Source organism: Onychomys torridus, chromosome 17 (assembly GCF_903995425.1).
Source record: "Onychomys torridus chromosome 17, mOncTor1.1, whole genome shotgun sequence".
Lineage (NCBI taxonomy): Eukaryota > Metazoa > Chordata > Mammalia > Rodentia > Cricetidae > Onychomys > Onychomys torridus.
Genome location: NC_050459.1, coordinates 58472366 through 58616544, shown reverse-complemented (window position 1 = coordinate 58616544; position 144179 = coordinate 58472366). Strand labels below are relative to the sequence as shown.

Below are 144179 nucleotides of genomic sequence, written 5' to 3'. Positions count from 1 at the left end.
CATGACCTGTAAGCTATGGGCTTATCTGTTACTATGCTCTTTTTCTCTATGTCACTTTGAGAGTAAATGCAGATGAGAGAATCATTATAGAGCCCAGGACTATGCCCAAGGAATAGTACCACTCACACTTCCTACATCACTAGCAATCATGATATCACCCAAAGACTATCACTGATTTTGTGTGAGGAAACTATTTCAATGAGAGCATTCTTCACCACTAATCCTCAGATAACACTGACCCCAGAACTTTTAAAGGTTTCGAATCATTCCAGAACTGTTATAGATTGAGATGAGTGAGTGAAGAGTTCCCCACACCTACTTTTACTCAGAAGTCTGGGACCCTTAGCCAACGTAGCTTTCCTCAGCAGAGTAAGAACTCTCAGAGTGAAGAGGAAGCTGAGGGTAGCAGGGCTGGCTCTCTCCTGTGTTGCTAGGAAAAGTGGATCTGGGCAGCATGTTACTGCACCTGCTGTAGGCAGTACCAAAGGAGAGAACGCATGAGAGGTGATGTCAGAACCCTGACCTGCCTTTCCTCCTTCTCTCTTAAGATGATTTGGGGGAGTGTAGACGAATTTCTAAATGGTCTTATTAAATTAAAAAAACACGGAGCCAAATATAGGGGTGAAAACCTTAGAGAGATCAGGGAAATAGGGAAAGCCACCAGCCAACTTTACCTCACCAACACAGCAGCTTCCAAATGCAAGCTACTTCCTGTCTTACCCATGCCTTTAATGCCTTGCTGTTCTGCCCTTTCATTGGCTACCTTAGTTCAGCTACCTCACTTCCTTGTCACCGTCTGTCTGTCTGTACAGACCTCCAGGTCTCTATGGTTGGTACTGGGATTAAAGGCCTGTGTCACCACGCTTGGCTCTGTTCCCTAGTGTGGCCTTGAACACACAGAGACCCTGCCTGATAAGTGATTGGATTAAGGGCGTGTGCTGCCTGACGTTTTGTTTACTTAAAATGGCTGTCCTTTCCACCCTTATCTCCAGGCAAGCTTTATTAAAGGACAAATAAAATGTCACCACATTTCAGCACAAATAAAATACCACCACAGGGGAGATGTAAGACAATTAGACACAGTACTTGAGTATCTCTCCCGCATCTTACCTCTTCGGCTGTACTTGTGGCTTTAACATTTCTTGGCTCTCACTATGTGCTCCCACCCATCTTATTCAAGCACTGTTCTGCATAAGTTATCCTCCTCCGCCAGAAGCACACAGACGTCACTGTCTTAAAGAATAAGTAAAAATCTGGGGAAATGGGGCTGGGGAAATGGTTCAGCAGGTAAGAGCACTTGCTGTACAAGCACAAGGACCTGAGTTCAGATCCCCAGCACCCGTATAAAAAAGCCAGGCACTACTGTGACCTCAGCCATAAAGGATAGAGACAAGGGGACTGCTGGAGCTTGTTGGCCACAAGCCTAGCTCCAGAATCAGTAAGAGACCCTGCCTCAAAGCAATGAGGCAGAGGGAGATAGAGCAGGGCACCCTCCCCACACAAAGGCATGTTCATCCACGTACACACATACATATCTGTGTCCCCCCACTATTTCTATCTGCCTCTTCCTCTCATGAGATAGATGATATAGATATAGATATAGATATAGATATAGATATAGATATATCTTTTAGAATATTCTCCAAACTAATTAACCCTTCTACTCCAGAAACCAAGCACCTATTTAAAACAGAATAGCCTCATTTGTCCTCTTAATAGCCCCTTGTGCTTGGTCAGACCAGTCTACTCATGAGAAAAGATCCTCCTTCTATGTAGCAAGCACATACCCCAGTTACGGGGGAGGAATAATCACTCTTGATTCAGACTTGGTATAACACTCATTTATTCACACAGTAAGATTACAAGCAATATTTATCCTGTCTTCCAAGTGGAAGCCGGAGTACCTCTCCAGGTGTACAGGTCTGGACTCGCCACATCTGTTCCTCTGGATCTTGGGTCAGCCTTCCTCTGGTCAGCCACATCTGCACTGGGATCAGGATCTCATGTCTCCGGCGGAGGAGAGTCGTCTCACGCGAGGGCCTGACGAGCTCTGTTGGTTGGGTCTGGGGCTTCATCTTTTATATTCTTTCCTGGCTAGGTTTCTAGTCTTATCCCTACTTCCACACATAGCTTATAGCTTATCACTACTCCATTTGTGGCTTTCTTACGTCATTTTATTGCTTATCACGCCTGACCAGGGTTGTTCACCCTAGGCCTTTCATGTTCCTTACATTCTACTTGTCTTCTGAGATTATCTGGGTGAAGAAAAGTCACAGGGTAATGTAAGATCCTGAAATGGCCCTCTCCCCTGGATCTCACCATGGAAAGCTGCATGGAGTGCTACACGTAGCCCACTGTGAGAGTTCTTTGCAGATCTATAGTAAATGCTCGGTGGTTAAGAAGATTTGATGTTCCCCAGGGATTCTCAGTATCCACATTGTGCTCACAAAAAAAAAAAAAAAAAAAACAAAAACAAAACCCAAAAAAAACCAATAACAAAACACATCTGTAACTCCAGGTCCAGAGTCTTCTGGTCTCTGTGGGCACCAGACACACATGTGGTTTGCAGACATACATACAGGCCAGACTCCCATCCACATAAAATGAATATTCTTTGCAAGGGCTCTTTGCATATAGGTGCTCAAGCACTGCCATGCCTTTGCTATGCGTTGTGCTTTGGGCCTCTTGGAAAGTTAATCCTTCTCTCTCTTTTCTGTCTAGGATGTAAATAACTTGAGGACAGGTAATATGTTGATGCTGACTGCAGTACAAAGGTTACTATGAGGAAATCCTGAATCAACAGATGTGAAAACAAAATATGTGCTCACAGTAAATCCCTGTGGCACTTTCTCATGGAAAAAGAAGCCATCCTGTATCCAGAAATGGTAGTCCTTGACACAATGCCACATGGTGTTCCATTCCAACTAAGTGTACTTACACCAACAGATGGTATTGGCACATTCGCTGTGTGAAAAAGGATGACCAGTCTTACATCTTGGAATCTTTGCTAGTGTTCTCTGTGTAAAAAGAAAACTAAAAAGATGTACATTGTGTGTGTGATAGCAAATGAGGGCCTTTTACAGTGCATTACCACTTAGAAGCACATGGTAAAACACGCCAACTAAGTAATTATCCCATGAATAAAAGATGATGGCCCAGCATTCAAGGCAGCATGCTAATGGATTTTTAAATCGACAGTTAAAATTACATATATTTATCACATACAATAGGATATGTTAAAATATATATACACAGAGTGAATTATAGCTATTATCCTATTGAGTGCCAGATGCCTCTAGCTTAAGTAATTCATACAGAGGCATTTTTGCTGCCAATGAAGTTGTGAACTTTAATTTTTTAAGGTTATTGTTTCTTAAAGCTATTGTTTCTTTCTAGATTTCTCAACGGTGGGAGCAATTACTTCAACAGAAATTTGTGTTTCATCATACAATAGCTTTCATTTAGTGCTACCAATTCTTTTAGAGTTTCACTGTCTCTCCTAGTGACGGGGCCAGAATCAAGAACAATGAGTCTCAGTAGTGGACATTTTTGCCCTCAAGGGTCTTCTGGCAACATCGGCAAACATTTTACTCATCACAACTGGTATGAAGGAGCATTTGGCATCTCATGGGTAGAGACTGAAATGTTATTACATGTCCTAAAGAGCACAGGACAGACCCCACAGCAGAGAATTCCCAAACTCAAATGTCAACAGTGCTAAGATATAGAAGCCCTAAGTTAGAACCAAAGGTATGTGGGTGGGGTTGTCTGTATACAAGGGCATGTGTATGTGTGGGCATGTGTACTTAAGTATGTAGAGGCCTGAAGTCAACTGGTATCTTCCTCACTCTCTCCTCATTTTATTTTATTTTGGTTTTGAGATTATAATTACCACATTTTTCTCTTCTTTTTCTTCCCTCAGAACCCTCCCAACTCTCCAAATTCAATTGCTTTTTTAAAATTTTTCACTAAAAAGACCTATCCCTCACTGAACAAATTGGGCTAGACTTCTCCAGGGCAAAGATTATATGCATGCCACACCACCACACAACTGGCCTCTTTTCATGTAGATGCTAGGAATTGAACTCAGGTCCTCATGCTTAGAGCATTTGACTGACTGAACCATTATGCCAGCCCAAGTTTGTTAGTTTTTGGTTTTTTTTTTTAAACGTGTTTGTTTTTTAAACATATAAATATTTATAAATATTTTTTCATTCATTTTACACACCAAAGATTCCCCCCTTCCCTCCTCTTACCCCTCCAGCCTCCTCCTCCCAACCTACCCCAAATCCCTTTTACAAGAAGGCAAGGGGGGGCTGGAGAGATGGCTCAGAGGTTAAGAGCACTGCTTGCTCTTCCAGAGGTCCTGAGTTCAATTCCCAGCAACCACATGGTGGCTCACAACCATCTGTAATGAGATTTGGTGCCCTCTTCTGGCCTGCAGTCCTACATGCTGTATACATAATAAACCTTTAAAAAAAAAAAAGGGCAAGGGCCCCCCCATGGGGAGGCACATCCAGTAGAGATAAGTCAAGCCCTTCCCTCTACCTCAAAGCTGCACAAAGAACCCATCATAGGTAGTGGGCTCCAAAAAGCCTGCTCATGCACCAGAGATGGGTTCTGATGCTACCACCAGGGAGACCCCAAGCAGATCAAGCTTCACAACTGTCTGGCCACGCAAAGGGCCTAGTCCAGTTTCACACAGGCTCCACTCCAATGACTGATGGAAGCAGATGCAGAGATCCACAACCAAACATCAGGCTGAGCTCCAGGGGTCCTGGCAAAGACAGAGAAGAGGGATTCTATGAGCAAGTGCATCAGGATCATGATGGGGAAACCTGCAGAGACAACCAAACCAAGTTTTGTTTCTTTCGCTTTTGTTGTTGTTGTTGTTATTTTAATCCCAATGCTAAACAAAAAGAAGTGCTTCCTTTGGCTTCCGTTTAAAAAAAAAAATGTCTTGGGCTGAAGAGATGGCTCAGAGGTTAGAGCACTGGCTGCTCTTCCAGAGGTCCTGAGTTCAATTCCCAGCAACCACATGGTGAGTCACAACCATCTATAAGGAGATCTGGTGTCTACTTCTGGCATGCAGACATCTGTGCAGACAAAACACTGTATACATAAATAAATCTTTAAAAAATGTCTTTTCATAAGTGAAGGCAAGAATTGATTTATGAGGCAGTGGGATAAAATGGCATCTGAAATATTTCTAAGAAACACTTTGTTGCAGAAGAGACAAACCATGCCTTGAACCAATGTTGAACTGAAGCCCCAGCGAAGCTTGCTTTGTTTTCTTTTATGCTGAAGACGTAGTCATTGCAAACTAATATTTGTTACCATAGTGGAAAATATGTAGCATAATTTGAAGTCCCACGCTTTCTTGGGGTTGGGTATATTTTGAACAGTGTTTTTGTTCCTATTTGAATCCTTTAAATGTACCCCATCCAAACGCTTTCTGACAGAACCAGCTGCACGATAATGCATGCTGTGTTCACAGCCTTCTCATCTCTCCTTGTGTCTTTGATTCAGCAGCAAGAGCTCTTAGTGCAACGTTATGCTTTCTGTGTGTTTGGAGTAACAAGTGCAGGAGGAGCACCTGACTGCATTCTCTCTGATGAAATGACAACTCCTCCAGGAATCACCGTTACTTATCTTCCTAACAGCTGTGCATGCTGCTTTTCAATAAAAAGAGTTATGTGTTGTTCTCCCAATAAGAAGAGGTATTTCTCCTAAGAGCTGCACAAAAAAGGGTAAGTGGCATCATTTGTTTTCATTATGTGTGTCATTGAGAGTGAAATTCCTCAATGTTTTATCTGTAAGATTTTAAAGAGGGAAAGAAAAAGAAACATAATAAAAAAATTTGTAACATGAGACTCACCATACAGACAGTAATAATTAAAAACAGCATAGGTTAAGAAAACATCTCATGATGTGGGAAAAACCTTTTATTTTACTGATATATTAAGAATGTTTGACATAATAGAAAAGTAAATGAATTCTTACATTTGTATCCAATAAAACAATAAGGTAGATAATAATAAAAATAATGAGCTCTGCATAATAATCAAGCAACAAAAACAGACTCAACATGTTGTATTTATATATTTATGCAAATATGTGAAACAATAATAATCAGAAAAAGAAGCCATCAGATGGTTGGAGGGGGAGCTGATGTCATTATATTTTAATTAAAATAAATAAATACATTTAAAAATAGCATGCATTTCACTCAGGTTCAGCATATACTCTTTTAAAATATTTATTTTTAGAGTGTGTGTGTGTGTGTGTGTGTGTGTGTGTGTGTGTGTGTGTGCTCGCAGGTGCCCATATAAGCCAGAAGAGGGCATCACATTGCCTTGGAGCTGTAGGTACAGGCAGTGAGCTGCCTGATGTAGGTGTCGAGAACAAAACCACAGTCCTCTGCAAGACTATTACTCAATTTTAACTGTTGAGTCATCTCAATGGCTCCCTGCCCACATATGCTCTTATTTCTTGCTGACTGGGGTGTGACGTGTAAGGTTGAATTACTCATGGGGCACTCCATGGAAGCATATGGTATGAAAGCAATAGGAGTTAGACAGCAATTTTATGCCAACATACAAATGGCAAAATAACTAAATAAAGAGGAAAAATGGTTAAATAGCTAAGCAATTTCAGTTCAAATTGCATTGTTTGATTAATGCCTGTATTTGGATAACAGCTTAAATAGCATGTGGAATACCTTAGCAGACCAGTACCTGACCCAGGACACAAAAAAGTGTTAGCATGGATCTTGTTAGTAGGAGGATCTTTTGCTATATTGTCTCAAAATGCTAAAAGAATATTAGAGATCTTTGAATTTCCTGTGGAATACTTTCCCAGAGGTCCTATTTTACTATGGGTTCAGGTGGTCACATAAATTAGCCTGGAATATTACTTACACTGAAAATGGATTGTTATTTTTAAGTCCATAGACAAGTTAATAAATTACCTTGAAAATCTCAAACAATTTTTTATTTCAATGCATTCTCATGTAAAAAATTAACATATTTATTAACTCTATCATAGGTATCAGATATTAAAAATAAAAGAAGGAAATATAGCTTGTCCTCCTTGCTTTCCCATTATGAGAAAATCTGAATGTCTTTTGAATATTTTAAGGTGAGGTAATTGATTAGAGAATCATCATAAAAGTATCAAAAGAAAACCACAGTAATTGGAAGAGAAGGGAATAAAGGTTGATGATTGAATCAGTTAACAGACTAAACTTTACAATTCTGTTGGTTTCATCATGAGGCAGATTCTAGGATTCCTACTAAGAAGGATCTTTCCTCTTAGTTTTATTATAGGAAATAAAGGTAGATAACTACTGTCCCATTGTCTGAAACTTGAACTGATTTTAATGATTAAATACTCCAAATAAAAGAGTAAATAAAGGATGCAGGGAGACAAACAGAAACTGATTCCTTCCCCCTTACACCTACCTTCTGCTTACTCACTCTTTTTTGATCATTGACTCAGTAAAATTGGCTGCCATCAAACACTGTTTCAGGACTAGGTTCAGGCATTTGGTATTTGAGAAAGTCTGAACATTGCTGTGGAATATTCCTTTACACTGTGTGAAAATTTGTCACTGTGATTGGTTTAATAAAAAGCTAAACATCCAATAGCTAGGCAGGAGGCATAGGTAGGACTTCTGGACAGAGAGAGAACTCTGAGAAGAAGAAAGGTAGAGTCTCCAGCCAGACTCAGAATAACCAAAATGGGCATAATGGAAATGAGGTAATCAGCATGTGGAAGAACGTAGATTTAAAAACAATTTAAGTTTATAAGAGATAGTTATAAACAAGCCTAAGCTAAGGCTTAGCTTTTATAATTAGTAATAAGTATCTGTGTCACGATTTGGGGATTGGCAAGCCAAAAAAGCCTGCTACAGAACAGTCTCTCAGATTTCTTATAAATGCTTTTAGCATGGATAATCTATAATATGTAAAACCTATAATTATAGTCTGTAAGGTTATATAGTGATATCACCAGGAAGTAAACAATAAATGATATTACCTTTACTTTTGAAAGCACTACACCAGGGAGTTAAAGTATCTTTCAATTTGCATGTCTAATACATACTGATATAGAAAGGCCATTTGTAGGCAGCTATGTCTTTATAGCTTTGGCAATTATTCATGAGCTAATCTTTCTCCTGCTAACCTCTAAGTTGTAAATTCTTGCTAGCTTTAGATACTTTAGCAAATTTATCCCAAGATTTGATGCTAATTAAACCAACAAATGTCTTTTCTTTCCAGGCTAAACTAGAGATAGATACTATGTCTTCATCTTCCCAAGAGTAATCTTCAGGAGGCACTGTAAGCCACTCGTTCATCACTCTACTTCCAAACTCTGGATGTCTAAGAAGGGTATTCCACTATTTGTTTTCCCCTGAAGATTATTCCGCCTAACTCAAGCCCTGAGGTATGAATCTACATGTATTTCCATGGTAAACATGATAGTAGTTTCCATGCTACATGCCCACATCTACAGGAAAGAGGAGGAACAGGAGAGATTGTGATGGGAAGAAGCCTGCACTGATGGTCCAGTACCATGTAATTACAAATGGCAACAGATGTTTTATAGTTAGCTTAGAAGTATAAGCAGAAGATTAAGAAAGAGAAATCTGGTATTCTGATTTGATCTGTCTCTCTTTTTGTCTCATGGTATTTCATGGATATTATAATTATAACCCCATGAGGATCATGACTCAAGCTTCAGACTATGCTTGGGCATGTTGGGAGTGACATTTGTTGCTCTTTCAGACACAGGAATGAAAGGAAAAGGCAGAAAAGGTAGACCTGTGTATGCAAGATCTGCATCAGAGACTCTTCAATTCTTTTCCTTAATAGCACTATTTATTTCCACTACTGTTAACCATGAAGCTGGGTTTTAGGTTCTAGGAGTGTCTCTTGCTTTTCACAGGTTAATAGACTCACTGGAGAAGCTGGGAACTTGCCAACTTCTATCTCAAGTTCCAGAAGAATAAACGAGGGCTGGATTTCTACCTCATTCTTTTTAACTTTTTTATTTTTATGTTATCTTGTATAAGTTATATAAATGTCCTATTTCCATTTTCTGTAATAAATAGAAACCTGAATGAATCCTATTTGTTATCATAAAATAGGATTTCCATTAGCCTAGCTCTCCAGTGCGATTAATCATCACCCTAAGGAACAGCTCAAGATAAATTATTACAAATTTCTGCTGTGCCTGGTGAAGCATCCCTATAATTCTTGCACTCAAGATGTTGAGGCAGAAGGATTACTTAAAGTTCAAGGTCAGCTTGATCTAATCGAGTTCCAGATCAGCAAGTGTACATAGGAAGTCTTTATATCAAAAAGGCCAGGAGATGGCTGGGGAGATGATTTGGTGATTATAATGCTTGCAGCCCAGGTGTGAAAACCAGAGTTCTGACCTCTAGAACCCAGAAAAAAAGCTGGGTGCATGTGATGGCTTGCCTGTAATTCCAGATCTCTGAAAAACAGAAGTGGCATCACCAGAGTAAGTTGGCAAGCTAGAACAGCTGCATTTATGAGCTCTGTATTCAACTAATAGACCCTGCCTCAGTAAGATGGAAGGTGACAGAGAAAGACATTGAACATCAATCTCAGGCCTCCACATGCACACACATGCATGTTCACAAATATGAATACACACACACAAAGAAATTTTTAAAAGGGGAAATAAATAATTATACATCTCAAGTCACTATTTTTACTAATAAACCTCTAACACTTTGCTGTCATTACAGTCACATGACAGCATTTTGCTGTTCAGTTATTCTGGATTTCATTCTTGGTTTTACTCATAGTTTTATAAATAAGTGAATGAATGAATGAATAGTTAATAAATGACCACAGGTAGGTAGGTACATAGATAGATAGATAGATAGATAGATAGATAGATAGACAGATAGATAGATAGACAGACAGATAGGTAGATAGATGATAGAGGATAATAAAATAGTTAATAATTTAGATGCTTGATTGATAGAAAATATATAAGTAGATTGGTTGATGTTTGAGTAAATAATAAATAATAGATAATATGTGATATATACATAGAAGATAGGTAACAGATGGCATATAGATTGATAGAGAATAGAAAATAGACAGATGATAGGTGATATAAAAGTGCTTGATAGAAGACAATTGACAGATTGATTTATTAATATATGCATAATTGATAGATAATTATAGGTAGTAGGTAGATAGATTGATGATAGATGAACAGACAGATAGGAAATAAATAAGGAAATAGGAAATGAAAAAAACAAAATTGTCATCATTTGACAATTTTGTTATTGTACATGTAAAACTCTAAGAATCCACCACTAAATTATAAAAATTACTAAAATAAAAATTTCAAAATGTAAAATCTATGTATCATATTTGATCTTTTCTATACATCCCATGAAAAAAATCAGAACAAATAATAAAATATGAGATTGTTTTGGAGAAAATTATATTTTTTAAAGTATTGAATGATATAAAACGAAATTATAGCAAGGGGGTGATGGCGCACACCTTTAATCCCAGCACTTGGGAGGCAGAGCCAGGCGAATCTCTGTGAGTTCGAGGCCAGCCTGGACTACCAAGTGAGTTACAGGAAAAGGCACAAAGCTACACAAAGAAACCCTGTCTCAAAAGCCAAAAAAAAAAAAAAAATTATAGCTGGAAATTGCATTGTACCTAAAGCTTAAAAGTAACAGTATTATAGATAGCTTTATTCTTTTCAGGTTACTGTAATCCAACTGTAAAAAAAATTATGGAACCTGATGAACTGATCATGACACTCAAATGGAAGTGTGCATGGCCAGTGTAGTTAACATACACCAGATGAGTGTAAACCAATGTGAGAAACTCAAATGGAAGAGTGCATGGCCAGTGTAGCTAATGCAATCCAGATGAGTATAAACCAATGCAATGGGAAGGACTTCTCTTCCTCGGTATTAACATTTCTTCAATGTTAGTAACAACAGCTCAGAAAAGGTTGCACTGCTGTGAATGCAAAAAAGCAGCTCACAGTCTTCACACAAACCCATGTACAGACAGAGATAAAGTGTGTAGCAGGGCAGGAGTCCTCTACTGAGGAAGAAAAAGCAGACCACAAGATAAGTCTTAAGTCAATTAGTTATCCCATAGGAAGAAGAAAGAGTTTGGCAACTTTCTTATTATCTACAGAAGCAGAGAAGACAGAGAAATACAGCCTGCTTTGTAATTAGCTGGTCCTTAATTTATGACAGTTCAGCATTTTAACTTCATTATAGGGTGAGTGTAGACAAACTTCTAAATGGTCTTAATAAATAAAAAATATGGAGCCAAATATAGGGGTGAAAGCCTTAGAGAGATCAGGGAAATAGGGAAAGCCACCAGCCAACCTTACCTCACCAACTCTGCAGCTTCTAAAGAGAGAGCTTCTTCCTGTATTCTCACATTTATATGCCTTTTCTTGGCTCTTAGCCCAGCGACATCACTTCCTCTTCCTATGCAGCTCTGTCACTTTCTGTCTGTCTGTACAGACCTCCAGACCTCCATGGTTGGTACATGGGATTAAAGGCAAGTGTCATCACACTTGGCCCTGTTCCCTAGTGTGGCCTTGAACACACAGAGATCCTGCCTGCTAAGTGATAGGATTAAGGGCATGTGCTACTGCTGCCTGACTTCTTTATTTACTTACAATGGCTGGCTTTTTTTCTCTGATCTCCAGGCAGATTTTATTTATTAAAGCACAAATAAAATATCACCACATTTCAGCACAAATAAAGTATCACCACAGGGGAGAGCAATGCACATTTGCTAGAACTCTTTCTTTCCATTTTGAATTTTGATTGTTCCCCAAATTTGCAAAACTCTTAGAATTCTGCACAACTACATTAAGACACATGCCCCTATCTGCCACATGATCACAGGCCTTAGTAGCAATACTTACCATATATACACCAAGAAACTCAAACGATTATAAAACTGTCCTTGTGGTAAATGGTGCCACCCAGTAGTAGACCATATCCAGAGCATATTTAATGTAGGGTAGTCTGAGCCATGTGTTTAATAGTTAGGCATACAGATTCTTTTCAAAGGTACGGCATTTTCAATCTATGATGGACCTACTGAGATGCACCACTCCATCCCCATCTTTGATCAAGAAGCATCTGTATGGCCTCCAATTGGTTACCTCTCTGGATCTACCAGAAACTACCTTTCAACACCCAAGTTTCTTCAAGTCTAGGCTGGTTTGGCAACACTATAAAGTCCTAAAGGCAAAACAGGCAATAAAGCATATGAAGGTATTTTTACCTGACTCCAGAAATTTGTCAGTAAAGAGTTCATGGTAAGCATTGGTTTAAAGAGAAATAGAAGGATTGAAAGAATGAGCATTTAAAAACGAAGAATTTGGGGGAAAACCAGTAAGTGGTACTTGAATGTGTATATGTTGTTGAAAGAATTATAATTTCCCTTGCAAAATGCCCCTTCTTTTATGTGCACATGTGCCTGCAGAGTGGTGTGTGTGTGTGTGTGTGTGTGTGTGTGTGTGTGTGTGTGTGTGCATATACTTTCATATACTCAGGCACACAAGAAATCACTATGTAGCAAAGGTTGACCTATGATTACAGGTATGTACCACTATGCCCAGCCCAATCTCTCCTGTTTTTAGTGTGGGTGGTCCTGTGAATATGATGAATCATCTCTCCAATGATAATGTTATATTCCATGACAAACTGAAAAAGCATTCAGATGGGCCTCACCCAGTTCAATGACATCTTAAATTAGAGTTCAGAGAGGTTCTAAGTGTGAGAAGGACTCAGAAGCTGGCTTATTTAAAGATGGAGACAAGAATCCGGACACAATTAGAAAGCAGATCTTAGGACCTGAGAGCACTCCTTAGATGAGAACTGGCAATAGAATAGGAACTCAGTTGTCTAGTAAACTCTGGCAGTAGTTTGCATGACCTGAAAGGAAATTGATCCCAAGAACTCACAGATACAAGACCAGACCATCTTCTGTTTGATGTTGACTCGGTGAGATGATTTGCTCTAAGGAATTATAATTAATATAAAACTAATATAAAAACCACAAAATTGTGTATTCAAATAATGGCCTCTAAAAGGTTAAAAAGTACAATTGTTACCTGTGTTCAGGGTTTAAGTCAGGTGATTCCAGGTTTTTGGCATCTTGTTTGAAATGTTAAAATAAACACTCACAGATATGCAAATGAAGTATGAATACTTTGTCCAAAGCAAAATAATAGGACAGATCAAATGCACTATCATGATTGGCAGCAGGCTATACAAATAGGGTCACTCAAAGGCTTCAATTATTGTTTGTAGCTTCATTTTATAGGGATCAGGAGAAGGAAGACTTTGATTGCTAAGAGGTATAGCATTGTGGGATGACAGGCTTGAGGGCCAGCTGGCCCATACCAGTAAAAAAGATACTTTCTGAGAGTCAACCTGGGTCTGCCTAAGAGCCTTAGCAACAGCAGCTGAACATGATCTAGATATGACCCAGACCAATGAGAGGCAGACATGTCACACCAGCAGATGCATATTTATTAGACCTTCCCACAGGGTGGGGTGGAAGGTATATAAGGCTTGCCTCTTCCTGAATAAACTGAGCTTATTGTTTCCACATTCTCCCAGAGTAAGTTTTGACACCAAAAGTAAGTTTTGCCTGGCCGTCCTACCTTCATATTCAGATATAGCTAAAGTGTGACCAACTAGACAGACTCTAAGTCTTATGGTTGTTAAAGTGAGGAGAAACATTTTCCATTGTTCAGAAAGGGGTGTGCATGCAGCTCAATGGAGGTGGTAGTCTTAGGTTGCCAACAGGTTTCTAAGTGAATTGTTCAGAGTGGGATGTGTGTATATATAATGCATTTAGATAAGTGTCTCAGTGTGTCAAGTGTATATCCCAAGCCAAGTGGAGTCCTGAGTCACTATATTAGTCCCTAGGCTAACCTGCCTCAAAATATGTGACGTGTATCACAATGCTGGAGGCTGTACTATCATCTAGAGTCTTTCCATTCCTTTTATTCTTGATACTTTTCACAAGTAGATATGGTGAGACAGATGAGAATATTTTTAAAAAGCTAAAATATTTACAAATAACTAACTTAAATAGAAAAACTATATTTTGAGGTGACTAATGAAAGAATTTTCCCCCATGAAATACAACAAACTATTTCTTCGTATAACTGGATAGAAGCAAATCACCCTCCAGTGTTTATCTGAAAAGCCCATCTTGTTTTCATCAAAAACTCAATCACTCAATTTTATCAATAAAGACTCAGGAGCCAGATGCTGGGGTGAAAGCCTGCTACCTCAGAGAAGCAGAGAAAGCTGACCTTCCTCCTCTGCTGATGTCCAACACTTTCTTCCCCTATGCCATCTCAAAAACCTCTTCAAACTGAAAAGTCCCTCCCTTCTGCTTCCTGTGTGTCTCTCTATCCATTCTCCTGACTCTCTCTTAGTCTCTATGGTTTTTTCCCTATGTTCACTTCCTGTCAAATGGTTGCTTGCTCTTCCTCTTGATCTACAGTTTACAATGTTCAAGCAGGAAGCTCTTGGATTAAAGGTGTGTTCCAGGGCTGAACCACACCACAACTAGAAACAGGGTTTTCCAAGAAATAACGCAAACTCAGGGTTCATAGTGTGATCAAATATCCTGCAACACCCTCCTGTTCATACAAATGTTTACTAAGTGGCACTCTACTGTCCAATGGAAAGGACAAGATAGGAGTTTTGATGGTGACACAAAAGTAGCTTACTGCCTGACCCTGTGGTAGGCAGAATTGTCACAAGTGACTGGAGGTATCTTTTGGTTGAAATATGATCAAACCTCACATCTTCTTGTTTTTTTTTTCCTGATGGAACATTCTAGAAACCAGTAGATTAATATAGTATACCTGCAAGAAAATAAAAATGGTTCTCAACCTTCCTAATGCTGCAATATTTAATAAATTTCCTCATGTTGTGGTGACCCCAACCATAAAATTATTTCATTACTACTTCATAACTGTAATTTTGCTACTGCTAGGAAGCATACTATAAATATCTGGTATGCAGATATCTGATACACGCCCACCAAAGGGGTTGCGATGCACAGATTGAGAACCACTGCTCTAAAGGCAGTTGAACATGAGAGCAGTGAGAGAGCTGGGGGAGGGACCATGCTCTGAAGAGTCTAGTTCCCAGGGAGAGTCGGTACTAGCAGAGGTGTGCATGGCTGAATGCACCTCTGGATTCAATTGTGACCTGAAAAAATCCTCTTTGTGAGAATATGAACCAAGGCAGACTAACTGGGAGCTTTTGGTAAGGATTAAGATGAGTAGAATTATGACAACAACAACAAAGAGAATTCCATGGAACCGTGTGGTCTTGTTTCTTACTAGACAGATGGTGCAATAAGAGCAGAAACAAAGGCAACCTAAAACGAAGAAAGGGAAAGGAAAAATAAAACCTAAAGCCATGCCTACCACTCATCCATTCATGACAGGTGGCTGGATGGTGACACAGAGTTGGAGGATGTTGCACAGACAATCAGAAAACGGAAGGGAAACAAGTATAAGGGGTAAGACCGTTATACTGCCCACAGATAGTCATTCCTTTTATACCAGTCACACAGTAAAGGGTGGAGCCTTGAAAAATATGCCAAGGAAAGCACTCCTGTAAGACTGCTGCTTTCATCGGCTGCTCATAGGAATCCATTCACTTGAGTCTAACTTTTTATATAGATGAGATTAGTGCTGATCAGTGAGTTGATAATTTGCAGGTCATAGTCAAAACCTGTAGTGTGTGTGTGTGCATGTGTGTGTATGTTTGTGTGCATGTCTGTGTGTGTCGGGGTTTGTGTGTGTGTGTGTGTGTGTGTGTGTGTCTGTGTGTCTGTGTGTGGTCTGTGTGTGCGTTTTTTTCCCAGAGCTTCAGAAAACCTGACATTAAGATCTTATTTTTGCCTTTGTCCATTATTTCCCATGCATGGGGATGGGGGTGGGGTGGGGCTATTAGCCCTCTCACCATTTGGTTTCCTGCTGAAGGACTTCTCACAGGCTCCACTCCCCCTTGCTTCTAGAGAAACAAAGCCCGAAAAGAAGACACACTTTGATGTTTGAAGACAAATGTCTTCTTACCATGCTGAGAAATCCAAAGAAATCTGTCTACTTCATCCACAAATACCAAAGAGCCTGTTTTTTTAGTAAACATTCCTACCAGCTTTTTTATATATTAAGAATATCTTTTAAATGTCTCTGTCTAATCCCAACTACCAAAGCTCTATCAGCAAAAGTGTTCTAGAAACTCCTCAAAGATCATCACAGCATAGGATGGTGAGTGACTGAGTAAGTGAGTGAGTGAACCAGCAGTGAATTGATTGGCTCAGTGAGGAGAATCTGCAGGACTCATAAAAACAAGAACAACCACAATATCATCTAGTTTTTTTTTATTAAATTCTTTGGTGGGAATAGTATTTCTGATCCCATGGTCTATGGTGTTATATGTGTTATGCTGAGATCATGGGGACTCTCAAAAGACCACCAGAGACCAAACTCCTATGCAAAAGCAAAGGGCCTTTATTTTCAAGCTTGGAGCTTGGACTCTGTCTAATGCAGAGGTAAGAACAAAGAGTCCTGAGCCCAGGCATGGTAGGGTTTTTAATCATAGCCGAGGTTGGGATGAGGGGATTTCTAGGGTTCATGACCCTGGTTGGCTGACATTTGTCTAGGGGTATCTGTAAAATGGAAATAGGTGTATGCTAGGCTCAGGGACATCTGGTGATCTTGTCTAATCTTATCTAAGGGTTAGAACATTTTGGGATGTCTGGTACCTCCCCTTAGATGGTGGCCCATCCCTGGGTGGATCTCTGGGTGGTGGTAGCATATATTTTTTTCTGGATCCGGGTGTTGCCTGCTAGTAAGCCTGTCACAGAAACTGCGTCTGGGCCTCCAAGCCTGTCATGGCAGTTATGTGGTCAAGCTATTTTGGGCCCCCACACTGCATACAAACCCCACTTCACAGATTCTTCAAGGTTCTCTTTCACCCACCACACTGAACCAAAGTTGAAGCTGTGTACATTCAGCTTCTAGGGTCAAATCACAGCTTTCATAAGCATATCATAAACACCATTTTCCCTAGGCCCATGATTGATATGTACAGAAGAAGGAATATAAAGGTCCAACCTACCTAATCAAGTTCAGGGGAACTGAAAAGTTATCATAAGTCTAGAGCTCCCTCCAGGACAGGGCAACTCCTCTGTTGTGATACACTCTACCCAATCCTGTTTTCATGGATTTAGATATTTTCTGATCCCAGGAGTGCTCCCTATAGGCTTCTATGCATGTCAATCACTCCCACAGAGTTAACACCCCTGTGAACTGGACTGCAACTAACTATAGCAGCAACCCCAAACCTGCTCATCCCCTGGACTGAGATAGATAATGCATTTACCTTAATTGTTCAAGTATTAATAAACACTTGGTAGTCAGAAATTAAGATAAAAACCTGATGAGCCCAAAGAACAGTGGAGGAACAATTGGCTGACCTACTCTCCACATTTGCCAGATCAAAAAGCCCTCAAAATCTACCCAAGCCTCTCGTTATCTCTTTCTATCCCTGTCTATCTAACTTCCTCAGTCCTCCAAGATTTCTATGGCTAATTCCGGTCAGCCAATCACCAACTCTGCTTTGATTCAAGGTTTAACTTTATTGGCACAGCAGAGTGGCAGGGAGAACAATTCTCTTGCAAAAATAATCTGATAGTATTAAAGAACAAAATGTCTCTCTGAAGGGAGCTTTTATGGGCCATAGGAGAACTGGAGTTCAGTATTCCCATTGATAATCCCACCAGTAATGTCAGTTCAAAAAGTAAGTGCTAAGAAAATTAGCAAGTTCATTAAAGCAAAATAGCCCAAATACAGAAATGTATTTTTGTCGTAAGAAATTCTATTTAAAAAAAAAAAAAAGGTAAACTACAGATAATCTTGACTCTCCATTTCATATAATTTGGGATAGCAAAAGAAGAAAGAAGCTCTGTGTAGTTAGCTTCCAAGTGAATTCTTTGCTGAGACTTGTTTTAATGTGCGTTTCTTTCTGCAAAAACAATACATTTCTATTCTTGCTTTTTCAAAGTTCTGTATGCTGCAAGGAAAGCAGTGCCAGTGGGAAAGAGAGACAATGGGCTCTGATGGTAGCGCTGTCTTGAGATTTCGAGCATAATTTAGGCATACTCATCTTTGGTGGCCCCTACAAATTAAAAGGCACAAAACAGGTTGATACTTTGAATTCTGTAAAGCGGGTAAATTACAAAATCAGCCTTCCCTTGCCCTCATTACTACAAATCCACATAGTTATTTTAATCACAAAATAAGTGCTCAATTATAATTAATAGCCAAAAGACTTGTGAGTTAGTATAGTCTTCAAGCTCCAAAAACATGACTCCATTGATCCTCACTTGGAGTGTACTTTCTTCATTTGTGACAGAATTTAAGCCACACCCCCCTCTTTATTTTTCTCTCACTTTCTATGTGATTGACAGCAGGTACGGTGATAACCTGTAGTTTGAGAGGTATGAGCTCTGCCCTGGATGTTGGAAGCAGAAAAAGTTCAAAAATTAACTTAGAACAAGAGATTGTGACTGTTACTTTTTAAAGTGGTTAATGATCTTTGCAATAATTTTTATCACAATTCACATCCCTTTATCCTTTTATTACCTTAATAGAAACAATGTTACATACAAAGAAATTGAAGTGATGGTACTTTTATTTTTCTATTTTTTTTCTGTCTCCCCCCCCCTTTTTTTTATTATATTTGTGTTTTAATTTTACATATCAGCCATGGATTCCCCTGTCCTCCCCCTCCCTCCCCTACTCCCACCTTCCCCTCAGCCCCTCCCCTCCATTCCCATCTCCTCCAGGGCCAAGACTCCCCTGGGGATTCATTTAAACTTGGTGGATTCAGTACAGGCAGGTCCAGTCCCCTCCTTCCAGGCTGAGCATGTGTCCCTGTAAGCCCCAGGTTCCAAACAGCCAGCTCATGCACTAAGGACAGGTCCTGGTCCCACAGCCTGGATGCCTCCCAAACAGTCCAAGCCACTCAACTGTCTCACTTATCCAGAGGGCCTGATCCAGCTGGGGGCTCCACAGCCTTTGGTTCATAATTCATGTGCTTCCATTCGTCTGGCCTTTCGTCCCCGTGCTTTTTCCAATTCTGGGCTCAACAATTCACACTCCCACACTCCCACACTCCTTCTCGACAACTGGACACCTGGAGCTCCACCTGGGGCCTGGCTGTGGATCTCTGCATCCACTTCCATCAGTCACTGGTACTTTTATTTTTCTATTCTTAAAAAAAAAAAAAAAAAAAAGCAAAGCAGGGGCTGAAGAGATGGCTCAGAGGTTAAGAGCACTGGTTGTTCTTCCAGAGGTCCTGAGTTCAATTCCCAGCAACCACATGGTGGCTCACAACCATCTGTAATAAGATCTGGCACCAGATATAGACAGAACATTATAGACAATAAATAACTCTTAAAAAAAAAAAAAAAAGCATTTACTAGACTTCTGTGAGTGATTGAAGTACAATAAAAGAGCCAAAATATAGTCCAATAAGGACACAGAGTTGGGTGGGTAGGGACTGAAGATGGATCTACAATGAATTTGAGGAAGGGTGATTATGATCAAAATGAATTGTCTAAAACTCTCAAGAAAAAAAAAACTAAACTAAAAGAAAAGAAATACTAAAAAGATTGTTCACACAGAAAACACACATACACACACACACACACACACACACACACACACACACACATACACACACCCCAAATATAAGACCCCAAACTATTAAATTTCTAAAGGAAAATATGGCAGACACTTAAGATAATGGTGTTGGCAAAGTTTTATTTACTAAAACCCCCCAAATTATTGGGGGAAGCAGTAAGGCTAACTGCAAATCTCTCCTTCAACTCCTCCAAAACCAATCCCTCCTGCTCTATAGCAGACCATCTCCTGCAAAATCCCCTCCACCCCTCTACCCCCATCTCCAGTGGATCACACAGATCTTCCCTTCCTGGTATCTCTCTCCACATTAATTGCTTTATCACAACCTCCAACTCTAGTAGGCACTCACCAGGAGTCCACAGACAACTCTAGCCAGAAAAACAGGTAAATATCTACAGATTTTAATTTATCCCCCTCTCCTCCAAATCCAGCACCTAGTCTCGTGCCTATCTCTGCAACAGACCATGTGTTGAGGCCTCTTCACCCCACCCCAACTCCTACTGACTGGAACTCAGATTTCCCTCTTCAAACTCCCTTCCCACTACTCAATGCTTTATCACAGTCCCCAACCATGACAGGCATACTCCAAGAACACACAGGCCGCTCTGACCAAGGAAGCAAATAGGTTCACTATACAACGTCATATCTCTTTCCATTCCTCCAAATCCAATCCCCCAGTCTCATCCTCAGCTCTGTAAGGCAGACCTTCTGCTGTGGCCTCTTCATTTTCTGGTCCCATTCCCAGGGGACTAAGCAGACCTTGGTAGAAGACACTGCTTTTCTCCCTCCTAAGAACCCTTTCAGCCTCCCTTCTTAGCATAGTCCCATTACTAAGTGTTAGCCTCCAATACCTAAAAACACATTTTACCCAAAACCAACGGTAGCCCCACCCATCAGGATCCCAGAATTTTCATCCAGGCAACACATAGCTGCCTCACCTTCCTAAGAACCAGAGAGGGCAACAGAAATGAATGAACAAAACACCACCCAACAAAAACAAGACCAGATATCAGCACCTAGAATTACAATCTTTCTAAACCCAGATGCCTAGATGCCAGCATAAAAAACAATCAATTACAACCATGAAAATATATCTCTACTAGATTCCAGTAATCCTACCATGGCAGGCACTGAATATTCTAACTTAGCTGAAGTACAAAAAAAAAAAAAAAAAAAAAAAAAGACATTAAAATAGCCTTTATGGATATGATAAAAGGGGAAATGAATAATTCCCTTAAAGAAATCTATGAAAACACAATTAGTGTAAAGAAATTAATAAAACTGTTCAATATCTGAGGGTGGAAATAGAATCAATAAGAAAGTCCAAATTGAAGGAAATTTGGAAATGAAAAGGAAATTGAACAGGAACCTATGAGACAAACCTCACCAACAGAATATAAGAGATAGAAGAGATAATCTCAGGCATTGAAAACACAGTAAAAGAAATGAATACCTTGGTCAAAGAAAATGTTTATTATAAAAAAAATCCTGGCACAAAATATGCAGGAAATCTGGGACACTATGAAAAGACCAAATCTATGAATAATAAAAATAGAAGAAGGGTAAGAAGACCAAGTCAAAGGTCCAGAATATATTTTCAACAAAATCATAGAAGAAAATTTTCCTAACCTAAAGAAGGAGATGCCTATCAAGGTACAAGAAGCATACAAAACATTAAACAGATTGGACCAGAAAAGAAAGTCCCCTTGACACATAATAATCAAAATAATAAACAAACACAACAAAGAAAAAATTAAAAACCACAAAGGAAAAAGACGAAGTAACATATAAAGACAAACCTATTAGAACAACACCTGACTTCTCAATGGAGGCTTTAAAAGCCAGGAGGGCCTGGACAGATAAAGGCTCTTCAGACACTAAGAGACCACAGATACAACTAGCCCCACTTACTTTATCCAGCAAAATTTTCTATCACAATAGATGGAAAAATAAAACATTCCATGATAAAACTAAATTTAGGCAGTATCTATTTATAGATTTATCCTTACAGAAGGCACTAGAGTGAAATTTCAATCTAACATGGTTAACCAAATCCAGGAAAATGCAAAGAATAAATAAAGAAAAAAGAGAGAACACACACACACACACACACACACACACACACACACATACATAGGAGTGCACACACACACCATAAAAACAAGATAACAGGAATCCACAAATACTACTCATTAATATCTCTCAACAACTATCATCTCAGTTCCCCAGTAAACAGACACAGACTAACAGAACAGATGTCAAAATAGTACCCATCTTTCTGGTGCATCTAAAAACACACCTTAATTTCAAAGACAGACATCACCTCAGAATAAAAGGATGAACAAAGATAGCCTAAGCAAATGGATCTAAGAAGCAAGCTGATGTAGCCATTTTAATATCTGACAAAACAGACTTCAAACCAAACTAATCGGAAGAGATTGGAAAGAAGAACACTACATGCTCATCAAAGAAAAATGACATTGCAACTCTTACCATCTCTGTTCCAAACACAAGGGCACCCAAGTTCACGAAAGAAACACTACTACAGCTTAAATAGTGTATACTACAGCATACTGACCCTCACACTGATAGTGGGGCACTTGGATTCCCTGCTCTCACCAATAGACTGATGAGAGCAATACTGGCTGAGAGAGTGAAGACTATAGAATGGTTTGGCTCCAAAATGTTTCCAAAAGGCTCTATGGTCAAGACATGGTCACCAGAGTATAGCATAACTAGAAATCGCAGAACTCTGGAGGTGGAACCCACTTGAGGAAGCAGGTCCTTGGAATCATAACTTTCAGTCTATGACTTGTCCTGAAGATCTTTCCATCCCTTTACTTCCTCTCTCCAATCTATGGACCTTTGGTCTACCATGCCCTCCATGATGCTGAATTTTGTCACTAACTCTGGGGGAAACAAAAACAAAAACAAAACAAAAAAAAACAGAACCAAGCAACCATGAACTACTACCTCAAAAACCACAAGCTAAGTTAATTCTTTCCTTCCCTATGTTACCTTTCTCAGGTATTTTGTCACAGTGATGTGAAACTAACACCCAGGAGGGAATAGGAGGTAGAGGAAGTCTCTCAGTAATTTTTTTTCTCTTGGAAAGAAAAGTGGACAGGGATGGGGGGTGGTGAGAAAGTCTGGTATGTTTTTTTAAGCCTGTTGATACAGAGTTACTTTGCCAACTACTGGGTAAATAGTAGTGTGTTGAGGGAATGGTGCACTGAAAGATGCCAACAAAATTAGCAAGGAATGAGTTTAGTGGGCCCACCAAGACTGGGTAGAACTTTTATACAATGGGAGAGAAGGGCAGACTCTTGTAGCAAGAGTTGATGGGTAATAGAATTTGCATAATCAAGAAGTCTTGTTGATTTGCTGTATGCGGTAGTAAAGACAAAGGACCAAAGGACAGCATTTCCTCATATTACCCTGGGCCCATCCCTCCATATTCGTGCCTTGGAAGGATCTGAACATCGTCACATGAAGCTATTAAGTCAAAGGACTTGGGGAGAGTGAGTTCAGAGAGCTGAGGGTGAAATGTCAAAGCCAGACACATGAAGTTTGGGAAAACAAGGAGAGAATTATCTGGGTGAAATATCAAAGCTAGGAACATGAAGTTTGGGAAAGCAAGGAGAGAATTATCTGGGCACCTATTTTCAGCTTAAAGTCTTTTCATCCAAGAAACCAGCGTCTTGGGGCCCTGATGAATCCCCTTCCTTGAGTCTTGTGAGGAAGCTCGGGAGGAAAATCTAGAATTATCCTCCTGCTAGAGAAACAAACCAGGACTTGAAAATCAGGCCCCTGGCATTGACTTAAACACAGTTCCCCAAAGATGCCTAAAGTGGATGTTACAGAAAATGTGCAAACTGTTCCTTCCTCCTGCTGACCTTCCCTTGACTCATCCGGTGTGGAAGATCATGAGTGTCTCACCAACACCGGTCTCTTTTGTCTCCCAGGCCTCTCAGCCTTACTGGCAATCAAAGACAATTACGTACAAAGCAAGTCACTCGGAGCATTTTTTCCTGCAACTCCTTCAGTTTGATCATTTTGGTTTAATTATCTCTTAGATTGGTGTTGCTCACAAATCTGCATTCAAACAGAGGTCAAAAATCCAAATTAAGACTCTTTTTGTTAAAAGAGAACAGTTTGTTACTCTGAACATATAAAATGTTTTCTTTTTCTTGAAACTATCATTTGTCAGTGTCATAGTTTGAATGTAATTGGCCCTCATAAGCTCAAAGGAAGTGACCTGATTAGAAGGTGTGGCTTTGTTGAAGTGGGTGTGGCTTTGTTGAAGTGGGTGTGGCTTTGTTGAAGTGGGTGTGGCTTTGTTGAAGTAGGTGTGGCATTGTTGAAGTAGGTGTGGCTTTGTTGAAGTGGGTGTGGCTTTGTTGAAGTAGGTGTGGCTTTGTTGAAGTGGGTGTGGCTTTGTTGAAGTAGGTGTGGCATTGTTGAAGTAGGTGTGGCATTGTTGAAGTAGGTGTGGCTTTGTTGAAGTGGGTGTGGCTTTGTTGAAGTGGGTGTGGCTTTGTTGAAGTAGGTGTGGCTTTGTTGAAGTAGGTGTGGCTTTGTTGAAGTAGGTGTGGCTTTGTTGAAGTAGGTGTGGCTTTGTTGAAGTAGGTGTGGCTTTGTTGAGGTGGGTGTGGCTTTGTTGAAGTAGGTGTGGCTTTGTTGAAGTAGGTGTGGCTTTGTTGAAGTAGGTGTGGCATTGTTGAAGTAGGTGTGGCTTTGTTGAAGTGGGTGTGGCTTTGTTGAAGTAGGTGTGGCATTGTTGAAGTAGGTGTGGCTTTGTTGAAGTGGGTGTGGCTTTGTTGAAGTGGGTGTGGCTTTGTTGAAGTAGGTGTGGCTTTGTTGAAGTAGGTGTGGCATTGTTGAAGTAGGTGTGGCTTTGTTGAAGTAGGTGTGGCATTGTTGAAGTGGGTGTGGCATTGTTGAAGTAGGTGTGGCATTGTTGAAGTAGCTGTGGCATTGTTGAAGTATGTGTGGCTTTGTTGAAGTAGGTGTGGCTTTGTTGAAGTAGGTGTGGCTTTGTTGAAGTAGGTGTGGCTTTGTTGAAGTAGGTGTGGCTTTGTTGAAGTGGGTGTGGCTTTGTTGAAGTAGGTGTGGCTTTGTTGAAGTAGGTGTGGCTTTGTTGAAGTAGGTGTGGCATTGTTGAAGTAGGTGTGGCTTTGTTGAAGTGGGTGTGGCTTTGTTGAAGTAGGTGTGGCATTGTTGAAGTAGGTGTGGCTTTGTTGAAGTGGGTGTGGCATTGTTGAAGTATGTGTGGCTTTGTTGAAGTAGGTGTGGCTTTGTTGAAGTAGGTGTGGCTTTGTTGAAGTAGGTGTGGCTTTGTTGAAGTAGGTGTGGCTTTGTTGAAGTGGGTGTGGCTTTGTTGAAGTAGGTGTGGCTTTGTTGAAGTGGGTGTGGCTTTGTTGAAGTAGGTGTGGCATTGTTGAAGTAGGTGTGGCTTTGTTGAAGTGGGTGTGGCTTTGTTGAAGTAGGTGTGGCATTGTTGAAGTAGGTGTGGCTTTGTTGAAGTGGGTGTGGCTTTGTTGAAGTAGGTGTGGCATTGTTGAAGTAGGTGTGGCTTTGTTGAAGTAGGTGTGGCTTTGTTGAAGTAGGTGTGGCATTGTTGAAGTAGGTGTGGCTTTGTTGAAGTAGGTGTGGCTTTGTTGAAGTGGGTGTGGCTTTGTTGAAGTAGGTGTGGCTTTGTTGAAGTAGGTGTGGCATTGTTGGAGGAAGTAGGTCACTGTTGGGGTGGGCTTTGAGGTTTTCTTTGCTCAAGCTTCCCTCAGTATGACACTCAGACCACTTCTTGTTGCCTGCAGGTCAAGATATAGAACTCTCAGCTCCTTCTCCAGCACCATGTCTGCCTGCACGCCATCATGTCACACCATGATGAAAATGGGCTTAACCTCTGAAAATGTAAGCTACTCTCAATTAAATATTTTTCCTTTCTAAGAGTTGCCGTGGTCATGGTGTCCCTTCACGGAAATAGAAAACCTGACTAAGACAGTCGGTCTTCTTTTATTCATGGCTGGGTTGATCTCTCTCTCTCTCTCTCTCTCTCTCTCAATGGCGTCTTTCTGTGTAGACCTAGGTGGCCTGGAACTCTCTATGTAAACCAGACTGGCCTCAAACTGATAGAGATCCATCTACCTCTGTCTCCTGAGTGCTGGGATTAAAGGTGTACCACACCTCTGTGACTGACTTGGATTAATTATTTTATTAAGCAGGGTTATATGAGGCCATTTTGATGAACATATACTGTGATTTGAGTATATTCCCCTCTCCAATTCCTCCTTGCCCTTCCACCCATTAGTCCTTTGCCCCTGGACAGTTTCTCTTCTACTTAAAAAAAAAAAAAAAAAGTTATAGCATTTTATCTCATTCATTGTGTATGTGTATGTGGGCTGCTTATGGAGGTCAGAGAAGAACTTTCAGGAGTTGGATCTCTCCTTGCCGAGGTGGGACCCTGGGCCCTGGAACTGAACTCAGATCATCACACACCTTTAAAGTGCTAAGCCATCTTCCTGGCCTTTGTTTCTACTTTCATGTCCTCTGTACATATATGAGTTTATGTGTTCCCCTATAAAATCTAGGACACATAAATGAGAGAAAACATGAAAATTGTCACTTTTAAGACTGATGTTATTCAGTTGTGATCTCTAGCTACATCCATTTTCCTGCAAATGACATAACTTCACTGATGTTTGGAAACAATCCCATTATGTATGTAGACCCCATTTCCTTTTCCATTCTTCTGCTGACAGACAATTAAGTTGCTTCCAATGACTTAGCTATTGTGAATAGTGCCACTCTTACAAACTGATGAAAATATTTTAAAAGTTTTTATATTTATTTTTAAATCAAAATATTTGATTTTATTCACTCAATAAAATTCAAATTTATTATCTCCAAATAAGTTGAATCTCTAGTTAATAAACCCACTAACAGACTTGAGAGAAGACTTTAAAATTAGTATTTCTTTCTTCTAGTGAATCAGTTTTGAAGAAGTAAGTACATAGAAAAGTTTATATTATATAGAAGCAACCACTATGTATCATTAGTTATCAGGCCCCCTGAAAGCCTCGTGGTCTGTAGGAGGATGATCTGAAAGAGGAGGTGGAGAATGGAACTGGAGACAGGGCCATCTTTGCAAGTCACCAATCTTGGCAACAAGTACCTTTACCTGCTGAACCTTATCACTGGCCCATTAATCTAATTTTTAAGGTATTGTTTGATGTGTAGTGCTAGAGACTGATCCTAAAACCCTGTTCATGTCAGGTAAGTCTGTGCCAGGTACTTACACTTATACCTATAACATTTAGTTTTATGGACTCTGTACAGTTACTCATAATAACATTCCTGTTTTGCATTCCTACCCACAATATGCATGCCTTACCTTTCCTCCACATCCTTAATGACATGTATCTTTCACTTTTCCGTAATGGCTTTACTGACTGGTAGATGTTATGGGTGACCCCAAAACAGCTTGATCACACAGCTGCCATGACAGGCTTAGAGGCCCAGACACAGCTTCTGGCAGGCAACACCTGGACCCAGGAAGAGCCATGTGCTGACCCCACCCAAGGAGGGTCTGTATCTAAGAAGAAATACCTGACATCCCAAACATTTCCTCTACCCCTAGACAAATGTCAGCCAATTGGGGTCCTGAACCCTGGAAATCCCCCTCACCCCAACCTCTGCTATGATCAAAACCCCACCCTGCCTGGGCTCTGGGCTCTCCACTCTCACCACTCAGACAGACAGAGAGAGCAAGCTCAGAGCTTGAAAATAAAGGCTCTTTGGTTTTACATAAAAGATTCAGTCTCCATGGTGGTCTTTTGGGGGTCCCCATGATCTGGGCATAACAGATATTACACAACATCTTCTTATGACTTAAATTCACTTTTCACAAACAGTTATTTCCAAAGAGCTGTTGTTCACTCTTGGTCATTCAGATATCTTTTTAAAGACTAATGTGTGTTCATTCAGAGTCACAGGATTCATTTCCCTCATCTTGCCTCCCTCCCCCCTTCTCTGCAGATGAATTATCCGATGTCTTTACAGTCTGTGGTAATTAACTGTTTAGTGGACATATACCTTGCCAATATTTTGTTCCATCCCCTGCAGAGGAATTATCCGATGTCTTTATAGTCTGTGGTAATTGACTGTTTAGCGGATATATACCTTGCCCATATTTTGTTCCAACTTCAGGCTGTCTCTGAGCAATTTTGTTCTTTGAAGAAGTTTTCACATAGATGTGGTCACATTTCTCTGTGCTTACTTTCTGCTTACTTACTATACATTTGGAGTCAAATTTTAAAAACAGAAAAGAAAATAACATTTTGTCCTGACCAATAGCATATAATAATTCCACAATGCTTTCTTCTGATAGGGTCACAGTGTTTGACCTTACGTTCAAATATTTAACTGACCTTTGTTTTCACCACAAAACAAAGTCTAAATCCGTTATTCTGCATGTGGACACTGATAGTGTCTCGAAGAAACTGCCCTTTTGCGATATACTCTTGGCAACTTTGCCAAAGCTCCATGGACTGTTGCCGTATATATTCGGTGCTTTGTTCCTGCACGTTCCTGTTTTCCCTCTGTTGGTGTGTCTGTTTTATCAGTATTCAGATGTCTTAATTACTACAATCACTATTTAATGACATTTTGGTATATCATGAAATCAGTCAGTATAGCTTTGAAACCAACATGGTTTTTGTTTATTGTCTGTGTTCATGACAGACTTGGACATTTAGAGATTGTTTTTATTTGTGATTTCCTATGTAGGGTTTTTATTTCTATGAAAATTCATATTGCAATTTTAACTGTGGTGACACTAAATCTGTGGTCACTTCGGACAGTACAGACATGTTAATCTTCACTCTTTCACCTCACAAGTGTGGGATCTCTTGCCATTTCCCTTCAGCTTCTTCCCTTCGGTTTCTCCTCAAGAAACAAGCTTCCATACTCCAGGTTAAGTTTACTACTACACAGATTGTTTTAGTCTGTGGGTATTGCAAACTGAATTTCTGTCTTTAAGAAGTTCATTCCCATTGTTTGGCAGTCCTACCAACTTGTGTGTGTTTATTTTGTGTCCTGAAACTTGGTTTCATTTGTGTATTATTTCTATCAGATTTAAAGTGAGCTACTTAGGGCTTTCTGCACCTAAGATTATACTACCAGCCAACAGGATCAACTTCACTTTTTCATGTCCTCCATAGATGTCCTTCATTTGTTTCCCTGTCTGAGTGCTGCCACAGGGACTTACAGTATGACCAGTGGAAGTCCTATAGTCTCTGTGGAGGAGCACTTTGATCGACAGCAGATTGCACATATGATGCTGGCCCCATCAGTTAGACTTCCCAGTGACCTTGTCACCATCTTTGTATAGGCACATTCAGTCCTGGCCACTCAATGAAAAAAATCGCTCAGTGGGGCTTTTCCCAATACACCATCAGTAGCATGCACATATCTATACTGTGTTGAATAAAAATGGCAAAAATTGACATCCCTGCCTTGCTGGAATCTTAGGGAGACCTTCAGTTTTTCTGCATTGAGTATAATCTTAGCCTTGAATTTCTTATATTTGCCCTCTCATTTGTTGAGATACATTCTGTCTATCTACAATTTTTTACGAGAGTTTTCACTGTAAAAAGATGCTGAATTTTGCCAAAGGTTTGGTGTTTTGTTTTGTTTCTGGATACAATGAAATGATCCTGTGTGGTATTTGTCTTTCATTGTGTTAAAGGTTAAATCAGGTTGCTAAATTTGCATGCACTGAACCAACCATTCTTGTATCTCAGGGAAGAATAAACATACCTCTTTATTTAATTATTTTAGTATTTTTTTAAAATTTTTTTTTCTTTACTATTATGTGATTTAAATTTTATACACCAACCATGGGTTCCCCTGTCCTCCCCACTCCCGCCCCACCCCTACCTTCCCTCCATCCCCTCCCCTCCATTCCCATGTCCTCCAGGATCAAGGCACTCCTGGGGATTCATTTAAACCTGGTGGATTCAGTACAGGCAGGTCCTATCACCTCCTTCCAGACTGAGCAAAGTGTCCCTGTGTAAGCCCCAGGTTCCAAACAGCCAGCTCATGCACTAAGGACAGATCCTGGTCCCATATCCTGGGTGCCTCCCAAACAGATCAAGCTATTCAATTGTCTCACTTATCCAGAGGGCCTGATCCAGCTGGGGGCTCCACAGCCTTTGGTTCATAATTCATGTGCTTCCATTCGTTTGGCTATTTGTCCCTGTGCTTTTTGCAGTCTTGGATTCAACAATTCACGCTCTTGCAGACCCTCCTCTTTCTCAACAGTTGGACACCTGGAGCTCCATCTGGGGCCTGGCTGAGAATCTCAGCATCCACTTCCATCAGTTATTGGATGAGAGTTCCAAGACGACTGTTAGGGTATTTAGTCATCTGATCACCAGACTAGGTCAGATCAGGCTTTCTCTCGACCATTGCCAGCAGACTACAGAGGATATATCATTGTGGATTTCTGGGGACCGCTTGAGCACTCTGCCTATTCCTGTTCTCATGTGGTGTTCATTTAGCATGGTCTGTTATTCCTCATTCTCCATTTCTGTTCTTGATCCAGCTGGGATCTCCTGCTCCCCTAAGCTTTCTTTCCCTCAAATCTTGCCCTTCATTACTCCCACTGTCGTCCAGGTGGTTCATGTAGATCTCATCCATTTCTCTGTCATTGGGTGATCCCTGTGTCTTTCCTAGGGTCCCGTTTTCTAGGTAGCCTTCCTGGAGTTGTGTAGCAGTCTAGTCATCTTTGTTTTACATCTAGTATCCACCTATGAGTGAGTACATACCGTGTTTGTCCTTCTGAGTCTGGGTTACCTCACTCATGATGATTTTTTCTAGATCCATCCATTTGCCTGCAAACCTCATGATATCATTGTTTTTCTCTGCTGAGTAGTACTCCATTGTGTATGTGTACCATATTTTCTATATCCATTCTTCAGTTGAAGGGCATCTAGGTTGTTTCCAGGTTCTGGCTATTACAAACAAAGCTGATACGAACATAGCTGAGCTAATGCCCTTGTGGTATGATTGAGCATTCCTTGGGTATATGCCCAAGAATGCTATAGCTGGGTCTTGGGGGAAATGGATTCCCAATTTTCTAAGGAAGCACCATTTTGATTTCCAAAGTGGCTGTACAAGTTTGCATTCCCACCAGCAGTGGAGGAGAGTTCCCCTTGCTCCACATCCTCTCCAGCATAAGTTGTCTTCTGTGCTTTTGATCTTAGCCATTCTGACAGCTGTAAGGTGGTATCTCAGAGTCATTTTAATTTGCATTTCCCGGATAATTAGGGATGTTGAGCAAATCCTTAAATGTCTTTCAGCCATTTGAACTTCCTCTGTGGAGAATTCTCTGTTTAGTTCTATAGCCAATTTCTTAATTGGACTGTTGGGCATTTTGATGTCTAATTTCTTGAGTTCTTTATATATTCTGGATATCAGCCCTCTGTCAGATGTGGGGTTGGTGAAGACCTTTTCCCATTCTGTAGGCTGTCGCTTTGTCTCGTTGACCATGTCCTTTGCTCTACAAAAGCTTCTCAGTTTCAACAGGTCCCATTGATTGATTGTTTCTCTTTTAGAAAGTGATCTCCAGTGCCAGTGTGTTCAAGAGTATTTCCTACTTTCTCTACTATCAGGTTCAGAGTAACTGGATTTATGTTGAGGTCTTTGATCCACTTGGATTTAAGTTTTGTGCATGGTGACAGATAGGGATCTATTTGCAGCCTTCTACACGTTGACATCCAGTTATGCCAGCACCATTTGTTGAAGATGCTTTCCTTTTTCCATTGTACATTTTTGGCTTCTTTGTCAAAAACTATATGTTCATAGGTATGTGGGTTAATGTCAGGGTCTTCAATTCGATTCCATTGGTCCACATGTTGGTTTTTATGCCAGTACCAAGCTGTTTTTATTACTGTAGCTCTATAGTAGAGCTTGAGGTCAGGGATTGTGATACCTCCAGAGGTTGTTTTATTGTACAGGATTCTTTTGGCTATCCTGGGTTTTTTGTTTTTCCATATGAAGTTGAGTATTATTCTCTCCAGATCTGTGAAGAATTGTGTTGGTAATTTGATGGGAATTGCATTGAATCTGTAGATTGCTTTTGGTAAGATCACCATTTTTACTATATTAATCTGGCCTATCCATGAGCATGGGAGATCTTTCCATTTTCTGACATCTTCTTCAATTTATTTTTTCAGGGACTTAAAGTTTTTGTCATATAGTTTCTTCTCATGCTTAGTTAGAGTAACCCCAAGGTATTTTATAACATTTGTGGCTATTGTAAAGGGTGATGTATCTCTGATTTCCTTCTCAGCCTGTTTGTCTATTGTATATAGGAGGGCTACTGATTTTTTTGAGTTGATCTTGTATCCTGCAATGTTGCTGAAGGTTTTTATTTGCTGTATCAGTTCCTTGGTTGAATTTTTGGGGTCACTCATGTATACTAACACATCATCTGCAAATAGGGAAAGCTTGACTTCTTCCTTTCCAATTTGTATCCCCTTAATCTCTTTATGTTGTCTTATAGCTCTGTCTAGAACTTCAAGTACTATATTGAATTAGTAGGGGGAGAGGGGACAGCCTTGCCTTGTTCCTGATTTTAGTGGTATTGCTTTGAGTTTCTCTCCATTTAATTTGATGTTGGCAATTGGCTTGCTGTAGATTGCCTTTATTATGTTTAGGTATGTGTCCTGTATTCCTGATCGCTCCAAGACCTTTATCATGAAGGAGTGTTGGATTTGTCAAATGCCTTTTCTGCATCTAGTGAGATGATCATGTGGTTTTTTTCTTTGAGTTTGTTTATATGGTGTATTATATTGACAGACTTTTGTATGTTGAACCACCCTTGCATCCCTGGGATGAAGCCTACTTGATCATGGTGGATAATTGTTTTGATGTGTTCTTGGAGTCTGTTTGCAAGAATTAATTTTATTGAGTATTTTTGCATCAATGTTCATGATGGAGATCGGGCTGTAGTTCTCTTTCATTGTTGCATCTTTGTTTGGTTTAGGAATCAGGGTAATCATAGCCTCATAGAAAGAGTTTGGCAATATACCTTCTGCTTCTATTGTGTGGAACAATTTAAAGAATATTGGTATTAAGTCTTCTTTGAAGATCTGGTAGAATTCTGTGCTGAAACTATCTGGTCCTGGGCTTTTTTTGGTTGGGAGACTTTTAATGACTGATTCTATTTCCTTAGGGGTTATTGGACTATTTAAATGGTTTATCTGGTCTTGATTTAACTTAGGTATGTGGTACCTATCCAGAAAATTATCCATTTCTTTTAGATTTTCCAGTTTTGTGGAGTAGAGGTTTTTGAAGTATGACCTGATGATTCTCTGGATTTCCTCATTGTCTGTAGTTATGTCTGTCCCCTTTTTCATTGCTGATTTTGTTAATTTGGATGCTCTCTCTCTGTCTTTTGGTTGGTTTGGATAAGGGCTTGTCTATCTTGTTGATCTTCTCAAAGAACCAACTCTTTGTTTCATTACTCTTTGTATTGTTCTCTTTATTTCTATTTTATTGATTTCACCTCTCAATTTGATAATTTCCTGGCATCTGTTCCTCCTGGGAGACTTTGCTCCTTCCTGTTCAAGGGCTTTCAGGTGTGCTGTCAAGTCACTAGTGTGAGATTTCTCCAGCTTCTTTATGTGGGCATTCAGTGCTATGAATTTCCCTCTTAGCACTGCTTTCACAGTGTCCCATAAGTTTGGATATGTGGTGTATTCATTTTCATTGATCTCTAGAATTCTTTAATTTCTTTCTTTATTTCTTCCTTAACCCATTGGTGATTCAGTTGAGCATTATTCAGTTTCCATGAGATTGAAGGATTTCTGTAGGTTTTTTTGTTGTTGAAATATAACTTTAAACCATGGTGGTCCAATTGAACATAGGAGGTTATTCTAATTGTTTTGTATCTGTTGAGATTTGCTTTGTGGCCAAATATGTGGTCAATTTTAGAGAAGGTTCCATGGGGTGCTGAGAAGAAGGTATATTCTTTTTTGTTTGAGTGGAATGTTCTGTAGATATCGATTAAGTCCATTTGAGCCATAACATCAGTTAAGACCATTATGTCTCCGTTAAGTTTCAATTTGGCTGATCTTTCCAGAGGTAAAAGTGGGGTGTTGAAGTCTCCCACTATTAATGTGTGGGGTTTTATATGTGATTTAAGCTTTAGTAATGTTTCTTTTACATATGCCCTTGTGTTTGGGGCATAAATGTTCAGAATTGAGACTTCATCTTGGTGGATCTTTCCTGTGATGAGTATGTAATGTCCTTCATCATCTCTTTTGATTGATTTTAGTTTGAAGTCTATTTTGCTGGATATTAGGATGGCTACACCAGCTTGCTTCTTAAGACCATTTGATTGGAAAGTCTTTTCCCAGCCTTTTATTCTTAGGAGGTGTCTGTCTTTGAGTTTGAGGTGTATTTCTTGTATGCAGCAGAAAGATAGGTCCTGTTTTTGTATCCATTCTGTTAGTCTGTGTCTTTTTATAGATGAATTAAGTCCATTGATATTAAGGGATATTAATGACCAGTGATTGTTCATTCCTGTTATTATTCTTATTTTTTGGTGATAGTGTATGTGTACTTCTCTTCTTTGGGGTTTACTGCTATAGTGTTGTCTATTGCCTGTGTTTTCATGGGTGTATCTGCCTTCCTTAGGTTGGAATTCTCCTTCTAGTGCTTTCTGTAGGGCTGGGTTTGTGGATAAGTATTGTTTAAATCTGGTTTTGTCTTGGAAGGTCTTGTTCACTCCATCTATGATAATTGAAAGTTTTGCTGGGTATATTAGTCTAGGCTGGCATCCATGGTCTCTTAGTGTCTGCATTATATCTGTCCAGGTCCTTCTGGCTTTCAAAGACTCCATTGAGAAATCAGGTGTTATTCTGATGGGTTTGCCTTTATAAGTCACTTGGCCTTTTTCCTTTGCTGCCCTTAATATTCTTTCTTTATTGTGTACATTTAGTTGTTTAATTATTTTGTGGTGAGGGGACTTTTTTTGGGGGGGGGTCTAGTCTGTTTGGTGTTCTATAGGCTTCTTGTATCTTCATAGGCATTTCCTTCTTTAAGTTGGGAAAGTTTTCTTCTATGATCTTGTTAAATATATTTTCTGTGCCTTTGAGTTGGTATTCTTCTCCTTCCTCTATTCCTATTATTCATAGGTTTGGTCTTTTCATGGTGTCCCAAATTTCTTGGACATTTTGGGTCATGACTTTGTTGGTTTTAGTGTTTTCTTTGACTGATGAATGTATTTCTTCTACCGTATCTTCAACACCAGAGATCATCTCTTCCATCTCTTGCATTCTGTTGGTTATACTTGTGTCTGAAATTCCTGTTTGTTTACTCAGATTTTCTATTTCCAACATTCCTCTGCTAGTGTCTTCATTTTTTCTATTTCCCTCTTCAGGTCTTGGATTGTCTCCCTTGCTTTTTCATGATTTTCATTCAAGGATTTATTGTTTTCTTCTGCTTTAATTGTCCTTTCCTCTAATTTTTTTTTATAGCGTTCTTCCCATTTTTTGTTTGTCTGTTCCTGTACTTTATTTTTGATTTCTTCTATATAAGGTTCTAGCCTCTTCATGATGTTACTTATAAGGTTGTTTTCTTCTTCTTCTTCCATTCTGTGATGTTCAGGTTTAGCTGTTGGAGAAGGGCTAGGTTCTGGTGGTGCTGTATTGCTCTTTATTTTGTTGTATGTACTTCTGCCTTGACGTCTGCCCATCTCCTCTTGGGTTCATTCTTGGTCTTATCAGTGTACTTGGTCCAGAGAGAGTTGACAGATTTAGGGAGCCTCTCTCTGGTCCAGATGGAAGCTCTGGGCCAGATGGGAGCGCTGGTCTAGATGAGAGTGCTGGCCAGATAGGAGCTGGGGCCTGGACTCTGAGTCTCAAGAAGTCCCTGGGGTCTCCTTATTTTGTCGAGATGGGAGCTCCTCTTGTCCAGATGGGAGTTCCTCTGGTCTCTGGTCCAGATGGGAGTTCCAGGGCAGGATGGAAGCTTGGGGCTGGTCTCTGATTCTCAGGAAGTAGTTGGTGTCTCCAGCAGATGGGTGTGGGGGCAGGGTGTGGAGACTGCAGTGTCTGTCTGCAGTCTTGGAAAAGGGGAGCCTTCCCACAGGGCCCGCCGATTGGCAGGAAACTGGGGCCAAATTGGTCAGGTCCTCCCGGAGTGGCCTGTGTCCAGTGGTGGGACCCAAGGGCAGTTGCCTCTCTGGCTATAACCCCAGGCACTCACCTGTGGTCCAGATGGGAGTTCCGGGGTGGATGAAAGCTAGGGGCCTATTTCAGTATTTTTTTTGTTGGGAAATTTTGCATCTGTTTATATCAAAAACAACTGGCCTATAATTTTTCTTCTCTTGAAGTATTCTTGTTTGCCTTTGATATCAAACTTATACTGGCTTTGGAAAAGAGTAGAAATATTTCTTCCTCTTTAATTTTTGAAAGTCTAAAAATAATTGCTGTATGTTCTTAAATGTTTGATAGAATTTAGTGGAATGTAAAGCAGTTTGGGGGCTTTTTTTAATGGGAGAATATTATTTTGTCTTGTTTTATTTTATCGGAGACAAGGTACCTAGGCTAAAGTCAAATGCACTTAGTAACTCTTGCTGACCTCAAACCCACAACCTGATGGACTCAACCTCTTTAGTGCTGGGTTCACAGAGATGTCACACCACAAAATACCAAAGTACAAGCCTTAGTCTCTGGCTCCAACTCCTGACTCATTGTTTTGTTTACCCTTGTTATTCCTTCATGTATCCAAGAATCGGGCAATTTTTCCCAAGGTGCCTGTCCAATTTATTGGTGTGCAATTACTGAGACTACTCTATTGTATCCTTTATTTCCCTAAGTTATGTATCCTCTTTATCTGTTTGAGTCCTCACTTTTTTCTAATTCAAGCTCAAAGTTTGTTATTTTTTTTCTCAAAATTTCAATTTTTCATTAGGTGGATCTTCTCCAATGCTTTTCTAGTCTTCACTTGGTGTCTAATCACTAATATTCCTGTCATTCGCCTAACTCCAGACTTAGTTTCTTCTTCTGGTTCTGTAATATTAAAATTGGGATGTTGACCAAGCTCTTTCCTCTTTTAGTTACAGATTGTTATGGACATGAACTTTCCTCTTAGCATTGCTCTTGTTAGCGGAGCATGGGGGTTCTCACTCCCAGCACTGAAGAGACTGAGGGAAGAGATTTCCAAGTTTGTGTTTATCATGAGCTACATAGTTCCAAGGAAGCCTGCACTATGTAACAGGTGATAAGTGTTTTTGCACCCCAATAAGCCTCTCTGCCGATGCAGCAATCCAAATCAGACCAAATCAGGCCGAATTAGAAAAGCCCTAGTTTAATGGGGAAGAGAGACCCGAAAACCAAGGTCTGTTTTCGGGATGCAGCTTATATACCCTGTGGGAGTGGTCTTGAGCCTCTCTGGGGGAGGAACTGTGTTTGGCAGGCTTTGAAGGGGCAGGTTTAGGGAAAGAGAGGAGGGGAGTTGAGATGGATCCTCCACCAGAACATTCCAGACTCTTTGGGTACAAGATACCAGGGTGCCAGGGGCTGAGGTGGAACTCCCATCCAAACATTCCAGACTCTTTGGGTATAGGGGTGCCAGCATGGGATGGATGGAGAAGGGGAAAGAGGGAGTCAGGAGTTGGTAGGCTCACATCAGCAGGACATGTAAGTGGAGGAGCATCCTGTCTCACAAAAATCAGAGGCAAAGATAGAGGGGGGAAAGGGGAAAGGAATGGAGAAGGGGTAGTTTCCATAGCCCATAATTTCACTTGTGTTTCTGTTTCATTTCTTTGACTTTTAAATATCCTCCTTAACACATTAAAACTGTGGCTCCAGAGAAGCCTTGGTATCTGAGGTTGCACCAGCTCCGGAGAGGGTGAGGAGCCTCTAGGCTCTGCTTACCCGTCTAACGCAGATCTCGGTCACTTCACAGACCACGCGAGGGTTGAGCGTGTGCCAGTTTTGCAGGCGTTTCTGTCTGCAGGGGCTGCTGCTGGAGTTGGAGACTTTCTCTTCACTCTCTATAACATGTTACTGCTCTCACTTCAGTTTTTAAAAAAAAAAAAAAAAAAAAAAGTCTTTACTGAACCTAGCCTATTTAAACGCAATCCTCCATCCAGGGAAAACAAAAGAAGAAACCTCAAAACCCATCTTTATGGGCTAAAGAACTGGCTCAGCAGTTGTGAACAAATACTGCTTCCCCGCAGGACCTTAAGTGAGTTCCCAGTGCCCACACCAGACAGCGTAACTACTTTTAACGCCAGCACCAAGGGATACAGTGCCCACTTCTGTCCCTGGAGGGCATTGCACAGACACACATCATTAAAAACAAATCCTTAAAACTGAAAACCAGTAAGTGTCCTCACTTAGCTTTTGTTTGGCTTTCTCATTGTTTACCACATTTCTTTCCAGCTTCCCAGAAGTGATTTCGTGCAGATCTGCAGTTTTGACCTGTCTGGCTCTGCGGGACAGACCTTCTGGAGTGCATTCCTCAGGGCTTTATTCACGCGACAGTCTGTGACCTGAAACTGGGTTTCTTCCTTTTTCATCTATGACAGGGTGAACTTGGAAAGAAAATGACTTGTATCGTTCTGATGATTTTGCTCTAGAGTCTTGCTTTCAGTGTACAACGCAAATAGAAGGGTGAAATAAGTGGGTAAGTTATGCAACTGAAGCAGAGAGACGGCTCGGTGGGTAAGGGCTCCTGCCTTTACAAAGCCTGGCAGCTTCAGTTCCGTGCCCAGAACCCTCCGAAAGTGGAAAGAGAGAAGAGACAACCTAGCCTTGTCCTCGACTCCACCTGTGCACCGTGGCACATGTGACCATACCCATCATACGCTATCACAGGATAATAGTAAACAATGAAAAATTTTAAATTAAAAAAAAAAAGCTATATGATTTCTTATATACCAGAAGGTCCAACCATTGTAAGCCTAATCTACAATAATCTAAATTTTAAAATGACTCAACTATTTACAACTTTATATTTCTTTTTCTTTGTGAAAATTCTAGCTCAATGAAGTCTTTGTCAACTATTCTGCCAACAAAACAACAGCTGGTCCTCTTTGTCTGAACTCCGGAAGTTGCCACTTTTATAGCTTTCGTGTATTTACTTGAGTTTTTCTCTAATCATTTCTTAGCATTTGTTTACAAAGAGATTGTAACTTGAATTTCATGGGTTTTGTTAAGCGATTTGCTCAGGACAGATAATTTAATAAGTTCCTTTGACGTATAAATAAACAAACATGTGGTTTAGATAGTAGCTTCTACTGCTGCCAAATTTGGTGTACTTAGCATTTTGTAGAAGCATGTTTTTAATGAAATTGATGCTGTGGAGGGTCTGGGGAAATTGCTCATTGATAAAGTGCCCGCCATGCAAGTGTAGGGACCTGAGTTCAGATACACAGCACCCATGTATAAAAATCTGGGTGTGGCGGCACATACCTGTAAACCCAGTGCTTGGAAGGCACATGGAGGAGGCCAGCCAGTCTTGCAAACAAGTTCAGTGAAAGAGAGAGGAAGAGAGAAAGAAAGAAAGAGAGAGAGAGAGAGAGAGAGAGAGAGAGAGAGAGAGAGAATAGAGAATTGCTAAAGAAGACACTGGTTGTCTACCTCCTGCTTCCACATACATGTGCACATGTATGTACACCTACATACACATTCAAACACACACATGAATATGTTCATGTACCACAAACATTTTCACAAAAGGAAAGATTGTAGAGACATCTACAATAGCTCATTGCTCAGCATTCCGTTATATTTCATACATGTGCTTTCATTTTGGTACTGAAAAGACACAGGCACAGAAGACACTGATGTTTTTACTCTGGCAATCACTCATCTCGACTTCAGGGGCAAGGATGGACATTTCTATTTAAGGAGATTTATCTAGCCTACCTTCCAAGCTCGCTGCTTTATTAGCCAGAGTTATAATGAAAGACCACTAAGAAACAATTTGAACAGAATGGAGATTAACTGTTACCCTTTCTGAATAATGTCAGTGTGAAGGCTCCTATCAGAATGCTGGGAGAGGGCACGTTCCAATTTAAACAGTGATCACTTGGGACTTGCGGAAATCCTGGTGATTTGGTATAATAACCAGGAAAGCTTTTGTGTATAAAATAAATCCACTTTAATCATATCCTCAGCTCAACAAATTGTTGAGCGTTTTTTTCATAGGTTGGAAAATTCCATGGCTCAGAGAGCCAAAAAACACAAAAGGCAGCAGTTGGAATTTTCATCAGGCTCAATACAAATCTTTCTTTATTCTGATATTATTCAAAGTTACATTCTCACAGTGCTATAGGGAGATTCCTCAGAGACATTGCTACCCCTCCCTTTTAATCACTAGTTTGCAGAGACCCTGTGGCTATTCCTGGCATATACTGTTGCATAATGGGAAGCTCTTCGGGGGTAGCTGCTCCTGAGGTTCATATTTGAGCCATGGGATCTGGATGGAGATAAAAGCTAATGTAGGTCTCAACTCTGCAATTTGCTAGCTGTGTGAGCACTGGAAAATTATTCACTATGAGCTGCAGCTAAGAATAGCTCTTAGATAATAGCATTCTAATAAGTATTGAGAAACTCTCTATTAAATTGCAGTTAGAATACCCAATGTATAGTCTTGAGTGCTTACTAAATGTTACCAATAATTAAACTACTGAGTAGAAATTGGAGAAAAACAGGAATAATTACAAGCTGAAGTTTATAGCTTTGGAACCTGTTCTCTGTTATTCTTAATTAAAATATATGCTCAATATTTAATATAAAACATATACTCTGAATATTCTTTCTCATGTTATCTCTGGACTTCATTAGACAGCTTTTTTTATAGTGCTACAAAGTTCTGTCAGAAATAATTATTTTTCTAAGAAACTTTTTTGGTTTGCAGACAGAATCTAGTAAGACAACAAATATACTGGCTGACAATTTTGTTTTATCATCCCCACAAAATGAAGTACTAAGAGGAAAGTACAGTCAATCGTTCTTCTTTGTGTAGAGGTAGGTATGGGTGAGGCTGAAGTGAAGCCCTGTGTGTCCACTTGCTGTGGTCAGACTGTGCCCAAAGCTGGCTCCTGGAACCTGACCCTTCGGTCCAGGAGTCCAGGTACACAGAGCTCTCACAGCAATTTCCCATCTTGGACACAGCCTTCTTTCTGCCTTGGGTTTAGATAGTCCTGCAGAAATGACTGGACTTCAATTCAAACAAGAGTGACCTCACTTTAGCCTAAGATCTCCCGCACATGTTCTAAACAAGCTTTTACCTGAGAGTCTGCATTGGCTCAACCACTTAAAAAACTGGTTCCCATAGAGCTATTAGTTTGCTACAATGTGTTCCATTAGCTGGGGCCTGGGAGAGGTTTAATAAAGTAAAAGCACAAAGCACAATAGTGTTTCTGGGTCTTTCATCATCATCATCATTACTGTTATTGTGCCTCCCAAGAGTCTCTTCAGATATATTTTTTTCCTAGTCTCTTGCCATGAAATTTCAATATGCCAAATATGGTGTGTGTATGATCACTGTATTAGATGTATATTATATATAAAAAGATAAAGAACATTCTCCCTTCCAAAAGTCAAGGTTTACATCTTCAGCAGCAATACTGCCCTTTGATAATGCTGGAGGCATGGAAACAGGACTTTATAGACAAGTAGTACATCAAGGGCCTTTGCTTCTGTCTCACTGCATTATCACACACTTGTTTGAAAGGAAAAAAAAACAGGAAAATATTTTCTCTGCATACATCATAATTTGCATACACTGATATTTTTATTTTGTAGATAGTCAATCTCTTTGGACTTTCTGAGAAATCATGGTATCTGAAGTCACTTGACCTTGATCTAGGAAAGCTCTTGTCAATACTGTCCTAAATTTTCATTGACACTGCTTAGAATCAAGGGAGGATCATGGAATGTTGCAGGAGGAAAAGGGAAGACACTAGACTACACACATGGTGCATTCTAGATTTCCCAGTAGCCATTCTTTTCCAAAGCACTCACCCCTGCTTTTCCTTAAAAGACCTACATTGAAAGTTGGCTCTCTAGAATTGTCTTCATTTCACCAGTCTTGATGATTAAAATCTCCCACCATTTCCGAAAAGACAAAAATTCTGTTTAGATGTCAAACCACTGAATTCAATATAATCGTATCACCTATGTTTTAAAACAATGGTTTCTAGGGCTGGAGAAATGGTCCCTCCAGTGAGAGTGCTTACTGCTCTTGCAGAGGAGCAGAGTTCAGTCGCTGGCCCCAGTTAAAGGGGAGGAGACACCCTCTTCTGGCCTCTGTGAGTGTGCATGCGTACACACACACACACACACACACACACACACACACACACACACGAAATGAATCTTTAAAATATTTAAGAGAAAATAATAAATGCTAAAGGTTTGTATAAGTCTATATTTTTCAGTTAGTCATAAGTTTTTTTCTCTTTTGATACTCATGGGAATAATAAAATGAACTAATAAAAGTAACTATGGGGATCATAAACCACCATGTGATATATTCTTTTTTTTAAATCTTCTTTTCTCATATATTTCATCATGACTGCAGTTTTCCCTCCACCCACTCCTCCCAGTCTCTACCTGACCCCCAACACACTTCCCAACTCCTCTATTTCCCTTAAAAAAAAAAAAAAGAGCAGTTCTCTCATCAATATTAAACACACTTGACACAACAACTTACAATAAGACTGGGCACAAACCCATATCAAGACTGGATGAAGTAACACAGAAGGAGGAAAAGGGTCTTTGATGGGAATGTCATTCTGTATGCTGTGGATGTACGCTGATAAATAAAATGCTGATTGGCTAGTAGCCAGGCAGAAAGTATAGGCAGGAAAAGCAGACAAGGAGAATTCTGGGAAGAGGGAGGCTGAGTCAGGAGATGCCAGCCCGCCATCTAGGGAGCAGCATGTAATGGCACACAGGTATAGCCATGGAACATGTAGCGACATATAGATGAACAGAAATCGGCTGAGTTTAAGGGCAAGAGGTAGTCAGTAGTAGGCCTGAGCTAGTGGCCAAGCGGTTTTAATTAATATAAGCCTCTGTGTGTTTACTTGGGTCTGAGCGGCTGCAGCCTGGGTGGAACACAGGAATACTTCTGGCTACAGGTCCCAGGAGCAGGCAAAAGAGTCGGAGTTATCCCTGCTGTCACTATTAGGGTCCCATGGGAACACCAAATTATACAACCATAACACATATTCAGAGGGCCTACCACAATCCCACGCAGGCTCCATGACTGAGGATTCAGTCTCTGTGATCCCCTATCAGCTCTTCTTAGTTGATTCTGTGATCCAGTGTTCTTGTAGTGTTCTTGACCCTTCTGGCTCCTACAATCCTTGCTCCCCTGACTCCGCCTAGTGTTTGACAATGGGTCTCAGCATCTGCTCTCATCAGTTGTTGGGATTATAGGTCTATTTAAATTGTTTATCTGATCATGATTTAACTTTGGTAAGTGGTATGTGGTGATATTTTATCTGTGTCCTCCAATAAAGTTTATCTGAGGATCAGAGGAAAAAGCCAGCCACTAAAGTAAACATAGAAGTCAGGCAGTGGTAGCACATGCCTTTAATCCTACATCACTCAGGAGGCAAGGATCTGTCTGGATCTCTGTGAGTTCAAGGCCACAATGGGAACAGAGCCAGGCATGGTGGCATATGCCTTGAGTTCCAACACCTTAAATTCCAATACAGGTTTGGAGGTCTGTACAGACAGACAGGAAGTGACAAAGCTGGGCTGGAAGAGAAAGTAATGTTGCTGGGTGGAGAAAGAAGCAAGTTGGCAGAACAGAAAGGAATATAGACCTACAAGAAGTAGGTCTCTTTGGAGACTGAAGGTCAGTGAGGTCAGGTTGGCTTGTGGCTTGTTCTATTTCTCTGATCTCTCACAGCTTTAACCCCAATTTCTGGCTTTGTGATTTTTATTAATAAGACTGTTTAGCAATCTGACTACAGTGGTATCTATTTAGAAAATGATTCATTTCTTTCAGATTTTCCAGTTTTGTGGAATACAAGTTTTTAAAATATGACCTAATAAATCCCTGGATTTCCTCAGTGTCTGTTGTTATATCCCCATTTTTGCTTCTGATTTTGTTAATTTGAATGTTCTCTCTTCATCATTTAGTTAGTATGGATAACAGTTTATCTATCTTGTTGATTTTTTCAAAGAACCAATTCTTTTATGAATTGATATTTTGTATTGTTTTCTTTGCTTTTATTTTATTGATTTCAGGCCCTCAGTTTGATTATTTCCTGCCATCTACTCCTCTTGGGTGAGCTTGCTTCTTTTTGTTCTAGAGTTCTCAAGTGTGCTGTTACGTTGCTAGTGTGAGATCTCTCTAATTTATTTATGAAGATATTTAGTGCTATGAACTTTCCTCTTAGCATTTCTTTCATTGTGTCCCATAAGTTTGAGTTTGTTGTGTATTGATTTTCACTGAATTCTAGAAAGTAATTTCTTTCTTTATTTCTGCCTTGACCCAGTAGTTATTCAGTAGAGAGTTGTTCAGTTTTCATGAGTTTGTAGGCTTTCTGTTGTTGTTGAAATACAGCTTTAATCCATGGTGTTCTGACAGGATGCAGGGGTTTATTTTAATTTTATTGTATCTTTTGAGACTTGTTTTGTGACCGAGTATGTAGTCAGTTTTGGAGAATATTCCATGAGGTGCTGAGAGGGAGGTTTATTCTTTCCTGTTTGGGTGAAATGTTCTGTAGATATCTGTTAGGTCCATTTGAGTCATAACATCTGTTAGCTCCAGTATTTCTTTGCTTAGTTTTTGTCTGAATGACCTGTCCATTGGTAAAAGCGGGGTGGTGAAGTCTCCCACTCTCAGTGTGTGAGGGTTGATGTATCATTTCAGCTTTAGTAATATTTCCTTTGCAGACATGAGAGCCCTTACATTTGGGGCATAGATGTTAAGAACTGAAAGATCATCTTGGTGGATTTATTCCTTTAATGAATATGAGGTATCCTTCCCTGTCTCTTTTGATTAATTTTTGTTTGAAGTCTAGTTTGCTAGATATTAATATGGCTATACCACCATTTGCTTGGAAACTTTTTTTTCCAACCCTTACTGTAAGGTGATGTCTATGTTTGAAGTTTGTTTCTTGTATGTAGCAGAAGAATGGATGCTGTTTTCACATCCATTCTGTTAGTCTGTGTCTTTTTAATGGGGAATTGTGTTCATTGATATTGAGAGATATCCATGACCAATAATGGTTAATTCCTGTTATTTTGTTGTTGGTGTTGGTGATGGTGTATGTGTGTGTGTGTGTGTGTGTGTGGTGTGTGTGTGTGTGGTGTGTGTGTGGTGTGTGTATGTGTGTGTGTGGTGTGTGTATGTGTGTGTGTGTGATGTGTGTGTGTGTGGTGTGGTGTGTGTGTGTGGTGTGTGTGTGTGTGGTGTGTCTATGTGTGTGTGTGGTGTGGTGTGTGTATGTGTGTGTGTGTGTGGTGTGTGTGTGGTGTGTGTGTGTGTGTGTGTGTGTGGTGTGTGTGTGGTATATGTGTGTGTGGTGTGTATGTGTGTGTGTGTATACGTGTGTGTGTGGTGTGTGTGTGTATGTATGGTGTGTGTGTGGTGTATATGTGTGTGTGTCTGTGTGTGGTGTGTGGTGTGTGTGGTGTGGTGTGTGTATGTGTGTGTGGTGTGTGTGTGTGTGTGTGTGTGTGGTGTGTGTGTGTATGTCTGGTGTGTGTGTGGTGTATATGTGTGTGTGTCTGTGTGTGGTGTGTGGTGTGTGTGTGTGTGGTGTGTGTGTGTGTGGTGTGGTGTGTGTATGTGTGTGTGTGGTGTGTGGTGTGTGTGTGTGTGGTGTGTGTGTGGTATGTGGTGTGTGTGGAGTGTGTGTGTGTGTGTGGTGTGGTGTGTGTATGTGTGTGTGTGTGTGTGTGGTGTGTGGTGTGTGGTGTGTATGTGGTGTATGTGTGTGTGTGTGTGTGTGTGGTGTGTGTGTGTGGTGTGTCTGTGGTGTGGTGTGTGTATGTGTGTGTGTGTCTGTATGTGGTGTGTGTGTGTGTGGTGTGTGTGTGTGTGTGTGTGTGTGTGTGGTGTGTGTATGTGTGTGTGTGTGTGTGTGGTGTGTGTGTATGTGCGTGGTGTGTGTGTGTGTGTGTGTGGTGTGTGTGTTTCCCTTCTTTTGGTTCTGCTGGTGTGAGGTTATTTACTTCCTGTGTTCTCATAGATGTATCAACCTCTTTGTTTTGGAATTTTCCTTCTGTAGGGCTGTGGATAGAGATTGTTAAATTTTACTTTATCATGGAATTCCATCTACAGTGATTGACAGTTTTACTGGGTACAGTAGTCTGGGCTGGCATCTGTCATTTCTTAGAGTCTGCAGGACACCCTTCCAGACCATTCTGCCTTTTAGAGTCTCCATTGAGAAGTTTGGTAATTCTAATGGGTCTGTTATTTGCTCTTTTTCCCTTGCAGATGTTAATGCTCTTTTTCTGTATGTTTACTGTTTTGATTATTATGTGGCAAGGGGACTTTCTTTTCTGGTCCAGTCTATTTGGTGTTCTGTGAGCTTCTTTTACCTTTATAGGCATGTCATGTCCCCCCCCCCCCCACTTTTTTAGAGATTTATTTATTTATTTTATGTAGGAGTGCTCTATGTGCATGTACACTTTTATTCAGAAGAGGGCATCAGATCCCATTATAAATGATCGTGGGGCACCATGTGGGTGCTAGGAATTGAACTGAAGACCTCTGGAAGAGCAGCCAGTACCTTTAACTGCTGAGCCGTCTCTCTGGGCCTGAGGCATGTCCTTCTTTAGGTTAGGGAAATTTTCTTCTATGATCTTGTTAAAAATATTTTCTGGGCCTTTGAGGTGGGAGTCTTCTCTGCCTTCTACCCCTATTATTCTTAGGTTTGGTCTTTTCATGGTGTCTCAGATTTCTCAAGTGTTTTATGTCAGGAAAATTTTAGATTTGACATTTTATTTGACTGATGAATCTATTTCTTCTACTGTATCTTCAACACCTTAGATTCTCTCTTCCATATCTTGCTCTCTGTTGGTGATGCTTGTTTGTGTCTATAGTTCCTGTTTGCTTTCCTAGATTTTCCATTCCCACGATTCCCTCTGTTTGTGGAGGTTCTCTTGTTGTTTGTTTGTTTTGTTTTGTTCTTGTTGTTTTTGTGGGGTTTGTTTGCTTGCTTGCTTCAATTTCCGTTTTCATGTATTGAACTGTTTTGTTTCCTTTAACTGTTCATTTCTTTGTTTTCTTGGCTTCTTGGCTTTCTTTAAGGAATTTATTCATTTCCTCCTATTTTTTGTTTGTATTTTTCTTAATTTCTTTAAGGGATTTATTCATTTCCTCTTTAAGGATTCCTATTATCTTCATAAAGTTGCTTTCAAGGTAGTTTTACTTGTACTTCAATTGTGTTGGGGTAATTAGGGCTTGCCATACTATAATATCTGGGCTCTGGTGGTGACATATTGCCCTGGCTTTTATTGACTGTGTTCTGACACTGGCATCTAGGCATCTGTGTTTGGGGCAATTATAGATTTAGGTGCTGATTTCTGGGTTTGTCTTTGTTGGATGGATGTTTTGTTCCTTGGTTTCTTTTACTTTTCTGGTCTTCTGGCAGGAGTGGCCTGTGATTATGAATAGAGGGTCTCTACTGCCCTAAGTTGGGGGACAAGCTTCTGATAGCCCGGGTGACCTCTGGTTAAGCAGTGTGTTTCAGCTATAGAGGTAGAAATTCTGGCAGCTATGGCCTCTAGTCCAGGAGGGGTCCTCTCCAGGAGGTGGGTGATTGGAGGTTTGGAGCAACTGGAGGAAGGCTGGGTGGGCAATGAGTGGACGGACAGTGATAGGGCTGCCAGGCTCCTTGTGGTTCTGGTGGCTGCTGTGTCCTCCTCTGCTGGAGATGTTGGATGGGATACTGTTACAATGAAGGAGGGGCCAGTAGGGGGTGGGTTGGGCAGGCACTGAGAAAATCCTGGCATTCTGGATCCTGCGGACCTCTGGTGGGGCAGGGGGCCTCCACCAGAGTTGTGGGCCTGGATATAATGATGAGGAGAGCAGGGGCTGTTGGGGTAGGCTGGGCAGGCACTAAGGGAGTGTTGCTAGTCTGTGGGTGTGGGGAGGTGCTTATCTGGGGTTCTGGGTGCCAGCATGGCTTTCGGCAGACAAGGGGTTGTGTGAGATACTCTTAAGGTTTATCCAGTCCAAACAACACTATACTGCCTAATCTGTTCTGTTGTTCACCCATTCATTCAACAGCTAGTCAATGCGACCTTTGCATTCTTTCTCATTTAGGTTAGCTCATTATGAGAGAAGAATTCATGTCCCACCGCTGCCCCCATTAGTGTCCCTTGCTGGATCCAGGACAGTTTCCTGTTTTCTCCTTTCTCTTCCCATATCTAGCTATGTCTTGACAACAAATTATTTACAACTTCCTATCTGTACTTTTGCATTTGAAAGTATTTCTGTTTTCATTAAACCAAGTCAGGCTACATAGAGGAACAGGGCTGAGTACTTCCTTTCTTCTTTTTGCAAACCGTGCCCCAGGAAAAACAGTCTTGTCAGGCATGAGAGAATCTAGGCAAACTAACCTACATTCACATACAACTCAAGAATAGCTCTCTCTCCTTGTTCCCATCTGCCTTTGCGTTATTCATGACAACACAGACTCCATAAAAAACTCATGCCGCAAACCAACTCAAGAAGAACTACTTAATTTCATGCTTTAAAATACAAATATAATCTGGCTTGGTTACACTGAAATGATGACCCAGAGCTGGCTGTCACTTATTTATGTGGAGGAAGAAGAAATAAATCATTTCAATTCATCTAGGGAGAAAAAAGTCACCTGGTTGTACAGCTAATGACTGCTTAAGAGTTATCGGATGAAGTGATGTAGAGAAAGCATGCAGGTGCTTACAAAAAGAGACAATGATGCAGCTCTGTCTTGCAGAACCTAGAAAGGCATTGTGGGACACCGTTCTGTGAACTCTACAGCGGGAAGTCTTCTATCGGAAGCTAAAACCTGCCTTCATTTTAACAGAAAGGTGTGTCTCAGAATCAACTTACATGTTTATTATTTCTGTCCTTGAGAAGTCGTAGAGGAATTGATAACAGGCTCAGGTCTGAATGGACAACAACACATATCTGGTCTTTTGATTCCACATGCAATGAAAATTATTCAAACACTGTATTTTATTTTTTTAATGTCTCGGTATAATTCGTGCATTGCTTTTGCCCTTTCTTACTGCAAATGTAACTTGCATAGATAGCATCCTACCTGTTTTCCATACACAGTGACGGTAAATTTGGTTTGTAAGAGCGCTGCAGGAATGCCGGGTGGGCTCACTGCTCCTGTCACCAGCCACTGCATGCAGCATTGAAGGGGTAGGGTCTGTCCTCTTGCTGCCCTTCGACACTCCAGCCAAAGTGGGTGTCTGTGTTTCAGTGTTTCTTCTGGAATAAAGAGATGGATTTGAAGCTGCCTTTCAGTTTTGCTTTGGGTTTTCCCTGTTTGTTTGCATCACCTCAGACTCCAGTTTAGACTTTCGGAGCACACCACTGATGAGCTTTCACCACTTCAGAACACAGATGTTTACATTTGCAGTCCTTGAAACTGACCATCACAGTCTCTGGATAGAGTTGGCTCAGCAGGTCAGCTCAGAGAGCAGCCTGCCATACAGGCCTGGAACCTGGCTCCCATCTGAGAGACTCACAGGTGGCAGGAAGTAGCTGATTCCATGGGGTTGTCCTTTGACCTCCATATGTGTATACACATGAATATTTTTCTACAGAACTACAGTCTCAAGGGACTAAGTCATATTCAGAAAAACAGGCCCAAGCCTTATCTAACAACTTGTAGAGCTGGCTGAACCCACTTCTCCCTCACCAGTAACTAGGACTTGCATTTCTTTTCAGTTATCGACAGAAAAACATTTTAAGGTAAACCCCAGAAACTTTCTGAAGGCTCCTCACAAAATTCCTTTATCTAAATTTATGTGGAAAAAGAGTCTGGACATCATTGGGTGGCACAGCTGTCTGCCAAAATGTCTCCAAAGTGTCAAGGGCCAGATCGTTCTTCTACACATAACACTGTCCTGACGATAAACAAAGAGATGGAGATCAGCCAAGCGAGAACGGAGGGGTTACAAGAGAGAAGTAGATGGCGCTCTGGTTTGGTTTTCTGCTGCTGTGATAAAAGCAACTGGGTGGGGGTGTTTATTTCATCTTACTGGTTACAGTTCATTGAGGGAGGGGAGGGCAGGAATTCAAGCAGAAACCTGGAGCAGAGATTGTGGAGGAACGCTGCTTGCTCACACACCCACTCAGGCAGCCCACCTGCCTAGGGACGATACCAACCACCATAGACTGAAACCTCCTCCCTCAATTAGCAATCACAAAAATGCTCCCAAAGGCATGCATGCCTCTAGGGCTGTCTAATGGAGGCAACTCTTCAGTTGAGGTTCTCTTTCCTTGGGTGTGTCAAGTTGACAACCAAGATTAGCCATCACAGACAGTGAGTGACTTGCTTTGGTGGTAGGGGACTCATATAAAACCTTTAATTCAGAGAGTGACTCCTAAAATGCTGGAAAACGGGCCAGTTTTCCACTTTAACCACTGCTATTCCCTGCCACTCACACAATGTAAAAGGAAAAGGCAGTCTTTATTGTTTTTCCATGCTGCTTTGTTTTGAATCGGGTGTCAGGCAACTGGAAAGATGGAGTTACCATGAGAGCAAACACTTCTACTAAAGCAAATTTTAAATGGGAGTTTCTGGTTCTGTTTTGGGCATGGCAAGGCCTCTGTTACAAATCTAAAGATGCCTGGATTTGAGAGATGTGTGGAAGAGAGATAAGTGTTAGAGAAACAGAACTGGGGGCTGGGGAGATGCCTCTGTGAGCAAAGCACTTAGCTGTGCAAGCCTGATGACCTGAGATTGGGTCCCCAACCCATGTAAAGCCAGCTGCACACAGCAGCTTGATATTCTGGAAGCAAGTGGAAAAATTTTTCAGAGATCCTATAGAGATGTTAAATCAGTTCAGATCTCTGAGGTTCGCAAATGTCACTCACGAGCTTGACAAAGCTGTCTCTGTAATCAGTGGGGAGCAAAGGCTTCAGTAGCATAAGCTAAAGAGACGGTGGCAGAGACAACTGAAGACAGGGCTCACAAAGATGGTCCAAGTAGAATTGTTTTGCAAAACAGAACAGAGACGTGGGGACAGCGGCTGGCAAGGAGGGCCCAAAGTAAGACTTTACAAAATATTAACACAAGAGGTGATTTTCCAATAAAAGAAACATGATAATATTTGTGGAGCAGGAGGAAAATTATTGGAGTTATTGGTATGGTATACCAACCTAGATTTCTAGTGTGAGTCCTAGGTGGCAGTGTTTCATCTTTTGAAAAACATACCCTGGGTTCATGTTGTTAATTCACCATACTCTGTAGAATTTGTATGCCCATACTGCTAAGGGAAATAAACCTATAATTTTGCTTTCTTATAGTGTCTTAGTCAGATTTTAGTATAAGTTATATTGATCTCATAAATGAAATTTTCTTTTTGTACTTTCTGGTAAGGTAAGGTAGTTTCTGATAAGGTAATTTTCTACCTTGCAAAAGTATTGGGAAGATTAAAATAAGACTTGTGCAAAATATATCCCTTTCTCAAGAAGGATGTCTTACCTAGTAACTCAAACCCTAAGCCTGAAGGTGCTTTTGTGTTTCTTCCTTCTCACGCCCTCGACTCCTGTCACCCCATCACTTCATCTTAACCATGCGGTCAGTCTTCACCCACCTTCTGTAAGGCCTCCGTCAGTCTTTTCTGGTGGAGCTCTCTTTGTTCTGTCCTTCCTACATCATTCTCCAGCAGAGCTACATCTCTAGGTCATGGAGTAAAACCTGTCAACAATGCAGTGTGGCTCCAAGTGAGGCTCCTCAGTCCTGCACGATAGATTCGAACTGCTCAGCAGGGCTCCCCAGAGGTCCTTGTCAATGTGGCTTTTTGTTCTTTCCCACTTCAGGTGCTTGTTTCTTGTATTCTATCTTCAAACTCTCTTATTCCAGCCATACTTAACGTTTGTTTAGAAACTTCCGACTACTGAACTCTAAGAGTTGGACCCTACCATCAACCATCACAAAACACTTATTCATTGAAACAAGGAGGTGACAGTTCAGAGGTGCTCTAAACCACCTTGACTAGAGTGACTTGTTAAGAGAAACATTAACCACAAACTATGTGTCCTCCTCCAGTGGTTGCTCCATGAGATGCACAGATTTTATTAAAAGAACAAAAATTTCGTTTTTGTATTTTTATAGGTAAATCTAGTGTATCGCCCCCAGAGTCTTCCTCATCCTGAAGCTATTGTACAAAGCAGAGAAAACCCAGAGGGAGAAGCACATCTCCTGGAATGCATCATCTTACCCTTTAAACTCCCCAGAAACCCGATGTGTGTAGCATCCATAATTCTTTGCCAACTGTAAAGGTCAGTGCTCTAGACGGCATCATTAAAGGTCAGCTGTCCCAGAGGTGTCCTTACAACAAATACAGCAGCTTGGGTAGTCTTGCGGGATATCAACCTAAAGAACTGAAAACCTCCCAGACGTTCATCTTCCTTAAGGAAAGAGTGTGGCGGCCTTGTTTTGACAGAGACCACCTGTGGTGGTATAAATGAGAATGGCCACGAGCGACCCATTTGTTTGATTGTTAGTGGACTGTTAGGAAGGATCAGGATGTGAGACCTTGTTGGAGGAGGTGAGTCAGTGGGGGATGGGCTTTGAAGTTCCAACAGTTAGCTCCCTCCTGTTCTCTCATCCCCTCCCTCCCTCCCTCCCTCCCTCCCTCCCTCCCTCCCTCCTTTCTGCTTTCTCTCTCCTCTTTTTCCCTCTCCCTTTTCCTCTTCCCACCCTCTGGCTCTAACTTTCAGATCAGGATGTTCACAGCTGTTAGCTACTTCTCCAGTGCCATGCCTGCCTTCCTGCTGCCATGATGCTCATGAACTCACCCACGAAAACTGTTAAGTCCCCAAATAAATACTTTCTTTTATAAGTTGCCTTGGTTGTGGTGTTTTAACATAGAAATAGAATAGTCATTAAGACATCATCTGAGTTCTTTTCAAGCGAAGTTTACTATGATGAGAAGGGTAAAAAAAACACATTGACTATGGTGGTCTGAGATGTGATTTCTATGTCAGAGTCGATAAAGTCCTCTTATAATCAGCCCCAGTCCATTGCATTAAGCACAGTGTGAGAAAAGATAACATTAACCACAAAAGAGCTGAGGGGAGAACAGTGGGTCCCAGAGGCCAGGCAGGGCTAAGGTGGAAGGATAGGTTGGTCATCTTTACCTGGATTATAGACTGTATGGAGTACCCGGGGGCCCGGGGGTTTAGCTACATCTGGCGTCGGACATCTGAGGGAAAACAATGTACGCACATTATGTTCTTATGTCTGTTAACTTTATTCCTCTAAGACAAAATTCTATCAATACTGCTATAGCTCCTTCGGGCATTCAGGGCAGGAATAACTCCAGATATACCAAGCTCTATATCTGTCTATTTTATTTCTCTGGGATGAACCCCTGTCTCCATAACTACAGTTCCATCCAGTTCCCTAGCTCATAGTCCTGCTAACGACTGAACTCCCGTTTTCAGACTCATCTTCGTCTTCTATTTCCTTCTAATCCATGTCCACTACTCTCTACTCAGAAAACTCTACCCAAGATCTGCTTACCCTCTACAGAACCTCCTCTCTTCTCCCTCGCCATGCCTTTCTGTCCATTTCTACAGAAAATGCCTGCCCTTTCTTTCCCTGGGCACGCCGTTCTCTGCCTCCTCAGAAATGTTGTTTTACTTCCCACCTTGATATGTGAAAACATCTTTTGTTCTCAGTCTATTGCTTTGGAGAACCACTAGGCCTCCTCAAGGCCAGGGGATGGTCTGAGCTTCATTAGCACAAGAAACAAAGCTAGGTGTCTCCCGCCAGCTTGTCTCCTAAGCTCAATAGGGGAATCAGTAACTTAGAAGTTCAGCAGGTCTGAATAAATGTGCAAGGACACAGTCTGAGTCAAATTCAGCCATTACACAAAGTATAAATGGGTTGATATAGCACCCTGTACCCAGTAAATATGTACAACTTTCATATATAATTTAAAAGCAAATTTAAAAATTCGAAAGAGTAGAAAAGAAGAAAAAGGGAAACGAGGAGACAGTGAAACCATTTTCCATTGGTCTAAGCCAGTTTTGAGAAACAACTGACCTATACTAAAATAGGCTTATGATGCCCTAGAAATAAATACCTTCCAGTCACTAAATGGATGGCCACTCATGCCTCTGGTAACGTTCCGGAATCAGCACATGTAAAGTTCCACACTTAGAAATACAAAGGGGTGACAGAAAGTGATGTCTAGAAAGAGAGTCCAGTGGCTGTCAGGGGCTAGGCATAGATATTCACGAATAGTGCTGGCCCTGGAGGAGACGCCAGAATTGGTCCTTTCTTGTGACACATGTCATATTTACAGGCAAAATTGAAACTTTTTGTGCTGTGTGTCCACACTGGGTATAGCCACAGTGTCCTATCAAGTCCAGATAGCTTCATGTAAAAAGGTTTGCCCAGAAGTTGTGTTGGCTAGCACAACTGAATACACTTTTTGTACGGAAATCTGCCTACATGGCTTTCCCAGAATACATGCTCTGCACCTGTGTGAGTTGCATATAATCATGTAGGTCTGTGGGAACGGCTGTTCTCAGAGATGCTGCTTGTAATTTGCCACTGTCAATCAAACTTGACCTTGCCTGTAACCATGTTAATGCTATGCTTGGAGATCCTTCACAGCTATGCATTCTGCTTCCATGCTGTGAACTCAGCCTGTTTAGAATGAACTTTTATGAAAACCAATGTAATCAGTTCTACCAGAAGTTGGACTCCTAATGTTATTAACACCGAGCTGAAACCATGGCTTTGATCTCATACTTGCTCCTCATGCCTGACTCAGAGCAACACATCTGTGTGTAAAGACATGCTGACCATTTACTCGAAGCACCAAGTGGCAATACCCTTCCCTACCTCATAATTTTGAAAACCCGTGGGCATAGGTTGATAATATTTGCTTGTGGCTTTCCGTGCTGTTTTGAGTCGATATGGTGAGAACAAATCTCCTCCCTTGGGAATTCCTGTAAGACTCATTAAGACAAAATTTACTCATTCCTTTTCCATATTGTTTATATTTTCTGGGTTATTCCATAGAGAAGATGCCTTCGCTCAGAGCAGAGCAGAGCAATCAGAACACTTTTAAACAACCAGGCTCATTCTTGAGTCAATGACACCAAAGTCAATGACACCAAGGGTTAATTTCTTTTTATGTGGCAGCACTTCACCCCAAAGTCACCACACCTTGGCCAATCAAGCTCAAGAGAGTCACTTCATTCTGCCCACGCTTCCATTTCTGTTCTTCTAGAAACTTTCCTGATTTCCCTTACTCCTAGTCCTTTCTATTCTTCCTCCTCCCCCCTCCCCCCCTCCCTCCCTCCCCCCCTCCCTCCCTCCTCTCTCCCTCCCTCCTTTCTTCTTTCATCTGTAATGTCCAATAAGCTTTGGGAACTTGCATGGATTTCATCCTTTACTACAGTTTGCCTGGAATAAATTCTGAGCAGTAGAGAAAGGCAAACTAAATGTATCAAGCTGAAGCTGGAATCCCTTTCCTGTAATGGAAAAAGAAATCCCCATCTGTAGTCTAGAATGAAGTTCCCTTCAGGAAGAAACATGCATGCTGGGCATTCTTAGATGTCCGAGATCTCAAATAGTTCTTCTGCTTCTAGCTGTATTTGTTCAACTCTCCCCATCCCCCACATCTGAAACTCAGCCTTGTTTCTTAATAGTGTTTCTAAAGGGTTCCTCCTCTCCTCTCCCCCTTTCTGTCTCTGTCAATGTCTCCCTCTCTCCAGCCATCCATATTGGAACTTTAGTTCCTTTAAAACAAAAGGACAGAAAGGTGTGTGTGTGGGGTCTGGGAGGAGTTGGGGAGGGGAGAAGTGGAGAGTGAATATGGTCAAGATACACTGTAAATTCTTTAAGAATAAAAAATATTTTTAACAAGTTTCAAAACTCAGTTGTTTCCCAAATGGTTTCACAGATAATCAGATATCCATAAAAATTATCTTTGAATTATTATTGTACAAACTTGGCAAAAACTTTAGAGAACAGGCAGGTTATGGAATGGTGTTAGGAAAACCGAGTATGCAGATAGAGGACCAAAATTAGATACCTTTTACGCTGTATGAAAATCACCTCAAAATGGAGCACAGGCCATCACGCAACACTTTAAATTGCTAGGAGACCCCACGGGAAATGCTTCAAGACATTGGCAGAGCCTATGATCTCCTGAGAGCTGACAGTTGGGACTACTGTATCAAATTGAAAAGCCTTTACACGGCAAAAGGAATGACAAAGAGGCCACCCACAGAACCTTGGAGGCCAGAGTGGGAGAGAACAACTTATGAACAGATTCTCAAACATGTACAAAGAGCCAACGGCTAACACAAAAATGCTCAACATCTTTAGCTACGAGGAAAACTCACAGGAGAAATGCAAATCAAAGAGGTTCCAGCTCAGTCCAGTCAGAAGGGCTTCAGAAGAAGAAAGACAGGCCCCAGGGGATGGTTCAATGAGTTAAGGTGCTTCCAAAACAAGCCTGATACCAGAGTTCAGTTCCTACTACCCACATAAAGGTAGAAGGACAGATCTGACTTGGCAAATTTGTCTTCTGATATATATATTTGGTTTTTTTTCGAGACAGGGTTTCTCTGTGTAGCTTTGCGCCTTTCCTAGAACTCACTTGGTAGCCCAGGCTGGCCTCGAACTCAGAGATTCACCTGGCTCTGCCTTCCAAGTGTTGGGATTAAAGGCATGTGCTTCCACTGCCTGGCAATAATAATTTTAAAGCAACAAAGAAAAACGCACCAAACACAAAGCAAAACAAATGAAAATGTTGCCAAGGATGTGAAGGCATAAAAAAAAATCTGTATGAATTTGTGGGGGGTGGGGAAGAAAGAGGAGAGAGAATACGTTAGTGCAGCTAGTGTGGAAAACAATATAGCTCCCTCACTACAGTAAGAACAGAAGCACCATATGATCTACCGATGGCACTCAAAGGAAACAAAGCCAGGGTACTAGGGTTATCTGTGCATGCAGGCTTACTAAAGCACCGTTCCCAAGAATCACACCATGAAATCGGCTTATGTGCCTGTCAACTGATAACAAGATACAGAAAATAGTACACACACACACACACACACACACACACACACACACACACCTGTATAATACAATATGGATAACAGAGTACTATTAAGCTAAAAAAAAAAAAAATCAGGTCATTTGCAGGAAAATGGAATGAAGTAGAGGTCACCATGTTGAACTAAAGGCAGACACTTTTTTACCCCTTCAGTATGAAGCTAGGGAGACAAAAAGAAAAAAATCCTGAAAGTAGATTGGAGAAGGATAAGAAGCCACATGGAAAAAGGAGGGAAGGGTAAGACAGGCTTGGGAGAGTGCCAAGTATCACATATGCAAAAGAAACAGTTAATATGGACAGTTGACAAGCACAATTGTAATGAAGATCTGTACACTGTTAGATTTAGAAACATTTCTGTATGTTACTCCTGCTTTAAACACCTTGTGGATTCTTTGTTTATCCTCTTCTGAGAACAAGTTGAGCCACAGACCTTGTCTTCTGCAAAACTTGCAATCCATGGATTTAAAGGAGTTTCTAGAAGATTGGGCAACAAAGGCTGTAAGTCTGGACATATGGACTCCACTGAAGAATAGTCATTGCCTGGGAGCTAATAATTATCTTCATAGGAGGATGAGGCATCTCTGAGATACACATCTGTTTTAGTTACTGTTCCATTGCCATGAAAAGGATGCCATGACTAAGGCAACTCTTAGAAGACAAATCATTTAAATGGAAGTTTGCTTACATCTCTGAAGGCAGAGAGGGAGAGAGGAGGAGGAGGAGGAAAGATCCAATACAGTTATACCTACCCCAACAAGGGCACATCTAATCCTTCCCAAACAGTTCTACTAACTGGGACCCAAGCATTCAAACATATGAGCCCATGAGGGCCATTCTCACTCAAATTAACACCTTTCCATGAATTTCTGCCACCCATCCCAATGGCACTTTCCAATGTGCTGTGGGGCACTGGGATAGGGAATGTTCTATGAAGAAAAATATATACAGAAAGCAATATACCTCCGGAACCTATAGATTAGGTTGAACCCTATACAACTGCCACCTTGTAGCCAGTTTTGGCTCAAAGTTAACAGTACTGGAATACATTACAAAATTAAGGCCTTCAGCTATTTTCTTCTCTTCTTAAATCCATTTCTGCACCGAACTTGTGAACTGAATTCATTTGAACCTGTATTGTTACCAACAAATATATCAACAATTATACATCAAAATCCAAAGCGTTAAAATTATCTGCATCAAATGAATCATACACTGAGGCAGCTTCCATAATTGAGTCTGATGGTGCCAAATCATGTCTGAAACAAAACACTGCATGATACATCATCAAACAGATATTTTCAATAGCTGTTACAGGGGGAAAGAACAAATGTCCCCCAGCACTTCTGAATGTCATAGGAGCACACCATAAAAGCTTTAGAGGTATGCTAACAGGTTTTGTCCAATGACTGGCAATTAGGACAGAGAACATTTTAATCCATCTCTACCATCGCCACACTACAGACAGCCATCAACTATTTACCAAATTTCAATGGACAGTACCTGCTAATAGATTCTACCCCTTTGTACCTGTTCTAGTTTGTTATCTTTGGGGTCATACCTCTTGTTAAAAAAAAACAAAAAAAACAAAAATTGGCTCCTCTCTCCTCAATATAAACAAAAGCTTTTACCACAAGCACAAGGTCAATTTATTCCATTTGGGTGTAATGAGACAAACTGTAAGGTATTGCAGCCCAAAATGTACCCGCCTTTCATTAACCTTACAAAAGAGTACTGTGAGGCAGCCAGCAACTGAGCAGTATGTGAGGATGAGGCTTTTCAGACTAGCATTCAAAAAACAAACACACATAGCAGCATAGAAACACAGAGCACACAATGGTATTTTGTTACATTTGCAGGAGAGTATTTTTCTTCCTTTTAATTACATTATTCCTTTACCGATACACAAATTAGCACCTTGTTTCCAGGACACTAAGTAGTTGTACATGTCTAATTCACTACACAATTCAGGTACATAGTGCAGACAAAAATGTGACCTGATGCTATTTCTGCTTGAAGCTTAAAACAAGTATCTGCTAGAAAATACTGAGGAGATAATATCCAACTTCAGTTTCAACTATAGTGTGTTCTTAACATCCTAGGTTCCAACTGAATAGAATGTCTGTTGTATGCTAACATATTCACATACCTAAGGTCAGAAAAGTAAAACAAGCAGAGTACTGGCATTCTAATGGTTGCAAAGGACACTGCTGTGTGCTTTCCTTTAGAACCCTGAATGAATTAAGTCATAAATAGCTCAGCTTGAACATAACCCTTTTGAGTTTCGTGTGTGTGTGTGTGTGTGTGTGTGTGTGTGTGTGTGTGTGCGTGTGTGTGTGCACGCACGCGTGCACACATTTATCTCAGGTTTTCTCTCATGTCAAACAAGCAGTGTCTGAGCATGTACTTTAGAAGGGCTCATTGTGTGAATATATAGATTAATTCATTCTGCAAATGTCAAGTTTTGACTTTTAACGACTTTTTTTTTTTTTTTTTTTTCTTTCTGAGGCAGGATTTCTCTGTGTAGCCTTGTGCCTTTCCTGGAACTCACTTTGTAGCCCAGGCTGGCCTCAAACTCACAGAGATCTGCCTGCCTCTGCCTCCAGAGTGCTGGGATTACAGGTGAGCGCCACTACCACCCGGCCAAAGACTCTTACTTGAGAAGGCATTAACTTATCTGTCCCCAGGACACAATTATAGCAGTACATGACTATTTTAAAGAAGTTCTAGGTACCTGAGTATGTAATCACAGCGTTTGAAGAATTTGTTCAAATTCTGTGACCTTGGCTAAGGGACAAGGGAGAACAGGAAAAAGCTGTTACTTCTCTCAGTTTAAATCCCCTGACTTTAGCCACTTGGAGGTGAGGGAGACTAGAGAGGAAACTCAACAATGGGAAGTTGTGTGAAAGAACAGAAATATCAAAACCAAACCTATTAAAATGTAAAAATCCATAAAACCCAATAAAAACCAGCCATTACTGCTGACATAAATCCCTATGCTACAAGATGATAACATGATACCTGAGCTCGTGTCTCCTCAAATCAACACAGGGCTTGAAAATGCTGCTTACATTAAGTAAGCCTTTAAACACTGGGGCCTTAACCCCTCTTATTTTAGAAGTTAAAATCAACACTTAGATTCTTATTAAATGGTGTTTATTAGCAAAAATGGCAAGACATAAGGGTAACAAATAGAAAGCATCTAAAGTGGAATACAGAGTAGAAAAGAAGAAATACTGCTCCTGGCCATGTCTGTTCCTTGTCCACTTAGCACTGATAATGAGAAACCATCACTAAACATCTCACCACATCATGGACACATTTTGGAACTTTGTCACTTTTGCCAAATGTTCTGCTATGGTCTAACTGTCCCCTTCAAACTCATGCTGAAATGTGTTATTGGAACAGTACTAATAAGTGGGATCTTGAAAGATGGGCTTAAGACTATGGTATGACGTGGTGTGATAACAAAAGACCCCATCCTCCCCGGTTGCTTCCTATGATGAAACAGCAAGAAGGCCCTTGCCAACTGTTGGCCCCTGACACTGGGCTTTCAGGACTCCAGAACTGTGAGGCAGTCATTTGGTTTGATATGAATTACCCAGTCTGTGGCATCCCATCATAGCAGTGCACTGTCAAACGAGGCATGTCCCTCGGTAAATTTTCAAAGTTTTTTATTCTAGATGTTCAAAAGGCAGTCTCACCTGCTTCTTTCAATATACATGTTCAAAACTATGTTTGCGGATGTCAAAAGAGGCCAGAAGAGGGCATCAGTTCCCCTGGAGAACCAATGCATAAGCGTTCCAGTTGGTAGGGAGCAACAAACATGGTTCTGGTCCAAACTCTGGTCCTCTAGAAGAACAGCAAGTGATAGCCACTAATCTTTCCAGACCTCCACACCCATTTCTAATCAGTACACACCTCATTACTATGAACTGCACTATCTTTTTTTCTAAAACAAAATTAAGCTTAAAGCCGGGCGGTGGTGGCGCACACCTTTAATCCCAGCATTCGGGAGGCAGAGGCAGGCGAATCTCCGTGAGTTCGAGGCCAACCTTGGCTACAGAGTGAGTTTCAGGAAAGGTGCAAAGCTACACAGAGAAACCCCATCTCAGGGGAAAAAAAAAAAAAATTGAGCTTAATAAACATAGTAGCTTAGTCAGCAACAGTATGTTCTACATTTATTAACTATAGACTGCAGATATAATTAGCTGCATGAAACATTGACTATCCTGATTTAGTGTAGGAAAAAATTAAGGATTTTTTATTTGAAGTAAGAAATAATACATTTACTTTTTCAAATTGGAGTTTAGATGTAGGGCCAAGGTGATTTTGAATGTACTCTATTAAAAGTGAGGATAATAATCTTGTACCATTTCTCTCTTCCAAAAGGCTGTTTGTCTGTTAGTCTGTATATTGCTTCAAAATCCAGACTGAATAATTTATAAAAAATACAAATTAATTATTTTAGTTCTGGATGCTGGAAAATGCAGTACTTGTTCCCAGCTCTTCCAAGGGAAGAGACTTACTTCTCACATAGTAGAGAAGAGATAGAGGCCCAAAGCAGTCTCCTCCAGCCACATTCCAGGGGATGCATCCACTGATAGGTAGAGCTTCTTTCATGAAGAATCACGTCTAAAAGGCCCCACAACCTCAACACCACACACAGCTAATTGTATCTAACCACTCATACTGGAGTTGATTACAAAACAAACTCTTCTAGGAAATAGTCCTCAGATGCCAGTCCATACTGAAATGCTAAAGATATAGAATTTGTTGCTAGTTTTTCTCACTGATATAACTTCACCTCCACACTACCCAAACTAGCTCACTCAAGTTCAAATGCATTGTCAAGAAAGCTATAGTAATGTGTTTGCCCTGAAATACTTGCAGATTAAGATTAAATTCTGTGCCAGACTAGTATGCACTTTTAACTGCTGAGCCCAAATACAATCTTACTCCAATTTTATTAATCAGAAACACTCTACAAACCAGACAAATACTACCAACTATGAAGACCATTCCTAAAAGAAATCTTCAGAGAAGGATGAAGAAACTCCAACGTAATGAAGTTGACATACACACTTTCACAGAAACGAAAAAATAAAGTTTCACGCCAAGGCAGAGCTCTGCAGCTGTCTACTACAAATGCTGCAGTTGTCTCAGTCTGTAGGGAGCAAAGTGGGACCTTGATGCAAACAACTGGAGCTTGGAATAAGTGATCTGCAAATTCCCCATGTGCTGCACCAACACAGTATCATCTGGGAATGAAAGATCGGGAAGCACCAATTGAGTAGAAAGTACTGAGAAAGAAGAAAAACCTGGATTCAGCTCTTTGCCACTGTAATAGGTAATCGGCCTCTGTTAAATTGGAGCCTCTACTGAGCACACAGGCCTCTCACTTAGTAAGTGGGAGTAGAGAGACTTTGCTGAAAACCTACTCAAGATCCCAAATTGCTTGATTACTCTCAGTGTTTACACCAATGCTGCAAAACATTCATTTAGTTAAACACTCTAAATTCATTTGGTCATTCAATATGCATTTATTAGACGTCACCCATGACAGATATTGGAGAGACCAGGAAGACACATATATATATCCCACACATCTTTTTTTTTTTTTTTTTGGTTTTTCAAGACAGGGTTTTTCTGTGTAGCTTTGCGCCTTTCCTGGAATTCGCTTTGGAGACCAGGCTGGCCTCAAACTCACAGAGATCCGCCTGGCTTTGCCTCCTGAGTGCTGGGATTAAAGGCATGTGCCACCACCGCCCGGCTTACCCCACACATCTTAATGTTCAAGTGACTCAACAGTAAAGCTTTCTACATATGTGTAAGTAATGAAGACCTACAGAGGCAATGTGTTTGTCAACACAGAGTTAATACTAACCAGCTAGTTAGAGCTTCTGCCTATAGTAGACACTCCTCCTTCACACTTGTAACTTGCTTAAAGAAATTAAGTTTAAAAAATTCTTACACTCATAATTAATTCCAAAAATGTCAAGTTTATAAAAAATACTTTATTTTAAAGACTCTTAGTAGGACTTCAACATCTATCTTTAAGATTACATTAAAAAGACAACCAGTGTTCGGCATATTATAGAGGCGTATTTAACAGCCACAACAAAATCTGCTCCATAACCAGTACTATGCATGTTATTTACTGGATGGGGATAGTAGAGGACATGATTCAACATTGTACTTAAATATTACATAAACTGGACTTTTCTCCAAGAATGAGATTAACTGTCCCTAAGAATACTATCTCATAAACATTACAAATATATATGAACTTACAACTGAGTTATTTAAAATATATGTGAACATACAACTGAGTTATTTAAAATATATATGAACAAACAACTGAGTCCTTTCATATAGTATTTTACAGTGTTTTTAAAAAATCTAGCTCCACAATAGATTTTCTTAAAAAAAAAAAAATCTTTAACATATAATCTGAACAGTTCGTATTTTTCTGAAATACAAGCACATATCTAATAATAAGGTCCAAAATGAGAAGAATTATTCTCTCCAGGAGAGGGAGGGGGTGGTGGAGGGGGTGGTGGGGGCAGGGAGTATGGTAAATTAAGCAAGGGATGAGAGGCCATGTTAGGTGGAGCCCACCCCATGCTTACAGATGGGGGTGGGGGTGGAGGAGGGAGTGAAAAGTTATGCATATCAAACATGGGATGGGGGTAGGGATAGGGGGGCAGGACAGAATTATCTTGTCTCGGAGGTGGAAATCCCAACGTCTTCTGAGAGGCCATATGATCTGAGTTATACAACTGCTGAGGTGGAGGCCTGCTGTGGCTTCCCCGGGAAAATCTACCCCTGGGAAAGCCTCTGGTAAAGTCTCTGCTGTGGCATCCCTTTGAGTACTCTGAAGAAGAACCACAAGCTTTCCAATTCTGATGTACTGCACCACAGTCTTCACCTGTGACGACGAAGACACACAAAAGCACAATTACAATTCCATTTATAGATCCAGATCATTGTTAAAACTCAATTTTAAATGAATTAAAAAGGCACAACTTAATGCTTAAGGAAAGGCCAGCATGACAGAAAATATTCACCAATAACTGCATCCAAACACCACAAAAACCCCACAGCAGCACCATTCTCACCCACACTCAAGGCTGAGAAAGAAGGCTGCGTTCCTGCTTAGCATTTGTCCCAGAGAAAGGAACATTTATTAAAAAAAAAAAACGTACAAACATATTTATAGACAATTTATTTCTGAAAAAACAAAATGGAAATAAGCCAGATGTTCCTTAGTGGATAAGCAGTTAAACAATGCATGGTCTAATCAGCCCACAGGACAGGACTCTGTAAAGAAAGGAACAATATATACATCTAGAAACCTGGATGGATTTCCAAGAAAGTATGATCAGCAGCCAAGTAAATGTGTGATTTTAAACCCTCGTGTGATCCACTACAGGATTTCATTTCTGTAACACTCCTGGAACATCACCTTAAAGAAATGGAGAACAGCACTGACAGTGAGACAGGCAAAGCACTCACACACACAAGGCCATGCATTTCATCTCTAACATTACAAGACAGACAGACAGATGCTTGTCATGCTGAGGTGAAAAAGATGACTGTAAATAGTCACAACTAGAAAGCAAGTGAAGGACTAAGGAACATTCTGTTCTGGTCACAGAAATATTAAGCCTTGAGGATATTATCTCAAATAATAATTCCAGATGTAAGACATCAAGTTGCAATTAAAAGAAAGAAATAGGGTGAAGGGTATACAATGAACATATATGAATCTACAATTATCTCAAAAAGTTTAATTTTTAAAAAAGAAAACCGATTATAAAAGGGAAAGTCAAAATAAACAATGTGATTTGGGTGCCACACTACTGAATTCTAAACATGAGCAAATCTTTTTTTTTTTTTTTTTCTGGTTTTTCGAGACAGGGTTTCTCCGTGTAGCTTTGGAGCCTGTCCTGGAACTCACTTTGTAGACCAGAGATCCGCCTGCCTCTGCCTCCCGAGTGCTGAGACTAAAGACGTGCGCCAGCACTGCCTAGCTGCAAATCTATTTCTTAAGAAAACCACAATGTAAGCACAGCTGCCTCTAACTGCTGGTTAGGCTGGTTACCCTACAAGACAACTTCAGATCATCAAACAACCCAAGTATTCCCAGAGCTCTCAACACAGCCTATGCTGTGTCATGCCTCTGACAGAAGGGACATCAGGAAATAGACAGAGAACCCAGATGTTTTCTTTTATTTTTGCTTACATATTTGTACATGAAAGCCAAAAATGACTATACAAAAATAATATACTCACTTGACTCATTCAATTCTGATTTGAGTTTTTTCCGCCCTTGAATCTGAGATTTCTTCCTCTGTTTGGCTTCTTTTTCTTTTTCATCATCACTGAAATCCAATGCCTTGCAGATAAAAGTAGAAATTCAAGTATCACTTGTTTGCCAATGAAACAGCAGGCGCTTGCAGGTGAGGCTCAAACTGCTACTTACCCACTGACCATGAGAAAAGGTTGCTCATTTCAACTAATACTTCCTATTAATAGGTGGACTAACATCTATAGTAGCAATAGAAAGAGGAAAAAAACCAACTAAGTTGTTTGTTTTGAGTTTAATAAAGCTACTCAAATTTGCCTTTAAAAAAGTTTGCCTATTTAATTCCTAGAAAGCTTCAGATAGGCTGGGCAGTGGTGGCGCATGTCTTTAATCCCAGCACTCCGGGAGGCAGAGCCAGGAGCACCTCTGTGAGTTCGAGGCCAGCTTGGTCTACAAAGTGAGTTCCAGGAAAGGCACAAAGCTACACAGAGAAACCCTGTCTCGAAAAACCAAAAATAAAACTAAGAAAGCTTCAGATAGATAAATAATAACTTTAAAATGACCCCCCCACAAAAAAAAAAAAAACCCAGCAATCTTAAGCTATGGAATACACATTCCCTGGCCTGAAGTCTAATTTCCTGTTTAGGTTTAAGATTCATCACCATGCCAGCTGCTAAAGAAAAAGTAATGAAGACTAAGCTGTTTTTATACACATAGATATCATTCCATGATGTGTTCACTCAAAATCAGACACACATCTTGTCCATCACTCTTGTCATAATCTCAAATTTCATTCTTCACAACAAGCAAATACCATGACTTAGTGCTAAGAGGAGTGTGGGGCTAGGTAAGGAGAAAGCAGAAAAGGAAGACTTCTTGGCAAACAGGGAAGAACGTGCACACAGTCAACAGAGCAGAGTATACAAAAGAAAAATGCTCTGTGCAGCAAAGCACGGCCTCTCCTCCCTACAGCAGAATCCCAACACTGTAGTGTGAGGGAATGACCTTCTCAAGAGGGAGAGGAAGAACGTCATGGAAGCAGCTTTAGAGATTGCTTTCAGTAAATTTTGCTATCATCTCCTAAAATATTTTTTTCTTATACAAATTCAATTTTGAATGCATAGAATATTTAAGTCAACTATAAATTTTTCAAATTTACACCAAAATTGTAGACAAAGGTGAGATTTAAATCAAGGAATCTTTAGGTCTTTTATGCATGCCCAGCATTTTGTCATGGGATAAAATTAAAGAATTCTTCTGGACTGTAAAATGTCATTAACAACTATATAAAATCAAACCCCAACATTTTTCATGAGGTAGTCTCCCACCAACTCCTGCCCCGACCCCACCTCAAAATACCCATAATCATACAGCATGTGGGATTTAATTCTGTAAAAACTAAATCAAATCAAACTAATGTCACAAGAACTTAACATTACCAAAATAATGAATTTTAATCCTCCAGCCTAAAATGGGGTTTAACAATTGGCCAATTTTAAGATCTGCACATGAATGTCCAAACACTTCAAAACGTGCAATTTCATTATGAAGATGCTCTAAGCATAACAGAATGTGAGTAGTTATCAATATCAACATCACTAGCCAACATTTCAGTAGATACTAAGATAGACTACTCCCTGAGCTAAGAGATTCGTGCCTATAAAAATCTCCTTAAGTGGGCATAAACCTGTCTCACACCAGGATTTTCAGCACTGTTTGTGATATCTGAAGTATTCAGAAATTAAATCTTCAATTAAACCAAAGCCACAACACTAAAATCTTTAGAACACTCAACTCTACATCACCTGGAGTGGGAACAAATAATCCTGGCATGGTTGTGTGCAATTCCCAAATGAATTACATGGCTCCAGACAGACTCAATTATTAGCCTACCTTAGGAGATAAAAGTAAGACCCAGTGACATGAACACAAACATAAAATCAAAAGATGGAGTTTCAGGAGAGTAAGTCTGTTACACAAACCTTAGAAGTAGAGTTGGCAGCCGCTCATGACTCTACCCTCACCCCCAAAGGACAGCATACTAAAGGCATCACAGCCATCAGGTACCACTGACATTCACTAAACTTAAGAATAAACTCAATTTTAAGCAATACCATTTTGTCTATCAACGAAGTTGATAAAAATGAGAATGACAAGGTAAATAAATTGTAATCAGTTAACAGTGTGTATGATTAAGGCATGTGTTGCTCTGTGAAATTGGAAATAAAAAAGGCTCATACTAACTTCTGGAGGTGGTTCCTGATCATTCTTCCAAGAGGCATCCGACCCTCTGTCCCTAGAAAGATCAGACTTTGTTAAGTGCTTGCAGAACCCAACACAAGGGGAAATTAGATGTGCTCAACCTGTACTTGCAGATGGAAACAGGAATAAACTAAAAGACTATCTTTTGTGTCCTTTACTTATTTCAGGTACGTGGGCCTCTTACAAGACACAAAAAACCTGGGCATATGCAGTGTCAGCACTGGGAAGTGAGATGAGAAGGCTACGCTGTCCAAGAGGATTTGCACTTTAGGTTTTCACTTTCAAGATGCCTGACCTTTGTATAAAATTTTGTTCCATACCCACATAAGAGAAACATGAAAAACAATAGAGCAATTCCTTTCCAGGGCTTCAGAGAACAGGCAGAGGCAAAGACACAAGTTCTTGTTCCTCACCTCACCTAAGAAATACCAACAATTCTTCTCGAGTGATTCTCCAATCAGAAGGTTTGTAAAAGAAAGACTGATGAGTTTAGGGAGGAGGAGGAGGAACATTGAATATTCTAAAGGATGGTGTAGTGTATCAGACGCCCATATGAAATGAGTCATTAGAGATGAAATTAGTAACTTTTGGTGGGAAGTTTTATAATGTGGAAAAAAATAAGTATCAGAGTATAATTATAATTTCTGAAACCTCATTTTAAAATCTGTTTAATCTTAACCATTTCATGGTTTCAGTTACAAATTATTCTGACCAGATGTCCTCACTACTTTAAATTAGATCTTAGAAATGAGTGAGATTCTCTGGAATTAATGCCACTAAAATCAGTATGACAACGATACCAAGTTGTCACAAAATGAAAACTAAATTGCTTTATGTTTTTCACTGTGATCTTTGACAATGACTATTTTATCATCTGGTCAGTGGCTATTAACATGTTCACCTCACACCAACCCAGTGTTCCTTTTTCATATAGTGGGTATAAGAAATGATGTGTAAGATCCTTAGTCTGGAGTTTACAGAGATATCAGGAAAGTTCCTTAGCTGGTGTGTCTACTGCAAAAACCCTAAATTTGCCAAAGGAAAAGCAAGTAACAAGATAGCAAGTGAGCTCCAGGAGTCCAATCGATGAGAGCAGGGAGGGATTCTATGAGTAAGGGACATTACAATCACGATGGGGGTGGGTTGGGGAGGAAGGATGGGGGCGGGAAGGAGAAGAGGGGGATCTGTGGTTGGTATGTAAAATGAATAGAAAATTTCTCAATAATAAAAATAAAAAAATAAATATGTCACACAGACTAGCAGTAGCCCTCAAGAGTCACAGTGCCCCCCCCCCCCAAAAAAAAAAAAAAAACCCAGTGAGTCAGTGAGTGGACAGAAAGCTAAACCAGTCTTGCGAGAGCTGGAACTGCCAAGGGGCTGACCGCTCTACTCCAGAAGCCAAGTTCTGCACACAGGCAGGTATAAGGAGATATCAAAATGAATGGATGCTAAGGTTGCTACAGTTCAGCCTCACTGCTCTTCTCTGGTTTCTTCATATTCTTCTCAGAATTGAAAATCAAGAATAAAAAGCTGTTTTTACTTAACTATTTTGTAAGCATTTTCAGAAAACCTTTTTGGGAATCTGTTAAAGGTTACGTATGGGGCACATATACTGGGTACCATCTTAATATTCAAGAAAGAATGAAATGGCCATCGCTTAAGCATTATCTAAAATATAATACCTTTATGACTTATGACTTAGTATCTATTTAATTCATTTATCCTGTTACCAATTCATGTAGGAAAATTAACTACACACAGCTGGAAAAATAATTAAGGCCAAATGGTTCTACTTCAGATTCTTAAACATGACTTATCCATTATTAAGACCAAAACGTTTACCTCTGAAATAGTAAATGAAGTTTAGAACCCTGGTTTCATATAAAAAGTGGGGAGAACTTCTTACGTGGTGCAGCTAGTATGTTTTATAAGGCTAGCAGAGTGGAACAAACTTGTAAACTCAGCACTTGGGAGATGGAGGAAAAAGGATCAGGAATATGAATCAGCTAGGGGTACATGGCACCCCACCTTAAACCAAAAACAAAGTTCTTTAAACTTTTAATTTTATTAGAAATAATTTTTCTTATGTAGTAATATTAATATTGAAGTAGTTTAGATAATAATAAATGTGATAGAAAAAAACCCCCAATGAACTGAAGAATTCAAAAGGCTTATAAGTGCTTCCAAATGCTAAGATCCTAGTGGCTTATTTGGGTAAAGTATAAAAATACATAACGTCTACCTGTTAATACAAATGACAAATCATAGCTCTCAAAGACGTTCCTAGAAAGAAAAATGAGCTCTCTGGAATACAGGCAACATTTAACTCTAAGAAACTACCACCTGTAGCAGTGGCTCTCAACCTTCCTAATGCTGCGACCTTTTAATACGGTTCCTCACGTCATGGTGACCCCTGACCACAAAATTATTTCCTTGGTACTTCATAACTGTAATTTTGCTACTGTTATGAATTGTAATGTAAATATCTGATGTGACCCCCAAAGGGTCGGATTCTTAAAATAAATGACTGACACATGAATAGAACATAGCAGTGAAGCACTTACTGTTTGAGTTTTTCTGTGAATATGTACTGAGTGAAGTCTTTCATTGATGGAGCAAAATACATAGTATCCTTTATTTTGATACCTTTACTCTCAATGTGATCTGAAGAATTAAACCGTAACACATAAAATGGATGGGCAACAGGTCCAAATATCTCAAATATCTACAAGAAAAGACACAGAATATGTATCTTTCAATAATGATTTGAGAAGTTAGCAAGATTTTTTAAACCACTGATAATTGCTAAAACAAGGCAATTTTATATATTACAGCAATAAATTATTTCCCTTTTTACACTCTAAGTTCTCATATTGATTGCAAATGTAATAGCTTTATTACAAACTTTTTTTCAAATCAAATAGTTTGCTTTTTTGCCAATTCAAATAATTTTGGTGGTACATGCTAGATGCAAACAATGAATTTTTCTCTCCATGTTCATGACTTATATGCTACACAGAACTATAGGACGAGGTCAAAAATTGGAATATGATGGAAAATATAAAAGCAAGCTTCTGAATCAAAAGATGAAGGGTCAATTAAAGTTGTTTCCATAAAATGCTGGCACTTTCAAGTGAAGCGCTGGCTTTACTTAGTTTCAAAATCAGAGCAGCTGGCCCAGTGCTGCAAGTCAGAAGGCAGTCTGGCCTCTTCTCCACAGCTAGTGAGTGGACACATAATCAGCCTTTGTGACCTAGCATACTTCATTAACTTGTACTAGTTAAGGCAGTTTCAAATTTGTGTGGTATCATATGTGATGCCATGATGGAATTTTGGAAGAGCATGATGACTAAAGAATCTCCATTGTTTCTTTTACCAACTTACCCTTGGATACTTGATTTTGTAAGTGTTCTCATTCTGCAATTCAATCTTATATTCAGCATCATTAAAAGCAAAACTGCTAACCTAGCAAGGTAAGACTGTTCTTACGTTTGTGACTTCTTCCACTGAGAGCTGCACAGGGTGAAAGGACTGTCAGCACTTTCTCTCCCTGGCTCATACTACATGTATCTTGAGCCATTCATTATCTTGCCTTCTTTAGTAATTAAAACACAACTTCCTGGATAAGCACGTTTAAGGCAGTGATAATCTACATCATTAAAGAAAATTCCCATGACTCCAGTAATATGTGGTAACCACTGTGTTATATGGTACCATGTAATACATGGTAAGTAAGGCTCATCATCTCCAGGGTCTTATTCCCTGGATAGTGTGATTCCATTTTTTCCCCTTAATTGTGGATTCCTATGAGAACTTCAGGCCCATGCAGAGCTTGGTTTGCACTATAACTGCAACACTGAAATTCTTGCACACATTTTTTTTTTTTTAATGCCAAATGCCATTTATTGAAGGAGGGAGGAGGTCTTAAAAACAGGCTTACAGCACAATGGGAGAACCCCCAGAGGGCAGAAGTTTGCTACTGATATTTTACAATCTTGCATCTAAGCTGTTAAGCCCAATATGCAGGATACACAGACAAAGAACTTCCCTTAAGCATTCAGGAGGGTGGAACCCGGCAGGGAATTAGCATAGGGAGGATATCAAGGTCAAGGTCAGCAAGCAAGGCAACAGTTACCCTAAATGGGAGCCAGAGCCCTACAGGTCCCCCCTTTTACTAAAAAATGAGCTTCTGACTTAGGTTGCATGGTACGTCAGCAGGTCACCTTGCCCGTCATGGAGACACCTGCCCAGGCCACACAGGCGCTCTGTCTTAGGTTGGTGAGCATTACCCATCTCTGAATACTCATTATCATACAGGCTTAATCGTGTGTGAGCTGCAGTTAACTGTTGCCAAAGATCTCAAAGTGGCGCTGGACTATCTTGCACACATTTTAAGCAACCATTTCCTTGAGATCGGAAGTGTTTGTGCTTCACAGCTTCAAGTAAACCATTAGAAAGTTTTAGGTAAAAAAGTATCACCTAGCAAGTGCAAGGAAGGGTAGACAGACTTAGCATGCACAAGTACTGGTAGGCATTCATGGTCCGACCTTGAAAGGGCCATTGTAAGGGAAACAAAGCCCCCCCCCCCCCACTAGCTCTGCTAATTGCAGATTCAGTGGAAAATACTGCACTCTGCCCCCACGCCCCATACCAGAAAAGTTAGCCCATCATGCTCTGCTAACAGGATGCTTGCAGGATGACCCCTGCGGTTGTGTTTGCAAGATAAATTGCTTGAAAAGAATGCTTGCCAAATAACCCCTTGCTAGATAAGCTTGGAATTCGTTTACCTACCCAGACTCTGAGAAAGACCTTGGAAACATCTGGCGTCCAGGTGTCTGCACTCGGGGTGACCCCACTCCCCTGCCCTGGTAGAACTGCCTCATAAAAGGCCTATGAGCCTTAAACTCGGGGTCACCAGCTACTCCTCGCGCTGGTGCCCCACGAGCTCGTGTTAAAATAAAGCTTCATTTGTGACCCAATATCGGAGTGGAGCTCTCTGTTTTGAACGCCAACCCTAACAACCTAAATCACAGGAAAACTTGACTGAGCTCAAATCAAGCAATTTACCTAATCAGGATTATTTAAAAGGATGTAAGAACACTGTTTTACAAAAAACCCTTATGATCCTCAGAGTATAGCTCTGAAGCTGAGCAACACCTGGGGGTGAAACTGAAGAGCAACCTCTGGGTAATGCACCTTCTCATACAATTTCCTGTGAGTTCTCTGCATCTGTGCTGTCTACTCAACTTCAGAAAGTTTGTAACTGCACATCACCGAGCGTGAAATTACAACAAAGGGCTTTTACTGTGAGAAAAGCACAAAAGGCCAAGTTTAGAAGAGTAAGAACAGACATTTACTTTGAGCCACCTAGAAGCATCTTTCTACACAGAATCTGAGAGGAAGCAACTGAGGAGAAGTAACTGTGCAGTCCCCAAAATTCTCCTCTCGCGGCCTTGTTGGACTTGGTTATAAGAATACAGCACGGGAAAGATTCTAATGGAGGGTGAGTTACACCACCCCTTCTAGTCACTTAAGAGGTCAGAGTTCGTCCATGCTTTCTGCAAAGAGAAATCTACCAGGAAATAGACCTACAATAGCTTTTATTTCCTATTCTGGCCACTGGTTTGTTTCATAAAATTATCTAGACTCTCCTCCACTCCAACCCATTTTGGAGGAAAGGCGTTCAAATCTCTAACTACATTCTATTTCCTTCTTTGTCTATGGTAGGATCTTGTTCAACTGTCTTCAGACTGCTGAAGGCTGGGCTAACCTTCCCCTTTTCAAGTTTACAAAGTTTTCTAGGGAAAATTTAAACATAGATGGCATTTTTTGCCTCCGTGCATAACTTTCATCTAATGCCTATTAAAGTTTATTAGTCTCACAAGTCTGAAAATTCACATATATATGGGGCATAAAAATACCATTTTTTAAAAGACTGAATTAGCAAAGCATGTATTCTGAAATTAAAATCACCCAAAGAAAGTCTACCTTGAGAAAAAAGCAGATGTCATGAAAATCATAATAAGAGCTAGAGAAACAATCATTTTTTTTTTTGTAATTTTATTTCAGATTAAAATAAAATCAAATAACGAATTTCCCTTCCTTTTCCCTCTCTATTCTGTTCCACTTCCTTGAGGACATCAACAAGCATTCTGTTTTTGCTAGGGCAAAACTGGTTTCTTCTGCAACAATGCAGCAGGCATGGAGAGCTACCCACAGCAGTCCTGTGGCCTCTCCCACTCCTTTCCTCTCTGCAGCCTAAGGCTGTTTTCTCCCCAGGTGTATGAAGATTCGTACTGGCACCAAGAATGTCCAGCCTAAGTTTTCCATGGAGGAAAAGCACAGCATCCTCCTCCACACGCAAATCTCTCTCCACAGCCTTTCCCCCAAATAAAAATAGTTCTCGAGCCAGGCGGTGGTGGCGCACACCTTTAATCCCAGCACTCGGGAGGCAGGAGGATCTCTGTGAGTTCGAGGCCAGCCTGGTCTACAGAGCGAGATCCAGGACAGGTGCAAAGCTACAGAGAGAAACCCTGTCTCGAAAAGCCAAAAATAAAAGTTCTCAATGGCAATAAGTTCTGCCACTGACTGCTTTGTAATGCCTGTGGGAGACTAGCCAGCAAAATTAAACATAACGTAGGTGGTGAAAGGTGGCACAACTTGGTAAAACTCGATCCTTTCTAAGCTGTTTTAAAATTAAAACAGTATGGAAAGCAGGGAATTGAGAAAGGTATGTGAGTTCACCCAAGAATATTTCCTTCTTCCTGATTGAGTGTAACTTACTTTGATCTCCTGAAACAAAGTAAGTTCATCTGGGAAGAACTAAATTCCAGAAGCATGTTGCAGAGAAGAACACAAAATGTGAAGAGTTTCAAAGTCACTAATGAACAGAACAAAAATGATAGCTATTACTATCCTGTGGAAATCCTACTCACTCAGCTCTGAGTACCTGTGGGGAGAACGGCAATGTCATATTCAGTGTTTAGAACCTTGGCCCTTCAAGTCTCTGACAGACAAACACCAAGGAACAAAAATCTTCACATGTGAATTCACTGATCCATGCAGCAGAGAATTCTAGGGGACATTAAGGCAATTGACTTAAAACTTGATGACTTGTCTACTTAAACTCTTAAGAAAAATAGGAGAAAACAATACAGAAACAATAATTTGTATAATGAGTGTTCACAAACCTTCCCTGCTGCGTGTCGATCACTTTTGAAAACGACAGTATCCTCATTAACTGGAGGTATGTTAGTCAGAGACTCAATTATTACTGAAAAACAGACAAAGAACGGGTTGTGGCTTACAAAGAAGATACACCATCATTTAATCACAAAACTTCCATCATAGAGCACTGGAATTCGTTCCAACCAAGTTGTGCTTGTTACTGACAAACAGAGATTCCTGATTCATGAAAGCATCTTCCTCTGAATAAATGAAAAGGTGACAGCAGGCCCACTGTCATTGCCATTACAGACCTTTCTTCGAAGGAAGCAAAGGCATAGTCTGCCAATGGTTTAGTTAGCACGATCCCCAATTCTTGTAAATGATACAGATTTTAAACTCGTCTACACAGCAATTTGCAATACACATACATACATCACAGTAACACAGAATATCCTACTATACAGATAATGCCATGGTCGCTGGAAAGGGAAGCTCATATTAAAAGTAACTCAATTTTTTTTTCTTTTGTATCTCAATTTAGTGCTACAATTAGTAGTTAAGTTTTAAATATAATTCCATGATGTCAAATTCAGGAGACCTCACACAAACACACATACACACACAGTAAATAAATAAAATATAAAAAATATATATATATATCATGGAGCAAATGTAAATGCAGTAAATGTAGCAATGGGAATTAAGTTTTAGAATTATTTTATGAAAATAAGTTTTTACTTTAATCAAAATTTAAATCAAAATATTACAAAATTATGGTAAATACTAATTTTTAAAAATATTGATATAGCTGTTGTTTAGAAAAGGGTCAAAGGTAAAGTTTCATTTCAACCGCTTATACAACTGATCAGGAGTAAGACTTGAATTCTGTGTTATGTAGGTTCTATAAATTAAGAGGGCTTGTAATTTAGTTGCTTTCCCAAATTCCAAAACCCTATGGCTTTCTCAGCTCCTAACTGTAGTCTTAGATTTATCTCATTGTAAGAGTTAGTAGTTGTTCTTGGTTGATTACCATATCTTTCCCATCACTAGATCCAATTGCCAAAGACTACATACTATGGTTGCAGGACAGAAAAATTAAGCCATATTCAGTGGGTTGTGGAAGGGAAAAACCTCTTGGTCCAGGGCCTTGTAGGGTGAATCGCTTTATCCTTTGGTTGGTCATCTTTCTATGAAAATCTGTAAACTTCTGTCCTCAGCAAATCCAGGGTTAATGGGAGAAGATGGAGTTCATATTCTCTAAGGCAAATCTCTATATTCCCCACACATAATACATGGATAAAGAAGTACCAGTTTCCATGCTTTCTCATAGCCAAACAGAAGAAGCACGACGTGAGGTGCTTCCTCATGCTCAGGAGATACTGCTGATTCTACTGTCTTGGATGATTGAGTACTGAACCTTTCCAAGGGATAGGCAAAAACAGATACAATGATGGTGAAAGGATCACAGAGAGGATAAATTCCTGGCTTTAAGAATGAAGAAACAAATAAAAAGAAGCAAATTAAAAAAAAAAAAAAAAAAAGAATGAAGAAGCCAGTGGTGTTGGCACATGCCTTTGATTTGCTCCCAACATTCCAGCCAGACAGAAGCAGGTGAATCTGAGTTTGTGCGGCAGCCCAGCTAGGAGACCAGCTCCCACATTTTATGGTAAGGTACTCTTGAAGAGTGAGGGATTAGAGATAATTATAGATTAGAAGGAACAGAAACAGACACAGGATAGCCTTGGGAGGGCCTGAATCATTATCCGCTGGCCCCTTCTGTCTCTTCTAAAGGGCTATTTATAGGAATGCCAAGGGGTGGAGCAAAGACCACCCCTAGCTCAGCCAAGTGCAGACCCTTCCAATCACTTGGTAACCACACATGGGTCAAGCAATCCTCTAATACAGCCCTGCTGGGTAAAGCAAGCTCAGATCTCACTGGGAAACCTATGTGGACTTCCACAAGTTTGAGGCCAGCCTGGTCTACAGAGAGTTCCAGGAAAGGGCTACACAGAGACCATGTCTCAAAATACCAAAGAAGAATGAAGAATAGAGACATGAGACAGGAAACAAATAAGTTGAGTCTAGAAACCAAAAAGGAACAAAAAAGGAGATCCTCCAAAGAGTCTAAGACTAGGGCTCAGCATTCTTGGAAATCTGATTTTAGCCTACTATGACCAGACCTGTATCAGACTGCAAGTTCACAAAGATGTTAGATAGGAAATTTGTGCTGTTTTATGTCATAAAACTTTTGTCAACTTGTTACAGATAACAAAGTAAACCAAATCAGAGAAAATTCTCAAAACATGCCAGCAAAGACATAAATAAATAAATAAAACTAAAAACTCAGTATTATACAAATGAATAAGATAAACTGTATTCGTTTCAAAGAAAATTTACTACATCAAGTCCTTGACCTATTGTTAATGCATGCCTGGACACAGATTTTGTTAATAAAAGTTACTTACACACCTAATTGTTCAATAATGCTTGAAACCTTCCCAAGAGGCTTTAGTTCAATGTCTTCTGGCAGAATAACAGTGAGTTCTTCAACAGAAGGCAGTTCCTGTAACACAGGGAAAAGCATTAATCGTATTCTAGCTTCAGTAACTTAAAAAAAGAGAAATATTTTCCATTTAAAATGTGATACAGATTGTTAAAGATGTAATATTAAGGGCTTAAGCCATCCCTTTGATGTCTCCTATGCATAGCTGATTGAACTTTTGATTGTATTTCTGCACTTACGTGGCTCAGTAACTCTAAAATATAAACCCAATGAGATGAAGAATGTAGACTATCAATCACACTTGACAAAAGATGACCTCTTTAAAGAAAAGCTTATTAGGGAATCCAGAGACATCCCAAGTGAAGAGTTCTACTAAGAACTACAATTCTTCCACAGCAGGAGAGCTCTTTGAGCTGTTTGGTTAATTTGTCCAATTAATTAATGGGACTTTAATTAAAGTAGAATAAACCATTAGCAATCTTTCCTGTCACTATACTATGTGAAGAGTGTATGTCTGACAATGACATCAATCAAATACACAATTCTTGGAAGCAGATGTGGCCTGTAAAAGCTGAGAAGGTGGTGTTACTGCATACCTTCTCTTCACACGTTAAAAGATACATTTCTTAACACCTACAGATTTCTTTTTTGACCTAACTGTAAAGCACACCTGGGCTGTTACAGAAACTAAATGCTGAACTAGAGGAGGCAAACGCTAAGAATAAAACTGACACTAGCTTTCCTAGTAACTAAACAGCCTTTCGCTCTTACTCAACCAACGCTAAATCACTCCCCAAGGAAACTGGAAAGCGCAAAGGCCCTGGCAGTGACGTCGGTGGTTATTGTGGGATAACGTTTGGAGAAATGTTGAGAAAGATGAGAAAAATCTAATAATACAAAGCAAATGAGTAGATTATGGGTACTAATTTTTCCCTGTGGGAACTTAAGTATTAAAAAGAAAGAACCATCATAGCAGCTTCATTCATAATAGCCAGAAACTGGCAACAACCTAGATGTTCCTCAACCAAAGAACGGACAAAGAAAATGTGGTACATTTACACAATGGAGTTGTGTAAACTGAGCTGTTAAAAAATTTAAAATTTACATTATTAAATTTGCAGGCAAATGGATGGAACTAGAAAAATAAAACAAAAACAAACAAACAAAAAAACCCCACCCTGAGTGAAGTAACCAGAAAAGACAAATATGGTATGTATTCACTTATAAGTGGATATTAGCTGTTAATTAAAGGATAATCATGCTATAATCCACAGACCCAGAAAGGGTTAAGTAACAAAGAGGGCTTAGGAGGGGATGCATGGATCTCCCCAAGCACAGGGGGACAAGGGTGGGTGGGAATGGGATAAGAAGGATGGGGACAGAGAGAATGGAAAGAGATTGTACTGGGAGAGACTTCTGGAATTGGGGGAAGAGGCATTCTGGGGGTGATGTGGAAACCTAGTGCAATGGAAACCTCCTGGAATCTGACTCTTAGTAATGGGGATATAGAGCCATCTTCTGTAACCAGGCAAGGCTTCCAGTACTGGGACTGGGCCATCAAGCCAGTCACAAAAACTTCAACCTACAATTTATCCTGCCTGGCAAGATGTGCTAGGTTAATGGTGGCACAGAACTTGAGGGAGATGCCAACCAATGACTGATCGAAGTTGAGATCTATGCCACGAGAAGAAGCCCATCCCTGACACTGCCTGGAGGGCCAGGAACCGGAGTCTGAATAACCCAGAGACCTAAGATAGAACCAAACAAGACTGGTTTAAATAAATTTTTTAAAAAGTCAATCAAATGATTCTGAATGATACTCTGCTACACTCATAAACTAGAGCCCAGCCCAATAGCAATTAGAGAGGCTTCATCCAGTAACTGATGGGAGCAGATGCAGAGACCCACAGCGAAACATTAGGTGGAGCTTAGGAAATAGTATGGAAGAGGGGAGGAAGAATTGTAGGAGCCAGAGGGGTGAAGGACACCACAAGAACACATCCCATGGAATCAACTAAGCAGGGTTCAAAGAGCTGACAGAGACTATAAGGCAACAATCAAGGAGTCTGTATGGGTCTCTGCTCTAGGTCCTGTGCAGATACACTACGGTTGTGTAGTTTGGTGTTCTTACGGGATACCTAACAGTAGGAGTGGAGGGCGTCCTGGACTCTTTTGCCTGCTCTTAGGACTCCTTTCCTAGTGGGTTGACTCGCCCAGCCTTGATTTGCGGGTGAGTGCCTAGTCTTATTGTAATTTGTTGTGCTGTGGTGCATATGCAGTGAATATCCCTGGCAGGGCTGCTCTTTTTCTTCTGAAGGGAAACGGAGGAGAGGTGGGGAAAAGGAGTGGGAGAAGTGGAGGGAGGAGAAATTGCATGCAGTGGGGATGTAATATATGAGAAAAGAATAAATACATTAGAAAAAAGGAATCTTTTTAACCATTTATCTAAAATACACCTTCCTTCTGGGATATGCTAATTTTTTTCTAACTTACAAGGACATACACTAAGGGTTGCAGCCAACTCAACAATTTGCCTCAGCATGGTTAAAACACGCCTAGAGTTAGAGGAAATAATTTTGTTTCAACTGTCAGATTTCTTCTGAATATTTTTTGGGAGGACAAAAGACCTGCCATTTTTGAAATTTGCTATTTTTTTTTTTTTTTTTTTTTTTGAGTATTCCCTACATGTATGTCTACGTACCATGGTGAATACTTGGTGCCCAAGGGGACCAGAAGTGGGCATGAAATCCCTGGAACATGAGTTACAGATGGTAATGAGTCACCAAGTGGGTGCTGGGAGTTGAACCTCTCTCTTAAGGGCTGAGCAATCATTCCAGCCTCAACTCGCCATTTTAACACAATAAAGACAGAAGAAGGTTTTCTGGTAAGATCCTGCTTTGAAGGTGTTAATATGATTATATGTGTGTGTGTGTGTGTGTGTGTGTGTGTGTGTGTATACAGATATATATACATACACACACACATATATATACACACACAGGATATATACAATATATATAATACATATACACACACACACACACATATATATATATCAGACACCAAAGGCTTTCAAAGTAAGTTCTAATTGTAAAATATAGGTTCATGTTAAAAAACAAACAAAACACTCTTTAGTAGTACAGAATACAAAGTAAAAAACAATTCCTGACCTTATCCTTGCCAACAAGCCACATCAGTTACTATCACAAGCCTGTGTTTCCTTCAAATACAATTACTATGCAGATATGAGCTTTATCTAACTTGACACTTTTCACTCTCCTGAAATCCCGTTGCACACCAGCATTTCCTTTAAAGCCTGCATATTTTCCTACACTAAACTAAGTATCTACCCAATTGTACTTAATACCTACTGGATGGTCTGCAGTGTGCCATAATCTACCACAGTAATCATGTAATTATTTATCTCCTCTCAAAAAATCTTCGCCACACATGTTTTCACATGACTTTTGTGGTAAGTAGACCTCTTATATTAAAAAAAGAAGTATTTTATATTTTGACACAGACTTGCTGAATTTATTCTAAAAAAACCACTATCAATTCACACTTCCTACACTGTGCCATTACTGAGAAGCAAACTAAAAATCACTGCCAGTTGATATAAAATAAAATAGTATCTTGCTTTAAAACTGTTTTCTTTGAACTTGACTGATAAGGCTGAAAATGCTTACCATATTTCTTGGTGATCTGCATGTGCTTATGAACTGCACATGTAATTTATGCAGTCTTCTTCTAGAGGATTTCTGTTAGTGACTTTTATGAGCACTGTGGATGTCTAAGAACACTTGTCTTGTTTCAAATACCCAGCAAATACGATCCCCTTGGCCCCAGCAGTTTGTTTGGTACACACTTCGAGTTGTATTAAAAACCCACTGGCATTTTCTTCACTTCTCTAGTTTTAGGAGTCAATATTTGTTTATCTGACCCGTTCATTATTTTATCCTTGTATAAAAGTAAAGCAGGGACTGGCTTTATCCTCTATTAAAATACTAGCCAGCAATCCCCACAGGTTATAATCTTCCAGACTGACTTGAAAAGTCTTTAACATACTAAATACACTTATCCTTGCACAGCTTTGACCAAAAATCTCAATTTAGTCCCACTGATCTGTGACACTGTATTACATTATCTTAACAACTGTGGCTCTCATGAAATATTGTCGTATTCAAAAGGAGCTAATCCCCTACCAATTCCATCAACACTTTTCCCAATGACGTTTTCCTAACTGCTCTTACATGTTTATTTTACTAGGTAAACTTCAGAACTGTCATTTTAGTAATGACTGAGATCACAGTTTAGTAGTTTTGATATCTACATAGGCACTTAGGCTTGTTATAAGCTACTTTACTCATTACTTGCTATCATACATTTCTAGTATTTAGCCTGCCTACCCCCTACCCCAAGTGCCTACCCCCTACCCCTCTTCCCTCCCTCCTCACTCTTTGGAGACAGGGTCTCACTATACAGCCCTGGCATTCCTAGAACTCACTTTGTAGACCAGGCTGCCTTTGAACTCAAGAGATCAGCCTACCTTTGCCTCCCAAGTGCTGGGACTGACGTGTGTGCCACTCTGCCTGGCTTTCTCTGATTCTTCACAGGAAGATAACTGACACATTGCTTTGCAATATTAGTGCATTATGTTTTCAGATTCTTTAGAGTCAAGTAAGTGTAATAGTGGACATGATGCCTAATTCTCAGAATATTACAAATGTTAATAATTACATATTGACATGTATCTTGATAAGGTTAAGAAAATATGTAACTATTCCTCTAAGGTTAATCAACAGAAGCCCAGTGAGTCTTCTGTCTTTTCATCATTTTGACATCATTAACACATTTTTTATAGGCTAAGTTTGCTGAGTCTACAGATGAGGAAGTCCTAATACCCTACTCTAAGGAAGGAGTGCCTGCAGGGGAGAAAATAAAATATATAGCCCCAGACTAGGAGCCCGTAACATGAGAATGTATAATTATTTCCTCAGCATTAAATCACTTTCATTCATTCATTAATCTCTCTCTCTCTCTCTCTCTCTCTCTCTCTCTCTCTCTGTGTGTGTGTGTGTGTGTGTGTGTGTGTGTGTGTGTGTGTGTGTTCATCCCTGCAGGCATGTGTGGAAGCCAGGGGTTGACATAGTATCCTCTAACATTCTCCCCTTGTTTTTGGAGACAGGGTATCTGAATCTGAAGCTCACTGTTTGGGTACACTGACTGGTCTGTAAATTCCAGCCCTGCAGTCACACCCTCCCTACCCAGTGCTGGAGTTACAGAACCACTGCACCCTTTATAGCCTAACACCTCCCTATGAAGTGCAGAAAATAAAGTCTCAGTTCTAAGCACTCTACAGAACACAGAGCATACACAGAGCAAGAGATAAGTAATGGAACTAGGACCACACAGTTCCAATTTGAGGGCTTCGTACGAAGTGTGCCTTGGAGAGTCAGCTATAGTCAGCTGTACGTAGTTACTTTCAGAATGGCAGACATTTTTTCAGACAAAAACCAAGGGAAGATGGATGTTTATTTCTTTCAAATAAACAGGCTAGGAGACAGAAAAGAGGGAAAAAAATATTTCAAATTCTATCAGCTAGAATTCATCCAACAGATATTCTTCCCATGAAAATTCTTAGTGGTCCAAGAAAGCAAAACTTAGAAAGGGTCACATGGGATAGGTCTCTAGATAATTCCAAAGGTTAAGTTCTTTGGATTGCCATATCCAGTAGAGCACTATTAAGATCCTGTCTTGATGTATGGATTCCAAGTGTCACCATCTCTCCCCTAACCACTGGATCTAAAGAACTTTACTACTACCAAGGCTAGTTATTTTTCACCAGATTACTCCTTTTCCTCTTTCACAACATACTAATATTCTATCCTTATTTTTCACAAGCCCAATGAGAAAATAAACCCAGTATCTAAGACCTAACCAGCTGGAGCACGCAGAATGATGACCAGCACATTCATTATATATTAAGTGAACTGATCCATGTTACCACTCCAACCTAATCAAAGATCTCAGAAGTCAGGTTCATTTTAGTCAGAGGAAAAATCAGAAAATGAAAATATAATTTAATATACAACCCTCAAGGAAGGAAAAACACCTGAACCCAACCACCTCAAAATAAAATAAAGCTGCCTAGGAAAGCTGACTGCCAAGAATGATGCATAGATACCTCTAGCTAGCAACAGCAAGCATTACTACAATTAGATTAACACCTGGCTTCCCTGATAACAAAGCAGCTGCCCCAGTCAGACAATATGTAAATCTCCTCAGAGGCATATTATCCTCATTAAAGGAAACAGAAGCCAATCACTGTATTGGGGGGGGGGGGCAGTAAAAAGGTATACAGTGCCAAGAAATAAAAACACACTAACAGGGGTTGGGGAATTAGCTCATGGGTAGAGCGCTTGCCTAGCAAGCTTAAGGCCCTGGATTCGGTCCTCAGCTCTGGTTTAAAACACACACACACACACACACACACACACACACACACACACACATCAATAATAGGGGGGAATACATATTGATGGATATGGCTATTTTGATTATATACAGAATTTATATAATTGGAAAGGATCTTGGCATCAGATAATGCAGAGATAATGAATGAAAGGAAACCAGGACAGAAAGACCTTCAACAAGTAATGAACAAAATCCCAGGACACTGAGAAGACAAGAGTAAGTACTGCAGATTAGGAAAATTAAATGAGCCGAGATCACCCTTCATCCACTTTGGAACAACTATAAGCAATCCCTTTCATTTCACATATCCAAATAGGAAGACATTGGTTATGTTTAAATGTAACTGATTTACAATTAAATTTAATTAAGAGCCAATCTCAAGTCAGACCGACCACATTAAAAATGTTTAACAGCTTTAGTGTTAAGATGACATGGACAGAACGTTCTCATCACTGCATTTAAGTCTTCAGCATAACCTTACTTTACATTCTCACACAGAAACAGAGCCCATAACTACAAGGCACATACAAAGGTATCAACATGTGTCTACTTCTAGCCAACACAGGTAAAAATTTAAAATTACATCTCAAGAGCATGTACCTACCACATTATTGAAATGCCATAATGCTAACCTAAATATTCTACTTGGGAAATGAAGATTTGTGATAAATCTATACTTTAGTTCCTAAAATTAAAATGAAATAAAAAGCTTGTTTTAAATGTACATTATCTGCAACTAAACACAAATACTTACATTGTCACTTATCTGAAAACAAGTATTATAAAATGTCCACTGACTCAAAATTCAATATACTATATAAATTCAAGCCATTTATTTCCTACACTCTGCAGCTGAGGCAAAAGTAATACAAATACAATTTAAGAAATCTGACATGCAACATAGACCCTCCACCATGCCAAAATAATCCACTATTATTCAAATTTAAATAACAATATTAAGTAATTTATACCAGATGTCAGTGTGGCTAGGCACTGTGCTATTAATCTTATCTACTCTGAATCAACTCCTTCTCACTTAACAGATTCTAGTGAAGTCTCCTTCTGTTATCAGTTTCCTTCCATTGGCAATGCAGAAACTGAACAAGAGCTCAGTACAAATGTCTAATACCACAATTCACAACATGCTGAGGAATCATCATCATCAAAGAGGCAGCATAATGAACATGGAAACCAAATACCAGACTGGAACAAAATTACTACGACTTTCTGATAAGTTAGTATAAGTAAATCATAAGAAAATTACAAGACTCTGATAGATACCTGCCATTAATAGGCAGACAGGTGGATCTTTTGAGTTTGAGCTCAGCATGGTCTATATTGAGAGCTCCAGGCTAGCCAGAGTTAAACCTTAAGACTGTCCTACAGCAAATCAAATCAAAACAAATAAACAGACAGACCTTATCAACACTTCTGAAATAGTCATGAAACAACAGCTGCAAGAATGTTGTGTTCTGACTCTCTAAACATCTGAGTTATACAAGGTACCTGTTCAACAGGTAAATGTTCAATGAGTAACACACAACATTCAAAATGAGTCCTATTAAAACCAAACTTCCAGGCTGAAGAGATGGTTCAGAAGTTAGAGCACTGGCTGCTCTTCCAGGGGTTAATTCCCAGCAACCACGTGGTGGCTCGCAATCATCTGTAATTTGATCCAGTGCCCTTTTCTGGCCTACATCCATACATGCAGGCAGAACACTGTATACATAATAAATAAACAAACAAACAAACAAATAAATAAATTTTAAGAAAACTAAAATGAAACTTCCAGAACAAAAACATAAAGAGCTAGTCCCAAAGGCAGGCCCCTGAGAAGACAACATTCATCCTTTACAATGGCTTTGACTTCTCTAGCTTTTTTGAAGGTTTACTATTGAAAAAGGTGGGGAAAAGGCAATTTGATGATCTAAGGTCTCACAAATATGGAGTAAGAGCAGCAGAGGGTTCTGGGAGAAAGTAGCAAACATTCCAAATAGAAACTTATCCCTTCTGGTACTAGTTTGGGTAGAACTGAGAAAAGTGGGGATAATGGAAGAAATTATCTAACCACTTTCTCTTATTACCCAAGAAGAACGCATGCACATGGCCAACAGTTACCTGATGCTATTAGGTGAGCCTTCACTTTTCAGATATGGGTGTAAAGAAGGATCCAATCTCTGGAGTACTGAGTCATGACTGAATTTTTATTTTTCCTATATCTGGTAAAACATATTGGAAAAAGAATGGATTAGGTCTGTACAGTTTGTGTCAACTATGACCATATTTAATATTTCATTTATAATTTTTCAGCTTCTCTAGGACAAGCTTCAGAGATTTCTGTAGAATTCAGCTATCTCTATATTGCACCATTAGTGCCCTCATTCATTATTTTTATATAATACAAAACAGTCTCAGGCCAGCTCATTATATAGTCACACCTAAGAAAGTCAATAATTCTTGGAAGTATCTTAGTTTTTCTTTTCCAACAATCATGTTTTCATCCTATTTTTCTCTAAAATAATGGTCAACAAAAACAAAGTTCAAGGGTGGGCATGGTAGCACACACTTTTAATTTCAGGGAGAGGCAGCAGATCTCTGAGAATTCAAGGCCAGCCTGGTCTTCACAGAGTTTGAGGCCAGCCAGACAGGGTCTCAATCAATCAAACAAACAAAAACCTACAAAAAGCCCAGACTTCATAAGAACTCTGCAAAAGACTGAAATATAAAACTGAATTAAAATTATGCTTCAGTATGAAAAAAATCTTAAAATAACTAACTATAAGCATGCCTGTTAACTAGGATTATATATTTCACCTAAGATCTTACATAAAACGAAGAGAAAAGGCACTGTCAAGTAACTGTGAATGCCACAGCTCACATATTTTAAAGGTGAAAGAGTTCAGTTTAGAACTAATGACATTAGCTATGTAGATGATCAATGAACAAAATAATCATCTTCTGAGTTCCTCCTGACTTAGACTCCAAGTGGCCTGTGATAGAACCATCCTTCCTTGGGCAAGTTCATATGCTCTTCACTTCTCACTCCTTGCCAAGTCCGCTCAGCCCTGATGCCTTCCTTCCCCTAACACTGCAAGGCAAGCTGCCTTCTCCTTTCTCAGTCCTACTGCACACAGCACTCCCTGACATTCTCTCACTAACTGTATCTTTCAACGATCCTCACACTTCCATTAGACAAACTTCCTTACTAGAGTCTACCAGGAAAAGTAAAAATATGGAATGGTTCCATGTAATTATAAGCATACATGTGTACATACACACTAGAAATGTATGGATGCTCTAGTGCATAAAGTCTTCATTTGAAGCGTAACAAACCATTCACTCAACACCTTGAATAACTGTGTATGGTGTTACATGGAACCCAGAAACCTGTGGGTTTTAAGGCAGGTGCTTTAGCCCAGGGCATTATGTTGCATACGGGCTTTATGCAATCAATTGTACAGCGAAAGACAAAATTCTCCTTTTAAAAACATTCTGAGCTGGGCGGTGGTTGGCACACGCCTTTAATCCCAGCATTCCGGGAGGCAAAGTCCAGCGGATCTGAGTGTGAGGCCAGCCTGAGCTACAGAGAGAGTTCCAGGAAAGGTGCAAAGCTACACAGAGAAACCCTGTCTCGAAAAACCAAAAACTAAACAAACAAACAAATTCTGAGTACCATACAACAAATACTAATGAAAAACACATCTTCCTCCAAATCTATTAAAAAAAAAACCAAAAACAAAAACCACAAACTACTTAAAGTCGGGCAATGGTGGCGCATGCCTTTAATCCCAGCACTCGGAGGCAGAGGCAGGCGGATCTTTGTGAGTTCGAGGCCAGCATGGTCTACAAAGTGAGTTCCAGGACAGGCTCCAAAGCTACACAGAAAAACCCTGTCTCGAACAAAAACAAAACAAACAACAACAACAAAAACAAACAAAGCTACTTAAACATCAGGCAGCGTGTTAAGTTTCATTAGTATCCAGGTTAGAACGTAGTAAATTCCAAATCTACCCATTCATAAAAAGCTTAAACTTAAAAGAATTCTTTCCCTATATTTAGGACAAAATGACAAATAAATCAGTCCTTGAGAAACAACATATTCAATCAGTAATGATGAGTGTAGACTACAGTACAATACAATTTCCCTCAAGAGCTGGGACATCAAGCAGGTATAAAATATTTCACTGCAACTTCTAACTACCTTAAGTAGCCTAGGTATTTCTTTCCCTCATGTGAAGATGTTTTAAATGTGTCCAAATTAGCAAAATCAGGTGAATAAGTATCCTCAACCCAAATACAAAGTACACTTCTTTTTTTAAAAGGGCAGTCTTGATGGAAAGTTAAATTTCTCATAAACTGCTAACAGCATTTAACATTTTCTTGGTCATGCTGTATCATAAGCATAAGTACAGGATTGTCCCTATTGAGTATTGTCCACTTTTTATCCCCATAAGCACTGAAGTCACAATTTTAAAATGTGAAAAAGAAAGTCTTTCAGGTTTTCATACAAGAAAACAAGCAATAATGTATAAAGCTCATTTCTAGTTCATAGATTAGAACATCACAGCTTATCTAACGTTTTTAATAAGTCAAATTTTCAATTACATTTGTTTTATTTGAATGAAGAGCTCAGAGCATATGTTTTTGAGAAACTTTTCAAAAGGAATCGAATTTCCTAATTCAATTACACACAATCAATGCTATGGGGCTTAACTTAACTCTAAGGCTGCAATGCACATGGTGTTCTACATTCGTACAGGTTCTATAAAAGCCTCTCAGCCTTCAGAGGTTGACACTGAAGAAATGCAATTAGTTAAATCACACATCAGAGCCGGTAACTGACACATCAAGTTTCTCCACAGCTCACTAACTGCATTTTCCCTGTTCCCTCAACAACCTCTCCCCTCAGCTTTTGTTTTGAGACAATATCTATACAGCTCAGGCTGACTCTTAGGATTACAAGCGTGTACTAACTACTATGCTTGGCTTCCTTTATTTTTAATTTTCTGTGGATGACAAGATTTGGCTATAATCCAATTAAAATAAAACCTGCCCATAAGGTATAGCTTTGAAAGAATAAGTTCCAAGTTACTTCACTTAACTCCCAGATACCTGTAAGTAATGAGACACACAGTAAAGACTTAGTGTCCTTCACAAGAAACTTTTGGCACTAGAAACACCCTGGCTTTCTGATTTCTGACAAGTTGCATACTAATAATGAGATATGCTGAGGATGGAACTCAAAACCTAAACATGAAATTCATTTGCTTAATACATACCTTACACATATAGACTAAATGTAATCTTACACAGTTTTTGTGCATGAAACAAGATGCATGTCAATACTCAAAAAGTTTCAGATTTCATTCAGATTTTCAGTAAAGGATGCTCAACCTATAGCCAGATCACTGAGTTCAAGTTTTCAAATAGGAAAGACTTAAGGAGACTGAGTTGGAGGCAGCATTCTTGCTTGAAAGCAGACTGACAGGGAGTAAAGAGAAGCTCTGCACATCTGTAGAGAACACTCCTAAAAGATGTCAAAAGCAGATAGGACATAACATTGCAAGAAACAGGGCATGTCCATAATCTAGACATCCCTAAGAACTACACAAACTATTTGGAGCATGTAGCAAAAACAACTAATTTTCTTCAGAACTTCGCTAGGTATTAAATTAAAAAATAAACTGCATGTATTCAGCAGCTTCATGCTAAGACATGCAATTAACACTGCCTAAAAGTGCAAGCGACCCATCCAAGGTCTTAACAAAACAGACCATAGCACATGGAATTAGTTCTAACAAAGAGGGGACTCTTCACAGAAGAATGAATTGTTATTTAGTAAACAAACAAAAACCAAATAGTACTGTCCCAAAATAAAAGAAATAAAACAGCTAGTTCAAGGGAATCTACAAGAACAAGCCATTATTTAGAGCCAGGGATAGAGAAGTCCATGAAGATAGAATGAAAAAGTTCAACCTAGAGGTGAATATGGGAAGCCAATGTGGAAAGACAGAATTACATGACATTGAACTGGAATATTCAAGAGGCATGCAAAATAATAACCTAATAGCTACTTAGTTGCCATGACTTTCTGCCTCAAGTTTACAGTAAATCTTTCTGTTCTCTTGCTACCTCTTCTCCCTATACCGAGTCCAACCTTAGCCAAGCATCACAATCACTTCCATGTACTTGCCTCTATCAGTTAACACTGATATACTCCTACTGGTCAGAGTCTCTTTTTTGTCAGAAAAACCATCCCACATGACTTCTAAAGTACAATAACCCAATCCCCACCCTCCTCAAAACACATACTCACACTCCTTTCCTGCCAACTAGCTCATAGGCACACCCACTATCAATACCAGTTCATGTGCTTTTCAAGCTTTCACTTTCCTACACATTCTCACCTCCTACAGACTTACCCACACAAATAGGAATGACCATGAGGTTCATGTCCCAAACAAACTCAACATGCATCCCACTGGCTCCATTATTTGTTCAAGGCTGTGGAACAAGATATAGGTGGTAGGGTTTTTATAAATCCCTCATAAAAAGTACATATTGTTACCCAAACTGCCACCCTACAGAGCAACAGAGGCAGAGCAGGAAGGACATTGAGGTCATACTATCCTTGGAATTCAGGACCAAGCTACTCTCTCTTTCCCTTTTTCCAAGCTACTCTCATGTCTTGAACTTGATGAATCCTGAAAATCAAAATAGATGCTTCCAGTCAGGGATTTAGGGCAAACCAGAGAAATTACAAAATCTCTACTACCTCTAGCAACAAAGTGGAAGTGTTGTTTCCCTAATACTGTTAATGTAAAAGCAAGTTAATATCTAAACAGGAATCCATTAATTTTAAAATTAAAAAAATTATTGGGTATGATGGGGTATACCTTTAATTCCAGCACTAACTAGGGAGTCAGAGGCAGGCAGATCTCTGTGAGCTTGAGACTAGCCTAGTCTACCTAATGAGTTCCATGCAGCTATGCAGAAAAACCCTGTCTCAAAACCTTAAATAAATTAGGGCTGGAGAGATGGCTCAGTGGTTAAGAGCACTGGCTGCTCTTCCAGAGGACCCAGGTTCACTTCCCAGCACCCCCATGGCAGCTGACAACTGTTTGCCACGAGGCCCTGGGCTTCTGATACCTTACAGACATACACACAGGCAAAACACCAATGCACACAAAGTAAACTGTATCTGCCTCTCTTGTCTTTCCCAAAAGATCCCTTAGAAATAGTATAAAAAGGACATCAGTCATTGTTGAGTTCTAAAAGACAACAATGTACTTTCCAAAAAAAATGCAATTTTCTACTGAGCCAAATACACATACTTCAACACCACTCCTAGCAAGTATATTTGTCTCTGCTCTATTTATTGTCTTTCCATTATATACTATGAAAGTAGAAACATGACTGGTTTTGGCATATGTTACAGATATGTTACAATTTCTTAAAAGAACAAATAAAGAAAAGACACCTAGTCACACATTCATTCTGTAATCATCACTACTGCTGACCATGAACCAACCATCAGAGTCAACTATTTCACTGAGTACCAGGGAGATGCAAAAATGAATTATAAACTCAGTCCTCAAAGAATATGGCCAAAGATCCTGTCTGATTTCTCATGAATGTCTGAGTATTCTATTTAGAAAAACATCCCCTTACCCCAATACAGTTAAGATTTTGCATTAAATTTCAAAGGACTCCCAATATTAAAAAAATCAGACTCAATAAGGCAAATAAAACTATACAGATAAATCTCTAAAATATCGTGGTCTCCCATTGGTTGGTTTTATAATCTGAGGATTACTGAAAGATCATCAGTGTGGTAGTTTGAATGTAAATGGCCCCATAATCTCAGAGCAGCACTATTGGGAGGTGTGACATTGTTGGAGTGGGTATGGCCTTGTTGGAGGAAGTGTATCACTGTGGAATAGGCTTTTTGAGGTTTCCTATGCTCAGGATACTACTGCCCAGTGTCTCAGTCAACTTCCTATTGCCTGCAAGCCAAGATGCAGGCAGCACCGTGTCTGTCTGCATGCCACCATGCTCCCTACCATGATAATGGACTGAATCTCTGAAACTGTAAGTGAGCCACCTCAATTCAATGTTTTCTTTGTAAGAGTTGTTGTGGCCATGGTCTCTTCATAGCAGAAGCCCCAATTAAGTCAACCAGGATACAGACAAAACAGACAGATTTCCCTGCATTTTCAGTTTGCCTGAATCCATCTTGAACTATTAACATGTGAACTATGGCACACCACTCCAAAAACCTACCATATGTTCTATGAGCAACAAGTAATCTTGGGAGAATCCAGCCAAGAAATACACATCCTTCAAATTTCATATTAAACTAGGTTACCAATTTGGTCTTTTACACCAATTACAACTAATGATTACCAAACTTTTAAGAAGCAGTGCTAACTAAAGTACATGAACTAAATGAAAAACAAGCCAATTAGCTGGTATTCTAATTCTTAGACTATCCTCTTGAGCCACAGGTTTCAACCAAACTTGCCATCCTCTTCCAAAGGTCAGTTTCCACAGCTGAAGATACCACAGAAAACTTGGCCAACAACTTTAATCAGGTGCCAATATAACCCATTTCATATAAATCATCTTTTCCCAACTGGAATTTTTTTAAAAAAATAATGCAAGGTTTAACATGATCAGGTATCCTACAAAGCTAAAAATTCCCTAAAGCCAGTGAATTTTGCATTCTACTTCTAAAAGCAATCGATTAAAAGGATTTCAATTACTATGGAAGAAACTGTGATTTGTGGATAAAAACAACAGCAATGAACAATGAAGGAGGTGCATGAAACTACAAGTGATTTTTCTCATGGTCTGGTAGTGCTGAGAAAGAACACAGCATCCCAGGTTTTTTATGCACGCTAAGCAAGTGGTCTAAAACTGACTGACCTGTGCCCAACCTCGAAAGTCTTCTAAAGACTTGAAAACAAAGAAGTTACCAAAGCGAAGGCAATTATCAGTTAAGTCTCAAGTATCAGGTTAGAAGCACCCTTAGAAACTTTCTGCATGGCTCTTTATAAAAGAATGTCACAGCGTGGCAGAGGTAGGTGACAAGGCTGAGAAGAGGCACCAAGCTTATGGAGCAATCAATAAGTAATACAATTAAGCAATATAAGTAACAAATCCAAACACTTACATTGAGAAGCAACTCATCTTTTGTTTTAAGAGGAAAATTCTTACTTTCCTTCTCAACTTGTGCATCTTCCTCTCCATCTGACAGCACTGGAGGAAGTGATACACAGGAGGAAGATGAAGATGAGGATGAAGAGGAGGAGCTTGAACTATCTGAATCTGTTTCACTGTAGAGGCAAAGTTGAAAACTTGGTCAAGAACTATCATAATTAAAACCAAATCTTGTTTCAAACAGGAAACAATTTACTTCCTCTTGCTTCTACTGCTTGTCTAATTCAAAAGCTAACACTACAAACCACTTTGGGGAATACTAGCATTTGTCTGTTTGTTGAGACAGGTTTCTCTTTGTAGTGATCCACCTGCCTCTGCCTCCCGGGCATTAAAGGTATGCACCACCACCCTGGGCTTATTCTGTCCATTTTAAAAAATCCCTGATTTAAAGCAAGAACAGGCTTCCTTATAATGGAAGGTCATAGTAACAGCAGTGGGATAAAGACTAATTGTGGAGAGGTCATTTTTGACACTGGATGTATAACTATTACATAAAACCTGGACCTTCTCTGGGCCAACAGTGTCACAATGTTATAAATCTCATGTGACAATCAGTGACTAATGGTAACTCTAGGTAAAGCATGTGTCTGAGTCACCTATAATGAGACCACTTAATTCAATGAGGAGTTTCTTCTCAGTCATAACCTCAGGGTTCTTCAAAGTTGCCATGGTGATCCATTGAACTCTGAAAACTTCTCTGGTTCTTGACTCAACCAGCCCCCTTACTTCAGCCCATCTTATGTACTATTTTTAGGTGTTTGACCCACAGACACCTTGTCTCTGCACTACCCAGGCATATAACATTCATCCCAATGATCTCAATCCACATGCAGATAAATGCATCCACGTTCAGCCCTAAAATTATTAGTCTACAGTCCTAACACTAGGTACAATCACAACTGTATGAATGGTACATACCTCGTATTTCTCATAAGTTAAAAATCAAGGAAAGAAAAAAAAATCATGGGTTTCTTTCCCTGAATGTCTATTTTTATTTCACTACTCAGTCATGGTGGGTGGGACCTTGACATCATTTGAAAACTACTTCATGCTAGGTCATCCATGAAAGCCCAATCTCCTAACCAATCCTCTTCCACTTCCGTCTTTCCCCACCACTTCAGGACATGGTTTCTCATCTTCTCTCTGTAACAGCTTTTCAATACAAAAATGTCCCCCAAACTACTCATCCCACCGCTGTTACTTTCACCTTCTCATGACCTTACACCACACGGGATCCTGCTCTGGCTTTAAAAAAATTACTGGACAAGAGATCAGAATAATTTTATAAGACAGCACTTATGATCTGGGTAATAGTGTTGTATCTACATAAAAGTTGTCCACTTTAAGTGATACATGCTTGAAACCTCAGTTCTCCTGGAAGCAGGAACACCAGAAGTTCAGGGTCATCCTTGACTACACAGCACGTCTGAAGCCACTCTTAGCTTGCAGAGAATATTCTCTATTCGCCTGTTTTCTGCAGACACCGAGAAAGAAGTCGTGAACTTGGACCAGGGAGGAGGATCTGGGGGAGATGAGGGAGGGGAACTATGTTCAGGATATGTTATATAAAAAAAGTTTATGCTGTGCTGATATATTTAAATGACATGGTGTCTGCAGCAAATTAGTTTTAAATAGTCTAATAACATTTAACTAGTAGTATCAAAATACTAATAGTTGTTAAATCAAGACGGTACCTGTATGGGTTTAAACTTGTTGCTGAGAAAATATGCAAACCTACAGAAAAATATTAATTTTTCCCCCAAAACATCTTTACTGTGGACAAGATAAAAAGACATGCGCCTTATAGTATGTCAGCCTTAGTGTCTCAAAAATCAGGTTTCTAGTAACACCTAGACCCTAGTTCCTCCCACTCCTCCCAAAGCCTAACTCCACCCTTGTATTCACTACTGTGAAATTATGCTACTTGACTGCCCAAAATACCTTCATTAGAGGCTCAATTCAAATACTATCTATTCACCACCCCTATTCACCACATCACTTCCTGCCCTGTTCCCTAGTCCCAGAGCACTCTTCAAACTGCTACCGGAGGTTGTTCACAACTCCTTAAAAACCACTCTGGGTTACTGTTGTGTAGCTATTTCCTTCTAGATAGAGAGAGGCCCAGAAATTCAAGAAATCAATGACCCTCACCAGCCCCTCACCTAAAGTTATAAAAGGAGTCAACTGCTGGGCAGAGACTTGTAGAGCTGTTGCCACAGCAAGGAGCCCCAGGGATACAGCTTTTGTCACCCAGGTGACCTGGGCTTTTCCACGAGACAAACAAAACCAAATAATGCATTGTCTCTGGCCTGTTACTGGTGCACCATCTGAGATCAAGAGATGTCTGTTCACGTCTCCTCGGAAAAGGTCACACAATTACCCAGAACTTGAAATCAATGATCTATTAACAAAACATTATTTAGGTCAGGAAGGCGTGCTACACGCCTTTAATCCCAGCACTAGACAGTCGGATCTCTGTGAATTTGAAGGGTCTACAAAGTAAGTTCCTGGACAGCCAAGGATACACAGAGAAATCCTGTCTCGAAAAACAAACAAAAAAGCCAAAAGCATTATTATCTACCTAGCACACAGGCAAGAAGTTGTGCCTTCTTTCATTTCTTCAAATATTTGGTACTCACTGCCACAAAGGGTCAGAAGTCATTTTCCAACACTAAGCTGTCCCATGTTTCACTTCAAACCTGGCTCCTGATCAGTTTCCCAGTAGCACAGCACAGGCTCTGATGACAAGATGACTACCATCTTAAAACTGCCAAGGAACCAAGCTGCTCATACCAGGCTTGGCTCCCTCCCATCTCTTCGCACCTCTCCCTCTACTAGAAACCACTCTCCCTTGTCCTAGTCAATGGTTTCCTAAATATGCCACATCTCCCCATCATGCGTCTATCATGTCCACCTGCTCAGAACCCCCTCACCCTGTGCTTACTCATATATTTGTAGACAATGTTCAAAGCAGTTTGAAAACATTCTAGTTTGGATCTTCTTCCACCAAGATGGACACAGAGAAGAAATGTCTGTGTAAAGCATAGAGCCCCAAATACCAAGAAATTGGTTAGCAAATTTTATGGAATCCTGCTTCCTATGAAGATTCCCTGGAGTAGCATTAACTGTCAAGAAACAACTCCAAGAGGAGAATGGTGGTGGGTGCATGTACAGCCCTGAACTTGGGAGGTTGGAGGCAGGAGGATCGGGAGTTCACCGTCATCCTTCCAAGCTTCAGTTTGAGACCAGCCTGGGTCACATGAGACCCTTTCTGGTAAGAGAGTCAACTTTAAAACATATTTCCTGATCCTCATAATTTGAAAAAAGATGGACTCGACGGGAAAAAAAAGTAGCAATTCCGAACTGAAACAAAACTCAAGTCATAACCCCAAAGTCCACGCTACACTTGGATGTTATGAAAAGAATCTACAAATGTCGGGTTTTTCACACTGTAAACAGGTTACCAGCTCTACTTGTGACTTCGCGGACCCGCAAGTTTGGGAAGGAAGTGGCAACTCCCGGAACTGAGCGGTCACCACGGGCAAGCGATGCTGCTGCAAGGCCCAGGTGGGTGCACGCTCCCGGAGCGCACGTGCGCACCGACCAGCACCGGCGCCGGCCCGCAAAGCGCGCGCACCAACCACGACCCAGGCCCTTGCCCACCCTCCACCCTCCCCCGGGTCCCGGCAGCCCCGGGGCTCGGCCTGCACTCCACCTGTCCGAATCCGAGTCCGAGGAGTCCGAGGCCTGCAGGGCTTGCGGCGGCTCCGCGGCGTCCGGGCCGGTGACGCAGGCCTCGCTCGGAGGCGTCCGGTCCGACTGCGGCGGGCTTCCGCCAGCATCGGCGCTCGGGGGTGCCGGCGGCGTCGGCGGCTGCTCCCCTGCCCGCGGGGCCCGCTCCGCCTGCTCCGCGTCCGGGCGCTGATCAGCCGCTGCCGCGGGCCCCTGGCCGGAGCTGCCGAACTGCAGCGTCTGCAGCTGCGCCGCGGCCTCCACCACCTCCATGGCGCCGCTCCGGGCCGCCGACCAGCTCGAGGTTCTCCTCCGAAGACGCGCTCGCCGCCGCAGCCGCCGCTGCCGCCCCGAAACTCGCGCGTCTCTCAGGTAACTGCACGCGGAGGGACCTGGGGACACGCCCCCCGGCGTGGTCACGGGACTTCCGGGAGGGCGGGCGGCGTCACGTGACCAGACGCGGGTTTCCCAGGAGCCGGAGGAAGCTAAGGACTTAGAAAACTCGGCTTCCGCGCGGTCCTAGGTCCGCCGGTTTCCTTCCTGGCTTCTGCAGAACTATGACTCTGACTGAAGCTAACTAAGGTTTCCAGGCCTGGGAATCAAGCAAGGATTATCATACTAGTTTCTGTACATAAGAATCTTGATCCAGAAACTCTTGAAAAGACACTCTTAGTGATTTCTTGAAAGTTAAATGAAGGTGAAAAGCGCATTCTCACCATAAAAGAAAGAAAGAAAAAAAAAAAGCACTGTTTCATTTTTCTTTCTCCAGGGATTTCGCTGTTTACATTATAGCAATGTCTGTACCATAGTTGATTTATAGGAAGGATGGGGTGACCCTAACATGTAGCATTCAAACCGAGGTAGACAGTAGACTCATCAATAATAATAATATTGTAACAATTTGCTAGGCATTAATATTTATGAAAGACTATGTAAAATTTTATGTATTATTTACTGACAGGTTTTTTTTTTTTTTTTTGGTGGGGGCTCCATAGAAGACTCAGTTAATTAAAGGAAGATGTAACCCAGGCATCCCTATACATTAAAGTGTTTACAATCCAGCAGAAATTTTAAAAGCAGGAGGAAATCTCTGGGCGATGATTGAAGTATGGCGCAGAAGATTCAAGAATATAACCATGGAAAGTTAAGATTGGTGGACTATGTCACGGAAATCCTTCCAGATGAAGCAAAAATTCGAGATGTTATTACTAAGACAGCGATTAGGCAGTGTTCAGACTTCCTAAGTAAATATACATGTGTTAAAATCTCGATTCTACCATTCTTTCCTTAAAATAGACAACCTGTTGTAACTAAATTCCCATTTTCTTGTAAAATACACACAAAAGTACTGTCTTATTCGGTTTATGGAACATTAAATAAGGTTGTATGGAGAAGAATGGGTTGTCTAACATGCATTCAGTGTGCAGAAATACCTTCAAAGTGGACCGAAACATGGGTTTATGAATAAGATGTGTGTGTCATTGAAAATGATTGATATTGGCCGGGCGGCGGTGGCACACACTTCTAATCCCAGCACTCGGGAGGCAGAGGCAGGCGGATCTCCGTGAGTTCGAGGCCAGCCTGGTCTATAGAGCGAGATCCAGGAAAGGTGCAAAGCTACACAGAGAAACCCTGTCTCAGGAAAAAAAAAAAAAAAAAAAAGCCAGATACAGACTCCTCCCTCCATTACCTCTGTTTCTCTCTTTCTCTGTTCTCTGCACGTGCTTCTTCCTCGGGCCTGGTTCTTTTGTCCCCCCCCCCCCCCCCCAATTAAGCTCTGATACTGGGTTTTGTCATAGCTCATGCCTCATGACCTTCCTGCACGGTAACCAGTGCCACTTACCATTTTAAAACAACACGGAAGGAATTAACTCTTGAGGAAAAAAGATAAGTTGGAAAATGAGATATTCATGTAGTAGAGGAAGGAACTATAGAAACATACACTGTGCATTTTTACGACAGAGAAATGCAGGGATAGGGAAATTGATACTAGAGAAGACACTTGGTAAGTTCAGAAACTGAAATATGCAGTCTGGGAAATACTGTGACTGTAGATTCGCAGTAGCCACAAACCTGATTCAAGCATCTTGCAAGGTTCTTGCTACAGATCACTTAGTCTGACACTCCTGGTCTAGGGGATTTCCAGAAAACGAGACCTCCTCCACACAGATGCAACTTTCTTGAACCTTAAGACAAAGCTGACCCTTGTAAGAACAGCTTGAACTTTTCTCCGTAAAGTTTTGTAACTGACCCACATGAAATTCAAAAATAAGAAAGGGAGAGAGGATGACAAAGCCTGATAGTGATCTCCAGGTAGAGACTCCGCTAATCCATAGCTCATCATATCTGACTGTACCTGCCCATGCTGCTGACCTACCAGTATCCTTGGCAGTACTGGAGAGTGATGACAGACCTCAAATAGGTTACTCAGGGACTCTACCACGGAGCCTCGTCCCCGGCCTTACACTGTCCATCTTGTCAGAAGAGAAGAAAATGGGTGAGTTCCAGCCAGTGCCTTAGATTGTCTGTCAGAAATGGAAACCAAGTGAAGAATTGGCCCCCAGGATAGCTTAGGAGCCCCAGGACCACCCAGTACCCACCCAGTATTTCAGAATGCTTTTTCATGAATATGATGGTAAATGAACTAGGCCTTTAAAGAAAGCCATGAGTCTGTTAAAAAAGTCTGAATGCCCGGCTGAGGTTTCAAGCTCTCCTTCATCTAGATGCTACATCCTCCCTTTTTTCATCTTCTGCTTTTCCCCCTCCCTTGTGCCCCGTGGTTTCGGGCTGTGAAGTCCTTCCATCTACCAGATTTATTCTCCATATATGACCCTTTCCCTTTGCTGGTTTCTTTTCTCTGCATAGTAACAAGAATTATTTACTCAGTTTACCCAGGTAAATGGAATGCTCTAGAAGAGACCAACTACTCAGCCTTAGTACTCAAATATCAGTCACTGCCTAAATTATTGCCCATTATTTTCTGCCAAATGTACTTATCTTCAAGTTATACTTATGATATTATGTACTAGTTATTATATTTATTATTCATTATTGCCTCTTTTTTCCCTTAAAAATGAAGTCTCATGAATCTAAGAACTTCTTGTCCAGATTATAACAAATATTATAAAGACTGTTTTTCCCCTTTGTTCTTTCAAGACAAGATTTCTCTGTGTAACAATCATGGCTGTCCTGGAACTCACTCTGTAGACCAGGTTGGCCTCAAATTCACAAAGATCCTCCTACCTCTGTGCTGTGGATATCTCTCTGTACAAATAAAATGCTGATTGGCCAGTGGCTAGGCAGGAAGTATAGGCGGGACAAGAGAGAAGAGAATTCTGGGAAGTAGAAGGTTGGGGAGAGACACCGCCAGCCGCCGCCATGAGAAGCAACATGTAAAGACACTGGTAAGCCACAAGCCATGTGGCAAAGTATAGACTAACAGAAATGGGTTAATTTAAGATAGAAAAGGTAGATAACAAGCAGCCTGCCATGGCCATACAGTTTATAAGCAATATAAGTTTCTGTGTGTTTACTTGGTTGGTTCTGAGCGTCTATGGGCCTGGCGGGTAAGAGAGATTTGTCCTGACTGGGCCAGGCAGGAAAACTCTAACTACAAATGGTGCCCAACATGTTGTCAAGAGTTTCCACCTAAAACCTGAGAAAAAAAAGATTCTAAACCGGAGCTAAAAACAGCTTCCTAGTTGTCTTTCTTAAGTTAGCGGCAGCCTGCCGGTTTCAGCTACTATGGCGGGTTCCTGGCATGTGAGTCTGACCTGCCGTGTGGTGGGAATGAGGAGTCTACAAGCAGCACTTTACTCTGCTGCATGGTGGATTTAACCTTTGCTAGTTAAGAAAAAAAAGGTGGGGTTTCTGGGCTATGCACTGCTTTGATAGAACTGCTTCTGATAGTTGATGGTACACATGGTTCCAGACCCAGAGCTGGCAGTAAACTGTACCACCGCCATGTTGGGAAGCTGAGGTGGGAGGAGCCAGCAGCCACAGTGGCATTTCAGGCTTACAAAGATGGATATTACACAGAGAATCTGGTTTATGTTGTCTTTGGGATTTTTAACTGCAGAAAAGGATTTGATCGTAAAAGCTGTTGAGTTAAACAAATATGTAAATTTTAAAGGTACCTTGTCTTCAAAATTTGGATATAAGGATATGTTGCTTTGGAAAAGAGTCTCTGCTTTTGTTTCCACAGAAAGCCAGAGGCTGTGGATTTGTTCCAGATTAAGATACATCAGGTTTGATCAGCCAAGACCACCTGAAAGGTCTCCGATGACACCATGGCCCAGATGATCCAACATCCAGAATGGTTTCAAGGCAACTGGCTCAGAGGTTCACCCTAATGGACTACTCCATAATCCTAAAATTTTCTTTGTATCCCCATAAGATACAGCGCTCCCCTCCAGCAGGAAGTAGTAAGAGAAACTACGCCCACATTCCCAAAATTATCAAGCTGGCTTTGGAGATGGAATTGGCTCACTCCTTCTCTAAACCCAGACATATTGCTAAAAGAAAAGGTTAAGAGATTCTTGTGTCCCAAATCAGAAGAGCCCTCTGGTGTGGGACAGAGAAAAACCACTATTTTATTTAAAACAGGTTGATTATAAATGCAATCTCTTTCTAAAGATAAAAAGGGGATATGATATAGATATGATAGGATGAAAGGGTAGATTAGGGAACTTACTTCTAAAAGAGCGACAGCTCATTTATAATGTTTTACATTGGTATAGATTTTAGTCTATTGATACAAACTTAGTTAATTTTGTTATACTATGTATATATTTCTACTCATGTTTAAGGTATTATGTTTGTATAGCTCATTTAAAATTGTAATGGATAATAAAAAATAGATTAATAATTAATCATCTGTGATAATCATACTCATAGCCATGTTAGTTAAGTCTTCTAGATATATATAGAGATATTTCAGATAGATAGGTAATCTTCAAATACTTCAAAGACCTACAGAATATGGCATTTAAAATACTTTTAAAATTTAGACTTTCTGGACAGTGAGACGTCTGCTCCTGGCAGCACCAATTTACTTCAGAGAGGAAGATGGGCATTGAAGACACTTCATATGGAATTTATCTTCACCTTGGCAAAAATAGCCATTTGGGCAAGAAACTGTTCTTGCCTGGACTGCTTGATCAACTGGACATGCAGGACCCATAGAAAGGTGACCACTAAACTTTGCTTGACAAAATGGTCCTTCAGGTTCCTGCTTTGCAGAGGAAACTGCAAGACGTTCTACAGGACACTGAGAGAAGTGACCAAGAGACTCTATCCCTGTGGGCTGAAGACAAATGCCCCAACTTTACAAAGGAACATTAGGTGACTGTCCAGGCTGCCAGCTGTCTCTGTCTACTCTTGCAAGACTCCCGAAAAATGCTTGCATCCTTCTCCCGGTTCTCAGGTAATATTATATCCTTCTGAGGTCTTTGATGTGGTTGAAGACTAGATAGTTATAATTTCCTCAGTTATGATACAAGATAAGTTAGATATAAAACTTTAGACTCACAAATATAAGATAGATAGGATATCTTCTTTAATATTGTAACTGTAATTCTTGCTTGATAATTGTTTTGTTATATGTAATTGTACTATGTAAAAGTTAAAACCTTCCTTAAAAAAAAAAGAAAAGGGGAAGTGCTGTGGATATCTCTCTGTACAAATAAAATGCTGATTGGCCAGTGGCTAGGCAGGAAGTATAGGCGGGACAAGAGAGAAGAGAATTCTGGGAAGTAGAAGGTTGGGGAGAGACACCGCCAGCCGCCGCCATGAGAAGCAACATGTAAAGACACTGGTAAGCCACAAGCCATGTGGCAAAGTATAGACTAACAGAAATGGGTTAATTTAAGATAGAAAAGGTAGATAACAAGCAGCCTGCCATGGCCATACAGTTTATAAGCAATATAAGTTTCTGTGTGTTTACTTGGTTGGTTCTGAGCGTCTATGGGCCTGGCGGGTAAGAGAGATTTGTCCTGACTGGGCCAGGCAGGAAAACTCTAACTACACCTCTGCCTCCCAGGTGCTGGGATTAAAGGCATGCACTACCATGTCCAGCTTTTTCAAATGTCTATTTTGTGTGTACACGTGTATTCGGGCAGATGTGTATGAAAGTCAGAAGAAAACTTGAGAAAGCCAGTTCTGTTCTTCCACGGTATGGATCCTGAGCATCTGTGCCATCTTCCAGCCACCGTAAAGATTTCTGAATGGAAGAAGGAAAGACAAACATAAAATTTTATTAGGTAATCACAGTAAGAAAGATGGTTCACAGACAGCACCTAGGATGACAACACAGTTACTCATCACTTTAAATTAATAGAGCGATATCTGAGAAAGCCGCTGTTGCAGATACAAATCTCTTGTTTCTGAGGTGGGGACAGTCTGGGGTTCAGTGTAAGACTAGCTAGCTGTACCTGTACCTAGCTTTGAAATAGGTCACTCTTTCACAATTGGTACTATTTCTAAGTGCTTGAATGTTTCAAAATGCCCTGAATTTGCCTCCAGTACTTCCAGAACTTTCCTGCCGTTCCCCTGGACTGTGTATTGTAGAAGGAAGTTGGCACCTGCCATGGGGCACAACTAGAACCTTGGGTCTTGCCCCAGACCTTCTGCATTTAAATCTGTGTTTTCATTGAAAGTGGTGGCTCCTGCCTGTAATCCTGGCACTCACTGGGAAACTGAAGCAGGAGCATAGGGAGTTTAAGGCTGGTTACTGCTAGCAGCCTTAGGAAGGGCCTCCTGCAACGCCAAAAACCAGGGCTAGGGAAATACCTCAACGGAAAAAGCACTTGCTGATGCAAGCATGAAGGCCCGAGTGCCATCCCTGAAATTCATTAAAACAAAACAAAAACTAGATGCCAAATAATAAACAAACGAACGACCGAATGAATGAATAAATAAATAAATAAATAAGGAAGAGAGGGAAGATGAAGGAAGGAAAAAGGAAAAGAGAAAGAAGAAAGAAATGTCAGTCAGGTTTGGTGTCATGCACATTAGTGGTTTCGCTGAGGAGAAAAAAATGGGCAAATCTTGTGCTCACTTGCCAGTCAGCCTAGCTCTGCACAGTACATTCCAGGCTAGTGAGAATCACTGTCTTAAAGAACAAGGCGGGGTGCCCTGCCAGTGAGTAGATACTCAGTAGGGGTCCTGAGGATCTGCTTGTTGGCTAACCCATGTACTTGGGTTAGCTACAAGTTCCTCAGACTCCCACGTCCACAGTGCTCAGCTTCTCTTCCTCCTGCTCCTCCTTTGGTTTCCGTTCTGATAATGATTCCACTGTCTTCTCGTCACTCATCATAGCCAACGTCCCAGCCTCACAAACATGCTGAGGGATTTGGTCGGAGTCACTTAGTTTTCTCTGTCTTCTATTTAGTCATTTAATCAGCGAATCCACAAATCTGGGCTGAGTGTAATCCTAGATGCCAGGAAGAATGTCATTCAGTGAATTAGAGTGCTCATGTGCTCGAAGAACTCACCGTGTCATTCTCAGTTGGGCGTGGGAAATGGTTATCCTTAGGTGCCAGGGAAGACTAGAGTCAGGAGAGGCTGGGAGGGTGAAGAAATGATGAGGAGCCTTGGACAGATAAAACATATTTTATTCACCAACACACTGACCCCTGGCACATGTCAACACGCAGGCCCCACACAGGCAGGCGCAACACTGTACATACAGACTGGCACACAGACCTCAAGGAGGTAGGCATCCAGACCTTCAGACAGACAGACACAGGCAGGCAGGAAAAGTGAAGGCCTCTGACCTCAAGGTCATATTTATGCAGAACCACACAAAAGTGTCACTCTGCCCAAACCAGTTCTACAACAGAGTCCATCATTAGTTACTTTTAGGGTCCTGAGACATCTGGTGCCGGCCGTTTTGTGCCGACTCATTCAGGTCAGTGCGCTTACAGCCTGTGTTTCCAACAGACGCCCAACAAATGTTAGGATTCTGCCACTCCAGCGATATGACTGCACATGTGCAGGTCAGTAGCTAAGCGAGGGTTCTTACATTTTACATCATCAGTACACCACGTGATTATGCAAATGCCCACAGTGCGGGCACACAATCAGCGCATAGGTCTGTCTGCCCAACCTGCGCCTGTGCAAGGGAATCCTTAAAAACTGGACACAGACTCCTCCCCTCTCTCCTTTTCTGTCCCACCTCCTCTCTGTGCTCATGCCTCTTCCCCAAGGCCTGGTTTATCTGTCTCCCAGCTCCCCTTCCTCCTAATAAAGCTCGGATACTGGGTTTTGTCGTGCCTCGTGCCTTTCCTCGTACAGTAACCAGCACCGCTTTTTAAAAACCAACAACGAGGACAAGGATTAATGAATGTAGTAGGGTGTTTCAGGAACCCCTCAAAAAAAGATTAAAAAAAAAAGGATGAGGTCCCAGACTCCTTGTGTATTTTGGGGTTCTAGTTAGACTTTCCTTGCAGCAAGCATTTAACCACAAAAGTGCAAGAATATGAACAAAGCTGATGTCTGAGTCCATGGCTAGAAATTTCACGTGATCTGGTTTTAATCTCCATTGTTTTTGAAGTCAGAAACATTTGGCGATGACACTGATTGCTTCCGGTTCATGTCAGTGTGTATCAGGGCTTGAGGGGACGGATGGACAGTTCAGTTTGAACCTGTGCTGTCTTTAATGGTGATGAGAGGTTTTCTAGTGCTGATCACCTAATGCTAAGAGCAGGCTGTGTGACTGATGTCCTCGCTGAGTCACTGTTTGCACACTGATGTGTTCCAACGCTAAGTTGAACTCAGGTTCTGACTTCTGCCTGCCACAGAATGATAGAGTAGGGAAAGTGAGGCAGGGCTGTGGGGTTTTTCCCTAAGCATTTTCCTGGATTTGATCCTAGTGTTAACTGTCAGCTCAACAGATGTTAGAACAACCTGGGAGCTGGGCCTCTGGGCGAGCCTGTGGGGACTATCTTAACTGACTCCATCACCATAGGCTCCCAAATGGGAGTGTCAGGAGATAAGCAGCTGGAAAGTTTGGGATGAGGAGGTTTTCGTTCACTGTGGCTCCTACAAACAAGTTTATTTAGGATACTGTTTTCCAGGGGAATGATGGGACAGAACCAGTGGAAAGCTACCCTGCAATGGGACGAGGTCAGCAGAGGGCTAGTCAAGCAATGTCCACAAAGGGAACACAGATCTCTCAAGAGCATCACAGACTGGGCACACAGTGGTCCTGACTGATAACTCCAGTCTCTCCAGGGGGAAAAGCCAAGTTCCCAGGAACTGAAACCTTAACTCCTTCCAGGCCCAGGCCCCAGCCTCAGACTGGCCTTGCCAAGTCTGCCCCTGGGCAAGGACAGAGAGCTAGGTTCCTTTTGTCCTTTGATAGGGACCTCTGAAAGCCTTGGATGGTGGCAGCTCTCATCAAGCTCCAGTGTCATGTTTTCACAGAAGGGTTGCCACTCCATTGCTCTGGACTGAACAGCAACTTACTAAGGGCTCACTGATTAAGTGTGCTTGCTGCTTTTTCTGAGGGCCAGAGCTCAGTTTCTATCACCCACTCCAGGCAGCTCACAGCTACCTGTGACACCAGCTCTTGGGGATCTGATGCCCTCTTTCAACATCCAAGAGCACCTCCATGCAGGTACACTATTGGTGACATTATTAAGGCCTCTGGGGGAATCTTTAAAATCTTTTTCAGCTCTATAACCATGTGAAACTAATTAAACCGGATTTAGCCTCCTCAAGTTTCAGTTCCCTTATTCATAAAAGGGAGATAATAATTCTATCCATTTAGTTAGTAGATGTGCAGAGAAGTGAAATTAATACAGTGCTTAGAACAGTGCCTGGCCCACAGCAAACTGCTGTTGTCTGTTTGCACTTGCTAGTGTTCCACAATGGAGGGTAACTGCAAGAACACAGAGCTTAGGGAATGCCCAGATGTACCCCGCCAACATGTTCAATTGTTACTCCCAGCTCACCAGTCAGATGAGTCACGTGCTACTCTCTTATTTTTAGATTGCTCTGTACTCTGGTGGGAAACAAATACATGGTGTTTATTGGAAACTCCAGAAACTATCACGGTGATGACCAGACTTCATGAAGAGCAAACCACATATAAAATGAACTTTTCAGTGCTGAATATGAATACCTCTTCCTTTTAGAAACGAATGGCCCATGTGAATATAATACTTTCCAAGGAGGCTATTGTGAATTAGCACTGGCTGTTGAAATCTCTGCTTTTATGGGGATGGCCCATCTCTGTTATTGGTCAAGGAAGAACTCATCAGCCATACTTAACTCTTGAGAATGTGAAATATGGATAAAATGGCTGAAAATGAAAAAAGTTACTTGTGGTGATATTTTATTTGTATGTTAATAATTAAAGTTTGCCTGGAGATCAGAGGTCATAGAGAACCATAAACAGAAGTCAGGCAGTGGTGGCACATGCCCTTAATTCCGATCACATGACAGGTATAGTCTCCTGTGTTCAAGGACACAGCCAAGGGTGGTGACACATGCCTTTAATCCCAGTACCAACTATAGAGACCTGGAGGTTTATATAGACAGGCAGTGGCAAGGAAGTGATGTGGCTGGTCTTAGAGCCAATGAGAAGGCAGAACATGAAGGCAATAAAGGCTAAGGTTAGACAGGAAGAAGCTCTCTTAGGAAGCTACGGCAAGGTGGTAAGCTAAGGTTAGTGGGTGGCTATTGCTTTGATCTCTACAGGGTATATCCCTGTATTTGGCTCTGTGTTTCTTATTTAATAAGACTGTTTAGAAATTTGTCTACAGTTACTGCTACTTAATATTAATTAGTTTCAATTTACATGTCCTCCAGTTGAGATATGAAGAGTCTATATACACAAAATAACCTATGCAGACCTGTGCAGGTTCTGTGCATGCTGGCTGAGTCTCTGTGAATTCATAGGAGCTTTGATCATGATGATTTAGAGGACCTTGTTTTCTTGGTGTCTTCCATCTGCTATATTACACTCTTTCTGATTTCCTCTTTCACAGGGTTCCCTGATCTCTAAAGGGAGAGATTTGATAGAGACATCCCATTTAGGGCTGAATGTTCCAAGGTCTCTCACTCTCTGCATAATGTTTAGCTGTGGGTCTCTGTGTTTGTTCCCATCTGCTGCTGGAGGAAGCTTCTCTAATGATGTCTAAGCAAGGCACTGACATATGAGTATAGCAGACTGCAACCAGCAGTTATTGTACTGGACTCATGCTACAATGGTGTTTTTCTTTTTTATTCCAATAGTATTTGGTTTTACCCTAGGTCCCTGGGCAATCTAGTCTCTGGTTTTGGTCACCCAAGCATTGTCAGGTGTGGGTTCCATCTTGTGGAGTGTGCCTTAAGTCAGATATTGGTTGGTTGTTCCCACAAGTTTTGTGCTACCAATGCCCTAGCATGTCTTGAAGACAGGACACTATTGTAGATCAAAGGGTTTATGGATGGGCTAGTGTTTATGCTTGGTAGCCTGAAGAGTACCTTCCTATTACAAAGACACCAGCACATAGTCATGAATGCTTTATGTAGGCACCAGGTCAACTTCTCCATGTTCAATGGGTTGTTGTGGGAGTCCAACTCCCACCTTTTGAAGGGTTCTTAGGTGGAGGAGAGAAGGATTAAAAAATATATCAGATAGAAAGATAGCAATGAGGAGACACAGGATAGCTTTGGGAAGGGCCTGGATCAATATCCAACAGTCTCGTTCTTTATTGAAAATGGCTTTTTATAATATGCCAAGGGGAGAGGCAAAAGACCTCCCCATTGCAAGATCAAAGTCAAGTGTAGACCCTTCCAAACACCTGGTAAACATGCCTGTGACCAAACCATCCCATTATATAGCCCTGCTAGGTAAAGCAAACCCAGATTCTCTGACTCTGAGTAAGGTCTCACTAGATAGTCTTTGTAGGCTCCCACATGTTATGTACGTATTGTCTTAAGCAATGGGGCCTTGCTGTCAGTTTGTGGAGGGTAAGCCATAGTTTTGGCAACAGCATGGGTTGTTTGGCCAACATTCCAATTAGGTGTACCCTACTCACAATATTGGAAGTTTTATTTGGTGACAAGAGATGGCCAGTTGAGGTTCTGTCTCCCCAATTACTTGGCAATTTGATAATATTATATGAATATACATGTATATATTAGGAAATGGAAAAATATTTTTTACCAACTACACATCTGATAGAAGGCTAATAGCCAAAATATATAAATAACTTAATAAACTAGATATAAAAAAACAACCCAATTTAAAAATGGGGTGCAGATCTAAACAAAGAATTCTCAAAAGAGGAACCTCAAATGGCTAAGAAACAAAGAAATGTTCAAAATCATTAGCCATCAGGGAAATGGAAACCAAAATTACTTTGAGATTTCATTTTACACCTGTCAGAATGACTACAATCCATAAAACAAGTGACAGTTCATGCTGGTGAGCATGTGGAGTAAGGGGGATACTCCTCCATTGCTGGTGGGAGCAAAAACTTGTATCATCACTACGGAAATCAATGTGGCAGTTTCTTAGGAAGATGAGAATTGATCTACCTCAAGATCCATCTATATCACTCTTGGGCATATACTTAAAGGATCCTTTCTCCCATTATAGAGACATGTGCTCAATCATGTTTATTGCTACTGTTTTCATAATAACTAGAAATCAGAAGCAACCTAGATGTACCTCAACAGATGAATGGATAAAGGAAATGTCATACATTTACACAATGGAGTATTTCTCAGTATAAAAAAAAAAACCACAAAGTATTTATTTGTTTTATGTATATGGATGACTTGTCTACATGTATGTCTGCACACCAGAAAAGGCCCTCAGATCCCATGGGACTACAGTTATAGATGGTTGTGAGCCAACATGTGGGTGCTTGATGAAACCAAAGTTAATGAGGAAGAATGCTCAAGATGAGTAGTCTGCTTTGTTTATTTAGTATCAAGTTGAATAAAATAAGTATTATTCATATCAGAGTCTAAAGTACACATTTTGAATATGTGCTTGTTTGATACTGTTTTTAACTCCCTCCTGTGCCAAGAATTACTGAATTCTGACCCCTGTAACCTGCACAAGCCCCACATCTGGCAGTGCAGAACCAAAATATGCTATCTTAAAGTCTTACATTGGGAAATCTTGATGGTTTCCATTAGTAAGAGGATTCAGTTATTGATAATGAGACCTCTGATTCCAGCTTTATGTTCAGAAGTAAGGATGAGTTTAGCAGTACAGCAGTGGCCTAGTGGCCCAGGTCTTGGGTCCAGTGCCTACCACTACAGTAGGAGAACAAAAGCTCAAAATGTAATTTCCATCTAGACAGACCTTAAGGACATACTTCCAAAGGGAATCATTTGCTGTGTTTTAGCCCTAACAAGTGTAGAGCTATGATATATGTGACCTTAAGACAAGCCAGATTGGATCAACCAATAGTGTAGATAATGTTTCTGTTTTTCGTATAAAACAAAAACTTTCCCTTCATTGTAGTTAGAGACCTTCTCTCCAGCCCCTGCCAAGCCCTGTTAGTCTAACAACCCATTTATAAAATAAACATACAGACATTTATATTATTTAAACTGTTTGGCTATTAGCTCAGGCCTATCATTGTCTAGTTTTTATTTTTATGTTTAGTTTATTTTTATTAATTTATATTTTGTCACATGGCTCGTGGCTTATCTTTTTTGTCATGGTGGTGGCTGGCAGTGTCTCCCTCGCCCCAGCCTTCACTTCTCAGAATTCTCTTCTTTCTTGTCTCGCCTACCCTATCTTTTCTGCCTAGCTATTGGCCAATCAACACTTTATTTATTTTAACCAATCAGAGCAACACATTTGACATACAGAACATCCCACAGCACTTCATTCCTAATTCCATTATAATTAGCTAAAGAAACAGATAGGTCTTGTATTTTTTCAAAGTGTTACACATATTAAAAAGTTTTGTTGTAGTCTTTCATGGAAAAAAAAAGAATCATGAAATTTTCAGGTAAATTGTTAGCATTCATGCATATGTATGGGCCTGCCCTTAGGGTCCTGACAGGATACATCCTCAACTGCAGCCACTAAGCATCCCCTGTGTGCATTTGCTATGTCCCCTTATAAAAGGCAGGCCCTGCCTGGCTCTTGTCTCTTTCTGTTTCTCTTCCTTCACTCTCATCCCCAGGGACCAGTCTCTGCCCCCTTCTCTGCCCTCCCCTCAATAAACCTCCCACGTAGGCCCTGTTGTATGGTGTGACTCCCCCCCCCCCATTTTACAAATACAACATAAATGAATGGGCCTAGAAAATAATCATCGTGAGTAAGGTATCCCTGACCCAGAAAGACAAATATGGCATGTAATCGATTATATCGGTATTAGCTATGAAGTCAATAATAACCAAGCTTCAGTCCTTGGGAGAACAGAAGTTGGGTTGTAGAGGAAGGGACTTGTGGCGGCTGATGGATCTTGTTATGAAAGGGAATGAGAATATGTATTTATAGACGGATGGGACAGAGGCTGGAACAGGGGGATCAAGTAGGGATTGTGGGGAGAGGGGAATGAACAACAGAGCCAGAGATGGCTGAAGTAAAGGGCCATTTCAGAGGTAGTATGGAAGTCCAATACAAAGATTCTTTGGTGTCCTGGTAATAGGCCAAGTAAGTCCTGCCCGCATGTAAATCTGGCACCCAATTGGGATGAATGTAGTCAGTTAATTTGAATGCTCATGGGGGATGCTGATTGGTCAGTGGGTCCCTGCCAGCAAGGGAGGGGACCCCATTAAAAAGTTCCAAGGGGCAAGAAAAACCAGGTAGTAACAAGAACAGAGACTTGAATGTTAGTTTCTTGCCTTAGATTAGGTGTTACAAGTTTATTGTTAAGCTTGGCTGTCTCTGAGCTGAATACAGGCTCCCTCCGGATATTTATAGATTTCTTGTTGTCTTTTGGGTCTGTAATCCTTGACAACTGCTTACAAAGCCAGGCTGCCTTGCTCCTCTCTCCTGGTCACTACCTTGGATAGTCCTGCTTCTTAAATCCTGCTTTACAGACACTACAGAGTCCTTAAGCTGAGGCTTACTGTTGTGAGCCTGGCCACCACCCACCTGTCTGGTTATATTCCACAACATAAATAAATGCAACACATTTTTACATAGTTAAATAAATGCAACACATTTTTACATAGTTAAGCAAATGCAACACATCTTTGCATAGTTAAATAAGTATTCTTTGACAAGATAACTTATGCAGCACCTCGGTTGTGGGGTTTTTTGTTTGTTTGTTTGTTTGTTGTTGTTGTTTTTTTGTTGTTGTTCATTTTCAATTATCTGGTATTAATCCCCTTTTCTAAATAGTAGTTTGCAGAATAATCTGAGTTTTTCCGTGTATTGACTGTAATTCAGCTTTGGGGTTACTAAAATTGATTTTCCGTTTCCAAGCAAAATATAAAAGCCACATCACAGTTAAACAGAGGTCAATCAATAGTTGAATGGTTTCATAAAATAGCAAATGTAGCAGCTGTCAACATTTCCAATCTGGGAAAGATGCAATCAAAACAGATGTTTTGAGGTTTGTTTGCTAGATGGAAGAAAGTTATTTTCACCCTGGTTTATTGAGATTTGCTGATGACTGAGTGGAGGTTCTTATAGGAAACATTGTATTTTCTCTGTATTTAAAAAGCAAATATGGTCCTTATTCTCAGAAATAGATTACAATGCCAATCAGTAGATTAGCTAGCGCAAGTATCACTGGAAATGTAATCACTGACTGACAGAGAGAAGAAAATATACTTTGGCCTAGTCAACCCTGAAGTTTTATTACCATACATGATCTTATGTTCTGATGAAATTAAACAACAGCACTTCTACAGGCTCCCCCAACCCCTGAGATCCTGTGATTAACTCACTTCTCAGTACTTTTTAAATTCTTTCACTTACATTTATTGTGTGTGCACATACATGGTGTGAGTATGTGTGTGCTTGTCAGGTGGCCATGCCATGGATCTTGTGTGGAGGTCAAAGGAAAGCTTTTAGGAGTCAGTCATGTCCCCCCACATTGGGTTCTGATGATTAAATCAGATTATCAGCAAGTACCCTTCCCCCTGACTCATTTTGCCAGCCTCTTCTCCATTCTTCTGAATCAGGCCTTCATCCAAAGGTGGTATCCCTCCTAACCAACAATCATTTTCACCTTTCACCTTGGAAGTATCAAGTTAGGAAATGGTGGCTTGTTAGCTGCATGTACCATATTTCAATTATATACTCAATTTCTTCATGAAGTGGTTGGCACAAAACCTGTCTAAGAGCTGAGCTGAGTCGAGCATGCCTACAACCCCAGTGACTCAAGAGCCTAAGGCAGAAGGATCATAAGTTGAAGGCTAATCTCAGGTACATACCAAGGCACTCTGCAAATCAAAACAAAACTCACTAGAATATTATTCTTTGTAAAAACATTTTTCCATGCAGATGTATATCATATGGGAATTTCTCCCCGCTTCTTGTTTGTCCCATCATCTCCCTAGACAATTTCATTTCTGCTTTCATTTTAAGTGCTTTCTATGTGATAATGTAAAAATCTAGATTCACGAACAAGAGATAATATGGAGTCTCTGTATGACTGGCTTAAAACCGCTTGGTATGATTGCCTCAAGTTACATCTATTTTTCTACAAACATAAATTTATTCTTTTTTAGAGTTGAAAAACATTCCATTGTGTATGTAAGCCCCTAGAGTCGTGAGTGGCCAGGCCCCACCCCCAGTCTACTCTAACAGCCTTCAGACACAGTGACTAAGCTCAGTCTTATAGAGAAAAAAAAAAATCCAAGATTAGAACACAAAATCCCACCAATCCCTGAGCTTGCCCTAAGATCAGGCCACCCTGAAAAGCTCAGCACTCCCCCACCCCTAGAAATGACATATAAAACGTGCTCCCTTCTCAGTTCTTAGATGCTTCTCTCCCAAATGGGAGCAGCCACCCTCCAGTATCTTTCCCAATCAATCACTTATGTAGGGTGTGTTGTGCTGTATGACTGGTATTCTTTAGTTCCTGACTGCCAGGATACCTTTCCCCTCAGAGCTCTAACACTTACAGAGTGTATGTGCCATGTTTCCTTTATACACTCCTTTGTTGTTGGATACCTAGCTTGGTTCTATAACTTAGAGAATATTTCTTCAATAAACACCAGTGTTGGGAGGGTGGTAATCCCAGCATTCCACCTGGGAGGCAGAGCCAGGTGGGTATCTGTGAGTTCGAGGCCAGCCTGGTCCACAGAGTGGGATCCAGGACAGCACCAAAGCTACACAGAGAAACACTGTCTTAGAAAACAAACAAACAAACAAACAGACATCAGTGTTCAGGTATCTCTGACACAGGCTGATATGAGCCCTGCAGGTAAATACCCAGGGGTGGTGGTGTTGAGTTCCATTTTTAGTTTTCCTGGAAGCTGCTATACTGATATCCATCTAGGCTGGTCTAGGTGACATTCCCACAAGCAGTGAATAAAGATTTATTTTTGTCCACATCCTCACCATAATTTTTTTTTTTTTTTTTTTTTTTTTAATGAGTGACGTTTGGCTGACATTCTGACTAAGGTAAGATGGAATCTGAATGTAGTTTTTGAATCTGTTTCTGTGGAAGTTGACAGAGCATTGAGGTAGCTTGCTAACTCCCGGGGCATTGATCTCTCTCTTTTGTTTAAATGTGTGTGCACCTCATCAGAAAGAAGTTTGGAAATGTACACTCCTGTGATACACAGGTTCATTTACTTAATTGTATAATTGTTATGTTGAATTAAAATTTACAACAAAAAAAAGTACACTGACAAATTTTAGATGAAGCTTTAGGTGATATACTAGTAATGTAACTCAAATTTTAAATGTAAAAACTCAATGGTACAGAAACAGTTTTATTGACCACATACTTTCTTTTTCTTTAAAAAGAAAATTTTTAGTCAAGCTGGGCCTGCCTGATATCTTAGTAGTTGGAGGTTGAGGCAGGAGGATTCCTACAAATTTAAGGCCAGCCTAGGCTACATAGTGAGTTCCAGCCCAGCATATACAGAAAAGAACAGAATCTACCCCGGGAAGAGAGGAGACATTGTCCATTCTGTTAAGAGTGAATCCAAGATCAAGCACTTGGCCAAGGGAAGATGGCTCTGCAAATTACACTGTAGAGGGCAAAGGAATTGTTATCCCTTTAAGTAGATAATGGACTTTTCCCTCTTTGAATTCCTTCTGCCTCAGGCTGACACTCTAGTGTGACCATGAGGTTTCACTGAGTCTGCCGAACAACTTCCTTTTTTGTATGTCTCTGTTTTTCCGTCATTTCTTTTGGATGCTGCTCAGAACTTAAGTATGTTTTCGCAGGTACTGTGGGCTTTTTACTCTTTCTCTGAAGCTCCCCTCCATGCCATGTGACTGCTGTGGATATCACTCTTTATAAATAACATGTTGATTGGCCAGGACAATAGGCAGGATAAGCAGAGAAGAGAATTCTGGGAAATGGAAGGCTGAGGCAGAGAGACACTGCCAGCGGCCGCCATAAGATGTTAAGATACTGGTAAGCCATAAGCCACGTGGTAAGGTAGAGATTAGTAGAAATGGGTTAATTTAACATAGAAGAACTAGATAACAAGAAGCCTGCCATGGCCATACAGTTTATAAGTAATATAAGTCTCTGTGTGTTTACTTGGGTCTGAGCATCGGTGGGACTCGCAGGTGAGAGAGAAAACTCCAGCTACATGTGACCACTTGTTTGCCATGTGGCTGACCATCACTCCATGCTGATTTCACTCAAACATCTCTGTCTTCCTCCTCCAAGCAAATGCCAAGATTTATAGCTTTCCTGTCTGATATTTAAAACAACAACTTAGTAAAACTGTCTTTGAACTTCTGATTGAATGCATTCTTAAATTGTCTTATTGAGACTAAAACCCCAAAGGGGTCACTGATTTTCCAGTAATGCAGCCAGGGCTACATAACAAGAACTCATGTGTTTATTAAAACTAAGAAGGAAAAAAAGAAACAGAGAGAAGGGTGAGAAAGAGAAAGTGTGTATGTGTAAGTGAGAGAGAGAGAGAGTGAGCGAGCGAGCGAGCAAGAAAGAGAGAGGGGATAATAAAAGAAGAAAAAAGAAAATAACCAGTTTGATAAGAATTTTCCACTGGGTGCTGGCGCATGCCTTTAATCTCAGCACTCGGGAGGCAGAGACACGTGGTTCTCTGTGAGTTCAAGGCCAGCCTGGGCTACAGAGTGAGTTCCAGGAAAGGTGCAAAGCTACACAGAGAAACCCTGTCTCGAAAAACAAAACAAAACAAAACAAAAAGGATTTTCTATAGTTTAAAAGAAATCATCATTTTCATAGTAATATTGGGATTCTAATTTCCATGTCATAAAAATAATAAAAATTGATAATGAGCTATGTCTGAAACCCAAGTCCTGTACATTGGTATATATATTTCACAATTACTTTAGACAAGCTTCCTGCCCCCCCCCCCATTTTTATTGTTAAAATGTGTATACATTTATTGTAGACTCAAGACTAATTGAAATATTCATATATTTGGAGTGGCTGAATTCAGTTAATTTATGCAAAACATGCCCATTTTCCCAATTCACTGAGAGTACCACTAGTAATTACAGTGAGCATGCTCATTTCTTCGGAATATTTTATTATATAATTCAGTAAAGTGTTTAAACACTTTATAGATTCTTTGAGAGTTTTAGTGAATGTATTTAAACATATTCATACCCACTCCTCCCAGGTCCACCCCACTCTTCCCCAATCACCTCCAATTTTGTGTGCCCATTTTTACTTCTTGATAACCCATTGAGTCCAATTCGTGGTGCCCATATACCCTTGGGTGTGAGGCCGTCCATGGGAGTGCGGTTACCTACCAAAAATTACACCTTTAAAGAAAATTGATTCTCCTTTCCTTAGAGTGCGTCATCTGTGGGCAGATCCTCGGTCAGAGGTGGGGCTCGTGAGCCCTTTCCCCTTCATGTTAGACTGTTGCCTGGATGGCTCTTGTGTAGGTCATGTACAGGCAACCACAGGTACTGTGAGTTCCTGAAGGCAGCAGTAAATATAAGGTGAAGTTTGAAATCAAGGTTTTTCTCTTTCTTATTATGAAAAAAATTTTTTTTATGGCTTTTCGAGACAGGGTTTCTCTGTGTAGCTTTATGCCTTTTCTGGAACTCGCTTTGTAGACCAGGCTGGCCTCGAACTCACAGAGATTCGCCTGCCTCTGCCTCCCGAGTGCTGGGATTAAAGGCGTGCGCCGCCGCCGCCTGGCTTATTATGAAAATTTTTAATAGAGAGTGGAGGAAGACTGGTGTCGGGGTCAGTGGGTAAAACGCCAGCTGTGCAAGGGAAGCATGAGGAGGTGTTTGCATCCCCACCACCCACATTAAAGAAGAAGCTGGATGTGGTGGTGAGGGTTTAGGATCCAAGTGCTCAGGGTGCATCCTGGAGGCTCACTGACCAGCAAATGCAGCCAAAATTCTGGGAGAGTTTCTTCATTAGGTCATTTGAGGTGGGAAGACTTACCTTAAATCTGGGCTACACCTTCAAGAGGCAGCCCACACAAAAGGACATGTGAAAAGAAAGCTTTTGCTTTTTGCCTGCTTGCTGTGATTTCGCTGGCAGGTTCATCTGTCCTATTGCTGAGGCGTTCCTTCAGTAGTAGAATGAACTGCCTCTGGATTCCAGTGTAGACTCCTCCAGAACCTCAGCAGCAGATTGGGACTGCTCAGACATCCAGTCTTGAGAACTGGACAACTACCAGATTCCCAGCCTTTCCTTTGCGAGACAGCCACCAAATCACATAAGCCAGTCTAATAAATCCCATTTATTTATACCCATTCTGCCAGTTCTGTTCCTTTAGAGAAATCTGACCGACACCTGACCTCTGATCTTCTCAAGCACACAGTGAGACAAAGAAAGTACAGGAAAGATCAGAATAACTCCTCTATGTATTTAATCTGTTTCACTCATTAGATCAGAGCCATCTTTGTTGTTTCCCTGTTGTTCTTTAAGGTAGGACCTCACTGTGTAGCTCAAGATGACATTGAGCTGAATATCCTCCTGCCTCAGCACTGAAAGGACTAGGACTGTGGATGTCCATGATGCAAACCCCATGCAGTTTTCCCACACCCTTATTCTTCCCAGCCATTGTTTCCTGACTTATTTTGGGAAAATTCAGCTGTCAAAAATTTTCAGCCAGATGTGGTGGTGCACGCCTTTAACCTCGGCACTTGGGAGGCAGAGGCAAGTGGCGCTCTGAGTTCAAGGACCTCTCAGTCTATAGAGAGAGTTGCAGGACAGCCAGGGTTGCACAGAGAAACCCTGTTTAAAAAAATCATGTGAGTATAGGGTTTCTCTGTAGCTAGTCCTGGCAATCCTGTAACTTAGTCTGTAGACTAGGCTGGCCTTGAATTCAGATATCTTCCTGCCTCTGCCTCCCAAGTGCTGGGATTAATGGTATGAGTCATCACTACCCAGAATCTATTTCTTTTCTTTCTTTCTTTTTTTTAAAGATTTATTTTATTTAATATAAACAGTGTTCTTTCTGCCAGTTTGCCTGTACACCAGAAGAGGGAAATCAGATCTCATTACAGATGGTTGTGAGCCACCATGTGGTTGCTAGGACCTCTGGAAGAACAGTCAGTGCTCTTAACCTCTAAAACATCTCTCCAGTCCCCAGAATCTATTTTTTTAAAGATTTATTTATTTATTACATACACAGAAGAGGGTGCCAGAACTCATTACAGATGGCTGTGAGCCACCATGCGGGTGCTGGGAATTGAACTCAGGACCTCTAGAAGAGTAGTCGGTGTTCTTAACCTCTGAGCCATCTCTCCAGCCCCCAGAATCTATTTCTTAAACTTTGTATTTTAAAAGTAGTAAGGCAAGTTGGATGGTAGTGGCCCAGGCCTTTAATCCCAGCACTTGGGAGGCAGAGCCAGGCAGATCTCTGTAGCCTGGGCTACAGAGTGAGATCCAGGAAAGGCGCGAAGCTACACAGAGAAACCCTGTCTCAGAAAAAAAAAAAAATGTAGTAAGGCAGCCATTAATTAACAAACATTCCTGAGTATTGTCAAAGTCCCAGGTTACTGCTTTAGATTCTTCATCAGTTTTACAGCCAGTTAAATGAAAGGGTAGTTTGGTTTTGTTGTTTTAAAGACTTGAACTGCTGATTCTCTGGAGCACTGCGCTGGGGTTACAGGTATGCTCCAGCACACCTGGCTTCAATTGTATTTTGATACTTGATTTTAGTGTCTCTGATAGAGGTAAAAGAGATAGCACAGAAGTCTAACACAAACGGAACATTATCTGTCGGAATATGTTAAATTATGAAGGACAGCGCATATAAAAGCAGGTTGCTGAGTCTCTCATAATTTGACCATTTTTGCCTGATCTTCTAGGATTGGCTCAGACTTGGAGTTTTTATGAGAAAACTTGAGCCATGCACCTCAGCTACCTTGTGACTTTCTTGCTCGGTTTACCAAAATCGTTTTCAAACCTGGGCTTTGTAACCCTTTATAGTCCCTTAGACATATTGTAGGAGCTTCTCCAGTTAAAACTGGGTCATATAAGCCCTGAATCCATTTAAGTCCTACTTAAATTTTTCTGGGTTCTTTGACCCTTGTGTACTGTGGAGATGTTATTCTTTCCCAGAATTTCCCTTCTTTTTGGTTTTCCGAGACAGGGTCTCTCTGTGTAGCTTTGCACTTTTCCTGGAACTCACTCTGTAGACCAGGCTGGCCTTGAACTCACAGAGATCCGCCTGCCTCTGCCTCCAGAGTGCTGGGCTTAAAGGCGTGAGCCACCACCGCCCAGCAGAATTTCTCTTCTTATAGGGAACTTTTGACTAATCTAAAAAGAGAATCAGAACATTGGGATTAATCCGTAATGTTATCACAGTTGGTTTCTTTTTTCCTCGCTCTCATTAAAAAAATAAATGCATGTGGCTAGAGGGTTGGCTCAGCAGTTAAGAGCACTGGCTTTTCTTCCAGTGGACTCAGGTTCAATTCCCAGCACCCATATGGTATTTCACAAACATGTGTTAACTCCAAACCTTGAGGATCTGATACCCTCTCCTGGCATCTGTGGGTACTAGGCACACACATGGTGCATGGACATACATGCGGGCAAAACACTCACCATGTAAAAGAAATAGTTTTTTTAAATGCAGTGTGGGGCTCCCAACTGTGATCCTAGCACCCAGGAGGCTGCCCAGTCAGTCAATGAATGGTAGTTGTAAAATTGTCTTCCAGCTTGGTGGGTTGCCACACATGTATCCCTTTCAGTGAACATAAAACCTGGATTGGTATTCTCTGAGCTTTCTGGACAGGTAATTTCTGTCTGTATTTCCGAAGTGACCCATGAGTCATTCTATTTCAACCATTTCTTCTATCCCAATCTCTCTTCCGTATAACATTCAATCCACTGTCCGTTTCACCACTTTTGAAACCATCCCACAATGCTACTTTGTTTTTCATTCTCTTTGCATTTCCTTTGGGGAAGGGTTTACCAGTTGTCTTTAAGCACACTGAGAAGCCCATCAGTGGAATTCTTTGTTCTGCGACAGGCTTTCTGGTTCCGAGTTGGTTTACCAACCTTACTAGTTCTTACAGCTCCCAGCTCCTCCGGTTACCACCTGTCCATCACCACCTGTTGTCTACTTTTTTCAAGTTACTGATCTCATGACTTCAACCTCTTATCTAAATCTCTCTCTGGTGCTTGTTTTGTCTCTTCTCACAGATTTCCTTGCCTTTTGCTCTACCTTGTCCTTTCTTGTTAAAAGCCGGACATGCTGTATTTCTGTGATGGAGCAGGTCAACAGATTGTCAGAGGGCCTAGGAGTTTGGCCATGCTTGAGGTCACCTGTAAATGCCAGATGCTTCGCTTTCCCTGGGCACCTGTGCTTTCCTCTCCCAGTTGCTCCTCAGATTCCACTGAGTCTGTGTCCCTCCCCCCCCCCCCCCCCCCGCGTTAATATAGAGGAGTCTTGTTGGTGGTTGGTAGGTGTTGGAAAAGGCTAGCGCTCAATAACTTCATGAACAGATCACAATCTTTTCATCGTTATCCACGTGTCGAGGCTGTTTCTTCTCTTTTCTACAGCCCTTTATGTGAGCTCGAGATGCCAGAAGGGACTGAAGTGAAGTGCTCCCCGCCACAGCCCCAGCATAATGCTCTGCTGAGGTCATTTCTTCCGTGAAGGAGGTCTTGCCATGGAGAGCATGCTGCCATTTCCCACAATTACTCTGCCTTTCCTCTGCCAAAGTCACAAGAAGAGCGTTCTCAACTTCATGCTGACACCACCTGGGAAAACTGCCCGAGGCATTATCATTACAAATAACAATTCTGTCCTCCGTGGTCTTCCTCTGCTCTGTGAGTCCAGTTTCCTACCTGGTGGACCGTTTTATTACGCCATGTTTCTTCTGCTCTTTTATGTCTCCCTTTTCTTTGGTGTGTACACTTGTGTGTGTGTGTGTGTGTGTGTGTGTATGTGTGTAGTGCATGTACATGAGGGTGTGGGGACATGCATGTAAGTACATGTGGAGACCACAGGCAGTAGTAGGGTGTCTTTTACTGTTTTCTACCTTATTCCATTGAGATAGGGTCTTTCACCAAACCAGAAGCTTGCCATTTCAGCTAAGCTGGCTGGTCAGCGAGGCCCTGGGGTCTACCTATTGCTACCCCCAGGATTATAGTCATGACCATTTTTTATGTGGGTTCTAGGGATTTGAACTCAGGTCCTCAGGCTTATGTAGCAATTCCTTTTACCCCCTGAGCTTTTTCCCCAGCCCTTTTATGTCTCCCATACTCTGTCTAGGCTTTTGTGTGATCTGTATTACAATGCATTTATTTGCTTCAACTGTACTTATCCTGTTGTTAAACCTGTCCACTGAGTTCTTGAACTTGGTTGCAATATTTTTTCATCTCAAAGTTTAACTTTTGCTTCTTTGTGGTTTAGGTTTCTCTGTTATGATGACCGTGGTATTTCCTTTAATGTATGGAATATCTAAATTTGTGCTTGATGACTATATTATCTAGAGCTCCTGGTTATTTTGCTCTCCTTATTATATTAGTTGTTGTTATTTGTTTGCTTGCTTTGGTATAGCTAGTCATATTTTTAATGTCAGAAATCACAGTCCTGTGATGTTTAATCTTGCCCTCTTGCTGGGATTTAGATTTAGCTAGGTGACAAACCTCTGGGGCTGTCTCTAAGTATGTTTCTCAAAAGGTCTTGCTGAGGTGGGAGGACCCACCTGACTATGGTTGGCACCTTCCTGCTTGGGGTCTGAGACTGAATAAAAAGAAAGTGAGTGGGATAGCAGTACTCAGCTCTCTCTGCTTGCTGACTGGGGATGTAGTGTGATCAACTGCCTCAGCTCCTGCCACCATGATGGATGGCACCCTCGATCCATGAGCCAAAATAAACCTTCCTGTAAGGAGTCTTTCTCTGCACTGCCTGCTCTCAAATAATGACACAGAGACTTATTATTAATTATGAATGCTTGGCCATAGATTGGGCTTGTCCCACTAGCTTGTATAACTTAAATTAACCCATTTATTTTAATCTACCTTCTGTCGTGTGGCTCGGTACCTCATCTCTCCTTACTGCTCATGCTGCTTCCTCTGCATCTGGCTGGCAACTCTGCCTTCTTCTTCCCAGAGTTTGCCCTGTAGTCCTGCCTATACCTCCTGCCTAGCTATTGGCCATTTAGCTTTTTATTACACCAATTACAGCAATACATTTGTACAAATATCCCAGAACACCTTCCTGAAGTTGTGTTTCAGCTATTTTGTCAAATGGGAAAAGTAATACTGAATCCTAAGTCATCTCACACATTGACCGAGATGGGTCTAACTGAAGCCTCATTTCTGATTTACTCTTGGTTCCTAAGGTGTGGCCCTCAGGAGGTAACACACATGTTCACTCCCTGGGACTGTAAGGTCTCTCCTTGCACTGAAGCTCCTGTAGTCATATTGGGTCTGGCAGATCTTGAGTTAACCTCTCACAACATTCTCTTTGGGATCTTAGTGTGACAAATCTGTCACTTGGCAGCTTCTCTTGTGGCTTCAAATAGATTTTATTTTTACCTAGAACTTCTAGTTCTGGGTTGAATTGGAATTACTAACCCCACCCCTCTGTTTCCCAATAGGACCATAGGGAATAATAACATTTGTTTACTGTTTGTATCTTTGTATTTTAGTAATCAGGAGTTTTGGTCTCATAGCAACTACCTTATCAGTTAAGGGCTGGTCCAGAAATGAGATGCCTAGTTTTGACAGAATATTAGGGGTTTTTTCCTTCCTTCCTTCCTTCCTTCCTTCCTTCCTTCCTTCCTTCCTTCCATTCTTTCTTCCCCCCTTCCTCCGCCTCTCTCTCTGAGACAGTGACCACTCTGTGTCTGAATCTGACATAGTACTTGCTATTTAGACCAGGGGGACCTCCAACTCTTTTTTGTTTTTTCTGGCTTGTCTCATGTTCTCTTGACAGTTTTTATTGCAGAGTAGACTTCCCTTTTATGGGTGCCTATGGGGTGTACCCAAAAAGTTATCACCATATCTATGGGCACCTAGATTTCCTATTATTATTATTATTATTATTATTATTATTATTATTGACAAAGTCTTGTGCTGTGGGATGTTCTGTATGTTAAATGTGTTGCTCTGATTAGTTAAAATAAATAAAGTGCTGATTGGCCAGTAGCCATGCAGGAAGGATAGGGTAGGCGGGACAAGGAGGAGGAGGAGGAGAATTGGAGGAAGTGGAAGGCTGGGGAGAGACACTGCCAGCCACCACCATGATAAGGAAAATGTGAGGTACAGGTAAGCCACGAGCCATGTGGCAAAGTATAGACTAATAGAAATGGATTAATTTAAGATAGAAGAACTAGATAACAAAAAGCCTGCCACGGCCATACAGTTTGTAAGCAATATAAGTTTCTGTGTGCTTACTTGGTAGGGTCTGAGCGACTATGGGCCTAGCGGGTGAGAGAGATTTGTCCTGACTGTGGGCCAGGGAGGAAAACTCTAACTACAGTCTTGCCATGTGACCTTGGCTAGCCTGGAACTCACTATGTAGCATAGGCTGAACTCAATAGAGACCTGCTTGCTTCTGCCCCGCAAGTGCTGGGACCTCCAACTCTTGACGATCCTCCTGTCTCTACTTCTAAGTATTGGAATCACAGGTATATACCACCATACCTAGCTAAAATACCACAAAAACTAAATCAGCTAGTTTTTTGTGATGACTAATCTTGGTTGTCAACTTGACATGCCTGGGAAGAGGAACCTTAGTTGAAGAACTTCCCCTATCTGATTGGCCTGTGAACATGTCTGTGAGTGTATTTTCTTGATTGTTCATTGATGTAAGAGGGCCCAGCCCACTGTGAGCAGCTGATTGTGAGCAAGTCGGCCTGGGTATATAAGAAAGGTAGCTGAATGTGAGCTTAGATGCAAGCCACTAAGCAGTGTTCCTCCATGACCTCTGCTTTGGTTCCTAATTCCATGCTCCTGCCTTGAACACCTGTCCTGGCTTTCCTCAATGATGGTCTGTAACTTGTAAGATGAAATAAACTCTTTCTTCCACAGGTTGCATTTGGTCAGAATATTTTATCACAGCCACAGAAAATCAAACTAGGAAGTCACCTTTAAATTTTGCATTGAATATTTCTAGTTGTTATCACATGCATGAAGTTTCTTTTTGTTATTTTCCATGCAAATAGCAGTTCTGGCTGAGGCAGACAATTTTTATGGTGTATAGCAACTGCAAAGCAGTTTATAAAGTTAAGTACATGGCTAAGGGAATTCTGTAATAAAGTAAGCCCTGTAGGTGACAGCTTACTCTTTAGGAATGGAATCTACAGTTGATTTTCTTGGTGTCTTGAGTCTACAAACACTGCTATTAGTCTTAATGGTTTTATATATTGTAGAGGTCATCTCAGGGGAAAACAAACAAGCTTTCTGAGTTGTCATATGTATTAGGCAAGTTTCTCTAGAGAACAGAACTTATAGAATGAGTCTCTCTCTTTCTGTATATATATGTATGTGTGTGTGTGTGTGTGTGTGTGTGTGTGTGTGTGTGTATGTATATATAATTTGAAGTGGATCTTCCTACTTCAAATTAAGTAAAAATTCCTCATAGGTGTGCCCTCTATTTTGGGGTTTTAGTTAATTCCAAATGCAGTCTAAATGACAACCCAGAATAGCCATCCCACCATAAATAGGTTCTGAACTTCTAGAAAGGATGTCTCCCCAGCATTTATGCTCCCAGACCATGCAGATATTCAGTCTGTGTTTAACATATACAGATGGAGACAGTGGTAGTTTGACTGTAACTGGCCCACATAATAAATATCATAGGGAGTGGCACTATCAGGAAGTATGGCTTTGTTGGAGTGGCTATGGCCTTGTTGGAGGAAGTGTGTCACTGTGGGGGTAGGCTTCCAGGTTTCCTATGCTCTGAATACCCTCACAGTGAGTCAGTCAAGTTACTGAGGCCTGCAAATCAAGATGCAGGCCTCTCAGCTACTCCAGCACTACGTCTTCCCGCACGCTGCCATTCTCCCCATCATGATGATAATGCGCCGAACCTCTGAAACTGTAAGTGAGCCACCCCAATTAGATGTTTTCTTTATAAGAGTTGTGATGATCATGGGGTCTCTTCACAGCAGTAGAACCCTAACTAAGACCCCACAACAGTGCTTTCCTTTAGCATGTTCTACCTCTTCTCTAAAACTTCTTAAAAGTGACAAAAATAATAACTAATGAAGAACTGAGCTGGGCGTTGGTGGTGCACGGCATTAATCCCAGCACTCAGGAGGCAGAGGTAGGTGGATCTTTGTGAGTTCGAGGCCAGCCTGGTCTCCAAAGCAAGTTCCAGGAAAGGCGCAAAGTTATACAGAGAAACCCTGTCTCGAAAACCAAAAACAAACAAACAACAAAAAAAAGCTAATGAAGAACTGGTTCTTTAACATGTTGTATTTAGAACAGTTGATCATTTCTTTACATTTTATGATCTTTATTAAAGCAGTTTTGCTTATAAAAATTCTAGTCAGCAAAAAAATTGTGAACTTTCTAATTAGCTTAAATATATAGAAAATGTAATAAATTGTTTTGTTTTTGTTTTTTGAGACAGGGTTTCTTTGTGCAGCTTTGGCACCTTTCCTGGAACTCACTTGGCAGCCCAGGCTGGCCTCGAACTCACAGAGATCCTCCTGGCTCTGCCTCCCGAGTGCTGGGATTAAAGGCGTGTGCCACCACCGCCTGGCATAAATTGTCCTTTTTAAAAGAAATAGAACATAGGTTTTCTATTTCCAAAAGGAAATATTTCAATTGTATCCTCTTTTAATATATAGCATTCAATGTGTGTGCATGCACATGCAGGTGTGGAATGCATGTGTAAATGCAGGTGCCTGTGGATGTCCTATCCCTTTGCAGCTGGCATGACAGGTGCCTGTGAGCTGCCTGACTTTGGTGCTGCAAACCAAATGCATCCTCTGCAAAAGCAGTACTTAGTTTCAAGCACTGAGTCATCTCTCCAGCACAAGACATGGATTTTTAATAGCCACTTTAAAGAAAAATTTGGATAATATTTGGAACTGTCTGAACAGTTAAACACCTTCAGCACTTCAAATTGAATTTATGTTTAATATACTTGATTTCTTTCTTAAATGCTTCAGTTGCCTTCAGACAGCTCCAGTATAACTACTTAAATAACTCATAAATCAAATTATTAAATGTGGTGAGCCTCTGGTTCTCTTTAACATCATAAGCACAAGCTTAGAAATACCTCCACTTAAAAACCACTGGTCTAAATTAATTGTCTGATTTTTCATATAAAATTGAAATACAAAGACTTCCATTCTAACAAACCAAATTCTCATAAATTTTCCAGACAATAAAATCTTAATGTATATTTTCCTTCTACATGAAAAGATATTAATCCAAATATTTTACATACTCAACTCTTTTTTTTAAATTGAAAATCAGTTCTTCCCTTATACAATATATGTTTCCCCTCCCATCATGCCTTCCTGTTACCCTCCACTGCCTCTCTCCTCCAGATCCACTCCTCCTCTGTTTCCCTGTAGAAAGGAGCAGACCTCCAATAGACGACAACAAAATATGACAATTAAAGAGACAATAAGACAAGGCAAAAGCCTCATATCAAAGCTGGACAAGGCAATCCACCAGGAAGAAAAGAGTCCCAAGAACAGGCAAAAGAGACAGAGACACATCTGTTTCCCCTGTTGAGTCTCTCTCTCTCACACACACAAAAGCAATAACAACAACAAAAACTAGCAGCCATAACATATATGCAGAGGACCTGGTACAGATCCATGCAGGCCCCCTGCTTGCCACATCAGTCTCTGGGAGTGCAGAAAACAATAACAGCTCCAGCCTTTATTTTTTTTTGTCCCAGGGTCCGTGGAAGAGTCTAACAACCAGCTAAGGTTTCTAATCTGGGGGATATTCAATGAATCTAAGCACCCTGAGTTCTTTAGTCCATTCAGTTTATTCTTCTAAGTAAATCCTATCTACACAGTTTCTTCTCTGTTCTCATTCTTAGCTCCTCTCAGTCCTTTCTGTTCTCAGTCCCTTCTGCTGTCCTCTCACCTCTCCCTAGTTCTTTCCATCTTCATCCTCATCTTTGTTCTTCTCAATCAATTCTCCCCAGTGCTCTCTGAGAACCAGTGTATGTACCCAAGCAGTAATTCTTTGTTTGGCAAAACAGTTTGAAGCTTGATGTTTTCAGGGTGATAGGGATCCACATATAAAGCAGTAGTTGTCAGCTAGATTAACAACCCCAAAGGGGAGTGACTAAAGGGGAGTTCTCTGGTAGGGTCAACTAAAGGCTAAGATCAATTAGGGAATCTAGGAACAGCTCCTGGCTGAGAGAATTAAAACTTAATTTGCACAAGAAAGAACCTTGGCACCTATCACCTGCCTGGCCTTGAAGGCAATCTCCTTGGGTCAGTGAGAAGTAACTGTCTTAACTTAGTAACTAGCCAGTGGCTAAAACATCATCCCAGGAATGTGAGCAATAAATCACTTAAATTAGGGTCTTGTGTAAATAAGCTGGGGTGAAGGTAAGTAGTTGAGGATTTAATTGCTAGTGGTTATTTTCTCTATCTGTAAGTGAGATGAGGTAATGTTTATTTCTCTGCATTTGCCCTTGGAAAAAGGGTATCTTAGCTGAAATACTTTAGTCCAGAAAATGGCTTTGGCAAGATTTATGTTAATGAAAAAATAAACAAGCTGGGGACAGTAATCCAAATACCCCAGATGTATAGGGAAAGTTGTGCCCAAGACTGTGATGCAATCATGAGATTACATGTACACATAACATGGAAATGCATGGCAAATGGGGAGAATCATAGCTGTTATTGCACAAGAAGTTTACAACAAGAGACAGCCAGTTCATTCAAAGGGCAGTAATTCCATAACACCTTGCATGATGGTTTCCTCTAACAGAACCTTAGTTTTGATAGGTTGACCTTCTGAACTCTAGCTGTCACTGCTGTATGCCCTCATGGACTTTTGCAACCATCAGCTCTTAATATGTGAGACAATATGTACCCTGCTTAGTTGATTCGGTGGACCACGTTCTTTTGGTATCCCCCATCCCCTCTGACTCCCACAATCTTTTCTCTCCCTCTTCTTTGGGGTTCTGTGAGTTCCAAAGGGAGGGACCCAGTGGAGCCCTCTAATTTAGACTCTCTCTCGGTATAATATCTGGCAGTGGGTCTCTGCACTCACTCCCATCTGCTGCCAGGGAAACCTTTCAGATGATGACTGGACAAACACTGATATGTGAGTATAGCAGAATGTCATTAGGAATCATTTCATATATTTTTACTTGACAAATCATGTTAGGTTCTATCCTAGGTCTCTGGGCTGTCCAGTCTCAAGTTCCTGGCTATTTAAGTAGTGTATTTAAGTAGGCATGGGCTCCCTCTTGTGCAGCATACCTCAAGTTAAATGAGGCATTGGTTGGTCACTCTAACAAGTTCTGCACCATCACTGTCCCAGAACATCTTGCAGGCAGGACATATAAAAGGTGTTGTGGGTAGGTTGGTGTCTACATTTGTTTTTCGGTAGCCTGCATAGTACTGTCCTAGACCAAAGACAATAGAACATGGAGGTCAAGGCTGCATGCAGCACCAGCTCAACTTCTTTATATTCAATGAGCTGTATGGGTGTTGTCCTTGGTAATCAGGCTCTGCTGCCCATTTGTGAAGAACAACCCTCTGTCCTAGCAACAGCCTCCAGTGGTTTGTAGGATCTCCACAAGACCCCCTCAGCTAACTACTCAAGTGAATGAAACCCAGTTCTGCCACTGGGAGGCTTGTCTGACTACAAAAGATGGCCAGTTCAGACTCTGTATCCTCCATTACCAGGAGTCCTCTAGGAACTAAGATCACCCTCTAGGAAGTTTCTACTGCACTAGGTTTCCATATCACTTCTAAGTACATCCTGCCCCTAATTCCAGCCATTCTCCCTGCAACCTCTCCCTCCATCTATCCCCAATCTGATCCCTCTTGTCCCCCCTCCAACAGAACCCAGTCCACCTGCAAAATCTATTCTATTTCTACTCCCAAGGGAGATCAGTGTGTCCCCCACAAGCCCTCCTCTTTACCAAACCTCTCTGAGTCTATAGGTTGTAACATGATTTTCATTTACTAACAACTAATATCTACTATGAGTGAATGGGTTACTTCACTCAGGATGATTTTTTTAGTTGCATTCATTTCTCTGCAAATTTCATTATGTCAATTTTAATTTTTTAAGAGCTGAGTAATACTTCGTTTGTAAATGTGCAATATACCACATTTTCTTTATCTATTCTTTGGTTGAGCAACATTTAAGTTGTTTCTAGTTTCTGACAAAGCAACAATGAACATAATTGAGCAAGAGTCCTTGTGGTAGGATGGAGTATCCTTTGGGTCTATTCCCAAGAGTGGTATAGCTGGATCTTGAGGTCAATCAATGCCCAGTTTTCTGAGGAACTGCCTTATTGGTTTCCATAGTGGCTGTACAGGTTTGCACTCCCATTAGTAATGGAGGAGTATTCCCCTTTGCTCCACATCCTCACCAGCATGAGCTGTCACTTGTGTTACTGATCTTAGCCATTCTGATATAAGTAAGATGGAATCTCAAAGTACTTTAATTTGCATTTCCCTACTGGCTAAGGATGTTGAATATTTCTTTAAGTACTTCTAGGCCATTTGAGATTCTTCTATTGAGAAGTCTCTATTTAGATCTGTACCTCATTTTTAAATTGGATTGTTTGTGGGGGGTGGAATCTAGTTTCTTGAGTTCTTTATATGTTTTAGATATTTATCCCCTATCTGATGTGGAGTTGGTAAAAATCTTTTCCCATTCTGCAGGCTGCCTCTTTGTCTAATTGGTGGTGTTTTTGCATTAGAGAAGCTTTTCAGTTTCATGATGTCCCCTTTATTAATTGGTGACCTTAGTACCTGTGCTATCAGTCTTCCGTTCAGAAAGTCTTCTCATATGCCAATGTGTTCAAGGCTGTTCCTCATTTTCTCTTCTATAACTTTCACTGTATCTGCATTTAGTTGAAGTCTTTAATCCACTTGGACTTAAGTTTTGTGCATGGTGATAGATATGGATCTATTTGCAGTCTTCTACATGTTGACATTCAGTTATGCCTGCACCATTTGTTGAAATGCGTTTTTCTTCCAGCGTGTATTTCTGGCTTCTTGTCAAAAAACAAGTGTCCAAAGATGTGTGGTTTTATGTCTGGGTCTTCAAATTGATTATATTGATCAATGTATCTGTTTTTAATGACAATTTTCATAACTCTAGTTCTGTAGTATAGCTTGAAATCAGGGATGATGATACCTCCAGCAGTTCTTTTATTGTTCAGAATTGTTTTAGCTACCCAGGGTTTTTTGTTTTTCCAGATAAAGTTAAGAATTGTCCTTTCAAGGTCTGCAAAGAATAATGTTGGAATTTTGATGGGGATTTCATTGAATCTGTAGATTGCTTTTGGTCAGAAGGCCATTTTCACTATGTTAATCCTACTGATCCATGAGCATGGGCAATATTTCTATCTTCTGATATCTTCTTCAATTTCTTTTTATCCCTGTAGCTGTGGGATGAACCCTACTTAGTCATGGTGGATGATCTGTTATGTGTTTGTAGATTTAGTTTGCAGGTATTTTATTGAGTATTTTTGCATCATTGTTCATCAGGGAAGTTGGGCTGTAATTCTCTATCTTGAATCTATGTGTGGTTTTGGTATCAGTATAACTGTGGCCTCACAAAATGACTTTGGCAATGTTCCTTCTGTTTCTATTTTGTGGAATAATTTGAGGAGTATTGGTACTAACTCTCCTTTGAAAGTCTGGTAGAATGTAGTACTAAAACCATCTGGCCCTGGGCACTTTTTTTTGGGGGGGGGGTTGGGAAAGTTTTAATGACTGCTTCTATTTCACTAGGAGTTATAGGTCTATTTAAATTGTTTATCTGATCTTGATTTGACTTTGGTAAGTGGTACCTATCAGGAAAATTATCTATTTCTTTTAGATTTTCCAGTTTTGTGGAATACAAGTTTTTAAAGTAAGTACTTACAAGTCTCTGGATTTTTTCAGTGTCTGTTGTTTTATCTCCCTTTGAAGTGATCCTAATTAGTCTTATCAATAAAAACTAAGAGCCAAATATTGGGGTAATACCTGAAAGATCAGAGAAGCAGAGCAGCAACTACTAGAGACTTCTTACCTCTAGGAATCCTCAGATGGAAAGGGGACTGAGAACCTCTCTCCACCAGCCTTATACTAAAGGCATCAGCCTCCTAAATGGTGGGATTAAAGGCCTGTGCCACCATTGCCTGGCCTCTATGGTTAACTAGTGGCTAGCTCTGCCCTCTGATTTCCAGGCAAGCTTTATTTGTCAGTACACAAATAAAATATCATACAACATCCCTTTTTGTTTCTGATTTTTGTTAATTGAATGTTCTCTCTTCATGTTTTAGTTAGTTTAGATAAGGGTTTGTCTATCTTGTTGATTTTTTCCAATAACCAATTCTTTCTTTCATTGATTCTTTGTATTGTTCTCTTTGTTTTTATTGTATTGATTTCAGCCCTCAGTTTTATTGTTTTCTGGTGTCTACTCCTCTTGGGTGAGCTTGCTTCTTTTTGTTCTAGAGCTTTCGGGTGTGTTGTTAAGTTGCTAGTGTGAGATCTCTCCAATTTCTTCATGTAGCCTCTTAGCGCTATGAACATTCCTCTTAGCACTGCTTTCATTGTGTCCCATAAATTTGGATATCTTATGCATTAATTTTCATTGAGTTCTACAAAGTCTTTAATTTCTTTCTTTATTTCTGCCTCGACTCAGTATTAATTAAGTAGAGAGTTGTTCAGTTTCTGCTATTTCTGTTGTTGAAGCCCAGTTTTCATATATGGTAGTCTGACAGGATGCAGAGGGTTATTTCAGTTTTATTGTATCTGTTGAGACCTGTTTTGTGACCAAGTATGTGGTCAGTTTTGGAGAATGCTTTGTGAGGTGCTGAGAAGAAGATGTATTCTTTTGCATTTGGGTGAGGTATTCTGTAGATATCTGTTAGGTCTCTTTGGTTCATAACATCTGTTAGCTTCAGTATTTTTCTGTTTAGCTTTTTCCTGGCTGACCTGTCCATTGGTGTGAGTGGGGTATTGAAGATTTCCACTATCAGTGTATGAGGGTCAATAAGTCATTTAAGCTGTAGTAGTGTTCCTTTTATAAAACTGGGTACACTTGTATTTGCGGCATAAATGTTAAGAATTGAAATGTTATCTTGGTGGGTTTTCCTTTGATTAGTATGTAGTATCCTTCCCTATCTTTTTTGATTAGTTTTGGTTTGAAATCTGTTTTGTTAGATATTAAAATGGCTACAGAAGCTTGCTTCTTAGGTCTGTTTACTTGGAATATCTTTTTCCAAAACTTTACCTGAGATATGTCTATCTTTGATGTTGAAGTGTATTTCTTGAATGCTGTAGAAGGCTGGATCTTATTTTTTTATCCATTCTGTTAGAATGTGTCTTTTTATTAGTAATTTGAGACCACTGATATTGAGAGATATCAATGACCAATGATTGTTAATTCCTATTATTTTGTTGGTGGTGATGATGGTAGTGGTGGTGATGGTGGTGGTGGTGGTAGTGGTGGTGGGGGTGGAGGTGGTAGTGGTATGTGCATGTGTGTGTGTGTGTTTCGCTTGTTTTGATTTTGATAGTGTGGGATTATTTATTTTCCTCTGTTTTCATGGGTATAGTTAACCTCCTTGGGTTCATACTAGTAATTTCTGTAGGGCTGGAATTGCAGATAGATATTGTTTAAATTTGACTTTATCCTGGAACATCTTGTTTTCTCCTCCTATGGTCAAAGTTTTGCTGGACATAGTAGTCTGGGTTGGCATCTGTGTTTTATAGGACATCTGTCCAGGCTCCTAGCTTTCAGAGTCTCCACTGAGAAGTTGGGTGTTATTCTAATAGGTCTGCCTTTGTATGGTTTTTGCTCTTTTTCCCTTGAAGCTTTTAATGTTCTTCCTTTGTTGTATATGTTTAGTGTTTTGATTATTGTGTGGCAGAGGACTTTCTTTTCTCATCTGACATCTTTGTTGTTCTGTATGCTTTTTGTACTTTTATAGGCATCTCCTTCTTTAGGTTAGGAAAATTTTCCTCTATGATTTTGTTGAAAATATTTTCTGAGCCTTTAAACTGGGACTCTTCTTTTTTTGATTCCCTTTATTCTTAGGTTTGGACTTTTTATAGTGTCCAAGATTTTCTGGATGTTTTGTGTCAGGATGTTTTTAGATTTAATGTTTTCTTTGACCAATGTATCTATTTCTTCTATAAGTGCCTGAGGTTGTCTCTTCCATTTCTTATATTCTCTTGGTGAAGCCTGCCTCTGTAATTTCTGTTCACATTTTTTCATTTCCAGAAATCTCTTAATTTATTTATTTTTTATTGCTTCTATTTTCATTTCAGGTCTTGAACAGTTTTATTTGTTTCCTTCAACTGCTAGTTTTTTCTTGGCTTTCCTTAGGGGATTTATTCATTTCCTCCAATTATTGTTTGTATTTTCCTGGCTTTCTTTGAGAGATTTATTATTTTCTCCACATTTTGTTTGTGTTTTCCTGGATTTCTTTAGGGGGTTTACTTGTTTCCTCCTGAAGACCTTCATCATTTTCATATAGTTGGTTTTAAGGTCTTTGTCTTGTGATTCAGTTGTGTTGAATATTAAGGGTCTGTTGGAGTAGGATAGCTGGGCTCTGGTAGAGACACTGCCCTGACTGTTACTTCTTATGCTGGCATCTTGGCATCTGAGTTTGGGGTGACTATAGATGTAGATGCTGATTTCTGTGTTTCTTTGTTGAGTGAGTGTTTTATTTTCCTTGGTTTCTGTTTCCTCATCGTATTTTCAGAGATTGTGCTGGCTGTGCATTGCCTGTTTTAATGGCCTTCTTTGCTGGTATGTTCACGGGAAGTACTTGTTAGTGTTGGAGGCTGGGGAAAGGGGAGCCCAGAGGGGTTAGTGGGAGGATGATCTGTGGGATCTACAAGGGGTGTGAACAGGGAGAAAGGGAGGTTGCACCTGGTGTTCAGTTGCAACTCTAGTGACAACCTTGAGGATTGTGTCTGGGGGAACAGAAAGAGTAGAGAAGGTCCTTAGGCCACCTACCTGGTCTTCTGGCAGGTGTGGCCTGTATCATCTAAATCTGTAAACGCTTCATCATCTTACTCTTTGGTTGTTGTTGTTGTTGTTAATTCAGTCCATCAACTCCCTCATTCATTCATCTAGCAAACAATTTCTACACAGCTGCCACACTATTGTAGGCATTGTGTAGACCAATGAACGAAGCAGGAGAAAACTGCTTTTGTGGGGCTTAACTTCAAAGGGAAGAAGACAAACAATAAGACACACAAGTACAACTCATAGCATCCTGAAGGATAATACATGTCGTGGGGTGGGGGGGCAAGCTTGGAGAGGGGGGATGAAACAACTTAAATTATCTTCTCCAGAGGCCCAAGAGTAGAAGTCACTTAAAATTGCAGATGTGAGTAGAGAAGGAAGCTGGAATGGCAGATGTTCAGAAACTTTGGGCTTAGGATCAACTGACACTGAGCCTCCCTCTTGGTCATTATGTCATAAACTGTCTCAAAGCTGCACTTTACCTAAGATTCCTGTAGTGGTTTGAATGTAATTGGCCTCCATAATCTCATAGGGAGTGGCACTTTCAGGAGATGTAGCTCTGTTGGAGGAAGTCTGTCACTGTGGGGGAGGGCTTTGAGGTTTTTTATGCTCAGGATACTGCCCACTGTCTCAGTTAACACCCTGTAGCCTTCAAGATGTAGGACTTCAGCTACTTTTCCAGCACCATGTCTGTCTGCATGCCACCATGCTCCCCACCATGAGAGTAATGGACTGAATCTCTGAAACTATAAATTAGCCCCCTCAATTAAATGGGGTTTTTGGTAAGAGTAGTCATTAGTCATGATCATGGTGTCCCTTCACAACAATAAGAACCCTAGACAGTCCCTTTCACTCACTTTTAATGGGTTTTGCATATCTTAGTGTTGTAAAAAGGTGAATAAAGTTACCTCTTACAGACCTAAAGAATTCTTTCCATATTTCTAGGGCCTATGGTTACAACTATGAAATTATTCTATCTTTAGAAACATACTATTTTCTTCTTAATCATATGTCTTGGTTAGGGTTTTTATTGCTGTGAAGAGACACCATGACTATGGCAATCCAATTTAAAAATGGGGTACAGATCTAAACAGAGACTTCTCAACAGAGGAATCTCAAATGGCCTAGAAGTACTTAAAGAAATGTTCAACATCCTTAGCCAGTAGGGAAAGGCAAATCAAAGTAGTTTAAGATTCCATCTTACGAATGGCAGAATGGCTAAGATCAATAACACAAGCTCATGCTGGCAATGTATGGAGCAAGGGCTACTTTTCCATTGCTGATGGGAGTGCAAACTTGTACAGCCACTATCAAAATCAATATGGTGGTTCCTCAGAAAATTGGGAATTGATTGACCTCAAGACCCAGCTATACCACTCTTGGGAAAATACCCAAAGGACACTCCATCCTACCACAAGGACACTTGCTCAGTTATGTTCTTGCAACTTTATTCATAATAGCCTGAAACTGGAAACAACCTTGATATTACTCAACCCAAGAATGAATAAAGAAATGTGGTACATTACACAATGGAGTATGACACAGCTATTAAAAAATAAAAAATGACATCATGAAATTTGCAGAGAAATGGATGCAACTAGAAAAAAATCAACCTGAGTGAGTTACCCCAGATCTAGAAAGACAAACATATATTCACTCATAAGTAGATATTAGTTGCTAAGTAAATGAAAATCAAGCTACAGTCTATAGATCCAGAGAGGTTATGTAAAGAGGAGGGCTCTGGGTATAATGCCTGGTTCTTCATGGAAAGGGAAATAGAATAGAGTTTGCAGGTGGACTGGGGGCAGGGAGGGATGGGAGCAGGAGGGATCAGGTTGCAGGGGAGATGGGATGGAGGGAGAGAGTGCAGGGAGACATAGATGCAATTGGGAGACTTTTGGTGGCAGTGTGGAAACCCAGTGCAGCAGAAACTTCCTGGAATCTATGAGGGTGACCCTAGTGAGAACTCCTAGTAATAAAGGATACAATCTGAACTTTTATAGTAAGGCAAGGGTTTTAATGGCGAAACTGGGTTACATTCACTTGAGTGATTGGTCAAGGGCTTCCCATGGAGATCCCCAAACAACCCAGGCAGATACTAGGACAAAGGGTTGTTCTCTACAAATGGACAGCAGAGCCCCGTTGCTGAGGACAACATCTACATCATTGAACATGGAGAGGTTGAGCTGGTGCCTGCATGTAGCCCTCATCCCTGCATTCTAGTCTCTTTGCTGTGGGAACATACTCGGTAGGCTACTGGAAAAGAAACATGGACACCAACCCAGCCACAGTACCCTTGACCTTCAGTCTCTCCTGCTCGCAAAACTTATCTGGGCAATGGTGGCACAGAACTTGTGGGAGTGGACAACTGTAGCAGGAATCTTAAAGGTACTTATTAATAAAATCAAACCTGAGGCCAGGTATTGGGGTGAATGCTGGAAGATCAGAGAAGCAGAATAAGCCACAGCTTCCTCATCTCGCCGGTTCCTCAGCTGATCCTGTTTCATCAGACTGCAAGCTTCTGAGTCCTCATCCAGAATGGGTCTCAGCTGAACTGCTGCCCCAAAGCCTAAAAGCTTAACCAGCCAAATGCTTCTAGTTTCTGGCCCTCATGCCTTATATACCTTTCTGCTTTCTGCCATCACTCCCTGGGATTAAAGGTGTGAGTCACCATGCTCGGCTGTATCCTTGAACAGATGGATTTCGGCCTCTGGAATGCTAGGATTAAAGGCGTGTGCTACCACTGCTTATCCTCTATGTTTAAAATTGTGGCTGTTCTGTATCTGGCCCCAGATAAGTTTATTAGGGTGCACAATATTTTGGGGAACACAATACCACCACACACAACTAAAGTCTGATTTAACTTGATGTCCTCTTAGTGAGAGGGAGCCCATGCCCAACCCTGCTTGGATGGCCAAGAACTAGATACTGGGTAGTCCAGAGACCTAGAGTAGAACCAAACATGACTGGTCTAAAGAAAGAGAAAGAGAGAGAGAGAGAGAGAGAGAGAGAGAGAGAGAGAGAGGAAATGATTCCTAATGATATTCTCTTGTACTCATAGGTTGTTACTTTGTTCAGTGATCATCAGAGAAGCTTCCTCCATCAGCAGAGACCTACAGCCTGATATTATGAAGACAGAGTCTAAATTAGAGGTCTCCACTGAGTCCCCCTTCTAGGAGCTCAGGGAACTCCACAGAACAGGGATGGGAAAGATCATAGGAGTCAGGGGAATGGAGGACACCAGGAGAACATGGCCCACTGAATCCACTAAGCAGGGCACATAAGGTTGCCCAGAGACTGATGTGCCAAGCACAGGACCTGCATTGGTCTGTACCAGGTTCTCTGCATATATGTTATGGCTATTAGCTTGGTGTTTTTGTGGGACTCTTTTTTTTTTTTTACTTTCTTTTTATTTATTCTTTGTGTCTTTCACATCTTAATCCCATTCATTTCCCATCCCTTCATATCCGCCCTCTGCCCTTAAAACCCTACCCCCAAAATAAAATAAAATTTAAAAGAAAAAAAAAAGAAGGAAAAATCAGTCACATCATAGAAGCTGCAGTGTGACATAGTGAGTCACATTGTAAACCCTTTTATCCATATATCTTACTTGCAAATGTTCATTGCAAGGAGTCATTGTTCTGGTTTGAAGCCTCTGGTTTCTGCTATACTATCAATGCTGGGCCATCTTGGGGACTCCTCTTGGGTATCCTGTTCTTGTCCTGTGTTGTGGAGATCCTGCAGTTTTGGGTCTGCAGGATCAGCCCCTTCACATGCGCCAGCAGATCATAGATGGGGTGGATGTTGGGGTGGGCCAACTCATAACCCTGGTTGCAGGGTTGGTCAGCCCTCCAGCTCTCCCCTGTCCTCACCACCAGGGTGAGCTCTCCAGCATTGCCCTGGCCAGTTCCCCCTGCAGCAATGTTCTCCTGCTTTGGTTCCCCCAGGATAGGCTCTCCCATACCTACACCATCAGGACCAACTCTTCTGTGTTACCCAGAAGGTGCAGGGCCCACTCTCCTGAGTACTGCAGCTGTGAGGGACAGGAACCGTTCTCCCACTCTTATGACCTCAGGGCTTGCTCTCCCACTGGCTACAAGTGGTTGAGGGGTAATGGGTAGCATCTCTCCCCTACATATACCACCATATGGCAGATGAGGGGTGGGGCCAGATTTCCTATGCCTATGTTCTCAGGCCAGCTCATCACTGCCCCCCATCAATAGGGTCAGTTCTACTGTGCTGCCCAGGGGAGGTGCAGGGCTCCATTTCCTGAGTGCTGCAACTGGTAAGGGGAAGGGTCAGCTCCCTCAACCACCACACGTGGTAAGGGCAAGGGAGGGCATTTTTCCCTTACCTTCACCTCCACATAGCATATGAGAAGGGTGTGGCCAGTTATCCCACTCTCACACCCTCAGGACCAGCTTACTTGTGTCTCTGCCAACAGGGTCAGCTCTACTGTGCTGCCTAGGCGAGGAGCAGGGCCCACTCTCCTGAGTGTTACAGCTGGTAAGGGGGAGGGTCAGCTCCCTAGTCTGTCACAGGCATCAAGGAGCTAGGGGTGAGGGGAAGGGACCCTCTCTTCCCTGTCCATGTCTCTGCCTGACAGATGAGTAGTGGGGACAGCTCTCCCACGCTCACAACTTAGGGGCTGGCTCACCCACACCTCTGTCAACAGAGTCAGCTCTATTGTGCTGCCCAGTCTGTTGGTTGTATACAGCACTTTTACCCTTTGAGGAAAAGTCACGAGGCACAACAAAACCCACTGTAAGAGTTTTATTAGGAGGGGGTAGGGACAGGACAGAATGTGTGGTCAGGCCTGTTGAAAAGGCATGTGTGGAGACGGGGGAGGGTACATGGGACCTGCCTTTTATGGACTACACTGTGCATGTGCACCTGGGCCCATGTGGCTACGACATGCGTGTGCATAGATTACGTGACCACGCTGCTCACAAATTACCTTACCATGCAGTTCATGGATTATGTAGGATGTAGGGCCCGGAAATGACTAGATGAAAATGACAAGTGTCTTGTCAGGGCCTGCGTGATCATGTGGGCCTGGCTAGACTTCCTATCATCCCGGACTCTTTATTTTTGTAAAAGATGGCGGATGTGTAGATGTAACCAGCTTGTTAAATAAGAAACACAGAACCAATTGCAGAGTTAAAAACCACGAGGTCAGAGCAAGAGCGGAAAACCTTACCCTTCACTGATTCTGCTGTCCTTCCTCTCCGCAAGAGACCTACTTCTGTGTGTCCTGTCGATTTATAGACTTTCTGCTCTGTTTTCTCATTGGTTGTAAACCCAACCACATGACCTCCTCGTCACTGCCTGTTTGTACAGACCTCCAGGTCTTCTATGGTTGGTATTGGGATTAAAGGCGTGTGACTGCCATGCTGGCTGTGTCCTTGAACACACAGAGATCCTGCCTAGCTCTGCCTCCCAAGTGCTGGGATTAAAGGCATGTACCACTACTGTTCAGATTCTGCTCTGGCTTGCTCTGACCTCAAGGCAACTTTATTAACATACAAATAAAATCACATTTCAATACAAATAAAATATCACTATACAGATGAGTGGGTATGAGGGCATTGTTTCTCCCAAAAACTGTTCCTGGCTGATTTGGTGGGTGTTAGTTGACTCTAATGGGGGGGGGGTAGGGAAGGGGGTTTCTGAGGTAGCCAGGCGTCCTGGGATGGTGGATTGTCATCTGCTTTGGAGCCATCCATCGTCATTCTTGGCTTGGGACTCTGGCGGCTTGTGTCTGAGAGGGTGTTGGTGAGACAGAGAAAAACTTAGAAAATAAGAACTATATATTTTTCCCCTTTGGGGGGCCCGGGACCAGGAAAGTTTGGGTTATACTTATCTGAAGCAGACCCGACCTGTCCAGATGGATTCAAGCTGGTTTCTGGAGCTTGGAAGAATTTTTAACATATTAAGAAGCAGCCATTTCAAATCTTGAGATGGGGATCATATATTGTAATGTTTTAGTACTCTGCTGTATTGGTTAATGTTAGAGAGAGAGAGAGATTTGGAGAGAGAGATTTGGAACATGTTTTTAATTTTTACCTGAGATAAGCCTTATCTGAGACAGATTATTTTAGGCACTTTTTTTTTTCTTTTAACAGGGTTTCTCTGTGTGGTTTTGGTGCCTGTCCTGGATCTCACTCTGTAGACCAGGCTGGCCTCGAACTCATAGAAATCTGAGCTGGTGCTGTGTTATTCATTAAGCAGCACTGTTACCGTGTGAGAAAGGCCACGATTCACAATAAAACCTACTATCAGAGTTTTATTAGGAGAAGGGAGGGACAGAAGAGAATTTGACTAGGCCTGTGGAGGACATGTGCAGAGTGGGTGGGGAGAGAAGGGGGAGGAGTCTGTGTCCCGCTTCTTATGGATTCCCTTACACATGTGCACATGGGCTTGCGGAGTTACACCACACATGTGAATACATTGCATGATCACGCTGCTCGAAAGTTACACAATCACGCAGTGCACAGATTACATAGGACTTTAGGCCCCTTACTTGGCTACTGAACTGCGCATGTGTGGTCATGTAGCTGGGGGAGCGGCCAGGAATTCCAACACAGTTGAAGTACAGGGCCTGCTCTCCCTCGTGCTGTAGCTGGTGAGGGGCAGGGCCAGCTCTCCCACTGGCCTGGGAGAGGGGTTGGGGGCATCTCTCCCTGACCAATGCCACCATATGGCAGATGAGGGATAGTGCCATATCTCCCATGCTCACGTTCTCAGGCCAGGTCACCCTTGCCCCCATCAGTAGGTTCAGCTCTACTGTGCTGCCCAGGGGAGGTGCAGGGCCCACTTTCCTGAGTGCTGCAGCTGGTGAGGGGGAGGGTCAGCTCCCTTTCCAGCTGGAGACAGTAGAGGCGAGGGGGAAGGCATCTTTCCTCTACAGGACACACTGCAGTCAAGGGCGGCAGTACCAGCTCTGCCCCTCCCACACCCTCAGGCCTGGCTCACCCACGTTCTGTGGGCCTTCTAACTGTGGGAGAAGGGATGTCTCTGAGCTCTTGGGGCTCCTTTCCTCCTGTTGGGTTGCCTTGTCCAGGCTTGGTGTGAGAGCTTTTGCCTTGTCTTGCTGTAGGTTGTTTTGTTGTTGTTTCTTGGGGGCCTGCTCTTTCCTGAAGGGAGCCAGAGGGGGAGTTGGTCCCAGGAAAAGGGGAGGAGTGGGAGCTGGGAGGAGTGGAGGAAGAGGAAACTGGTGAGAAGGTCTTGTGTGAGAGGAGAATCTATTTTCAATTTAAAAAGTTGTTTGATAATAGCTAGGAAAGAGAATTTAAATTGTCCTCAAGTGGTAATTGCAAGACATTGCTTCTGTTTTGGAGTTTTGAGAAAGGGTGTCTTGGAGCTAAGCTGGCCTCAGATTTGATTCTATTCAAGGGTGGCCTTGAACTGTCCACCCTCCTGCCTCAGCTTTCCAAGAGCTAGGATGACAGGGATGACCTGCCACATCCAGCAGAAAGAACTCTTTAAAATGACAGGATCTCTTGGTTTATGTTTTATTTTTGTCACTTATTTGGAGAACTCTGAGACTTGCAAAATTCCCAAACAAAAAGACATTTCATAAAAGCTTAGAATCTATGATAAATAAGAAGCTAGTAAATGAATGAAGCAATTTGTAGGAAGCAGATGTCCATTCCACTGACTTATTTCACTCCACTTTATCTTTGTCTAGTCTAACAATGGAAATGTGATGTGCACCTAATTTTTCTCTATCATATATCATCGACCTCTTCAATATTGTCTAGGTAAATTTCTGGTCTCTAAAAATCTATATCCTGAAGTTAAAGATTCTAAAGTGTGCCAGAAATCATCATTTGGATTACAAAAAAAATTCAATAGGCCATTATTCTAGCTAATAATATTTTGCAGAAGATAATAATGCATAATGCCCTGTTGAAACATGTGGTACCTGTATATAATGTATAATATCTCATAGGAAACAGAAGCCAGTGAACCTTCAAATGGCAAAATGTATGACACTGAGTTGAGTATGGAAATTCTTGAAATTTTCACTAGAGAAACTCATTCATTCATGAGTCTGGAGATAGTGAAATTTTCATTTCTTTATATTCAATATGAAGAAATACCATGTTATGTTTTTATTTATTCATAACATTTATTGGGCATCTATTGTATGTCAGAAATATCCTAAAAACTAGGAGTAGGTGTCTTAAGCAAGGCAAAATCTTTGCAAGGAAAATGGAACAAACTCCATAAAGTAGCATTTGACAGAGTTTGCATTTCCCCAGCCAGCCTCCTGTGGTTCATTTGTTTCTGACAACGTCAGTATACCTTTCTGTCTAACTTCAGATTTCAGACCCCAGAGTTTCTTCTTTGTATTCCCCTACCCACAGCCACTCTTTTGAAGATCTCAAGTAGGTAAACATCTAAACATCTGTGTGTGTTTGCCACTCAAATGCATTTCTCCTGCTGTGGACCACAGGAGTATACCATCAGAACTCAGCTGGTTATGGCAAAGTCACTACCCGGAGGGATCAGGGAATTCCTCCAGAGGAAGCCAAATCCCAAGGAGTTTTTGGTGTTACTTGGCTTGTTATATATCAGCTGTATTCTGTTATGAAAATCATGTATACCTTCATAGTTTTCCCAATTGACTTTTCCCCTAGAAGGGCTAACTGTGTGGACTGATCACTCTCTGGACATACCCATTCCAGGAATTTGGAGAACAGCCTCAGGAAAGGCTTCCTCTGGAATCAGATATCTCCCTTAGCCACTTTCAAGGGCTACAGGAAGCACCACTCAGGTGGACACCCAACTTCTGAGGACTAACAATGATAACAACCCACATGCAAGTCTCCTGATTTAACATAAATTCCACAAGGAGACACCGCCCAGGTGGGTGCCCAACTTTCAAGGACTAACAGTGATAGCAGCCCATATACAGATCTCCTGACTTAAATTCCATAAGGGGAGACCACCTAAGTCAGGTGGACATTAAGCTTTACACAATTTAGCTCAGACCCTCCCTTTTTATACCAGGACTTCCAGGGCCATGGGACAGAGAACAGAAAAGAGAATGGAAGAACTAGATGGGTAAGAACTTGAAAGGAACAAACTGAGATGGGGAAGAACTAGCTTGAAGGGCTAGAAGAGAGTACTAGAGGAACGAGATGGAAGGTGAGGAAGAGCCAGATGGGGAAGAACAAGATGAGGAAGAGCCAGATGAGAGATAAGGAGATGGGAGAGGAGCTGATAAGGAAAAGAACTAGATGGATGAGAATCTAGAAGGGACAGAACTAGATGAAGGAATGAAGATAGAACCTAGAGGGGACAACAGTTAAATATAGAGAGAAATCAGGCAAGAAAGAAGCTAGACATGAGAGCAGAATAGAAGCTGTGTGGAGAGAAATCAATCGCAGAATAATAAAGTGTATAAACTAAGGAGTTTCGTGTACATAGATTCATTTCTTTTCATCAAAGATTAATTATCAGCTGGTTGTAGATTCTTCCCGGACCCTGGGAGGGGACTATCGAGGGGCTGGACCCCATAGTCCTCCATATTCTCCGACTTTGAATCTCCTCCATGAATTGCCCACCCATAGTCAACCATTCATTTCACATCTCATCTTGGATATCTAAAATGTCAACCAAACATATGCACAAAGCAAACACCATGAAACAGTGGGAGGAAAAGAGGTTGTAAGATCATTTGGATTGAGCAAATAGAAGACTTTTAAAGTTAAACCAAAGAA

The 144179-nt window shown here is 40.9% G+C and overlaps 1 protein-coding gene across 1 annotated transcript; it reads right to left on the bottom strand.

Annotated features, from left to right (window-relative positions):
- Positions 1–63086: 63086 nt before the first annotated feature.
- On the bottom strand, positions 63087–97206 carry Naf1 (nuclear assembly factor 1 ribonucleoprotein). Its single transcript, XM_036166832.1, has 8 exons — positions 96762–97206; positions 93000–93162; positions 77314–77407; positions 74868–74950; positions 70242–70402; positions 67660–67711; positions 65403–65505; positions 63087–64035 (listed from the first exon to the last, which is right to left on the bottom strand). The coding sequence occupies exons 1-8, from the start codon at positions 97049–97051 to the stop codon at positions 63596–63598; spliced, it is 1386 nt and encodes a 461-aa protein (XP_036022725.1). The 5' UTR covers positions 97052–97206; the 3' UTR covers positions 63087–63595.
- Positions 97207–144179: the final 46973 nt, after the last annotated feature.

What these genes read in the sequence shown, in the direction of transcription:
- Naf1 (XM_036166832.1), bottom strand. Translation starts at nt 97,051, where the DNA reads ATGGAGGTGGTGGAGGCCGCGGCGCAGCTGCAGACGCTGCAGTTCGGC. An exon ending in ATCGACACGCAGCAGGGAAG is followed by an intron (nt 70,403 to 74,867) that starts GTTTGTGAACAC and finishes CTTTTCTTGTAG; the next exon opens with ATATTTGAGATATTTGGACC. An exon ending in TTCACAGAAAAACTCAAACA is followed by an intron (nt 67,712 to 70,241) that starts GTAAGTGCTTCA and finishes TGATCTTTCTAG; the next exon opens with GGACAGAGGGTCGGATGCCT.